The following is a 108146-nucleotide window of genomic DNA, read 5'->3' as shown; positions in this document are numbered from 1 at the left end:
ATTGGTTACATCTTTTTAAAAAAAGTACAATAATGATTATTACAGTTAATTACTACAATTAACATAACCACATTTTATAAAACTTTCATTACATAACAGTATCGTTATCTGGTTAGTTAGTATAAAAAATATACAATAGTATTTCTTATTATCAGGTAATTTAAATAATCCAGCTTTATTCACAGCTTGTTTTAAACAAAGATATGTTTTACTCGAAACACAATGTATTAAACAAGTTTTTAAATTTTGTTTCCTCTTGTACAATAATATGTAACCGTATTGAGGGTATGATGATATCAGAAAATCTGGAAGAATTTAAATATAAAAACTATAATGCCCGGTTTTAATGAACAAAATTTTATTATAGGTTTAGATCCACGATACTCAACCTGCAACCCGCTGAGCTCTTGCGAGTGGCCCGGACGTGACCCGTAAATAATGCAGTCAAAATATAAATTTTGAAATTTTTGTAGCAGAAAATAGATTCGGTCACTTCGCCCACACTGCTGAGTCCCTTTTATCCTTTCTGTAAAAAAAAATGTGCTCAAATTTTTTCGTTGATAACTGAAAAAAACGGATAACCGAAAAGTATGAAAAAATACATCATTAGTATAGTATATTAATATTTCGCTATTAACGTACTTCGCGTTGAATTTTCATCGATGTTAAGCCTAAAAAGTTTTTTTTTAAAATAATAATCATCGTTAAATTATTTCTTTATTTTGTACAAAATAAAGACAAAATAGAAATTTAAACCTCGTTTAAATACTGGCCTCCCTTTCATGATTGAGCCAGTGTTGCCAGCTAAAACACGCAAAAATTTAACAATAATAATATTAAAGTAGCCAAGACATAGCCAAATATTGTAGCGCCACATCACTAGCGGACATTTAAATTTGCCGACTACAACCAAGGCCGTCTAGATGTATCATCTAGACGGCCTTGCTTCAGGGTTACGGCCTGTATTATCTAGACGGACTTGCTACAACGCGGTCGGTTAACCGATGTGACGGTTGATCGGGGGTCGGATAATAGATGCTCTACTGTATTATTATAATTATATTTTAAGTTTAATTTAGTTAATACCAATTTTTGATAATTTGATTGATGTGATCAAAAGCTAATGGTAAATCATTACGTCTGTCATGAACATTCGGGGATATTTTAAATCAACTTCTATAATATAGCTTATATAATTCCTATCCGGGATATTACCGGTATGAATATCTAAAGCATTTATTTCATTCTCAGGTAACCAGCTGAAATTATTTACAGGTAAATAAGAACTCATCACAAATCCATAGAGATTATTAGCTTCAATTCAAACGATATAGTTATGTGGTTGATTTTTATAATAGGTTTTTGGAACACTTTTACGATGCAAAATTTTCCCATTGACTTAACATGGAGACGAGTTTCGATTCTCGATATCTCCCGTTTTAGGTCGAATTTTAAAATTCTGTCTCCGCCGCGACACGTCGTTTTACCAATTCTGTTCATGTGCTAAAAACGATCGAGGAATTACTTCGCAAAATCACTGCCGAAGAAGCTCGATCACTGCATTTCAAAAATCTATTTTCACAGATTAACAAAAAACATTTGTTATAAATGCAGACGATGGTATAAATAACAAAATTAATTATACTTATAAATAGAATTTTACTCTAAAAGCGAATCAATGTTATAACGATTAAACAGAAATCATTTAATTGTGAATAAACATTCTCTTAACTCGATTCGTTAAGCGTATTTTAATTATTCAATTAAATTAAATTGAGTTATTAAAAAATTTAAATAAAACCCCGCATTAGAGAAAAAATCGTTTTATTTATAGAAATTTTGTAAATTTGCATTCAACTGTTCTAAAATGTATGATTCCTCGAATGTTTCATGAAATTTTAAACTAGGTATTTCAAAAATAACATCTTAATTCTCGTGTTTTGTTTTGCCACCTTTAGATGAACGCTGCAATTGCTTTTCGTGAGCTTTGGCCAACAATTTGTTAATGCAGGTGTATTCCGAGTTTGCATCTCCTTCGTTTGATTTAGAAGTTCCGACTCTGTTTGACTTTCCTACAAAATAGTTGACAATACGCCTGTTGCTATATTTTTCTGCAACGATTTTCTTCTTTGAAATAAATTTTCTCTTCAACAGCAGAATCCACGTCGTTTCGAAGGAGTACAAAGACTAATTCATTCTCAATTTCTTTGGTTCTTGCCATTTCTTCAATCGTTGCACGTTGTACTGCAATTTCATCTTCTTGTGATTGTTCTTTTACTTCATTGTCCTCCTTTGTCTTTGCTCTTTTGTTATTTGCAGGATTTGTCGACACTTTCTTTCGTTTATTACTTCTTCGGCCTGCCATTTTTTATAAATTACACTATGGCTAACGACGATTATTAATGAAACTCTGTTAAATGTTGCAAACAACGACAAAGGAAATTGTTGAATAAGAATTGAAATTCTTTGTTGATATTGTCTCAATAGTTTCGTAATTTATTTTTCGCTTATTTTGATTGAATCCTTTCCAAAATTAAACATAATTTTCCAATTCCATTCTAAACTAATATAAAATAAGACTAAATTAAAAATTATATAAAGTTAATGTTTACATTTAATTGTTTCGAAAGATTACGTTTTCATTAAGTGATCACATCACTCTTATCAATGACTGGATGATTAAAGCTAATAGAACACCGATCATGGGTTTGTGTCTGCTGACTGCAAGAAAACTTTTTACAACGACACACTCGATCTCGTGTCACCCGAATCGATTTCAGTTTCGGTTTATTTGTGGGCGATCTGCAGATCGTATGGCTCGCTGGAGGATTTTCCATGAGAAATTGGTGCCTATTTAGATGATAATTAATAAAAGTAATCAGAATAAACTTTCCTTGTGTTTGGAATAATAAGGATAAGATAAAATTACTTCGAGTTTAGCCAATAATATTTTTGGTGAAAAAAATGGCACATTATCACGATAAAAATACATCTACCAGAAATATATATATATATATTAAATTTCGGTAATGTACAATACGTTTCATTTGATAAAATATTGTACTTGATAGTTCATTCATTTGCTTTCACTCAAAAAATATAATTTCTCATTCTTAACGGACAAATCTAGTAGTATATGAAGTACATGACAGTTACTTCAACGCAAAAGAGTACGCATTAAGGAAGAACAATGTGGAAAAATTTGTAAATTGATGAATAAACGTTTTATTGTAATATCAAAAACTATAATAAAATAATACAAATTGATATTACCTTTTAATTTTAGTAAAACAACACACAATTTTAAATTTTGATTTATATCAAGATCAATATCAAGTATAGAAACTTTTTCTTTTATATTATGTGTAATTTATTCTTATTTTTAGTTTAGAAAGGAATGGGGTAATTACATCTAATTTTCAGTCAATCAAAATAAGCGTAAAATAAATTAAGAAACTATTGAGACAATGTCAACAAAGGATTTCAATTCTTATTCAACAATTTCCTTTGTCGTTTATAACATTCAACAGAGCTTCGTGTAGTAATCGTCGTTTCACATAGACGATTCTGCAGAAAATGGCTGGGCAAATGAATAATAAAAGAAAGAAAGAGTCAGCAGAACTTGAAAATCAAAAAAGAGCAAAAACAGAGGAAGAGAATATAGAAGAACAAATCGAAGTACGAGAAATTGCTGCAGGATGTGCAACAATCGAAGAAATGGCAACTTTAGAAGAAATTGAAAATAAATTAGCTTTATTATTTCTTCGAAACGACGAGGATTTTGTCAATGAAGCGAAAACTGCTTCAAAGGAGGAGAAAATCACTGCAGAAAAATATAGCAACAGGCCCATTATGAACTATTTTGTAGGAAAGTCAAAGAGGGTCGGACATTTTAGATCAAACGGTGGTACAAACTCCGAATACACTGGAATTAACAACTTCTTAGCCGAAGCTCATTTAAAGACATTGCAGGGTTTATCTAAACGAGGCAAAAGAAAACGTCAGATCTAAGATGTATTTTTGGAATACTTAAAATTTCACGAAAGATTTCAAGAGAATAATTTCGTTTAGAATCTTTGAAGGAGAATTTACAAAATTTGTTTAAATAAAACAATTATTTACCTGTTCTCTGGTTTCACATTTGTCTCTTAATATTTAATTTAATTTGATTGAATTATTGATTTAATTTATTGCTCAACAAATGAAGTTAAGGGAAGTGCTTATTTCTGAGCAAACGTCTTTCGAGAAGTTTTTTCATTTTCCACTGGATTGCAGCATCCAATTCTGATGATAATAGTAAAAGGCAAGCTGGAACGAGAGGTAGTATTTGGATAAGATCCACAATAATATATATAAACAAAGAAATTCTAGGAAATCAAGACAATGACCACGAATTATAGTTTACTGCAAGTTTGTCCGAAGTGCACAACTAAATTAAGAAATTCAGCAACGAGTTGCTTAACTTTTTCGGCAACATTCGGTGGAGCCATCCTTTATCATATTTTATTTAAAAACACTGTATATTTTTAGCTATTACTAAATGGCAAAAAGCTTAATTTTCAGGGTACGGATTGCTTTTGTAAAAAAAATTCTAAATGCTAATAACGGGTAAATCCTCATTAATTAAATCCGACCCTTCTGATATACACACGATTATTTCCCCACTTACTCGACCTTTAATTACCGAAATTTAATAGCACCAATTTTCTTAATAAACAAATTTCCTTCAAAATTTCAGAAATTTTTCGACACAAGGACAGGAGTTATTAAGCTTCAACAAAAAGTGAACAAAATCGTACCTTTACACACATTAACATCCATACATAAGAAAAAACCTCTGATTTTTTAAAATTATTATTTGCATTTCTCGATGTTTCCTGGTCCCCTAAGTCCAGAAATGTAAAAATCTTCGAAGGATCATTTTTTGACTGATCACCATGCTTTTCCTCCGTTATATATAACAGCTGGGACAGTTATAAAATCAAGAAAGTTGAATCGCTTTTGCCAAAATCAACTTTTATTATTATTATTATTATTAACTAGCAGATGAGTCCCGGAAAAAGTGACAACAACAAAGGCTGAAATTATTAAATTATTTCGTACTTCTAATCCTCTTATTATATTATATAACAGTATTTCATTTATATTTACAAAGGTTTCTCTCACCGAGTGGTCACACTAACACATTTAAAATTTTTTAAATATCCTGTACAGTAGACGAATAAAGAACCCTTACATAACATGATCTTTGTAGTTATATAAATCAAACACTAGAATATAACAAACATTACAACGAAAACAATATAAAGAGTTTGGTCATTTCAGCCTACCGTTGCCACGTTTATCGCGATACTCGGACAGTACGAAATCGCACAATCTCATTGCTCAAGTACACATTAATTGAAAGTATACATTAAAAAATTTAAAATATATTTTTTCCTGATATTAACTCTAAGAAACTGTACTATTCGCGGTCGAATATTAAGGTAATCTGCCAACCAATCAGATTTCACGAAGAACGGAACATATATTTCAACTCGGCACCTTCGGAAACCACTTAAAACATATTTTAAGCTCGCCAGTAACCTTGTATTTTACAATTATCCTATTCGAATGCCACCACACCGCTTGGCCAACAGAATTGAGACTGTTGCAGAAGGAGGTCGAAGTAATTCGACCAAAAGTAGCCGTTGACTTCATCCCGGGAGACAGAATGGTCAACGACAATTAACTAAAACCGGTCTACTATTAATAATTGAAAAACGATCCCTGTTGGATAGGTCGTGATGGCCGCGCCTGAGATGGAAGTTGTTAACGTTAACGTTCGAAAGACTTCATATGATTTGTCTAAATCAAAAAATTGTAGACTTGTAAATTCCGAATGATGTTCCTTGTCTATCTGTGTGCTTGTCTGTCCTTCCTTAATTTCGAGAAAGGTGTTAGACAGACGAAAGTCGACACCAGATATGCTTAGGAGCAGGAGGTCCAAATTAACTAACTATATAAGAACTTTCGATTTCACCAGAACCGGAAGTCACGTTACATCAATTCAAAATTTTTCGCCGAACGGTGTTAGATAACAGGCACGACTCTACTGCTAACAGGAAAACTATAAAGTACAGGAGCAAGACACAACTAAAAAAATTGAGAACAAGTGTGACGAAAAAGTTGCACACCTGCATTGTGACGACGTCACAATAAATAATCGCACCTTACATTTTAGTTTGGTTAGGGCAACGCACCACGTGAGCGATATCCCGAGGGAGATGCATCCCGGGAAGCTGGACTCTATTCATATGTTACTAAAGTGAAAGAAACCCGGAAAACTCCAGCCCGTTGGCCATGCCCGAATCCCTGTCTAACTACAAAGTTCGATGGTTTTATCTACTCGACTACTGAAGGGTGCTTATTAGAATTCAGAAAGTACCATTTATAAATGGAAAAAACTTAAATTGTTAGATGTGGTAAATTAAATTTTTATAGACTTTTCACGGGATAATTATCGTTTTCGATTCCACGCATTCGACAACAGTATTAGGAAACGAGTCAAATAAGACGAATTCGAATTACGGAAGTTTTCTTTATTATTAACTGCATTTTAGAATATTTTCTTGCGATTTACACGTACTGTAAGAAATTTAAGGAAATGTAATTGCTGACTTACATTCGATTCAAATATTCCATTTGTTCATGGTCTGTAAACATAAGGACAAGACACGATACCGTGATGCGTCGTGGCAGTCGCCATTTTGAATTCCTTTTAGGTTATGCGTACGGTGTTGCTAGAGCAATGCTAATTGTTTCTTTCGATCTCAACTAGTTGAATTTCTTGTTATATATATATATATATATATATATTTAAATGGTTTGTTATTCATCACCGAATTGTAAAAATTCGAAACCCAAAGGTATAATATTTTTCCATCTGATAGATTCGGAAGAATGATAATTTAAGAGTTAATATAAGTAACGGTTTATTAATGATTACACACAGAGGGACGAGATAGCAGTGTCAATACCTCGTATACTGTGTATTTTTTAATAGTTTTTCTTTTTTAAACCAGACTGTTTTCCTATCAAAACCTTATAAGGGTTTTAAATTCTGGTTTACAGGATTCTAAAAAAGAATTGTGTGGGCACGACTAAGGAAAGTGATTAGTGTATAATTATTATAATTTTCATATCCTCTTTTCTATAGATTCGAACAATAATTATCGTTCTCCATTCTTCTGGTGTTTTACCTGTAACTCTTATACTATTGAAAAGTTTGGTCAAAAATCTTATGATTGTTTGTTTTTCACATTTTCATAGTTCTACTGGAATGTTAGCAATACCAGGAAGTTTTCAGATTGTATTTGCTTTGTTGTCCTACTCTCTCACAGGAAATATTACGAAAGTTTGGTTCTGCATAGTTACAATAGTTTGTATTACTTGAAATCTTGCTGGTTTACATTTCTAATGGAGGACGTCATTTATCTATATATATAATCGAGACGAGTTGATAATTAATGACTTGAAACCGTGTCGCGCTTGATTCTTGTTGACTACGAACACAATATAGTGCTTACGACGATCACTTGGCTTTTCTTCTCCCTGTTATTTAGTCTATCAACTAATAATTTTAAAACTAAATAATCAGGGAGAAGAAAAGCCAAGTGATCGTCATAAGCACTGTATTGTGTTCGTAGTCAACAAGTTGATAATAATAATAATAATCAGCGCAGAGTCCAAACGGTTAGGAGTTGAAAGTTGAAATTTGGTGCACAGTTTATGACTCAAAATTTGGCATAGGAAAGATCATGCTTGACTTTTTAGTGAAGTAGGATTTAATGACTTGAAACCTTGTCGCGCTTGAAATTTTTCGATTATCCATTTTCTTTACTCTCTGTAGCTTCCTATTATTTTTCCGATTGTTATATATAACAGAGGGAAAGCCCTCTCTTATATATAACAATCGGATTGGTCAAGTATTGCAATCAGTCAAAAAATGACCTTATTGTAATTTGTATATAGGGCATTAATACTATTAAATTATGGATATAGTAAGTCACGTGTCATGTGTCATATCTCCAGTTTACTTGAACCGCGTGAAAATTTTACTTCATATTCGGCTGAATTTGTAAAAAATTGTAGACCTATAAATTTTTATTGTCGTGATCTTAGTCTCGAGAAAGGAAGTCGCTAGACGAAAGGCGAAATCAGATATGGGAAGGTCAAGAGCAGGAGGCCCCAATAATCTATATAAAAACTAGACCGGAAGTCACGTGATTTTAATTCAAATATTTTTTCCCGAAAGGAGTTAAATAGATGACTGCCACGACTCTATTGTTAACGGAAAAGTGTGATATACAGGGACAAGTCACTACTAATTTCAGGTGAAGAGCATAATTTATTTTAAATTAAATAAATTACAATATGACTAAAAATATCGGTCCGGCATTGTTACGTTGTAACAATCAATAATTCTTCGTTGGCATTTAAGTTTTTATAAAATGTATCTCTAACTCTAAAGAAGGCTTTAGCCCTGCTATATTAATCAATGATACATAAATTATTTTAAATAACGCCTCATAAGAGATGGTTCCGCACATAAAATTAAAAAAAAAAACAAAAAATGCAGCAACGAGTTCGGTAACTTCGCGGGCAAGAATATATGAACTGCGTGGAGCGAATTTTTTTAAAAAAGTTTTGATACGATCAATTATTATAAAATGACAAAAAGCTTAATTTTGTGGATATAAACGAGTTTTATAAATGATTGTAAATGCTAATAACAAATAAAATCCTCATTAAATTAGTACGTACCTGAGATATTACACACGACCCCTGCTATCACCCTAAAGCTGTCGTGCCCCTTAGACGTTTTGCTGAACTGAATTTACATATTTGAATTTAAAATTGAAAAAATAATATAAAAACTGATTGTGACTTATGCCTCTAAAAACACACACACACACACACACACACACACACACACATATATATATATATATATGTCATCATATAAAGGACTTTTGAAACTAAACAAAAACGATCTTAAGTGCCGGGTAGAATAACGTCCATTCAATCATGAAAGATTCAGCAACACAACTATTAAATCATGCTCCAACAAAGAATTCGTGGATCCAGTTGCTAAAATCTAGGATATGAATATTTTCCGAAGAGCCCGTTCAGCTGGGTAAAGCCCGGAAGTAAATTCTGAAATTACTTAATGAAATATAAAGACATTTTCAGGCGTATCGAAATAGCTATAACAGCGTATTGCAACCTCAATATTATCTTATGATTCTATCATTAAAATGACCTTATTTTAATAACGAGCATTCATAGACATTGGTGATAAATTCACTTATTGAAAAAAGTTATTTTAGAATCGCTCTGGAACTTAATATTTATTGTAGAATTTTTATTTGTGTATTCATAAAAATTTGTGTTGTTTTATTGTTAATAAATCTAATTTTACTTAATATAAAAGAAGTTCGTGTGGATTTTCTTCTGCCTAACTCCGTCGTCTTATTCATGTTCCCTCCTCAAATCGGGAACAATTTAAACGCGAGTTTATTACCCTATCCGGTGTCAGGAGTCTTGGTAATTGAAATTTTGATCAGAATCTTCTTAATCAAACGCCTATCGTGTGCATGACTGAGTCAACCGGAGATTCACATAATTGTTTACATTACATTATTGTTGCATCGATGAACTTTACATAATGTTTATCATCATATTATGTATGTTCAATATGCATATTACGTAAACATAATAATTAATTTATAATAGCTACATCGTCAGGAAAACAAACATCGTCACAGGAAAATGCTTCCAGATTTACATTGTGTCTTAATGTCCTTGCACTTACAATACTTTAGAGCAGTGGTTCCCAACGTTTTCTAGGATGCGGAACACTTTTGTGAGCAATTTTCTTTAGCGGAACACTTACTTAAGTTAATATGAAATACATAAGCTTGTCATCAGTTATTTTATTAGAATTGAGCAGTTATAATTCAAAATCTCTACTCATATTATTAACGCCAATTCTAAGACAGGAAAAAATGTACCTAAATAACTTTAATGGGAAACTTGTGCATGATGTTTTTTACATATTTCATTCAGTTTTTATCATTGTCTTTATCTTATTCCAAACAGTAGTACACTCCATAAGTACGAGTCGTACATATATATTTAAGTTTATGAAAATTTTATGATTTTAATTTTTTGATATTCGGCGGCTCGAATACGATTGTACACTTTCCGATTTGCGACTAAATCTGGGAACACTTGGGAGATGCTAACGGAACACCAGTGTTCCGCGGAACACCGGTTGGGAACCACTGCTTTAGAGCAACTTTGAACAGTGTCAGTAAACCAACTTTGAAGGTATTATTATTATTGGAATTTTATATCGTAGACAAGTAAAACTAATAACTATCGGTCATCCTTTTCGAACTGCTTAGAATAGCAACGAGCCTGCGATTTTCTAAGGCGCACTTGTTCAGTTTCAAAAGAGAAACACACACTTTTTCATAGAAACACGCGTATAGCTGACAAATAATAAGTTGTGACTATTAAAGAAATGCAATCACGTATATTTGTAGCCTAGGAATATACTGTGATTTTTTGTCACGGGAAAAATTATTGCATGCGCGTTCCACGTGCAGTAAAAGCAAGTCGCATAACGTGCTGTTACTGCACCAGAAAGGTAGTGCAAATGCCTTTATTAGCTTTTTCCTGCCAGTAGATTAAGATTAATATGAAATTTCGGTTAAATTCTACCTAGGTAGCCTTAATGACGGCGCTTCGGTTTCGTTATATTAGGTTAGGTTAGGTTAAGTTAGATTAACTACATTTTTTATAGACGTTTTTTATTTTGTTCACAAACAAACTACCGTGAATCAATGACTAGTGACGTTAAACACTCGGCGGCCTTCCGGAGCTTCCCGGACCTTCGGGAGCACGAACAGTTGCAGGCACAGCCAATGGGGCTACCTAGGTAGAATTTAACCGAAATTTCTAATTATTCTTTTTCACTAATTTCTGTTTTCTATTTATTTAGTTCGATACATAGTTTGAGACTTATTCGTTGAATGTTGGGTTAAGTTTACTTTATTACAGCAGCGCGACACGTGAGCGATCAGCTGAAAGGGGTCTTTCGGGAGGACTTTTATGAAGAACTGAGTTGTATTTAGGTATTACAAACATAAACAAAACACGGAAAACGCCACGTGACCAGCGTTTCGGCCAGGAACGAATCCATTGCCAACTACCAGAAGTCAGTGGGTTTATCCATGTGGACGTTGGTGGACATTTACTGTTAAGGATAATTCAATTTCTGAATATTTAATTTTCAGTTTATCGATTCATTACGATATTTAAAGTACAGGTATAACTCGAGTTACGTCGTTCTCGATTATACGTCGTTTGTCAAAAAAGTATATGGAAAAATAAAAATCAAGTTTGTCATTTTATTCGACTTTACATCCGTCCGCCACAAATATTGAAGTCGTAATATCACCAGAAAAGCGTTAAAAGCACATAAAATCATATTAAAATATGCACATTTACAGTAAATGTTAATATAATCATCATAGATCTTAGAGAACGAAACACGAAAACATCTGTGTTTCTGTGTTGTCGTCTTATTTAGCGGTCTTTAAGGGCTCGTTATTGGCGTTTTCCACCGTAGTTTCGACTTACGTCGTAACTACACAAGGAAATTCGACTTACGTCGTCTCTCCTGGAACCAATTACCGACGTAAGACGAGATATACCTGTACTATAACCTAACATTTTCAATTCATGAAGTTACGCCATCATAACGGTGATTAGTTTGAGTTTTACCTCAAACAAAGTTTTAAAGTAATAACTGGTATCATTGTTTAGAAATATCGTTAGCATTTCTTTAAATTTATTAATACGACCGAATGGCCGAGGTCGTTAATGCGTTAACCCACTTGTTTTGAAAATTAAAATTAATGTCGGATCGATATCTTCGGTTTCCCGAAAAATGGATTGTTATAAAACTCCTTTCTTCCTGTCATAGAATGGAGAAGCTATCTGTTTAATTGGCACTAGACTAAGGGTTGTGTTATACAAGTGATACCAAAGATATTTCGAGAATTTAGTTTCCAAAATATATGAAATGAACAGTTTCTGTCAAGCCCTAACTACAAGTTGAAAACCTCCAAGCTTGCAAAACATTTTGAATTTGATCAATTACAGGAATATGTTGAGGCCACATAAAATAGATACTAAAGCTTATTCTAAAGTCATCTTTTCCGTTGTTTCATGATTCTGTCACTAATGTGAGGCCGGGACTTCATACCCCCTGTCAACAAACTGGCTGTCCAGTCAGAGCCATTAAGTCGGTGACTGATTTCGTAAACGGGACCGGTGTGGCCGAGAAACGGAATGCGAGACGATTTAATTGTCGCATTTCCGACCTAATTGACAGATCCTCGATTGTACAACGTGAGAACCCCGAGGGATCGTCCGTCGAGGTAACTTTGGACAGTCACCTTCAGAGAGTTCGAAGCGGGACTTGCTAACACTCCTGTGGATGGGGCGGCGACCCGGATCGCTCCATCTTCTCCAGGACAGAAAAATACACATTAGAGTAAAATTTACGGGACCGCCATCTGAGGAAGAACTTGACCCGACTCCAGAGGGAAACGGCCCGGACGGGGGAGTTCGGGGATGTTTGACGATCCCGCGGCCCGAATCGCATCTTTGGCAACAGACCAGGGACAAATAGAATTACCGGGAACCATCTTTCGGACCAACCAAAACCTCGGGATTTTGGGTAAAAATAATATAAAAACCCGAATCCCAAAGACACGGAGAGGTTGTGAAGTAGTGATCGAGAACGTCAGTCCAGGAAACCCGGACTAGGAATATAAGAAAAGACATCAATATCCAAAAGCTAAGACAGACTACCATGTGACGACGCCCTCCCATCTTTCCAACTTCGAAGACAGCACCAGAGACGAACCTTTTTCTGATCATTACCCAGGATCGTCGCAGATAAACTCTCTTTGTACCCCTGGAATTCGAATCGTCAGAGACGAACTTTCTCCACGTGGAACTTTTGAATCGGGGAAACGACCTTACTTCATCTTGTGGATTGTATAACTCATTGTAAGCAAGTTTTTCCATATGAATAAACGCGGTAATTTGTAAATACGATCTCTGTGTGAGTCACCTTCGCGTCCAGGAAACCACTGCCCCAATAGGTGAAAAAAGGCTTTCTCGTGTCATCCTGACAGATCGCGGGCAAAGCGAGGGTCGTAACCTTTTCACCTAAGGTCGACACCTAGGCGAGTAGGGTCGGACGAGCAAAACCCACATTGATGACCTCACACTGGTATCGAGAAGTTAAGATTTGAGTTCAGTCTCCACCGGGCAGGGATACTCCTACATTACGCATCCTCACACTAACATAACCTCATTTTATTAAAATAATAAACACGTTTTCTGAGTATCGTTTAATTTTAATTTATATAAAATTATAATTAGAAAAGACTATTTGCGTTTTATATATTATATGAAGTTTAATAATAGAAATTCTTTAGAAAAGTAAGTTAATAGCATGTATACCAAATGAATAAAACTTGGTGTAGTGAATTAAATTCGGAAAAAAACTTAACTTAAAGCAACACGAATTTATCTTTATCAACACATTGTTTTTCTATCATTCACAAACCATATTATTTCTGTATAGTATTTTCCCAAAATATTAATAATACTGTTTGATAAGCATTGAAACTCAAGAGTTAACTATATACATGTATTTATAGATTCTTAAACTTAACCTGATTTACCTATGTTTTTTTATAATTATTATTAGTAAAATTTAGAACTTAAATTAAAATGTACGCAAGAACAGGGTAAAGTATTGATTTCCTTCTATTCTGTGTTATTCAAAATTAAATTTATTTCCTCCATTTCCGCTAAATGCATGAAGGATGATGTAAGCCAAAACATAATTCGATTTAAATTTAATCGTATTGCCGTTTAATATTTAACGATTTTTCAAAATCATATACGTTACGTGTTACACAAGAATTATTATATCATATTCTTAATGAATTAAATATATATTAAAATTTAAATAATTATATGTTAATTGATACACATATTAATATCATCATTAAATTATTCCTTTTTGATATACATAAACCATTGTAATAGAAATATAAACTATATGAAACTTAGTGTAATTTCGCGTCAATAATTCCTAATTACAAAAATTCTTTCAACAGATATACCTTTATTGTGTGAAAGGCTACACTGACGGTCGACACAATGAATAACGGGTGTGCAAATGTCGATAAAAGACAAAAAAAAACGAGCCGTATAATAAATAAAGTAATATTTATTTTTAATTATGATATGTTTACTTTCTATATAAGACATAGTAACAAAATATTATTAGATATATTTATATATACACATTTAGTCTTTCTGTTCTGTCAACTAAGAAATTATTTTTTCATACCCATACATCGGTTACGAAATACAGTGGGTTAAACCACTCAACACTGGTACTTTGTCGAAGGTCCTCACCACGAATTGGCCACATACAGTTTTCCGTTTTTTTTTTCACTTGTCTAACATCTAAACAGGGCACGTTTTCCATTGAAAATCCTCTCCGAAGGCATATTCTTTAGCAGATCGCCTTTACATTGCTTTACTATGCTCTATCATTCCAATTTCTGTATACCCATCAAGTGAGTTCGAACATATATACTACGACAGAAGTGATCGGATGGTGGGCGAAAGAACCCGATGTATCCGAGACAAACCATACATTATAACTTTTTTAAGAATTACTTGCCCGGATTCCATTCTGGATCTTTAAATTAAAAGTCTGAAGACTACACTGCCTGGCTGTTAACAAAAGATATTTAAAAAACACAATTAAAAGTTGATTAATTAGAACTGATTACATAATACAGTAGAGAACCGAAAATCGGAATCAATTGGGGAAGTGGGTTGTTCAGATTAGTGATTTGTTCCGATTACCGATTATGTACGAAAAAATATATTAACCTGTCCGATGTTCAAATTTTTCTCCCTTGCGTGTCGCTTCGTGTTGAATTTTCGTCGATTTTAAGCCTAACGAAAATTTTTATAATAATAATCGAGGATATCGTATCGTTAAAAATTATTTCTTCATTTTGTACAAACAAAATAAATATATTGAAGAATATAAAAACATAAAAATTATACTTTAGAAGTAAATCTAGTATCAAAAACGTTCGATTCAGCACGACACAGTCCGACTGAAAATCGTTCCGATTACCGGCGATTCCGATTACCGGGGTTCCGATTAACGAGTCTCTACTGTATATCAATTACGAAATGAAAGTTAATCATAATTTACCATCAGTTGTTGAGGTTAAACATAAATAGCTTTTGTTTACTATCATACAATTTTTAATGCTTAGATTCCGTATGGAAACACGATACATTTTACATTCATTGCGACAACCTTGGATTCTGTAAACAGTAATTACGAGAAAAGGCATATCGAAATTCAGATTTGAAATCCAAAACCGTTCAATAGATCATAAAACGCGTATATTGCATTTTCAACTGTGCGTAGTTCCTGTAGTCTTTCATTTCACAGACACACGTAACATCTCGACGTCAAATTCGAATAATCCAAGGATCGTATAACTCATATTTCTAATTACATTTCCATAAAATTTCGTAAGTGTAACGAAATAATGGAAAACTTTTTGGCAAGAATTGAAGCCGAAGACGAGTATAGAAGAAATAGAAAAAATATGAACACAGAAACAGAGATATGTTTGAACTGCGTTTTATCTTCGTTTACGTCCGTAGCAAGAGTTTACGGATATACTTTTTTCGTTCCTTGTTCCTGCCACAACCGTAATGATATTTATATTCACTCAATTGTGACAAAATTTCATCCATTCTTTATCGAGTATTTCTACTGGTTATTTTTCTGTTTGATGTCTTCTATGACAATACCGGTTTTGTCAGAGATGATTCCTTGTCAATCGTTGTACTTACTAATCGAGAATGACGTCATCTTTGTGAAAGTGCTTGTTGCTAATTTAGTTTTAACTTACGCTTTCACTTTCAGTATTATAAAGAGAGTAAAATTAACTCCAAATATTAAATTGACGAAACCAGAATATTTCTGTGGAAAAAAGTCTACTGGGTGATTATCTACACGACAATTATCGCTTCTGTTACTGTTGTATATTTAACTATTTTTTGCCAAGCATTGAACATTTTTTATTTTTATGCTGCTGTAGAGAGGGGAAAGTCGTACGAATACGAAGCATTTTTCTGCACCATAGAAGTTGGCATTTTTATTAATTTAATCTCGGGTGGAACACTCTACCTAGTTTTTTTATTTTCTTATTTATTACCATATTAATGACGATTTTCCAGAAGCTATCCGAGGATCTGCAATTACTAAAAATGAATCATTTGAATTTGGAAACAGAATTAGAAAAAATTATGACGCAACACAATGAACTCTGGAACTGTGTAAACAATTCAATGGCCCGTTTAATTACGTATTGACAATTTTGTACGGTTTTCTATTAACGGAAATCAGTCTACTTTATTATATTTTGATTTATTCGAAAATGGAATTTGCATTAAAAATTTTAATTTGCATAATTTGTGCTGTAATGACGTTTACTTGTGTTTTAGTAGGATTTTTATCATCCGCTTTTACATCTATTGTAATTTTTGTATTGTATTAAATACGCTATTCCATGTTTCACTCGACTTGTAACATGTTTTTCTTCTTTCTTTCAGATGCAAACATCGTTTCAGGACATTCGAAGATTCGCTCAATGCGATCTGAAATTGGAACAGAAATTAAAAGTAAAGCTTCTGTTATAAAATAGAATTAGGAATACTTTTTAATTTGCATAAAATAATTTTATGAATTTCGTACAGATTGTGAATTTTATGAAAAGATTTGGAAAGGCGTCTTTATGTTTATCTTTCAACGGTTTCTTCGATGTTACCAAGAAGTTTCCAGTCAAGGTGTGCGAGTCAATTAGCTCTTTCAATATATTAATGTAATATATTTATATATTTGAATTTGCAGATGTGTAGCGCTCTGCATTCCGTGTATTCGAATCTTTTGAATTTCAGGACCGTTTCCAAGAAGAAAAACTGCTCTTAGTGATATTTGAACTGAAGGATCAATCGTTTTGAATATCATTTTCTCTGATAAAAACTGAATTAGTTCATACGATTTAAGATTCTGCCTAATTTCGGCAAATCATCGTCACTTGTCTTATATTTTGTTTCTAATGAAAATTTACGTACATTTACAAATGTTTTATTTATATTGTACAGTACGCATTGTTTAAATATATTTAAATGTAGTATCGATTTTAATATTTTAAATAATATTTTAATATTGCATGTTGAGTTTGTAAAATAATTATATACGAATCTTTTTAAAAATAAAAAGCAAAAATAAATTAGAAATGTAAAAAATTTATATGCATGTAAATCCATAAGTAAGCTACGAAATTAATCATAAACTAATTCAATTGAATAATCTATTGCATTTAGCTCTTAATTTTATTTTATTTCCAGTCTATATCACTTAGACATATATATAATATATGATATGATATATATCAAACCGCTGAACAGTGTTAGATTACAAAATCTTTAATGATTATTTTTACAATAATATATGGCTCTCTATGACAATATTATACTGAGCACTTAAAATGCACTTCGGATTCAATACGTCCCCCTTCAGTTAGTGTTCTTAAAATCATACAAATCACGACCATAAATTTATTGAAAATATAAAAATAAATTGTAACATTATATAAATAATGAAAATGTACATTAAAGAGCAGTTTTAAAAATGTCTTGTTCACAATTGTCATAGTTGATGTCTAACAATTGTGATATTTTCAAGGACGTCACTTTCTCTGCTTTTCTTTTCTTAGCCACCGAGAACAAATAGCACTTTATTTGAACTTGCTGTTCAACTGACAGATACACACTACTAAGTGCGTTTTACTTCAAATAAAGTATCTGAATATCCTAATACCAGAAACACCGAGTGAAACAACGGAATAACGCATTAACACCAAATGCAACTTTGACATAAATTGTATATTGTTTTACGAACACAAACCTGGGGCATTATTCTGGTTATCGTCTCCCATCTCTGAGAGACGGTATCTATGTCTCAAGCCGGTCGTTAATTGGCTAATTGTTTTTTGTATTCAAATTTCTACATTTTGTACGTTACCAAGATAGAAAAACTCTTGTAGTTTCTGTAGTAACATTATTTTAGCAAGGCATTTAAATTTAATGGCACGTGGATGTACTTGCATGTCTGTAACATTGTCCAGTTAGCTTGCTGGACTAGTCTGACAGAGCAAATGTGTTGATCCGTTTTAATCACAATAAAATATCGTAGTTTAGTTGAAAATTTATTACAAAATACATTATTTTCATTGTTCAAAACAATTTATTATGGAAGAAAAAAGAAATAAAACATTAAAAATAAATAAAAACAGCATATTATAAAAAGACTAGCTGGATATATAATACTTTTAACATAGTACTTACATGTCATTTATCAATAATGAAATTTTTCAATACAAAGTAATTTTTTTTATATTTTATTTTCACATAATTTAAAACACAATTTGATTTTATCTTTAGAAAAATATTAGAATTAACAAAATAGAATTATACATCATCATATTTAACAGTTTTAACAATAGTTATAACTATTATTAACTCATATATATAAACACATCATAGTTATAAGCATATTATACAACTTTGTTTTGTTAACCATATCTTTAATGTGGATTTTTAACACGTACAATATATTTCCTATAACAGTTTACTTATTAAAACCGAAAAACAATGATAGATAAAAGACATTTCACAAATCTTCACTGCTAGATGCATGTTAGATGAATGAAGTTCCAGAGTATTTAGAGAAAGCATAAGCCAGCAGCCTGCAATACACTACGATTCCATTATTTGTATCCTTCGCATACCAATACAGATTTCCTCGCTACTGCTCGTCAGAGCAGCCCAACCAATATTCACAAAATGTTCCTTATTCCTGAAATATTTTATTATTTCAGGAAGAAACTTTAAAACTCTAATTTGATAGTTAATGGAATAGAATTCTGAATAAGTTAAATTATTTTTATAGGCTGGACAGCACTGTGAGACCATATACAGATTATAAATCTACGATAACTAAAATGGAAACTCAAATATTGATTTCAATTAATAAAAAGTAACAAAAACAAGCAATTATCTATTGTGACATCATCACAATGCCAGACCTAGTCCTAATGCTCTCAATTTTAGTAGTGTCTTTTCCCTGTTAACAATGGAATCATGCCAGTCATCTAACTCCATTCAGGGGAAAAGCTTTGAATTGAAATAATGTGTCTTACGGTACAGATTAGATGTTCGTATACAGGTAATTGGAGGCTTCTGCCCTAAGCTGGTGTCGATTATCATCTATCTAACTCTGTTCGCAAGATTAAGGACAGACGGGTGGATGTCGGTGGGAATTTATGTCTACAATTTTCAAAAATTGTAGCCAAATCGGTCAAACTTGAAACTTCTCTCCGCAGAATTCTATTACTTTATTCTATTATCAAATGTCAACGTTCCATTCCTTAATAATATAATCGAGTCACCGATTTAGTTAAATATTTAAGAAATAAATCTGATTGTTCTTTAAATTTTCTTTCCCCTTTATTTATTTTTTATAAGATTAGGGAAATAGGCCAAGAAAATTAAGATGTCAACCTACCACTCTGAGTGTCAACAGATTAAATCTGGATGGTTGAAAAATCCCAGAATTTTTTGGTATTGGTCTATCTCAAAAACATCAAGCCCCATCATACCTGGATGCCCTCATAGTAGACCTGGCCAAATCCACAATAAATATATTTAAAAGGCCCCCTTAGTGCTCACAGGGTGAAAAGTCAAAATATTTTGTTATTAAATATTACTTTAAATACTTAAATGTAACTGTAAATTTAAATTTGTTTAGAATTATTTTTTATACTAAATTTCAGAAAATTTTAATACGCTAAGTATTTAATTTTTTGTAAGGAAATACAGATAAGCTGCTATTGATATTGTGTGCTTTTTATCCAATCACGTTGGTTTGTAAATAATTATTATAATTATGGAGTGAACACTGCCAAATTATTTAAAATATTTAATCCATTTTAAACAGAAATACAGATTATCCAGCACAGAAGTGGGAAACTTCATAGTCAGAAGGTTATAACTCGCTTCGGAGACATCTTGTAAGGTCACACGTTGTATTGAAGCTTACATAAGTATATAAATTCAATGTGCATGCACAAAAAGCTTAAATATTTACCATTTCGTATCATTAGTAACCTGCACTAGAAGCCAAAAGGGAATGCATGTCACCTGAAATCTTCAGCTTTCCCATCTGTAAACTAATCCTATTTTTAAAGTCAGTAAATTATGATCTTTAAATAATATACTAAATTACTTTTAATATTACTTTCCTAGAAGATATTTAGGAATAAACGTGTATGGATTTGCTTATTTTTAACCATGTGGTTTCCAACACACTCTACTGCTTTTACTATGTAGTCATACAAATGATGATGATGAAGAAAAGAGCTGCGAGGGAAAGATACTAATAAAAATAATCTTGCATCTAACAAAACACGAATCTTCACAGTTTTGCATCAGTATTACCAAAAAAATGTAGATTTGTTTGACTGCACATGTAATCCATTATGAAAAACTAGAACTTGTTATCTGAACCATCAGTAATCTTAATAGTACTGCAATTATCCAAGGATTTGATGATAATTGTGGTAATATTATGGTCACTTAAAACTGAAAAATAATAACTAATTAAAAAAAGATAAGTATTAATTCAGAATTATCTTTAACATTTAATTTTTTTAATTAATAGAATAAATAATTCTTGTAATTCTAAAATATCACAGTAGAAAATGAAAAGAAATATAGATAAAATCAAATTGTGCCAATAAAAATTTTTAAAAATATAATTTTCAGGTACGAACACTTTTAGATAATACTTAAATCTTAATTTTTTGGACGCACTTGAAACAGTGTCGGTAATTGTTTCTGTCGTCTCCTAAACACTATAAGGTGCAGGCACTTTGCGCCTCTTGGCAAGTTTATAAACTTAAGATGAAGATTGCCAAGTGTCCGCGTGTCTGCACTTTATAGTGTTTAGGAGACGACGACTTAAATCTTAATTTATACAATTACAAAATCATTTATAAATCTTTACCTTACATTTACTTGTAATAAAGATTTACAAAAATACGGAGAAGAATTGTGCAACTTGATATGTCCGAAATAATAATTTCAATACTGTGATATATACAATAAAATATAATTACACGTCAGACTAAATATTAATACGTTAACAACAAAGACAAGAAAGATCGGAATATGAAATGATAATTTGCGGGTTATAGAATAATTTAATAAATATACAGTAGTCTCGATTGTGCAACCTAAATGGGAATGGCAACGGTCCAGAAAATACAGGACTATATATATATATTATAAGGTATATATGAATATAGATTTGTTGAATAAACTCAGATCTAAGAAAAAAAATATATAAATACCTTCGTTTATTTAGTTAAGAACTATATCTTGATTGATGTTTACACACAATTCTAAACCGGGTAGATTTTCTTTAAAAAAATCAATGAAAATATATGCAGCTAAAATAACATGGAGAAGTAAAGAATTGGCAGTTAGATAATCAGGACTATTGTTATTATTAAATATTTATTTCCATTGGAAAATATTTATTTCCATTTAAAAAAAATGAGATTTTCAAACAGGTTCAAATGTGCAAGGTTTTCTGCAAAATAATTTATTATAATTAAAAATATTATAAAGAATAAATTGTATCTCTAATAATAAAGGGTTAAAGTTTATCTAGGGAACCCCAATGGCCGCGCTTCCGGTCGCCATTTTGTTTGCTGTACTACGCACGCGTACTACGTTCAAAAAATTATGCAAATTAGTTAGCATGTATAATTTTTTGAAAAAATAATAATTACATTAGTAAAAAGTAAATGTTTTAAAATTATTTTGCAAGTTCAGCTAGCTATGAAATATAAAACAAACTGTTACTCACGTGTTTGACGCTCTGTCATACATTTCCTTTCCGTTTCTTCTCGCTTTTCCTTGATTTGCGATCCCTATCGCTGATGTTTCTCTTTTTACTTGATATTTTTACACGTTTTTTAGTTTTGCCACAAGAATGTGCCTTACTTTTTTTCCCCCTTCTTACACTCGTCGCTTTGTGGAGCAGCTGGAACGGACTCCGGTTCTTTCCATTTCGGCTCGATTCCGGACCTTTCTCTGCACACACCACCTACAACCCACCTCGTCCCCTTCAATTTTCTACCTTTCTCGTATTTTCTCTTCGCAATTGCTGTTTCGTCTATTTCCACAAATTTATTTATCCCGCCAATCTTAAAAGTACATAGGTTATTAATGGAAACCATCATAACAAAACGTAAAAAGTTTGCCCAGTCGACTGCTGTTTTTCTGGAAATTCCCGAAGCTCCAGCAGCAACAGTTAGCGAACACTAAACACAGTAGGTGCCAGATAAATGACAAAATACTCTCCCACGACAAACGACCACATTTCCCTTTAAAGGTTCCTTGGAAAGCTGAATAATTCGTCTTGCAAACATTACATCGCATCGATACAGAGTTTTTATCTGCTCTATACATTAATTTACGACGTTTCCCACATTTCTCGCATACCTCTTCTACATGTTGCAAATTCGAGAATATTGCAAATTTCACATCACTAGGTATTTTCTTATCTATTGCCAAATCATCGAAACCAGAGTACATTAATCTAAAGAAACGACCGGAAATACAATTAATCCAAAAATTTTCAGAATTAATGTATGCAGTTTCCATTTTGTCGCCAAAAAAAAGAAAAAAACTTCTTACAACAATTACGAATACGATAGAATTATTAAATTTGCTGCACGTTGCATCACGAAAAGTAGACGGAATAAAAACTTACCTATTTACTATTAAAAATAGCAGAAAGTAGCATTTTTTCTTCAAAAATGTTTAACTGGGAGAAAAAAACCACTCGCAGCAGTCGAGCCGTCACGAAAAACAAAAAATTTGCATACGATAGCGTTATTTAAAAATTGCGCCACCAACACCGAATTTCTAACATCACCTGCCGTCGAGATTACCGGAAGCGCGGCCATTGGGGTTCCCTAGGTAAACTTTAACCTAATAAAGAAATGGATGATTTGTGTTTACTGTAGGAACTTAAGTAAATCCCTACTGTGATTATAACTCCAGACCAAATGTATCTAAAATGGAAAAATTATGTAAATTAATATGGTATGGATAAACTTCATTAAAGTGTTACGTAAAGAATATTTGAGAATCAATTAAGTTTTAATAATTAAATATTGTTGTCAAGATAATTTTAATTTCAAAGTGATACTTACTGAAACCTAAATGGTTTCGAAAACAATAAAAATGACAGAATAATTGTCACTGCTTTTCGGCAAGTCGTTATGGTCACGGCAACGAAAGCACCGCAAGTTTTAATAAGATCTAACACCACTTGTATGCCGCAGTATCCGGCGAGAGAGAACAAAGTTCCATATCCGAATATTTCAATGGGATACTATAAATATATATATATATATATATAATTATTATTAATAATTTGAAATCTTATTCTAGTACTATAGAATAAAAATATTTTCCATGCCTGCACATGCAGTGACAGAAAATATCTGATGGTTGAATTTGTATGAAGATATAATTGTGATCTCTTATAATAGTAACCACTTTCCTTCCCCTTTAGGATTTTATTAATCAAGCTGAATTTCATCAAAATGAGTCCAAACTGTCAAATTAATTTAAACTTTCCATATGTCTTATATTTAGATTTTCGATTAATGTTACCTATGGTAGCGAACATGGCGGCTCGTCTCTGAAACAGTAGGGACGCACGTTCTAACCTAACCTATTAGAGGGCCGGATGGCCGAGCGGTCAAGGTGGCCCTACATAATTTGGTTGACAATAATTATGGTAATTTATTAAAATAGCTTAGGTTAGGTTAGAACGTGTGTCCCCACTGTTTCAGAGACGAGCCGCCATGTTCGCTATCATAGGTAACATTAACCAGTTTATCTTTACATCACCCGAAACTTGCAAATACTGGAGAATATTTATTTATTTATTTAATGATTAAAACAGGTAATGTTTAATAGACTGAAAAAGAACTGTCCCAAACAAGAGACTCTCGTTGTTCGTCATCGTCTGCTAATTTGATGCATAGGTTTTTAAACCTATGCATCAAATTTCTTCGAGTTCCATCCATTTGTTCCAGAGGTATTGATATTTTTCGTTTCACTTAAAAATTCTTCTTTTTCTCCTTCAGTCAAAACAGTTATGTTTCGCGAAACATCTGCTTGGGGCATGCTTGTCATTATGTATGTCATTTTAATTGAAATTTTTAAATAACACGATACTGAACTTAATAAAGCCTAATATAATTTAAGTAATATAATGTTCGAACTCTGGATTAGAGGTGTGAAATAATTACGAATGTAATACGTAATCATTAAATAAAGGTTTCGTACTTTATTGTGTTTCGTGTACATCTGAGATAAAAGCACGCTGTTCTAAGCATGCTTGTATGCAGTTTCTGTACCTGTAACGCATACAGATATGTTTTCACAGATTTATATTTATTATACTTATAATTAAATTTAATTTTAATATTTTTCTGAATATTTATGACGATTTCTAATATAATATCTTTTCATATTTAATAAAAACAACATCATCTAAAATCCAGAAAATTTAATTTAAAATATATTTTACCTTTATGCACACTTCAGTAGCAGGACCCAATTGTCCAATTGCAATCAGTATCAAAAATATATAAATACATCCTATTGAATATGAATAAAGTACCTGAATAAAAACAAAAAAAAACAAATAAATAACAAAGTTTATATAAAATTATTTGAATATTACAACAGTTTTTCTGCCAACAAATCGAAATACAGTCTAAACTATTTATTGAAATTAATTTAATTAATATTAGATGTGCACAATGTCTACCTCTTGGTCAAATTACTCGGCGTTTAATCAGTAATTACAGTAGAGAGTCGTTTATCCGAACACCGGTTATCCGAACGCTTTTCAGTCGGACTGTGTCGTGCTGAATCAAACTTTTTTGATACTAGATTTACTTCTAAAGTATAATTTTCATGTTTTTATATTTTTCAATATATTTATTTCGTTTGTACAAAATAAAGAAACAATTTGTAACGATACAATAGCCTCGATTATTATTATAAAAATTTTCATTTAACTTAAAATCGACGAAAATCAACACGAAGTGACACCCAACGGAAAAAAATTTCAACATCAGACAGGTTAATATATTTTTTCGTACATAATCGGTTATCCGAACAACCCCAGTCCCCAATTGATTCGGATAAACAACTCTCTACTGTAGTTGTATTATTATAGCCTGATGTAATCCATCAATCGTTTCGCGTTAATTTAACAGTTGTACTTTGCTTTCTAACTAAATGGAATGGCATTTAACTAAATATTCCATCAGCAAAATTCAACTGATTGAATTAAAATATTTTCAATGTTGTAAGGAACTGAGTCCGAGCATTATTTTTATTTTATTATTATTTTTCGTTTTATTATATTTTTTTGGGGGCCTACGTTTAGTTAGGACGAAGGTTTCCCACTACTCTCTTATTAGTAACCAAAAAAGAAGATAATAAACTAACTCACGAAAGAACGAGTGCCGTAGGAAAAATCAAGCGCACTTGCGCTGCCCAGCGGAAATAAACAGTCCGCAGAAAAAAAATGGAGGGGGGAGTCCCACACTCACTAGGAAAGAAATGCTTACTAAACCGTCATAAAACATCCCAGAAAATTGTGCTAAATGCTTTGTAAACGGTTTATAAGATTTCGTCGGAGAATTGAAGCTGCCAGAAAGAAATTTGATGTTAGAAAAACTAAGTATGTAAATAAGGGGAGTAACCTAGCTGAATTGTGATGTCACCTCACAGCATAAAACCAGCATGCCAACCGAAGACAATCGAGGTAATTCCTGATCGAGGTGTACTACTGAGTGAAAGATTCGAGGCGAAGTCCAGATTGAGAATTAGGCGATCCAAGGTGTTCAAAGAGGAATTCGATTTGACAATAGCGAAAGGATTGAGGAAACAGGTTCCTAGTATAGTGAGGTGACGGATAGAAGTTTAGTTCGTAAGTGATTTTGTTCATAGTTCTTAAGTATTTGATTTGTCAAATTTTCAAAGGGGAATTAAGATTAAGTTAAGCTAAGTTTATTGTCGGGTTGACTTGATTTTCGTTAAATAAATTTTGTTTTGAATTATAGACAATTGTACAGTACATAGTTAAATTCAAATTTACTAATTAAATATATTTGAAACTTTGACTTGATATTTGTCGTTATTCTTACTAATTTTTTTGGTGCACGCGTAAAAGCCCAGGCCTGGCAAACTAATCTCGAATCCGCGTAAAGTATCTGTTAGGTTAACGGAAGTTTTACCGGCCGCAGTTAGTGTCGGTTTCCTAAGATACTAAAAATAGTACTTTACAATGTTAGTAAAATTACACACAGAACATCTCTTATACTAAAATGATAATTCTTTCTTATAAATAGTATTTATGTCTTTGAAATTATTTATTTATATATTTAATAATACAGAATGTTTCTGTCAAATGCCCATAGTTTTGTAGATTAATTTTGGAAAAGAAATGTGAATATAGTTTGAGAACCCAAGCTAGTATCTTTTTGTAATTTTGACAATGTCAGTTAGAATAATTTTCGAACAAAAATTAAATATTTAAACCCATATCACAAATACCGTAGAGGAAGTTTGCAAGATTTTTCTGCTGATAACACTTCGTTTGTAGGTGACACATATTCCAATAAAAACTCTTTACCGAAGGAAATATCACTAGAAAAAATTAGGAATTTGACTAACTGCCAGCTCCCTGTACAACCTTACCAATTTTGGGTATCAGAATAGCAAAGGAAAAACACCCAAATAAAAAAGGAAGGGGGGAAAAGATTACAAGAGAGAGCTTGCTTGTCCTTTTGAAGTGTACTCTTATCTCCACTGAACTCCACTGCTGATCTTCCCAAACTAACGACAGTTTCCCACTGGACCTTCACCACTTCAACTAACAATTAACTAGACCCATTGTGCAAGCCTTCCCCTCTTCAGGATGCCAATGATCGTTGAACATTACCAATCCAGGTATTTATTGACTCACACACATGGTTATAAACACACTCTCTCTTATAGGCACACATAAGAATTTAAAAACACCCCCTATCTCCATCTTTTTTTTTGTACTTTTTAACTCAGGAAAATAATCATTTGGTTTTGCTGGTTAAATGCATAGTGGAGTGCATTAGTTTTGGGCTTCCCTGCTTCTCTAAAATTTTCCTCCTTTACCCTTACTCTGTAAAAGTCTTACATAAGTAACTGCTTGTGCAGTTCCAAAGTTCCTGCGAGCCAAAAAAATCACAACATGGTGTCGGACCTGACTTGAAGGGCACGGCCGTCCTGCTCATAATAGTATTGCAGACAACGGTAATAGAAAGTGCATCTGAAAAAGTCAGTTACATTAAATCAATATGCTGCTGATGTAAATCTGGCCTGTACTTGATTTTAGCCAAGCATGTAGGAATCATGCTGTTAATGGCATCCACAATACTTGTACATAGGCTCTCTAGTCTGGCAGTTTTGTACCATAAATGCGATCATTGACATTGCCACAAAAAAAACAAGTTCAGAGACATGATGTCAGCTGATCAGGTGGACCAATAAATAGGACCCCAGCAATCTAAACCATGAAACAGTAGAGGTCCAGATTGCCACCATGCAGAACCAATGGATTTTTCAAGTGTGTGCGTATGAAATTTGGAGTATTGACCAATATTCTCCAACACATTTTATTCATATGTCTGAATAAACAGATTTTACACAACAGTTAAAAACTAGAAACATTTGAAGAAACACCCTGTATTTATTTTTAAAAAATAGTTATAAATAATTCTTACCATTTCATTATTAGAAGTATGATATTGTTTTAAAACTTTTTCCTGTACATTACCAATTATTGCATCAGCAACTAATGCAAGTGAAATTAAAACGACTCCTATATGAAATAAAAACACATATATTATATAAAATAATTTGTTTGTCTGATAAAATATCTGTGAAATAACTAAAAAATTCTAGTAATAATATTAATATACTCATTTAATTTAAGTGTGTTTAGTGTGAACGTAAAACTTAGCATTTATCGCAATAAATTTTAAAATATTCCATCATTCAATTTGCCGATAAGATAAAAGAAGTAGTTCTTGTGATTTCTGTAAGTTAAAAATCCACTATAATTAAAGAAAAGTAATTTTAAATATTTACAGACAAATTCGCCCAAGTAGGAATCACCATCCATTAGTTTGTGTGCCAGACGATACATTCTCGGCGACCGACCTTTCTTTTTAGGCTACGAGCCGTCGAAAAAAGCTAAAAAGTCCTTATTAAAACACAAAAAAGGTTTCCAATTAAAAATAAAATATTTTCTAAAATCGGAACTGGTGATATACGACTGTCCTTGTTTCTCCATCTTGCCTTTTCGGGGTGTTTCGTCCTTTTATCCACACAGGAGAGCGCTGGAAAATGCAGATTAAAAAGGTCCCCCTGGCGACGATATTCATGTGAAAATTCAAACCCGCCGGAATCAAACAATAAAAACTTTTATTGTTTTGTTCCCACGGAGAAAAAAAATGAATCATGAGGAACAAAAACCTAATAGTGCTGGTTGGTGGAGGAGAGACGCGTGACCGAGAAGATAAAAGGGCGACGAGAGAGGGAAAGGCGGTCTGTTACGTTGTGTTCGTTAGACAGTGTGTGCGTCCCTAATCCCGAGACCGGAAACCGACGACGAACGAAAGGATACCCGAGCCGAGGATACCTTCATTGAACTTGTGACTAGACCCACTCGGATCAAGAGGTATGACTCCCCAAATTCGTGTAAACTCTCCCTCCGCGTATCCAAACCGTAGGCGACGGTAGCTCGCCCCTATTGTAACTGTAGCTTTAGTCTTAATAAATTGATGTTTTTATACGTTGTTAATGTCATTTATTCGAGTATCGCCGTCGCTCTATCGTCGGACCCATCAACTTCCTCATTCTCACTCGCGTGACGCGTAACGAATCCGAACCGCCATCTTAACCGTGGGCAGGTCCAAGGCCAGTTGATCGCTTCGCTAGTAAGGCCGTCCACGGTCCACCAATTCTCTCGGTCTATTGTACCGAGCGTATAGACGCTAGTTGATATTTTCTCCGCTTGTGGCGCTGACGATCGGTCACCATCCATCGTCAGCGTTTCAGTATAGAGGAGTTTGGAGACGTCGTTGCGTTAAGTATTTTTCTCATTAATGCAGGATGAAAACTTTTGACAATCAAGAAATGAGCTGCTGCAAACGATGTTCCCTAGTTCGTGAAAAAAGCGAAATAATAATACAGTATTTTTCACACCTTTATTTTTATAAGACGTTTTTAGAAAGAAATAATAACCGAGTATTATTGACATGGAAAATACAAACTTTTTCACACTAATACTATTTAATGATCTCTTTTCGATTCTTAAAGATACCAGTAGTTAATCGTTAATTTAAATATTTTTGTTTTTTACTCGAAAAGTACGCAAACTTAGCAAAACTAGATTACCTATAGTGTCTACTATAAAAAATTTCACATTTTCGGACCATATATGATAATTTATTAAAATGCTGTGTATTAAATGTTATAAAATTATTACTTTTGTTAATTAAGACTAAGAATAAATATCGATATAACCTTTCGAAAAAATTTGCATATTTTTTCGCAAAAATAAGCACATTTTTTTAGATTAGTAAAAAAGTTTCGAAAAATTTTCGCGGAAATATGGTGATATTGAAGGTAAGAATTTATTATAATTAATATTGGAGAAGTACGTAGAATTGTGAACAAAAGCAACATATATTGTTTTAGAGTTGAAATTAAAAGTATAGCTATGGTAAAAGTAACATTGCTTCAGCTTACATCTCTAATATAAATAAAATTCTTTATAGAAAAAGCAGAAGTTTATTACATAAAAAAAATTAATTTATTGAATAAAGTGTACACTGTTTTTGAATGAATTTTACAAACTGCAGAAAACAGAAATGTACTTAGCTTCCTCCTCATCAGAAATTTACGATATGAATTAGACTTAATATTTACATTTAATTACATTAGACTTTTAATATTTTTCTAGAAGTGGGCTTATGATACAGTCTGAGTACTTTTTCCACAGTTTGACTTAATTGTCCAGTCCAATTGGTTAGTAAAGGGCTAACAAACTTTGTTGCTATAATATTGCACATGCGATTATTGTGATTTGAATGTGTACCATCAGTGTTAGCCTTACACCACAGTACAGGGCAGTTTTTCAAGTATGGCAAAATGACCTTTATCAGCTTAACTTACACAAATCCTTGTCAGGCTAGTTTGAATGTCATTACATCATTTTAAAAAATCTAAGAATTCTAATCACTCCCACTAACGCTGGTCTCGGATAACGAAGCTGTCCTCTATCTTGGTTTAATATTAAGCCAAAAAGAGCTCCATTACTTGCAGGATGGTTGAGGATTTCAAGGCACTCATAGCATGCAATCTTCTCTTCAAGAACTCTAATTAAGTAACCACTGATAACTGCCAGAGAAGCATTTTCAATTGTACAGGGAACACTGCAGTCTTGTGTAACAGATTGCAATTTTTGCAAAATAGACAGTGAAGAATCACGCAATTTACAGACTTTATCTTTAACATTATAGTTGGTTGCTGTCATAACAGGTAACAACTTTGAGGAGGAAAAAGAGCATGGTGCATTTCCATTCTGTGCAGCCTGTAAGATACCAACTTTTAAAATTATTTGCGTTGTAAGAGATGCTGATCGTGCATCTAATTTGTCATTCCCTCCATTAAACTAACGAATGCAGCTAAAGAAAGACTCAATTGGATCACTGTTAAATCTCTCGTCAAAACATATCTGAATTTGAGGTATTCAGCAAGTACTGTACAACATCAACTGTGCTGAGTGTTGTCAGATAGAGAGCTACACAAAGAATGTATTTTTATCTATATACCAAGCTGCTGTTGAAGAGAAAGTCCCGTCAACTGTGTATAACTCACGAATAAATATAACAATATACAAGTATAACTATATATAATTATCACAATTTCATAAAATAGCTATACCTGCACACAAAAGTACAAAACGACCAATTCACTGAACGCGAGTCTCACCGTTAACTAGCGCCAAAATCTTTCGCAGCGGCGAAAAATGAAAACAGTGTAAATACGGCAATTTTCCTTACGGCGGACGGCCTTACTAGCGAAGCGATCAACTGGCCTTGGTACGACTGAATAGCCGAAAGGGTTAATGCTTTGGGCCACTTGTTTCGAAAACCGGGACAGTGTCGGATCGATATGTCTGATTTACTGAAAGATGGACTGTTATAAAACTTCTTTCTCTCTGTCATGGAATGGAGGAGCTTCGTGTTTTAAGGGCACTAGTCTAACGTTGAGTCATACGACCACCAACGCCATGCACCAACGATACAAAATAGAAATTAACTAATTTCTTTTACCATCTTTTCTTACCCTTGACGAAAACTCCCAAAAATATTTTAAAATAAATACAAATTGTAAGAAATAACAAACAGTCTAAAATCATAAAAGTAACAGTTAATAAACTTATAAATATTAACGACATATAGGCCTACAAATAAATAATATTCAAAACCGAGTTAAAATAGTATTTATAATCAGTTCTTTAAAAAAGACAAAGACAATATCTGAATTTAAAACGATAAAATTTTTTATACTAAAAGAATTTCGAATATTTATAGTCGACTTTTCCCACGCTCAAGCCAAACTTACGCCGCAAAGCGATTGCAGCTCTGGAAGTGGCAGAAATATTTACTACGCCACTTTCATAGAATTAGAGCTATCAGTAGCAGAGAGATCTCGAAACCTTTTCAAATATTTAAAAAATTATACATTTATAATTTGTCAATTTTTCTAAATTTATAATTGTATAGTTGCAATTTATAATAATAATTAATTATATTTTATGTAATTTGTTTAACTTTTAAAATTGCCGTTAGAGGGATTACGGCGCGAGATCGAAATTTCGTCGTCTGTTGTCACGCCGAGAATGGTAAGCTAACGTTTAATAACAATGTTAATAAATATGAATTTTCCCAGTTAATTTGCAAATTAACTAAAATAACCCATAACGTCTAATGCTCCTGCACGTACTTGTATAAAATTTTATCCTTAAAACCGTAATGAAAACTTGATTAAATTTTAAGAATAAAATCTTACCTATTTATAGACATTTATGCAAATTAATTGAAAAATAATGCTTAAGATACTAAAAACCTTAGGTAGAAGTTTTTTCAGGCAATATACAGTGTACTGGATGACCTAAAAGGGTAATATTAACTCTGAGGATTTGCCACCTCCCAGAATTGTAGACTCCCCGTACAAGCAAAAAAGTCAATAGAACCATACCTGTACATGCTACCGTTCACAAGATATTCATCACCGAAGGTAAGTGTCTACCGTGAATCATGCCTATTCTCCATACTTCAAGTGCACGACTACGTGCTCCGCATCAGTGAAGGCTCTTTGGTGCACGCCATTACATCTTGGCACCCACGCGGGGCAAGCCTCACATGTTCCTAAAACTACACGCGAACAGCCAAGACTATTACATTTAAATGCAATATCTTTGTCATTTGTGGAGTAATCCAGATTGCATGCGACCTGGAAGTAGCCTGATTTTGGAGGGCCATATGTACAGGTATGGTTTCTTTGACTTTTTTGTTCCTGTGGATTTAGTCAACACCTCTGATAAGGTCCAAAATGTCTCATTTGGAGGTGTAATTTTATCCCTAAGAGTAACTTCTACACAAAATTCTGCTTTTAAAACTGATTACAGTAGTTAAAAACTTGTGTTATCTGACATCACATTGATACACATAATATTTTATGTAATGCTTCGGGAATGCAAAGTAACTTGATGACAATGGAGATGGTCTAAATTGGACTTGTAGCCTCAGTAATGAAATCGTGATATATCTGATTTTTTTCAACCTTTTTAACCCAAACTTCTATATAGCAAATTTCTCTGTATAACAAATTTTTCTCAAGATAAACTGTATTATTTAACTTTGACATCGTCGAGAAGTCGAACGACTGCTCTACTATTCTGTAGCAGCTGACTATCAAAATTACTACTTGCATAACTGGAAGTGAAGTCATGAATAATTTAAAGTTGAATATCTTCTGGATGATTATATTTAGGATCATGTTGCTTTTCACTTGTTTGACTACATATAAGGGTAGGCAATTTTGGATGGTCTCTGTCTCATTTAGAACTAGAATCTTGTTGTTATTTTTCAAATATTTTACTTTATTATTGGAGTTGTATACAGTTTTCCAGTATGCTTTCCAAAAGTAGCAGCATATTTATATAGATATTGAATAGTGTAAATGATTGTAAAACCGAATTTATCTCCACAAGCAAAAACAGAAAAACCTGTCGTGAAATTAAAAGTTTGGAACTTGTAGTTTAAACAACCTATTTTCATATTGCTATAGTTGAGGAATTGGGTGTTGTAGTTTAATTTTAGTTTCCTGGCTGTTATATATAAGAGGGAAAGTATGGCGATCGAACATAAACTGACCCCCACCAAGATTTTTACATTTTTGGACTCGGGTTCTTGAAATGTAAAAAATTCGGGTTATTTCTGTACATACATATGTTAGTGTGGGGGGGGCACAATTTCACACACACTATTTGAAGCTTAATAACTGCAGTGCGTTTTGTCCAAAATTTCTGATATTTTGCATGGAGGTTTGATTATTAGAGGAATTGATGCTGATAAATTTTGGTGGTTAAAAATTGAGGGTGGAAAGATAAAAGAAGTCGTGTGTATCTTCAGTAGGACCAGTATACTTCTGCATGATATAATCTAGTCAGGATTGCATTTACAAAAATGTAATCTGAATTTTTTTTAGTCTTAAATTATTGTGTGGTGCAGGCATAAATCATGTCTTTCTACAAACCCATTACAAGGTCGATTAAACATACAATGAGGCAACTGTGAGATGTCGAGGAGTACTCCCTCCATAAAATTACGAACGTATTCAGAACAATAACCTCATTCTTTTATTGTCTTTCTGATTTACCCATCAGGAACACATTCAAAAAAGATAAAAGAAGTCGTGTGTATCTTCAGTAGGGCCAGTATACTTCTGCATGATATAATCTAGTCAGAACTGCATTTACAAAAATCTATTTATAATAATACAAAAATAACATCTATAATAATATAATTTAAGAGTATAGTTATTACAGTTAAGTCAATTTTATTATATAGAAATATTAAATTATATTCCAAGATTACAGCTGGAAATGCTGTCTAGTAATAAAATCTACACTTTATATAAATTTGAATTAGTAAAACTTCAAACCTGAATCAGGTTTATTAGACAAATTCTACTTGCTGGAGATTTACATAAGGTATGGATTTTATTACTAGGAATATTAAAGTATAAATCTGATCAAAATTGTTTTAGCAGTTTCAAGAATTAATTTTTTAAAATTAGTCATCAAAAATATCTCAGATGTGAATAAGTTATCAGGATGATGGTTAATTCTTACAAATGTAGAAGAAACACTGTTTATATCCTGTCCTTCTTTCCACCTTTAGGATTCAACAATAGTCTGATGAGGAACATTAACTCAGTCAAATAGCTGTAGCAGAATTGAACTTTTGTTTTGTGGCTCTTGTCCACTTTGGCATGCAAAAAAAATATTTAAAATATTCCTTTAGTTATAGTACAATTAATATATATTAAAAATATGAATAAATTACTAAGATGGCAGTTAATTATAACAGTCTTTCCCCCCATCTCTTTCTCCAAATCATCTCAGTCAAATTTGTTCTATTGTCTTTACCAAATTTTTCATTCATGTTCTTTTTCTCATTTCTTCATTCCTTATCCTGTCTCTTCAGCTACAGTGAGAAGTTCTAGCAAGATGATGACATAACCTATTTCATCAGACATCACAAGTTGTATTTCACAAGTAGATCTCACACAGCAGATTAGATTCCCTTGTCTTAGCATGCTTTTGAGGAATTTCATTTCTGCTTCTGGATCTTTGTCTTTTTTTCGTGATGTAGTCCATGCTGCAGCTCCATAAGTCAATATTGGAACAAAGTATTATTGATAAAGGACCTCTTTACATTTGAGTGGCACTTCCTTATTCCATATTAGAGTTCTCATACTCTGGAAGAAGCCATCAACTTGATGTATCCTTCTACTTATTTCTTTGCTTAACTTTCCATCCTGTGATGTGTTTCCAAGTATCTAAAGCTGTCAACATCTTCTAATAATTTTCTATTCAGTTTGTTTTTCCCTCTCCTTTTCTTCTTGACATCACCACTGTCTTGCTTTCCTCTCAGCTTATCTTCGTTCCCCATTCCTCAGCTCCCTGTTCCACACATTCAGTTGATGATGTAGTACTTCTGTGCCTCCCATCAGTACTATGTAATCTGCAAATAGCCAAGCCCTTGACTTCTTTCATTAAGCTTTTTTTTTTTTTTACATTTTTAAGAATTTCATCCATTGTGAATATAAACAGAAGTGGTGACAAAACACTTTCTTGTTGAAGTCCTGTCTTTACTTGAACCACTGTGTTTTCCCAACTTTTGTTTTTGATACGACTTCAGCTTTTGGTATACATTGCTTGTATCTGATTTATAATTTTTGCCAAGATGTTTTTACTCTGTAGGGCCTTCCACACCATCTGTTTTGGGACACTGTCAAGTGCTTTTTCAATATCTATAAAAGTTATTACCAAATCCTTGATTCCCAAACCTTTTCCATCAGTAGTCTGACGGAGAATATCAGATGTGTGGTAGATCAGTTCCTTCTGAACCCATGTTGTTACTCTTTTTGTTGGTGTTCCACCACTTTTCTGATCCTGCACTCTAAAATTCTCTTAAAACTCTTGTCAACATGGGTTAACTATGTGATCCCTCTGTAAATTTCAGATTTCTTTCAGTTATGAGATGTTAAGTTAGTTTGTAATGGGTCATGGACAAAGAATTAATATACCCTTCTAAACAAAATAAAAGAAGTTTATTAAAAACAACAAAATACATACAAAAATACTTCACAAGACCCAGGATATTAGCCAGTGGGGATTTCAACTGAATAATAATGCACCCCAACCTGGGGTCTGGGACTGAAATTAATAACCACAAGTAACAAACTCAAATCCAACATACACAACCAACACAACATACAAAATACAGTTTAACTTACCCTATGTATTTATTCTAAACTAAAATTAAATGTTAATATCAAATTGATAGCTACCAACCAGAACTGGGAGATGCCAAGTTAGACAATACTATGAGAACAGTTCTGGATGACAATGGGTAGAAACATCCTTTAGTTGGAGAAGCATTATCACCAGAAAAGACACTCCATATGTCTAATATCCAGCAGAAATGTAGAATCTTCTTGCTAGTTTTACTTACCTAGTTGTCAATAATGATCCTTTGTCTTTGTTTTCTACTCTCTTTGAAGCCAAGTGGACATATAATGTCAAATGCTTTTCTATGATGACCTTTTTCACTGGCCCACAGAGTTCTTCTCTTCCTAATAGAGGGAATTCACATCCAACTTGGCTCGTCTCTTGTCTAAAGGTCCTCAAGCACCCAACCAAAAAGTGTTTTGTCCTTTCATCTCTGTTTTGCAGGACTACTTCAAAACTTGTCCAACCAGTCTTTCACAATCAGACAGGAAAGAGGAGCAGCCCAGAGTTGTGGTTAATACAAAGAAACAGGAATGCACAAGCTATTCCAAGACTGAAAATACAGGGATAGATAACAAGGAAACATACATAAAGAAAAAATATACAAGGCATACTACTACTCTGTCTCCTTTCTTGAATATTGAGACTATAATAACTTTTCCCCATTCAGATGGTACTTTATCTTTCCATGCTGCCTTCATAACCCTTGTAAGCCAATATATCAATTCCAATATGTCGTAGCCAACATATTGGAATTGATGAAGTCATGATGGATATGACCCACTGATCATATCCATCATGACTTCATCAATGACTTCATCAATTCCAGCAGCTTTGCCCATCTTCATTATCTTTATGATCCGTCTTTTCATCTTTTGGTCTCCACTTCTGTGTGTCTCCACCCTCTGTCTCTTCCCTAGATCTGTTCTTTCATAATTTCTTCTGCCTCCTCAGGTGTCTTCCATTGTACATTTAATAATTTTTGGAAATACTCTTACCACCTTTTTCTTATGTTTTACTCTTGAGTAGTCAGTTCTCCATTTTCATTTTTGATCATATTTGTCTTAACTATCTTTTCACCCACTCTTCACCAAACCATACAATTTTTTCTTATTCCCTCTCATGTCTTCTTGCAATTCTTTGTTAAAATTCATTCCAGCATTTTTTTTCTTCTTGTACTATTTTTGGCACTTCTTTTTAGCCTCCTGATACTTGTAAAATTTCTTTTCTCATCTCCCTTGTCCCCTCCCTTCCACTCTTTCTATGCATTTTTCTTTTCCTTTACTGTTTCCTTAACCCTCATGTTCCACCAAGGAGACTTCTTTATAATCATATCAAATGAAATTAATTTTTTAAAGCTCTGTTTTTACTGATAAGCATGTTTTATTTACTTCAGATTCACTGATGATGTCGGAAGATTTCAACATTATAGCAGTTATTGAGTATATCATTGATAACTATATCAGTAAATGCATTTGTACAAGAATTGAAATTTGGTAAGCAGAATTATACAAAGTTATGTCATAAAATAAATTTTAAATATACTAAATATTTTCAGAATCTTCTTGCTTATAATGAAAAAATGTTAGTGCACAATAGACATACTAGTATAATAGAATTTATTTATTGTAATCATGGATATTGTTATTTGCAGTTGTTGAATGTTATCAGAATTAACATGTCCCAAAACCTGTAGATTATGGAAAACTTATAAAACTTTTTGCTTATTGTAATGAGACTTTCAGTTATCTTTGAATAAATAAGCAGTTTTAAGCTGGTTTTTTTCTATATATCAGCCTGAACATGTGACTGAACACAATTGTTATTGGTCTTAACCATAGTTTAAATTGCTAAGCTGTAATCATTTTAGTTGTTTGCTCACAGTAGTTTGATTTGTGGGCATTTTTTACTTTAATTATATGCTAGCTGCTGTTGACAATGCTGCAAAAACAGCAGACAAACAACACTGGAAAAATTACAATTGTTTAATAATAATTAATAAATCTTAAAAGTTATACATTTTATTTTTAATATCAGATTTAATAAAATCAGAATTTCCACTAATTATAGTCTTAAGTTATATACATAATCCTACATAATATTATCAACTGGTTCTCATTATTATACAAATCTCAGAATGATTACAATAAGCAGATTCTACTATTATATTTTAAACCGTTGTTTATAAATTACTTACTTGTTTAAGTAATGTGATGATTTCATATAAAACAATTATTAATAAGTTTATTATTAAAAAGTTATTAATAAGATTATCTAAGTTAATGGCTTTTCTTTAACAGTTTTTGAACCATGAATTTTGTTATTAGGAGTTTGTATGTTGAAATATCCCAGGACAAATTATTTACTTTACAAATTTTACATGTTTAGGATGTTAATTTGTTACAAAGATTTTTAAATAAATATTGAATGTTACTAGTTTATACCTAAATGACTTATAGTTTATATATACATCATGCTGGGGTAAAAACAAAGCCTTAGAGGAGGACTGTGGACACTTGAGTCATTTCCAGTTGGTACCATGAGTGACCTATGTTAAATGGTTATATATAAATTAATAATTCTGGAAGCAAATAATAGACAGAGATCTGAGTAGCATAACTGGCAAAGCATGGTAAGCAGAAGTTGCAGGTTTGAGTCCTGCTTCACATCAATTCTTTTCATTCAGAAATTTTAAATTAAAATTAACTTAAGTATACAGAGTAATATCTAATTATTAATTTGGCCTTATTATAATCTGATAATTTGGTGGTCAATCTGCTGAATTATTGGATTATAATAGGCCAAGGATAATTTAAAAAGCTCAGATTATTTATTCGTGGTTTTTTTAATCAAAAGCCTCATTCACATTAGTCAAGTTACTTGAAACCACTTGACCAATGTGAACCTGTTATTTACTTGATTTGAAATATCCTTTCAAGTTTGTTTCAAGTACAGTTGACATTCTTTGAACTTTCACTTGCCTTGAATAACAACTTAAATATGACTTCTACTTCCATTCTTGATGAGATTGGTTCTCCTGTTGATTTTTTTCTATGTCTTATTGACAATCATACTGATTAGATCATCAAACTGCTCTACAGACATTCTTAGGTTATTTTTGTATGCTGCTGTATCTTCTGAAGCCAACTCTTAATAGAGTCACAGATGCACTAAGATTATTTCTTTTGCTAATCCAATTTCTCACCATATTGACTGCTTTCGTTTACCATAATTTTCCAAGATTTTTAATAATTGTTCACAATTTTAGTTCTTATTGAAATCCCAGCATTCACTAACTTACTCAATGCCATTTTAAACATCTACTTGAATTTGACCAATCCTGTCACATGAGTCGGCGATGACGTTTTACCATGTCATACAAGTCTCTTTTAGTGTGTTATACGAACATTATCGCAATTTTTTCGCTGTGTTATATGAACCCGTGTTGTAGGGGGGGTCTAATGTAATCCAAACTTTTGTTATTTTAAATATATAATGTATTGTGTACTTAACTTTGCTTTTCATTCAGTCAAAAGTTACACGAAGTCTGATACTTAATAGAGACAGTAGGGTAAAAATACTCTTGTGCTTATATACACTTCTTGTCTGATCTTGAAAATTCTAAATTCTCTCACAAAATTCAGTTGAAAGCTCAAATAAGCTTGTAGAATTTTTAAGTGAAATCATGCTGGTGACTGCTCTGGTCCTTCAAAGGTTTTCTTTTAGGTTCTTTTTACTTTTCTGGCTCTGTTATATGTAACAGAGGGAAAGTATGGAAATTGGTCAATAAATGACCCCCCCAATATTTTTTATATTTTTGGACTCAAGACACCTTAAACATTGAGAAATACAAAAAATTTGGGAATAATTTCTGTATGTATGGATGCTAGTATGTGTGTGTGGGACACAATTTTCTTCACTCTCTTTGAAACTTATTAACTCCTTTCCTTTTTGCAGGGACATTTGTGTATTAGGGGATTGATGCCATTAAATTTTGGTTGTTAAAGGCCAGTGGGTGGGGAGACAGTGGGGGTCGTGTGTCGTATCTCAAGTAGAGTTGAACTTAATGACGAGTTTACTTGTTATTAACACTTATAATTTTTTTATAAAATTCATCCCTATCCTCAAAATTAAGGTTTTTGCCATTTTATAATAATTAAAAATATAAAAAGCTTTTAATAATAATAAAAACAGATGTCATCACATGCAGTTTTAAATGTTGCCAGGAAAGTTAAGCAACTCATTGCTGAATTTTTTATTTATTTAATTAAATTTTTTAAAAACTGATGTTAAAATTTAAGAATTAAATATTCTGCTTAAAATCTATTACATTACATTCTTAAAAATCATATTCATATACACTGCTGGCCATTAAAATTGCTACCATGAAGGCTGCACACAACAAACACAAAATTTGCATGAAAGGTACAACATGCTGGGATATGTAAATGATTAGCATTTTAACACATGTTCAAAGCAGGTAGGCGTAAGGCCACCTACAGTCTGTATAAAAGGGAAGATCATAAAGTGGGTATTTTGTACAGAAATTACATGTTGGTTGTTTGTATAAAGCTTTGGTTATGCTTAGTGTAAGGAGGAGGAATGCCTATCAGCACATGCCAGAGTTTGATCATGGTAGAATTGTAACCTATTGGTACTGCAGTTTATTGTTCCATGCTATTACTGCTTGTGTTGGTCATGGTCCCATGACTGTCATAAAAATATGTAATTGATGGGTCCAGGAGGATCATACAGAACTCTGTGTGTGATCTCAGCACCTCCCGATCACTAATGCCCGAGAGGACAGACATCTTGTCTGCATGGCCTTGAGGGATTGTACAGTCACATCATGTACCTTGAGTTAGGAACATGGGTCATTTTCATAACAAGTGTCTGCATGGACATGTGACAACATTGCAGCATGACAACCATTGCTGTGGCTTCCTTTAATGCTGCAGCAGAGACAGACATGCCTACAATGGTGCATTCAATGACAAATATGAATGCAGGAGTGGCGTCACTTCATCTTTTCAGATGAAGCTCGGTTCTGCATGCAGCACCATAATAGTCATATCCATGTGTGGAGGCACTGAGTGGTACAATCATTGCCAGTGTGCATTCATCGTTGTCATGTGGGTCCAACACCTGGAGAGATGGTATGGAGGGCCATTGGGTAACAATCCTGGTCACCTCTTTTTTGCATAGCTGGTAATTTGGACAGCCATTATTACATTTGTTCTCTGTCAAGGCCCATTGCTGTGCCCTATCTTTGACGTTTCCATTCCACTACCTTTCAACAGGGCAGTGCACAACCATATTTTGCCCGTGCTGTCCTGACTTGGTACTGATTTCTGCAAGCTCCGTACCTCAAAATTACTTGTCAATTTAATCATATCTTCCTCACGTTATACTATACGTATACAATAAATATGATTCTGATATTTGATTTCCTTCCCAGTGTAGCATTTTTAATGGCCAGCAGTGTATTTTGGTTTTAAGAATAAGGGATTTTTAATGAATATATAGGAATATTTTCTTTTTTCAATCATTTGATAACTAAAATATAAATTATTTTCTAATTTTATTAGTAGTTTAATATTGAAATACAGTAAATTAAGTATATAATTGTAACTTTATTTTCTCTAGGGATACTGATTTATACAAGATGGGATTATTATCATTATGTAAACTTGCAAAATTAAAAAATTCAATTTCATTGATTGAAAATAATGATATTTGCTCTAAAACTACTTGCTGCGAATGCAAAAATTTTAATACTAATGAAAACTTTGACACAAGAAGTTACACAAACAGTGGACATGACTTGGAATGTAGTGAAATTGAAGAAGAATACATGGAAGAAGGTCTAGAAGATCAAAAATTGATGTTAGAATTAGGTTTACCAATTCAGTTTGGTAAACAGGTAAAAACAGTGATCATTTTTTTACATAGAATTTTAACTTAAATTAGTTGTCTCTATTTATTCATAATTAGTTTGAGTAATCATCTATTGAATTGCTAGATTCTGTTGACTATAATTTGGTTATTAATTAATCATCTTAAAAATATAATTTAGCCTAAGATAGACAGTTAGGCTGATATCGTAATAACTAGAAGTTAATTTTGATTAAATTTCCATTCTCAAATGCATAACAGCATGTTTGTGGAGCCTACTCTGAGTTGATCTTTTCTCCTTAAAGTTTTAAATTATTTGATTTAATTTTTTTACTTTGAGATATTTTCTAATAATATACAATATACTGTTTAATAAGTATTATTATGATTGCTATTTTTGTCATTATAATTACAAAATTTGAATCAAATGTATGTTATAATAATTTTTCTTTATATTTCATAGAACTCTGCAAAAATGAAGAAGAAAAAATTGAATAGTTGTCAGTGTATGAAGAAAGAAAAATACAATGATTATTATTTAAATGAATTTCATCAAGAAACAAATTATGATTATTCTATGGATGAAATTCATCAAAATAAGTTAATTCAAGAATGGGAAATATATTGGTCTACTAATGGAGAGACTTTAATATGGAATAGTTGGGTTGAAAAATATAAAGATTTTATAGACCCAAATTATGAAAATTATTTAAATTCAAAATATAACTCTAACAATGAACAATTACTTGAATCGGGACAAGATCAAAGAATTTTAGATGGTTCAAATAATGATTTATTATGTGAAAGTTTATCCAAAAAAACTGAAGAATCTAGTGATAATACTGCACATAATAAAATAGATAGCATTCATAATCCATGGAAAGATATCTGGGACAATCACTGTAAAGAAATATATGAACTTCATTATGAGAAATTCGTGACTTCCTTTTATGGAAACCAAAACTTAACAAATACTCAACAGAAATTTACAAATGTACAGAATAGGTTAAGTGAACTGAATTTAGTTGAATCTGCCAATCATAATAATGATTCTTCTTCCGAGAAACAGAATAAAACAAATTGTGAAGAAAATGCTGATTCTGGACAGAATAAAGTTAACTGTGAAAAAACAGGTGATGGTAATATATCAATGTCATCGAATAATGATGATGGTGGTGATGATCCTCCTGAAGAAATTCCATTTAAAATTAAAAGAAGGTTAGTTATTGATTGTCATATCCCTTAATAAAGTTATAAATTTAATATCAATAAAAAAATTGTTATTTTTAATTATCTAAATGCTTATACAAAGTGTCCCATTTGAAATTCTTCATTTTTATTTCACTATTTCTCCAGAAGTATGTGACATGTCAAAGTAAACTGTACAGGCAATTTAAGTATGACTCATCAAATCAATAAATTGACATGTACCATCAGACAGTAGTTGGACAGAGGATATCCAGTCAATATTCAATTTATATTTATATGCACTGAAGTATTTCAGGTGTAACAGCTGCGATAACATGCTGAATGTTTCTTACCGCAGTTGCAAATACCGTCTTTGACACATACTCATAAGAAGTGAGATGATTTGGATTACCATGGAATGGATTTGCCTCTTCCAATCTACCTGCTGGGAATGCTTCATTCAGATTATTTTTTTCTTTGCATTGATCTGTATTCAAATTCAAAATTTCTTCCAAAACTCATACAACTCTCCTGTAATGACATTAAAAACAAGACAATATATATATTGGAATTCGTCATCAGTTCAAATTAGGACATTTTATATGGAACACTTCGTATTAATGCTCTTAGATAAAATTATAAATTGTTTTTATTGATGATAGAACATTTTCATTATAGTCATGAAGAAGAAACTGATAACAATAAGGAAAAGAAACTGAAGAAATTGGGATATTCTTTAAGATCTATCAAGTAAGAAAGAAATTATCATTTGTTTATAGCTTTGAATAGATTTTGTAAGGGTGCATCCACACATTCTCTTTTTATTGAATGCCAAACATTCGTCTTTCACCAAACTTTTGTCACTTGGCGAGCACACAAGTATACACATTCAGTTATTTGCTGTGCATTGGTTCATTGTGGGAATGATGAATGTTTGTCTGGGATCTAGAAAATGGATAATTCTCAAACAATAATTTGTACCAGTGCTTATACAGTTATGAGTAGTTCCTATCTGTTAATGAAAGAAAAGCCTAAAAGAAAAAAAATGGTGAAAACATTTCATCAAAGCAGAAAAATGTGAGAATGCTGAAAAAGAAAGGAATTTAAAAAAAGAAAACGATAAAACCATATTGCAAAAATAGACCATAAAAAATTACATATAAGAAAGTAAAATTATATTTAAACTACAAACCAAATCAAAAAATAAACTAAAAAATAAAAAACTAAAGTAGCAATACTGATGACTACAAACAAGAAAATACATGAATACAAGCATGAATCTGTAGACGGACAACATGACTGCATGGAGATGAATATTCTTGATTTGACAAGAATTGAGAAACAGTAAATACCAAACATTTGTCACAAGTTAACCATTCACGCTATTCGACATTTGCCAAATGTTTGCTCAGCATTCAGCAAATAGTGAATGTATGGACACATCCTAACGAGCGTACTTTATCTTTTATGAAATGGTGTATAGTGGATAAATGAATCATATTAATAACTTTATACATTAAAATTTTGCATTTGAATATGAATTACATGTAGTAATAATAAATTAATAATAGTCATATTCAGAACATTTTTTATTTTTAATATCTGATATTTCACTGAAACATGTACAGTACATTACATGATGTAACAAAACTTTTTATTCTTAAAAAATAAAGATAAAAAAGCTTTGTGATTTTATATAGTCATAATATATATATATTATTATTATTATCAAGAAGAAATTAAATTGAAAATAAAAGTTCATAATATTAACATGGAATATAAAAATATAGATATTTTTAATATTACATTTAATAAACAATTTTATAAAGTAAATAGTTAAAATTAAGTTATATGAATCATCATAATAACTGATACATACATGATAAATCAATGATTTTAAATTTAAATCGTACTATAATTTATCATAAATTATGACTTCCGTGACAAAATCTTTTGTATGTTCTAGGAATCAAACAGATTTTGGAGTTAAAATTAATAATATTAGTATTGTTTCTAATGAAGACATGAAACCATTTTTTAATTTGAATAAAAAACCATATGAAATGAAAGACCAGAGTTTCTATCCTTTTGATAATGAGCTTACATCCATGGTAAGTAATTTTATTCAGTTGTTTATAATAAATCATATTAGTGTAAAATTTAATGTAATTAAACAAAGCTATTTTCTAATTATGAACATATTTCAAGAAAATTTATCAAAAGTGTAATCCTTCAGAGATAAAAAGTTCACAATAGAAAACAAACTTTGTAAGTGAATCTTAATTGTACCTCAGTTTATTGAATAATCAAATCTCAATTAAGATACTTTCCTGATTCAGCAGTAAAGTTTATTAAGACATTCTTCATTGTTCCAGATTTGGATTTGAATACTATGGCACACATTCACTAATTATTGAAAGAGCTGTTCAGATTACAGGGTTATCTATAAAGAAAAAAAAGTCAAAAGAAATTGGACAAAATGTTGTAGTTTATTTTTATTGTTGGCTAAAATATTTTGCAGAAAACTAGCAAAATTGATTTGAATTAGCATGCACTGTATTTTATTCAACTGTTGCTTGTTTTAGTCTGTTTTTAATAGATTTTTATTTGGGGGATGGAGCATTAGAGCTAACATACAATATACTCTTAACCAAAAAATTAAAATTAAATTTTCAAAACTTGTGTCTGTACAAATTACTTACAATATAAACTTTGTAAACAATATAAGTTTGGAATTTTTCTAGACAATAAAGAAGATATCAGATCATATTAATAAATTTTATTAATATGATCTGTTGGTGATGATGAAAATATATATAAATGTGTACACTTTTACTACATATTCTATTTTTGAATGATTTAAAATACTTATTATCTAATAATGAATAGGTATTTTAAATCATTTAAAATAAAATATGTAGTAAAAGTGTTCACATTTATATATATTTTCACCAATATACAAAACTAATTTTATTCTGCAATAATCTGCTAGATCCCATATAATGGAATTTTGTTTTTACTATAAGAGATTTATATTGATTAAAATTTCATTTAGATTTCTGTAAACGTTCACTAGTAGTTTGGATTTATGTTTCAGTTACCATTTTCATCTCAGCCATTGATTTAATTAATACTGTGTGAAACAGATCTGGTCGTCCATACCTAATAATCCATTGATGTTTGTTAGGAAAAGTCCAACCCAGTCTTGTTGATCTGCTTACTTTGTAGCTAATATATTTGTAAATATAATATTTGATATTAATTTCATGACATATTTTGAAATGTGTCTATGCATCTTAAATTTTAATGTTTGCTTTGAATATTTACTGATAGATCTAGTGCTTGAATCTATCTAACTCTACAAATTTGATTTATACCTTTAACATATTTGCTTTATTCATGTCCTTTGTATAAAATTTAACTTATAAATTACTTTCAAAATTGAATATTTAAAGAAATTTTTAAAGATTTTTCTTAAAATATTATATATAATATACAAAAATGATACTATTTTGTCCAACAGGAACAAACCTCAGAAAATCTGTGTTTAGATCAAAAAGAAATTTCTGCTAGTGAAGTTCTTCCCTCAACTCTTTTATTAACCCAGAATACAGAAGAGGATGTGAATAGAAATCAAAGTATTGTGGAAGAAGTTATAAGTGAAAATCAAGAATCTGTTAACTCTTCTTTAGAAAATATGGAAAAAATATTTAAAAAGAAGAAGAAGAAGAAAAAGAAAAATTTTTCAAAAATTCCAGATGAAGTAAAGAGTAATCCAGAACTTTTAAAGTACTGGACACAGAGATACAGATTATTTTCAAGATTTGACGAAGGAATTAAACTTGATTTTGGTATTTACATTTCTGTGATAAATGATAAAATTGAATTTAACAGAAATTTAAAAGAAAATTTGTTACTTCATTATAGAATCTTGGTTTTCTGTAACGCCTGAACGTATTGCAGAACATATTGCTGAGAAATGTACCTGTGATCTAGTAATAGATGCATTTTGTGGAGCAGGTGGTAATACCATTCAATTTGCTCTTTATTGCAAGCAAGGTTAGTATATAATTATAATTATATAGATAAAATAATTGCACATGTTATATTCACATATTACATTTATCTTTCAGTCATAGCTATAGATATTGATCCTGGTAAAATTCTTCTTGCTAAACATAATGCAGAAATATATGGAGTTGCTGACAGAATTGAATTTATAATTGCTGATTATTTTCATCTTGCACCAAAATTAAAAGCTGACGTAGTGTTTTTAAGTCCACCTTGGGGAGGGCCTGAATATTTAGAATCTGAAGAATATGATCTGAATTCAATGAGTCTTGACTGATATCCTTTTTATTTTATTGTGCATATGCATACATACATACATAGATGTATTTACAGACAATTCTTTAAATTTGTCTACATTATAGTCATGAGTGTCAACTCTAAGAGATTCCATTCAGTCCTTGATAACAATTTAAGATGTTCCACTCTCTCCAAAGTTAAAAGGCCTGGCACCACTTGAAATACTATTGGGGGCTAAATGGGTTCTGGCTCTATAGAATTGCACCATGATTATAGTTACAGACTGAATGGTTGCTAACAGTGTGATGATATGAAAATACCAATCTTTTTTGACATTCAGTATACAAATTTATTAAATGTACATTAATTAATAATAATTCTTAACTTTATCTAAAAATTATATATTTTTTTAATTATATAGAAATATTTCTTAACATTTGTACTAATCATTTATTTGAAGTAACCAAAAAAATAACTAAGAATATTGCATTTTTTGCTCCAAGGAATACATGTGTTAACCAGGTGAGTAGTTTTTAAATAATAACAACAATATAAAATATATTTTTAAAGATCAACAGATAAAGTTTTCATATACTGTGTATTTGATAAGTTTTGATAAGTTCAATACAATTTTATTTGTATAAAGGAATTATTAATTCATACTTCATCTGAAAAAAATAATTCTTGTATTAATTTTTTTTAACTGTTATATCACATTGTATTATCATCATTTATTTGCAGAGTTATATTCTTAAGAATTTCATTTTTTTTATTAATAATTTCTTTATTATAACTGTATATGTTAGTGTAAAAGCCCATATATTGGTAAATCCTAGGTTTTACTTGTAAATCTTTGGATTTACCAACATGAGTTGGCAAATATGAGGATTTTTATAAAGTGAGATGATTTTCCGTGCTTTTACCATTAGAATTTGGTACATGCTACGTTTTACTAAAGACAGTTAGTAAATTTTGGTTTTGGAAATAAAACTATGAGTATTTTAATAATCATTTATTGCAATTATTATAAACAGTCAACTTACTAAGTCCTATTTATTAATAATTAATGAAACAGATTAAAAATACTTTTTTAACATAACAAAAATTAAATTATCTTGTCAAAAATAATATAATAGCCTATGTTGGCTAAGCTAATCAGTAATCACAGTATTTTTTCTAATCATTTGATATTCATTGTCATTTAATAAAAGTAAAAAAAGGATTTTACTTGTTACAATATGGAGAGCTATCATGGCATTTAGAATTACAAAGTAATTGTGATGACTTGTAAGTGCACTTCTTCGTTACGCATTTTTTTCAGGCAGTTGCATTTCTTGAAACCTTGTCCTCCGGTCAAAGACAATTTTGCAACAACTTCTCGAAGACTGACTTCTTTGTCTTTAACTACTTCTATCTTGATAAAGTCTCAGGGCATGAGTAAATTGGTTTTGTGTATAAGGCTGCTTTAGTACTCCAGTTTTGGTACCTAGTTGGTAAAACTCATCCTTTACATCTACTACAACTGCAATAATGCTTTTCGGGTTAGTTTTAGCTTTGTCAATTTCAGGTCCTTTCAGCCTTACATTTTGGCCAATTTTTACATTTGGATATTTATCAACAGACGTGGCTTTCATTTTTTCAGGTTGTTTCTCCAAACTCAGTTTTGTGTTATTTCTTAGTCACTACAGATTCTATCTTTTTTTGCTATTGGCTCTATAGTTACAAGAACTTCCTGAGACTCAATCGTGTTTTCTGTCTCTGAATTGTTACATTGGAATCATCAGTTATTTACTTCGCCTTCATCTTCTTGTGTTTTATCATTGACAGTGCTATTGTCTATATCCCCTTATGACTCATTTTCAACAATGCTTTCTTCCTTGTTCTGTTCGATTGCATTTTCGACGTCATTATTTTGTTCCATATTGTCATGCAAATGCAACAACTTCTCTAAATCTTCTTCACATCTTATAACTCTAATCATATCACTAGGGATTGCTGAAGTTGCAAGGCCCATTTTCATTAGACAACTAAACATTGCTTCATAGGGGGAACATTTGATTCCCTTATGATATGCTCTATTTTTCATCGCCTGGATGAATCTGAAACCCTCTAACCACTTTGATAACTGATTGGTTTCTATCCATGTGATCAACATATTTACTATGTCTTGATTAGCACGCTCCACTGATCCTTGACTTTGGCTATGTCTTGCCTTTCCATGTATGATTTTTACATCTGGCCACATGGAGCATAAACTCTCAATAACTTGGTTAGAGAATTCTCGACCATTATCGGATTGAAGGATGCTCGGCACTCCAAAAGTGGTGAAAATATCCAAAAGATGGTATGCAACTTCTACGGCGTGTTTAGTTTGAAGTGTACAAAGGGTCACAAATTTGGTAAGATGGTCTTGGTAAACTAAAATGAATTTATAATTACCATCTGGGGTAGTTTATAGATCTATTAGATCAACCTGACAGTGTGAATTCATTTCACTGTGAAGTATAGGTATGATGACAATGCCCTTTTTCAAAGTCTTCTGTTTCTTTTGGCAAGGTTGACATAGCTTCAACTGTTACAATTTTATACTTAAGGTTACATTCCTTAAGCATCTGTGTCCTTCCACCGTGGCCAACAGCAACATGAGTTTCTTTGAGAATGTTATGAGGACTTATTCAAATAAGTCCTCATAACAAATGCAATACCTTATTTCTCCATTCTCCTCCTTCATAGGTGCAATTAGTTTTTCTTCGCCGCCTATAGTCAAAATGTTGTAATGCTTTATACGCCTGTAATGAACAGCTAGTTTCTTTTTCAGGTTCTTTGCAGCTTTTACTTCCTCTAAACGCTTTGCATATTTGTCCCTATTGAGATAAAAATTATTATCTTTCTTGCTTGCCACGAGCCTGTCCATTATTTCATAAAATCTCCGTTTCACACTCATCTTGATTCATAAATAACTTTTAGACAGCGAAATCTCAAACAGGATCAGGAACAGGATTAACGTGTGCATTCTAACATGTCAAACAATGGAATGCGGTGAGCAGGGACTATTTTTTTCAACATTTACCATGTCTCTGAGGTAAAACCTAAGATATACCAAGTAAATGCTGGTAAAAGTTTGAAATTAATGATTATCGCAGAACATTTCGGACTTTTACCACAAAGAGTTGGTAAATCTTACATTTTACTGGAAGATCTTAGGATTTACCACAGTTCGTGCATTTACAGTAACATATATACAAATTCATCTACTGTATAAAACAATGGAGAAACTACACTCACTGAATTTTACTTTCCATAAGATATATATATGAATTATACCTGTATTTTAACTAAAACAAGCAGTGGAACAGGAATATTTCAAAAATTAATAAATAAAAGTTTTGATTTTAACATCAATGAAATTTAAATAATAATAATAATAATATAATACTCATTTCTTGTTCAATGATTATCTGAAGTTTTGAAATATTTTCTTCTTCTTGAGTGTGTTCTTGAATTCCATATATACAGGATGGTTATAATTATTGAGTGTGTGAGATAAGTCAGAGCCACTGGGACAATCCCCAATGACCACTTAATCTGCATGGGTAGGCTACACCCAATCTTGGGGTCACTGGATGGCTTTAAGGATAAATTGCCGGCAGGATTGCTAGATCTGGCCAACATCAGGACTGATACCAGTTAGGATAGTTCAGAAGAATCTAATTCGTGTCCTAACTCACGATTCTTATCAATTAGGATTAGGAGGAGGGCTCACTTTTGAGTGGGGAGTGCATTGGGTAAGTCGATAGGTGTCCGTTTATCTGAATAGATAAGGAGACAGGTTTTTGACAAATACCAAATAAGAGTTTATTATATAGCTAATTCTATGATACATATAATTCTACAAAATATGCTAATTTCTACTAGATATGCAATTAGATGCAGTTACATATAAACTCCTATGGAGTGGAGCGACAAAAGTTTCTATTTAGCTCGCAATGCACGGGCTTGACCTATTGACCTATCTCTGACACATTCCTGTACATTTACTAGATTTTTTTTAATATGGTTATATTTAAGCGATAAATGTGTATTTTCTCCCAAATCAATGATGATGATTAGTAATTATATATTTTTAGAGAAATAGTTTAAAATAAATAGGTTTCCGGAATATTAAATAATATACCATATAAGTTATATTTTCCTTGTATTTTTTATAATCGAAATGTAATTCTATGTTTTTATTGCATATTTATTTAGCTCATCAAACTAGCAGGGCCTGGAAACAATGTGGAAATTGAACAAAATCTTCTAAATAGACGACTAAAGACTATAACTGCATATTATGGAAATTTAGTGAAGACTGTGTAAAGAAAGAAAAGTGCAGTTTTGTATATATGTATGAAATGTCATTTTATAATATAATATTTTATATACATAAACCGTCTCATTAAAATAAATCTTTTTTTAACATTTTAATTAAACTAGATTAAAGATCCCAGGTATAATTATTAATTTTAGATTATTTAAATCTGAGGTATTCATGAATATTTCATACAATTTTCTGACAAAGTTCTTTTAAACATGAGAGATATTTAAGAAACAGTGATGATTGGCAAACATACATTCTTAATCTATATACAGAAAGGTAGAGTTTAAAATTATGATTTGTCAGAAAAATTCTCTTGAAAATTGATTATTTTAGTTTATAAAATAGAAAAGAAGTAAGAAATATTTCAAATTTTACCAGTTAAACTCCTGTTTAAATTCATTAATGACAATAACATTTTGAAACATTAGCTGAAACTAAATTGAATATAAATGAAAAAATAACAGTTATGTAATTAAAATTTTTACACATACAGTAGACCCCCCTATAACACGGTAGGTATGTTCCATGTTATATGAATTCCGTGTTGTACAAGTCACTTAGATTTTACAAATACATGAGCCGTTCACAGCCCGGCACTTGTGCAGTTTAGGGGGGTACGACTGTTTGAAAGGTTTTCTTCCATAAAATTAATCGATTCTAGACTAATTTGACTCGAACATTTCCAAAACGTGTATAATTTTTTGGGAATAATCCATAAACTATGCTATAAACAAAAAATTGTAGGAATACTTATCGAGTGCGCACCGTTCGAAGACGCCGTTGCTTAAGCTTGTTTTTGTCGCGGAGCAGCTTGTCGAATGGCGGACGCATTTCCCGATAAGTTATTCTTTCTGTGAAAAATTTGTTGAACTTTGGAGACATCATTAATAGGAATATAATTTTTATGGCTGTTGAATAATAAATGTTTTTTAGCAGGTCCGCTTCTTGTTTAAACTGAAAGGTTTGTGCAATGTCCGCTATTGGTCCAGATTTGACCAATCCTGTCGAGACACGTGTTGGCCATGACAATCTGTCTCATTCTTTTACTGTGTTATACGAGCCTCATTTAGCGTGTTATATGAACATGAACGCAATTTTTCCACCGTGTTATACGAATCCGTCTTATATGAAACCGTGTTATAGGGGGTCTATTGTATTACGTTCATTTAAATTCTTTAAAAATTTTAAAGTTATATATTTAATCCTAAATTGTAAGCTACTTTCTTGGTATAAACTAGATTTAATTACATTTCTCTACTATATTTCCAATTGTTAGAATTTTTAAAACTATCCTCATAAGTATCCTAAAAGTTGATTAAACAAGTATATGTGACATATTTCATGCTATTCTGGTAAACATATTAATACTTGCAGTTTTATGACTACTAAAACTGAAACTTTGTCTTTCATTTTAACTTCTCTGAAACTTTTTTATACACAGTTATAAAAAAGTACATGTTTTAGAATTTATGGAAGACTTTTAACTAAATTAAATATGTAAATTTATTATTTCAATAGAAATTTATGCTTTACAGTGGAACAAATGATAAATTTTCAGCAAACTTTCCAAAGTTTTGATGATTACTTAATTAGTAGATTCCTTAGTGTTGAATATGATAAAAACAATCAGTTTAGTTTAGTCTATTGTTTTTGAACAATTAATTAATTTACAATCGTGCCGAACATTTAATTCCTGCGCACAGTTTGTGGGCTGTAGCATGACAGGTCACAACTTGTCTGGTGTTTAGCACTGCTAAACAATCAACACACCAAATTTTACTGCCAGTTAACTCTGTACACTGTGTATCACAGACAGAAGTAACTCGATAGAAATGAAATATTCATGGAATTCTGTTAATTATATATAGCCTGAAAATCTAGTTTAGGTTTACATTTGATTTGGAACTTGGTTGTATCTTGTGTATTGTGTTTAATCATTAAGATTTGATATAGCTTGATATTTGTTTTCTTTTTTCTAATTCTTTAGAACAATTTGAAGTAGAGTGGAACCTTGGTATATGACCTTAATCAGTTCCTGATGTTTGGACTTATACCGAATAGGACGTATACCAACCTTACCCGTAAGAAGTAATGTAAAAATGATTAATCCGTTCTCATGGAAAAAAACTCCTCTTGATATGGTTTATTAATGGGGTTGTAAAATAATTGAAACACTGAGCACATTAATAAAAAAATAAATTTTATTATAGATTTTTAAAGTTACAGTAATAATCGCAAATAATTGCTTCTTATACGCTGTCGCCAGCACACTATTTTTCAGTTATCCAAAGCAAAAGCAATTTCTCGACATGATCTAATGTCTCCGATATTTGTTTAGAAATTGATTTAACCCCTTTCGCAACGTTAGCGGATTTAATAATGTCTTTATTTTTCACATTTTGTTGATATCGTTGTTTACGGAATATGGTATGCGACAGTTAAATCTTGAACACGCATGCCACCTTCATATTTCTCAACAATCTCTTTTTTCAGTTCCATTGTGATTCTAGTCACTTTTTTAGTTTTCTGTTGCTTTTCATTTGCCTTTTTGCAATTTATGATTAATAAAAAGTTTTACTTACAAATTAAAATCAGAAGAAATTTAACAAAGTTATAGACCATGGCACCGCGAACATCTAGTCTGGTCTAGTACACCGATAGTGCTACTTGTTCATAGATGGCGTGTATAATTGAATTAAGTTGTATGCTGAACAAAAGTCGTATACCGAGCAAAATTTGTTCAGTCCAAACAGGACGTATTCTAAAGCAGGCTTATACCGAGGTACCACCGTATTTTTTCAATCGGATATTTTATTACAACTTTCTGATTTCAAAACTCTTCCAGCAAAGTTTCATGACAATGAATCTCTAGATGTATTTCTAGAACTAAATCATTTACAGAATCCATTGGTGAGAATATTTTTCTTTTCTCTTAAATTCATTATGAGAATTAACTTTTTCTATAAATATGTTAGCTTCCATATATACCAGATTTATTGAATTTCCAAAATCAGAGTTTTGTGTATAGAGAGGTTTTTAAGATAAAAAAAAAAAAATAAAGATACCGTACAAGTCTAATAATTTTTGTATTTGAACTATAAGAATCATCACTTAATTTGAAGGCAAATATGAAAGTAAACTCAAACTTCCATGTAACAAAGTCCTCCGGGAAAAGCGGAGAATATATTATGTGGAAAATGTGCCAATAGCAAAAAGAAAATGCAGTATATTGTAACAATGTTTTATTCTCCATAAAAGTATCCTTGAACTCATTCATAACATAAATTATTATGTATAGTATTTTTTTATTGAAATGTTATGATAAATATGTAAGAATTCTTATTATATTTTAATGTTTAGAATCACTCATTTAAAATTAAATGACTTGATGATAAAAAAAAAATACAGATGAATGTTTTTTATAAGGTCATTATTTGAAATTATCCTTAGATACAAACATTGTACTACGGTGAAATCTGGCAATTCAGATGGTGGCAACAGCTACAAAAACAAGTAGATGTTTTAACTGATAATTTTTATCAATTCCAAACACCATATTTTTATTTGTCCAGCCAAAATAGTGTAGTTTTGAATATAAAAAGATGTATTTTCAACATTCCACAGAAAAATTAGTATTATAGAGGTTTGACTTTAATTCAGTATGTTCTATTGAAGTGAACTCACTCAGCAAAAATTAAATCAGAAACAACCAAACACCTTAAGTTGCTGAGAAAATTTAATAAATAACAAACGTTTTCAGCCAAACCTGTTGGCCATCATCAGGTTAAACATATTCGAATGCAAACACAAAAATGGAACAAAAAATTTAAATACGAACAAAAATAAAATAACGGATAAAATATACATATAAGAAAGTAAAACATAAATATAAATAACAAAAAAATATAAAAAATATGTATAGGTTAAATATATAAACATTAATAAATTACATGAAACTCAAATAAATGCAAGACATGCATTTATCAATAAATTATATGAAATACTGACAAATATAAGATATGCAGTGATAACAAAAAATCAAGGCATTAAATTAAGAGCTATCAAACCTCTTAATTAAATACTTCCATGCCGAAGGCAACCCTTAAGCATCCCTGGCATTAATGCAGGCATTATGTAATCTGCTCTTAAATATTTCAATTTTTTCGGCGCAAAACGCTAAAGTCGGTGAATGTACAGGTTTAATAATGTCTGCTTCACCCCACCTGACTACCGAGCCTTCAACCTGTGCCATCTGAGATAGAATTGTGGCGTTAGATCTTTTGCTGATGTTGTACTTGTGCTCCTTCAATCTAATTCCTAAGTTTCTATTAGTAACTCCAATGTAGTTTTTATTAATGCCTAGTTCTTGGTTTTCATAAGGAATTTTGTACACTCCAGCCATTCTTTCTTTATCAATTTTGTCTTTGTCGTTCCTTAATAATTTGTACAGGTTGGGAGCCCTCTTGAAAATTAATTTGGTATTTTTGCGGGCTGAGATTTCCTTCATGATAGCTTCTTTCTTTCTGTCATACGTGAACTTTGTGAATTTGCGGAAATCCCCTCTTTGAGCTTTTGTTTTGTTAATCTTGTAGTTTTTGATTAGTGTGGTTATCATATCCGCCCTGTACCCTAGAGTTCTAGCGATATGTGATATCCTGTAGAATTCTTTTTGTCTATCAACCACACTACTGCAGTAGAGAAAAGCCCTGTGAACAAGGGCACGGAAAGCAGCCATTTTGTATTGGTAAGGATCATTCGAACGCGACGGAATGTACAAAGGGCTATGCGTTGGTTTTACGTACACTTTAGTGATCAAATGTCCTTCCTTGAATTCAATGTCAATGTCTAAAAAATGTATCCGTGAGGAACACGTCTGTTCAATCTTTAGCATGAGGCCGTCATCGTTGTTGTTGATTCTCTTAATAAATTCCTCGATTTTCTGGTCATGTTTCCATATTACCAGGACATCGTCCACGTATCTTTTAAAATACATAATGTCATTCATGAAGCCACCAATAACACTTTTTTCTAACCTTCTCAATACAAGTTCACACAACAATCCTGACATAGGACTTCCCATTGGGACTCCCCTTTTTTGTTTGTATTGACGGCCATTAAAGGCGAAAAAAGATTCATAACAGACAAGGTTAGCTAGTTCTATCAAATCATTATTGTAATTTGCCAAATCTGGGCTATTGCTGTGCATGAAATCCAAAAGTGCTACCTTGCATGACTCAATTTTTATAGAGGGGTATAAGCTCTCGTAGTCCATAACAGTTCCAACCTCATTATCCATTAAAATTAGATCCTGTATCTCATTAACCACATCCCTGGGATCCTGTGCCACATATACGTTATTCTCGAGCTGAGAGGTGAGAAACTTATGTAATCTCTTTTCAAGAAAAAAGGTTGGTCCTCTGCATCTTTCAACTATGGGTCTTACTTCCTTGCCCTCTTTATGGGTTTTGGCAAATGCAAATAATCTTGGCATACCTGGCCTAGGATTCCGACAATTTTTGAGGAAAGGTAATAAATTGGTGATTTTAGCTTTTTCAAGTTTCTTAACTCTTCTGTCGACGCTATCGATAATCGTTTCGTCAACACGCTCGCATTCGGTTTTCTTAATATAATCATCCAAAGCGTTATTATACGTTTGTCTTTTCATGATGACTAATGTTCTGCTCTTGTCCGCTCTAGTAGTGACCAAATCGTTTTTTCTAAGCCAGCATTTAGTAAGTTTGATGTATTTACCGGCATCACATCCTTTTTCCAAGCCACCTGGTCTTTAATGACAGTTTTCCATCTGAGGTATTCTTTTTCTAAAGGATCTAGCCCAGATATTCCTCTTTCTATTTCTTGAATTGACGCGTCCCAAGAGTTTGAACTTTCAGGGACATAGTTCGGTCCCCACTTTAGAAATTCCATGATCTTCATCGGGACTTCTACCTGGTCCCATAATAAGAATGTCGAAGGATTATCATTAGCTACTCTTGGTGCCTGTTTTCTAAGGATCCATTTCATTTTTTTAATGTACTTATTCCTTAAATTCACATGTACCGTATCCGTTAACTTAACTATTCCTCGGTTAATATCTACCAACATTTCAGGATCCTCACTGTATATAATATTTTCTAGATTGATGAGTTCATGCAGGATACCATATTTTTTATTCCTAGCAATTCTAATGGACTTACGAAGGCACATAGGACAAAACTTAAATTTCAATGAAGCACATTCCTTAGGGATGCTGATCCTATATATCGTCATCGGAAATACCCTACTTTTCAAACATTCTTTCAAAAACGTAAATTTGCATTCTGCCTTGACAAGTTTTAACGCAATCTTCCTAAAGCTTGTCAAGGCAGAATGCAAATTTACGTTTTTGAAAGAATGTTTGAAAAGCAGGGTATTTCTGATGACCAACCTTTTTTCTTGAAAAGAGATTACATAAGTTTCTCACCTCTCAGCTCGAGAATAATGTATATGTGGCACAGGATCCTAGGGATGTGGTTAATGAGATACAGGATCTAATTTTAATGGATAATGAGGTTGGAACTGTTATGGACTACGAGAGCTTATACCCCTCTATAAAAATTGAGTCATGCAAGGTAGCACTTTTGGATTTCATGCACAGCAATAGCCCAGATTTGGCAAATTACAATAATGATTTGATAGAACTAGCTAACCTTGTCTGTTATGAATCTTTTTTCGCCTTTAATGGCCGTCAATACAAACAAAAAAGGGGAGTCCCAATGGGAAGTCCTATGTCAGGATTGTTGTGTGAACTTGTATTGAGAAGGTTAGAAAAAAGTGTTATTGGTGGCTTCATGAATGACATTATGTATTTTAAAAGATACGTGGACGATGTCCTGGTAATATGGAAAAATGACCAGAAAATCGAGGAATTTATTAAGAGAATCAACAACAACGATGACGGCCTCATGCTAAAGATTGAACAGACGTGTTCCTCACGGATACATTTTTTAGACATTGACATTGAATTCAAGGAAGGACATTTGATCACTAAAGTGTACGTAAAACCAACGCATAGCCCTTTGTACATTCCGTCGCTTTCGAATGATCCTTTACCAATACAAAATGGCTGCTTTCCGTGCCCTTGTTCACAGGGCTTTTCTCTACTGCAGTAGTGTGGTTGATAGACAAAAAGAAATCTACAGGATATCACATATCGCTAGAACTCTAGGGTACAGGGCGGATATGATAACCACACTAATCAAAAACTACAAGATTAACAAAACAAAAGCTCAAAGAGGGGATTTCCGCAAATTCACAAAGTTCACGTATGACAGAAAGAAAGAAGCTATCATGAAGGAAATCTCAGCCTGCAAAAATACCAAATTAATTTTCAAGAGGGCTCCCAACCTGTACAAATTATTAAGGAACGACAAAGACAAAATTGATAAAGAAAGAATGGCTGGAGTGTACAAAATTCCTTATGAAAACCAAGAACTAGGCATTAATAAAAACTACATTGGAGTTACTAATAGAAACTTAGGAATTAGATTGAAGGAGCACAAGTACAACATCAGCAAAAGATCTAACGCCACAATTCTATCTCAGATGGCACAGGTTGAAGGCTCGGTAGTCAGGTGGGGTGAAGCAGACATTATTAAACCTGTACATTCACCGACTTTAGCGTTTTGCGCCGAAAAAATTGAAATATTTAAGAGCAGATTACATAATGCCTGCATTAATGCCAGGGATGCTTAAGGGTTGCCTTCGGCATGGAAGTATTTAATTAAGAGGTTTGATAGCTCTTAATTTAATGCCTTGATTTTTTGTTATCACTGCATATCTTATATTTGTCAGTATTTCATATAATTTATTGATAAATGCATGTCTTGCATTTATTTGAGTTTCATGTAATTTATTAATGTTTATATATTTAACCTATACATATTTTTTATATTTTTTTGTTATTTATATTTATGTTTTACTTTCTTATATGTATATTTTATCCGTTATTTTATTTTTGTTCGTATTTAAATTTTTTGTTCCATTTTTGTGTTTGCATTCGAATATGTTTAACCTGATGATGGCCAACAGGTTTGGCTGAAAACGTTTGTCATTTATTAAATTTTCTCAGCAACTTAAGGTGTTTGGTTGTTTGATTCAGTATGTTCTATTCAAACAACACAATCCGAATCTTATCGAGATATGTGGTTGAGGTACCCTCTTGTTAAATAAATTTATTTTAGAATATGATTAAATTTATTTAAGTCTGGAAGAAAAGAGTAGCATGGGATGAGACTTAAACCCACAAGTCCTTACCATGTAGATGAGTTAGTAATTATGCTACTTGGTCCTTCATCCGGAAGTGAAGATTACAGGTAGTATAATTGGTAATGCATCTGCATGGTAAGAAGTTGTGGATTTGAATCCTGGTACAGGATAGTTTTTTTCTTCCAGAGTTTTCTAAAATAGGTTAAGTTGTTATTGTGCTAAATTTATCTTAACAATTAGCCATATTATAGCTCTGTAAGATTCCAGTTGTATCGATTGATGGTTAACAAATATCAGGTTTGTTTTACATGTAATATTCTTCTCATACCACAGGAAAGAGACAAACACTGAATTCTGTCTCCGATTCTATCGAGAGAGAGATCATGAATAGCCAAAGTACATAATTACGTACCACTTCTTAGTTCTGTCATCTGGAAAAACCTGTTTACATTCTATGTAAATTTATATATTGATAGTATAATTTTTATTATTCAGAAATGATTTAATCCATTTGTTAAAATTTGTGGTTCTTTGTAACAATGACAAGCTTACTTAATGTTTATAGATAATTTTTGATTTCTGGCAGCCCAAGTTCAAATTGTTAGTTCTTCTGTAATGTTGATGTTAGTTCAAATTGTTAGTTCTTCTGTCTCTCAATCTCTTAAACCATCCAGAATTTTTCTTCAATATTCTGTACGTGACAGACACGATCTCCTCCAAGCTTTGGAAGAAGGGATAAATGCCATTATGGCCAAGCGTTTTTAGATTGGCAGTTCTCCAAGTTGTGTACCAATGAGCTACATATACTTTAATTTGACTCCATATTAGTTTGGTGGGATTCGGCTCACGGTAATCGGGTGGGAGTACTGGATAGCATGTCTATCTTCAACTGCAATTTTATCAATTCGATGGCCATCAAATTGATATTGATGAGAGAACCTGAATTGTTAGAAATCATTCATAGTCATTTCTGGCTGCCATACAACTGAATATACAATCAAACCAAGATTGTACATTCAATTTGGTTCACAAAATTGTGAACACAGCACACTAAGGTGCCAAAAGGATTAAGTTTAGGCAAAAAGCTGTGAAATTGTGCTTCAAAATATTCCATTGTCTTATTTACATATTTTAAAATGTATAGAGCACTTTCAATAGAACAGTGCTTGTTTCCAATGGATAAAATTTGTTCTTTATTTTCAATCCTTTAATCCAGTAGATTGCCGGGAGGCAGTTTCCTTAAGGATCTAAGTTACTGTTTTATCTTGCCAAGAATGCTGTAAACAATAGCTGGCATTGTAATATTCTATCCAGTTTTCTCTGCAAGATGTCCTGATTTTACAAGGATACTTATGCTGCCAAACAATATCATGCTCAGTTGGCAGAGAAGTTTGTTTTCTATTTTTATAAACAAATACTAAGTCCTACAAAAAAAAGTGATGCAAAGTCACTTGTAATGAGGATGACAAATTGTAGATATTATTTAATCTCTTAACCTCAGCTATTTAAATTAGGATATTCAATATAATTCCTAAGCCTTTACGTTTCCGGTACCCAAGATGAAAATTAACAACCAACAAACGTTTTTGATTCTCCTCCGAGATCTTCGTCAGGTTCTTTTGACGGTTTTGAAAATGGAATGCGAATAGAATGCTTTTGAAATTCAAATGATAGAACATCTCCAGCGTGCAATAACTGAGAAAAAACCAATATGCATTTAATATACATGAGACTATCGTAAAAATAACGCTGTCTATCCGTACAGGAATACTACACGGCTACCATTGCGGGTGCACCTCGGAGATATATCGCCACGCATATGATAAAACGTTGCCATCCTTGAAATTGATGCACTTCCCCGATTTTGATGCCTTGTAAATCTCAAGGGTCTCCAAGGCCCTGATGTGGTCTGTATCGAATGACTTTTTAATGAGGCTGGTGTTATCAAAATCTGCCTCTACATCGGGGTCCGTGGCGTACATCGACAGGGCGGTGGTGTGTCTTTTTTTGGCAACGTCATACCTGTGTTCTGAGATCCTTTTTTGAACGGACCTCTTGGTAGATCCTATATATATATCAACGTACGCCACGGACCCCGATGTAGAGGCAGATTTTGATAACACCAGCCTCATTAAAAAGTCATTCCATACAGACCACATCAGGGCCTTGGAGACCCTTGAGATTTACAAGGCATCAAAATCGGGGAAGTGCATCAATTTCAAGGATGGCAACGTTTTATCATATGCGTGGCGATATATCTCCGAGGTGCACCCGCAATGGTAGCCGTGTAGTATTCCTGTACGGATAGACAGCGTTATTTTTACGATAGTCTCATGTATATTAAATGCATATTGGTTTTTTCTCAGTTATTGCACGCTGGAGATGTTCTATCATTTGAATTTCAAAAGCATTCTATTCGCATTCCATTTTCAAAACCGTCAAAGAACCTGACGAAGATTTCAGAGGAGAATTAAAAACGTTTGTTGGTTGTTAATTTTCATCTTGGGTACGGGAAACGTAAAGGCTTAGGAAGTTATATTGGATTTTATATGTACCGGTATGAGGATTGCTTTCTATTAGGATATTCCTTACAAAAGATAGTTATGAACTTTCATTCAAATTGCTGTTTTGCAAAAATCATCCTGTCCAGTTTAACAATGTGGAATTAGTGATTGTTTTTGTCCAAGGAGCAAATAAAATAGAATTGGAAAAACAAGACAATTTCTTTAATCTGAAGATGATTGTTCTCAAAATATCAATAAATTTGACTGATAAATCGATAGTTTTGCGGATTAATTTGCTTGAATGCAGACACGGATATGCTAATTTCCCATAAACAATAAACACAATCATCTTTGCTTTCTTTTAATATTGTTGTCTTTCTTCATATTTCGAGAGACTTTATGGCAACAATGTAAAATAACCTTGTTGCAAAACATTGATTTTTATAAGTATATAGAAACATCCGACGATTGCCTAAATGATTGGGCTAAAATTCCGCTAAATGTATTATTTAAAATTAGCAGAATAGTAGCCCAATCATTTAGGTTATTGTTGGATGTTTCCATTGATTTTCGTTTAAAGTAATATGATAAAAATAAGACTATTATTTTTTCTTGTTAATGATATAAGTTTCCAAATTAATAACTAGAATTTTTACAATCTAATTATAAACAATTGATTGATTATTAGCATTTTCATTTATTGATAATGTTTATACTTCTGTTGATTTTATTTTTTAGAATTACATATATTCTTTTTGCAGTTTTCCAGGTTTGTCGTTATCCTGCATTATAAATATTTCTTTTGTTCGAACACACAGGATGATGTATCGTTTTGGCATAGAGTGATCCCTTAAGGTCATTTCATAGACTCGAATCACTAAAAATAAATGATTAAATCAGGGGCTGTAATCAGTCACTTGTCTCTTCTGGTAGACATCACGATTCTATTAGGTTGATTATATGTGTTTGGGTTATCTGCGCACACAACATGGTATAGAATTTTAACCAAAGAAATTGTAAAAAATGCCGAGTATGAAATTAAAGATAATGTGTAAGGAAACCACAAGCCCAGAATTTTGACAAAGCTATGCCTTTTATTTTATACAGATTGTAATGTTGAAATATTCTTTCCTGGGATAGAGAATGTTCTAATACGACTGTACAGCACAAGTAGCATCCGGTCGTCCATATTGGACATAATAGCGTGGTCAAGGCCGAAGATTTAAACACGAAAATGTATACGTCAGATGTTTGGCGCCGCTTTCCTGTAAGCCTAGAAGTTTGACAATGGCATTTGTAATGTCGAACATGATTCCACTGACTTTCCAAACACCATTGTCAAACTTCTAGGCTTACAGGAAAGCGGCGCTGAACATTGACGTACAAGTTTTCACATTTAAAACTTCGGCCTTGACCTCGCTAATCAAATCGAAGCAACAGACAAAAGACCAAGAGAATGGCTAATCATCTGTTTACATCTCTCTAAATGCCAATTGGCGACCAGCTTGTGACGTAGACACCGTCTCTCAGTGACAAGAGATGACGACCTGAACACAGCCCTAGGCTTCTTATATTGTTATTGGATAAAGCATTAAGATATAGGACTTTTAGAGGTGTATATGCACAATTTAAAAGGAACACCGTTGATTAGATATCACCTAGAATGGAAGAATTAAAGCCCACTCCCAAATTAGTTATTGGAATTTTGAAAACACGAGCATTACAAAAGATTGTAAATCACTTTGTTTTATTAAGCACATGTTAAACATGGTTTAGAATACTACAGAACCTCAACTGATTAGTAAATTATGTACAGTGGAGATTATGCATAAAATTAGCCAAAGTCGAAATGAACGGCGAAACTTACCAAACTTCCTTTAGTCGATACTCTTTAAAAGTTGTTACGGTAGCGTCAGAGTCAGAGTCATAGAATTCAAACACTTACAAAATGGACTTTTAGAGAGCAGATATCATGTATATGTAAATGTAAGGAAATGACCTAAGGCTTCTACAAAACAAATTTTGTTGTGAAATTTTAACGTAGCGACGGTAAAATAAACTTACTAAAAATATACACGGCTAAAATTAAATGTGGATGGGCCGGATCCATAACACGCACGACGACCGGAGTCTTCCCGACCGGGTCGATTTCTAGCAAATTTATAAAACCGTTTCGGATGAGATGTGACAATGAACTCTTTATACATTTAATGAGTTTATGATCTAAACCAGTAGCGACGGAGCCGGTTTCTTTCCCGGCCACGCCTCCTTTGCATATTTCTTCTTTTTGGGTTCCGGAGGGAGATTGGCGTCGACCGCAGTCCTGGGATGCAACAGGGTGGTGGTGATGGGCGGCGCCTCGACGGGAGGAAGAAGGTCGACGTCGGGAGCGGGATTCGGCAGGTGCAGTCCGAGCTTCGCCGACAGCGAGGGCGAAAACAGCGGGATGACGTGTCCGTGCACGCCCGAGTCCAGAGAGCCGCGGGTGTAGTCGGAGTCGTAGGACGAGCCGTACGATTGGCTTCCCACATTGTGCGACGAATCCGACAGTCCACTTCCAAAAGGATTGGATGCATCGAGCTTGACTTTCTGAAATTATAAATAAAAATTTTTTAGGACATAACCAGAAAAAAATCAATAAACTTTAAGGATGCAGGTTTTATATAACTAGTATAATATGAAAAATAATGGTCAGTACACCTTATAGTTTGTTTGCAGTGGTTGTTAATTTACCACAACAAATATAATGTAAGCAGGTTTAAAAATTAAAAAATCTAATTGCTGATAATTTACAACAGTAGTTCTTATTGTAAAACTGACAGGTTCCATCACTAAATTAATGGAAAACAGAGAAATAGAGAGATTATTTGTCATCCAAACTGCACTAATTTAGTGATACAAATAATTTAAAAAAGTCATTCGGCTCTTGACCTGATGGATAATCAGACGACAGTCAATTGGCTCTTGACTTCCCAGTCGTATAAACTACCAGGTGATACCAACAAAATAAAGCTTTGTTATTACTTACTCTCCAGCCATTTATTAAGTTTATGCGAAAAGAACTTAGTGTTGCACAAAACTAATATTTTCATTTCACTTGTCTGGCAAGTCTGGAACCTCACATTCTCACTCTCTCGAAGGTTCCAGAATGGTGGACCGACAATTTTCAACTTTTTTTTTTTTTTGAAGTGGTCGAGACTGTCGATGGGCAGCATTAGTCTTCTCTCTATAGATTTTTTTATAGCAAGCCAAAGACTTTCTCTTGAAACTTTGCAATTAGAATTATTGAAGTAATAGACTTGACACTGTCAACATGCCCGAAAAATTCAGCTTTTGACAAGGCAAATGACTATTTGATGGGCTTGAGGATGTTGGATTCTCTCCTCTATTTCTACAAACTCTTCGTTGGCGAATTCTGTCCACATTTGCCTGGTCTAAATCCTAAAATCCAGAAGATGTCGACGACATCTTGTCTCAAATTGGAAACTTCGGGCTAAATCTAGGCCGTGTGCATAAGTCACAATATCACCGCACAGGACGACTGTAAAATTTCAACTTTCCATTCATTTACAAAAATAAAATAAAGAATTCATAAATTGCATATGACAAGGGATATAAACCTCTTTTGGGTAGTTTGTGAACAAAAATTATATAGTAAACCATATACGTTTATAGTTTTTGGATAGTGTCCTGTATTACAGAAAATTAAGGACTAGCTCTTAGCATAAAAAAACTGATGCGAAGACACTAACATTGATTCATATGACAGTCTTCCACATTTTCGTAAATGGTACACTCATCCTGAGGATTTTTCCTGCATTGAATGCCAAGGAGACTTATATATATTCTTTAATAACTGACTACAGCATTCACATACAAAGTTATGTCTGTGCAGCACAAATGTAATTTTATTACCAAGAATCTGATTCTGGAAGGCCCACCCAGTGTGATTGGGATGCAGTCGCCCGTCAAGTTCAAACCGTCATAGCAAGCTAAAAGACATTTTTCCACAAACTCCTTTGTAAACAGCCAGTCTTCTCAACAGATCAAAGTACCCGTGGAACATGTGCAATTATGCAGAAGAGAAGAAAGAATTTTCGAGTCCCATTGTCACAGGAGACAAACCTGGGTTCATCACTACTTATCCGAAACCAAAACGGACTCCACGACACGGAAGCATCCGGCATCCATAGGTGTCTGCACGTGGTAAAAATGATAAGGAAACGTTTGTTCATTTTGCGACCAATGGTCTCCTTCGGAGGCCATGTCTCGTGTCCCACAGTGTCAAGGTTCTCCATTATAATGCATGCCCACACAGTTGGATTGCTTCAGAAGTGAAAGAGAGAGGTTTTGGCTCCTCTCCCTACAAACTTCCATCTTTTCCTACAACTCAAGAAGCATCTCTGAAGGCACAGAATAAAATACTAAAAGATTGTATATTGTAGTATGCCAAGATTGAATGGCAACTGCAGAAAAGTAGGGTTAATTGGCCATTTTCAAAATGCCACACTATTTAATAGTACACCATACTACTACACACGTACAAGGTTAGGTTAATAAGATAAAATCAGACACGGTATTAACCTCCGTGAGTCGCTAGGAATCGTTCTCTTACTTAGGTCGCATGGGTCTGTCAGACCCGTCATTTTTATTTTGAAATTAATAAATTTTTTCTATCGCGTAGAGGAACTACAATTTTTTCGTTAAATTCTACGCTTTGTTTTCTATCTAGTAGTATAAATTACTTCTGTATTGACGAAATTGTCTTTTTAATATTTATTTTTACGTAATTTGATGAAAAAATCACAAAATAATAAACATATCAAATTTCAACTCGCTGTAAGTTATCTGACGTTTCACCGATAATCATCGGGTTTGTTTTCAAATGGGGAAGAAAGTTCACTCATTCGTGTGAAGTCAGTAGAAATTCAGTACTACTGCTAAAAATTTTTTAAATAGATTTCGCGTTACCCCCTTTCGCGAGAGTCAATAAACGTTAATTGTTTTATGGCTCTATTAAAAAATGCTTATTTTTGGGTTTAAAATCGACTAATTGACAACTGTTTTATTTTGTTTTACTCATTAGAATGTCATCTTTAAGATTTAACAGATAGTTTTGTTAGATTTTCACACATGAATTTTATTTTTAATTTTTAATGTGATATAGTCGTGTGTTAGGCTTAACTCGATCACCTAATTCAAAAATTGACATCGGTCAAAATATTATTCAATTTATCAAAATTCTTTGTTGATAGTTTAGATATAAATGTTTTCTCTGCACGAAATGAATCGATCGAAAAAATAATGAGGGGCCCATCAAAAATTCGGCAATTAATGACATGTTGTCGATTCTGTAATTTGTTTTTTTTTATAATATAAAATATTCACACAATAAAACTGTAAAAAGGCATGCATATCAATATCTGAATGTTATCAAAATGCAATTATCAAAAATTTTATAATTTTCACAATTTGTATTATCTTAATTTAGTTTTAAAGTTTTTTGTCGCGCTTTGTGTATCGCGCGACAAAACAGTCGCAACGCGATCAAACGCAGCGATTTCATTCATAATTACTTATGTAGATCGGGCTAACTTTTCAGGTTTGTTTTGTTGTGCCGCGATGAAAAATGAATAAATAATAAAAGCAGATTATAATTAAAAGTATTTTTATCAGATTAATCTGAATTATTAGATTATAGAATAATTATAGCTATGCGATATGATTGTCGCGTAGTTGTAATTATTTTTCTTATATCTAATTCCTTAATGTTTAGGGTCTAATTAGCTAACTTCTAGTTGTTATATTTCGTATGAACGTGTAAGCATCGTTTCAAAATTGTCTGGTGGGAATTGACTGAGATTAGAACTACCCTCCACGTAAATCAAGGTTATAATGTAAACAAACGTTAGACAATCGCCCAGTGACGTAGCGTGGGTGTCAGCCGCCTGGGGCGGAGGAAAATTTCCCTGCCCTCTTATTTAGGTATTTTTACAAGATGATATTATTTATTGTGAAATTTTGCCGCTCTCACTACGCTACGCCACTGCAATCGCCGAATTAAAATTTAATTTTTATTTTAAATTTGTATTTTAATTTAAATTGACCAGTCGTAAACTGTAATATGTTTCTGATAAAATCTCAAAACAAATCGATTTCAGTCTAATTTTTAAAGAAAATCGATTTTCTTTAGAAAATTTTCCCGATCAATTTCTTCACTATGATGTAATGACGACAAAAGCAATACATTTTTACTTTTTTTCGGCACATAGGAGACCAAAGTGATCGCTTTAGTAAATGCAAACTTACTACTGTTTACTTTTCTATTTTTTATATTTAAAAATTCTGCAGGAATTTCTTTTCTATTTTTTCTGATGGTACCAACTAGCGTTAATTTGTCTTGCAATAAATCTGTAGCCAAACTGAAACTGGTGAACCAGTTATCGGTAGTTATATTACGGCCGCTGTTAACAATAGGCCTAGTTAATCTTTTCACTACACTGTCCGCAGAATTCGATACTGAGAAGGGTCCATCGGGCTGTTTTCCGCAGTAAACCTCTAAATTGTGCGTATAAAATGTTTTACTGTCTACTAGCAAGAATATTTTTATACCGTATTTATTTGGTTTACTTGGTATATACTGGCGGAATCCGCACCGCCCTCTGAATCCTTCCAGTTTCTCATCTACGGTACAGTATTCCGATACATTGTAATTCTTTATACAATTATTCGTAAATACATCTAAAAAAGTTCGGACTGCTGCTAATTTATCAAACTTTAGTCTTTCACCTCGCGTCTGTTTATCATCAAATCGGAGATTTGCTAACAAAAAACGAAAACGTCTCTCCGACATGGCCGTTCTTGCGATTTCGAATCCTGTACCGTCCGTTGTCCACATTTCGTTAACGTGACAGCGATTTACCTTTTTATACGCAGCAAGGTAAAATAATCCGATTAGTGCTTTTATTTCCTGCAGATCTGTTGTATTTGCATCACGTTCTCTTTCGTAATGCGGTTGTACTTTTTGTATTTGTTGATTTGTGTGTATGACTATGATATCTAAAATATCATCTGTTACGAACAGATTCCAACATTCAAAAATAGACCTTGCGTTTGTAGCCTCTCCAATGGGACCAGGTATAAGATAAATCAAGTTCTCTCTTCTTGTCTTCGTTGCAGGATATTCCCACATACTCCATCTGGTTCCATCGCGAGCTAGGAAAAAACAATGCTCACCTGTTTGTGATGACGAGGCTGCTACTTGTGATGATGAGGCAACTGCAGGTGAGCCTACTTCTGATATATCTTCGTTTTCCTCTTGCTCGGTGTCTGTATTCTCAGATCTAACTTCTACAAAATCACATTCTTCTTCCGAAGAAGCATCTTCATATACTATATTCTCGATCTCTGAATCGATCATAAAATCTCCGTACATTTTTACTTTACTATAGACAAGGCACTCAAATATAGTCTATTAGGCCAGGCTTGTTTCTCCTAGTTTCAACGGTGGCATTGCCTTATATACAGTTTTTAGATCTGTTGGCCGACCAATCAGGAGCTAACTCGGTTGCTCTCCTGCAAATCTGTTTCAGTTGGCATATCTGTCTCAACATGTCTAGAACTGAGGCTATCCGATATTTTCAGAAAACGAGTTCTAACGACTAAAACCAGAATTCTCCTCTCACTACTCGACAGGTCTTCTTGAATGTACTAGTCTAACTCAGAAGCAGAAATGAACTAAAAACGCCATAAAAGTGATTTAATGACACACCGATCTCTTCTGACGGCTTTATTTTGTTTAAAGTATATGAGAATATACATTAAACAAAATAAACTTGACAGAAAAAGGGCAAAGTACTGAAAAGCGTCCCGACAAATAAAAAAAAAAGGAATAAACAAATGTAAACAAATCATGTGTTATTTAGATTACACTGTATTGTGAAAAATAATCAAAAAAGAAAATTGATACCGATTCAGATATAAAGGCCGGTTTATTACTACAGTACAGTAAATATATTACAGTTTACGGTGTTTAATTTTTTTTTAATACAAATTTAAAATAATACTAAAATTCACAACTAGATATTCCATAGACTTACTATAGGAAAATGGAGTTTCCAGGAAATATTCATTGCTAAACAATTTTAAAAACATGTTTACTCATCTGAACACTGTCGAACATTTAATTAGCAATTTATAGCTTATAACGCGATTAAAACAAAAGAATTTATAGCGATTGTGTAAATTCGATTACCAAGATCATTTCCGAGGGGGCAGGACATTTTTTGAAATTTTATAGCTAGACTGTTTTCACAAGTTTCTGATTACTTAGTAAAAGTGAAAAAAGCCAACTTGCATCGCCCAATATACGAGGAATAATCATAAATTAATTATAAAAGTGATAAATAAAAATTATATGATAAGAATAAAAAATAATTAAATTAATTAAAAAGTAATTAGACATTACTTTTAAAAACAATATTATAACAAAAAAAACAAAAATTTAAATATACAAATAAATAACGATATGATAGGATTTAATAAACACCGCGCGACAACTTAAATGCGATAAAGTTATTGCGACACTCGCTATCGGCAACGGCGACAAATTAAACGTTTTTTTTTTACCCCCATCATGAGTCGCATGGGTCTGACAGACCCAAAGTATTTTTTTTCTCAAAAATGAGCGTTGTTATTCAAAAATATTTAACAGCATGTTAATCGGGATAGAAAGTTAGAAGAATATTAATTTTTTCAGATTTTTTGGAAAATATTCAATATTAAAAAATTTTAACTAAAGTTCGCGCCGGGTATGTCAGACCCGTTCGACTCACGAAGGGTTAATGTTGTTCACAATTCAAATACTTTTCTTTCCATCTTCTTAATAAAAAATCCAACACATGCTAATTTACTGGATTTTAGGCAGTGGTTTCCAAACTTTCTGAACCTCCACCACCCTTTTTTTTTTTTCGGAAAGAAATTATTGTGCTTCCCTCAATTTTCGTAACAATACCTTAAAGTATATTGTTCACCAGGACTTGACTCTTGTCGAGACATTTTGGCAAGAGTGTGGATGGATTTTTAGCATTTGTACCCCAGTCGTTCAGACGAAGGTTGTGAATTATCGTTTTGCCGACTCATTTTTTGACATCGATTTGACTTTTTTTTTTGTTTGTTTGTATTAAAAAATGATAATTTGGTAAAAGCTGTGCACCGCACAGATTGGAAAACACTGATTTTGGGCATTATTGATTAGTTGAGCCTGTCATTGCGTGGGCAAAAAATAACAACAAAGATTAAGATTATTAAATTATTTTGTACTTCTAACCCTTCTAATATATTATAGTATTTGATTTATATCACACCAAGTGACCAATCTAACACAATTTAAAGAATTTTTAAAATTGGGCACTCGGTATGATAAACCTTTTATAAGATTTGATCCATAAATCTACATACACTTGGACCCCTTAAAACATATTTTGTGTAGGTTGGCAACCATGTATTGTGTAATTTTCTTATTCAAATGTCAGCATACTGCTAGTTCAATAGAAAGAAGGGACTATTATTGAATTTATTATTGGTGTTGAAGTATTTCATTCAAAATTAGTGGTTGACCTCCTCCCAGAAGAGAGGACGGTCAACGACTACTAATTAATATCTGTCTACTATCGATCTGTGTCAGATGGATTCGCATGCCGGGCCATTACGACCTAAGTTGCTAACCTTAATGTCCGAAAGACTTCTTTAAAAGCAATTAAACAAGTTACATGATTTTTTCATTTATTCATGCATTTTACAACAGGTTATATAAACTATGTGGGAAGTATGTTCTTGTAAATATCACATTTATAGAAAAATTATTGGGTTGCAATTTGAAAAAATTGTAGACCTATAAATTCCAACTTGTCCACCCATCCTTCCTTAATCTTGAGAAAGAAGTTAGATGAAAGTCAAGACCAGATGAGGAAAGTTTAGGGCAGGAGGTCCAGATTAACTATATACCAACTTCCGGTCCAAACCACATTACTTCAATTCAAAATTTTCTCCTGAACAGAGTTAGATAGCAATACAATTGTGCCAGTTATCTAACAGGGAAAGCATGATGTACGGGGCAAGACTTCACTGAAAGAATTGACAACATTGTGACAATGTTACAATAAATGATTGCTCTTTAGAATTTGTTTGGTTTATTTGTTTACAGCAATGCATCATAGGAAAACTTATGGGAAGCTGGACTCTATTTGGTGTTATAATGTGAAGAAAACCCATGACTAATTACTAGTGTTGTACTGTTCAGAAATGAGAAAACATAAGTTGTTTAGATATGGAAAATTTCACAGTCTATATTACAGTGGAGAGCCATTTATCCAAACCCCGGTTATCCGAACGCTTTCCAGTCGGACTGTGTCGTGCTGAATCGAACTTTTTTGATAAAAATTATACTTTAGAAGTAAATCTAGTATGTTTTTATATTCTTCAATATATTTATTTCTTTATTTTGTTTGTACAAAATAAAGAAATAATTTGTAACGATACAATAGCCTCGATTATTATTATAAAAATTTTCGTTAGGCTTAAAATCGACGAAAATTCAACACGAAGAGACACGCAACGGAGAAAAATTTGAACATCGGACAGGTTAATGTATTTTTTCGTACATAATCGGTTATCCGAACAACCCCAGTCCCCAATTTATTCGGATGAACGACTCTCTACTGTATTTATGTATTTAATTTAAAGCAGTAACGATATAGTGCATCTATTTCTCGCTATGTTACTGTCACGGTAATTAAGTGAATAAAATATATATTTTTAAAAACAAGTAAAACAGCAAAGCCATATTTGGGACGAAACTGTCTCGGAGACTCACTATTAAGTGGGATCACTTTGACACTCAAGGCGGGTCTCGTTCTCATTCTCCAATCTTTGGTATCACTAGTTTTAAGTGTGATCGTTCAAACTTTGCCAGCCACGAGCAGGAGGTCGTTCACCATGCATTTTCGGTGAAATTAACCTATTCAATTTCGAAATTTCTCTCCACTGCATGTCACCCCGGATTGAATTTTTGTCAATGCCTAATGAAAATGTCCTGTTTTTGAAAAAAATAATCCTGGCCATTGTATCGTCCGAAATTATGTTGTTTTTTTTTTTATTTTGCACAAACAAAATATATATAATTTGTTTTCTTTTTACATTTATTAATATATATATAACAACTAGCTCCATCTACTTTCAAAAATGTTCCATGTTCGCATTTCCAACTTCCCAACAAGCAATGCATGCGCAAATCTCAAACTACTGCCTGTTTGTAGAGCGTCGCCATTTTGTATTTTATTTTGACTCTGTTCTTGGTCCCCCGAGTACCTACAAGTCTGGTTTTTCTTTATGCCGCACGACTTGAGCACTTAATACTCTGTGCCAAATTTCAACTCCTGACATGTACTGTACTGTACTTCATACCTTTAAGCTGGTTACCCAGCCGGCAGTACAATTTTATAAACAAGACATAGTCTTGTCAATAACATCTTTTTTTGGTAAGAACTTTTAGTTTAAATTTTTAGCCAATAGATGGCACTCTGCGTAAAGCCAGAAAATCTAATGTAGATAGAAATTAATTAATTTATAGAAATCTAATTGATATTTTGGGGTGAGAGTTACGACATTATCTAAGTTAGAAGCAAATGTTGTAATCGGTCAAACAGCCTGGGAGTGTATAGCAAATAAACAAACATCCTCATTCATATTGACTTTAAATCAAAATAAACATCTGTTTACCTTGTTCGGAATTAATGCCGTCTGAATCAGATTTCTGAATTTTCCCACCGTCGGATCCACGTCCTCTGTAATAAAAAGAGAAAAACACGAATTATAATTCAAAATCAAATTCCAACTGGTGCTGATTATGATTGGATGCATAGTGAGATAGAAAATATACAAATATTTGAACTGGTGGAGGAAAAAAAAAAAAACAAAAGTTCATAGAAAAGAGAGAGTTTTTCATGGATGATAGAAGCAATAGAAATGCTGTATTGTGTTTAGGTGAAGTGCAAAAAGCCCAATTAAAAAACTAAAAACAGTGTCACAAACCTTAAATTTCTTACTAATGATTAAAACAGCATTTTGAAGTGGTCCACATCGTATGAGGGCGAGTCAAGAATGAGAGGTTTTTGCGAGAACAGCAAATCTCGTGGGATTGGCAAAACAAAATTGTAAACACATATACGTGCCAGCTTGACACGGCCGACAACATGCAAGTGGTCAGCAGTTGCGTATGGAATACGGAGTCGGTTTGTGATGAGAAGTCTGCAGAAATTGCCACGGAAGCAGATGGCAAAGGTGTGCATTAACAACATTTCGGTGCTTTTGGTTTGGATCTGGTTTTCGACCCAGATCCAAACATGTCTTAATTGTGGGCAATTTTGTCTGTCCGGAATCAAATATTCCCAGAGTTTCAAATCTATTTTAAACTAACGAATGCAGAACCGATTAAATGTGGTATAATTATCGACGCTTGTTTTGTTTCTTTTCCCATTCCAAATTTTAATTTGTGTTTCTTCCCAGTTTCTGAGGTTAAAGATATTTCTGCTTTCGTATTCCAAATTTTAAAGCTTCAGAAAAGCTAGAAAGATCTTACAATAGGAAAAATAGACAAGATGGATTCACAAATATAAATAGTTCTTATGAAGAAATTTGGACCTGGTTCTGTTTTAAAGCATCCAAATCACAATTCTCTCTATTCCAAGATGAAAAATCTTAAAATGATTTCTGTTAATGTTTTACTGACCTTCTGTAGTCTGCATTATTAACATTTGGCCAAATAATTTAATTTTCCAATAGACCAATTTTAACAACAATGATTAAAATATTTTAAATCAATTCAACGAGCAGAAGATGCATATTTCAGACTACATAGTCTTAAGACATTACATTGCAGCAGCCGACTAATCAAAGTCGTTTGATAACTCTACTTTCTGCACTTCAATGACCTGGAACTTTTTGGACATTACAATAGTCAAATCACAGTAGGAACAGACAAGAGTAGGTGCAGGTTTGAAGTGATATCAATGCAGAAAAAGTCAGTAATTTTTGGAATTGCAGATAAAGAACTGTCACTTATTTGAAAGGGCATTGACGTTGATCAAAATCGTACAAGCATATGTATTATAATTAGTTCTACAGAAATGGTCTAAAACATCTTGCACGTACGAATGTATATACATGCATTGTATTGTTTTTTTCCTCTAAAATATGTATAAATGGATATATATTTTCTTCTTGTTTCTTTACAGATGGTGAGTGGAAGTCCGTATTGTGTGTGCGTGAACTTTTTCCTACAATGAAGAGACGATTGGAGAATAGAAGACAATAATGTGCATGTGTGCATACAAGTGATTTTTTCTTTTTTTTAGAAGAGGGGCAAATGTGAAAAAAAAATAGGATTCTCAGAAGTGTCTTGTGTGCATGCACACAATGGTTTTTCAATTAAAAAACTAATTATATCTGTATGTGAGTGTGTAAGATGGAATGATGGAAGATAGTATGTCAGAATGACATACTGTATACAGAATAATATGCTGCCGGCAACTTTAAATACGGTAATTTCACATAGAAGACGATCCGGAGAGCTTTTCTTTCATTAAATAAATATTTTTGACACTAAGAATGAAATGTCTAATTATTAGGAAAATACATACCTGGCAACCACAAAAGTATGAATTTACAAACTCTCTTGGGACAAATAGAATGAAATTTTCATACTGTCTTGTTACTTGCATATAGAATGAATACAAATTTGCAAAGCTTGTGGTACTGAAGAATTATCGGTTATAAGCTACAATCGTATTGTATCAGCGTTTGATATTTTTCTAATTGTTAAGTGTACGTTAATAAATCTGTCGTAAGTGCGTAAGTAATGTCATCTTACAAAATATTTTTGAATAAAAAGTTAAGACTGCTTACCCGGATTGATAATTTCTTCTTCGTCTTTAAATTTGACGGCTATTACTTTTCTTTTCCTGCTCGTAGTTTTTATTTCTTCATCCGTTATCCCCAACATACTGATTCTTCTATTGTGGGCAGTGTTAAATTCAGTCAAGTTCTGTTAATTAACATATTTTTTTTTTAGTTTTAATAATACAATTTATGTAAATTATAAACACTCAAAATGCAGATTTTATGTGAAAATTACTTACGTCTAATTCGGTTTCGGTTTCCGGAAGACCCAATAGACCTCCCTCCAGCTCTTCTCCGACCTTGTCTTGTTCTTCCGACGTTGATCTGGAAGATTTCTGCGGACGCTCTCTTAGAATGTAGACGCGAGTGGAGGCACCGAAGTGAAACGCCGTGTCGACGGGCAACTGCGTCGGTTTGTTCGATTCTAGCCGGACGTTTCCGATAAATGTTCCGTGCGCTTTAAATTAAATTTTAATGTAAATTAAGACAACGTAAAGCGTGTTTGCCACGTTTAGTCTATCGGAAAACCAGACTACGTAACGAATGCCTTTCCGACAACTTAAGATAAACAAAATCCAACTTACTGCTTCCCAAATCCACTAGAAAAGCTCTGTTAAGATGTTTATGATATACTAAGGCAGCATGAACTCTGGAACACGATGCATGATCTATACAAAAATCATTTATTTCCGGATTCCTTCCGAACAAGTAGCATTTCTTTTCGTCAATCATTAATTTCTGTAAAGAAGACAATAAGCAAAAAGAAAATATTTAATAAATTTTCGGATTACGCAGAGATAAATTACGTCTAGACTCACCTGTATGAGTTTATCGATTTTTAAAACGTCCAAATGAAGACCTACGGGAGGCTTTCCGGCCCTAAAAATTTATCAGAATGAAAATTACAATTTTAAAGTAAAAACGTGTATAAATTCTTATAATCTGGCTATTTGAATGCCAAGTTTATGCTGAATCAATCTACAGATAAGAATTATATTTTAAAATTCCAAGAAAGATTTACGATTCCATTATTAGAACAATAAATTCAAACAAAATATCAATTTTTTGATCGTCCCAAACAGTTTGAGGCCGTAAATAAGTGCTCCTTTCGTATTCATTTATAACATATTTTTGTATATGTATATTATATTATATAATAAATAATTTAAAACTCGTACTTTGTCTAGGACCGTTAGGATTTGAAATATTAGACTAAGAATGCCAACAAATATAGACAAGTGTGTATTCGTGCAGTTAAAAGAGCCTAAAAACAGGAGGCTTTGGCCAAAAGTGTAGACTGTCCGTGCTCGAAATCACTGTGAAAAACAATACTTCTTAATTAATTCGTAATCAATCGGTTCTAAGAAAATTAACAAAAAGGAGAAATTATCTACGATAACAAACGTACAAAGTTAATTGAAACAAAATGCATTTACTTTTCTTCCAGATTAAATATTTAAAAATTGCTATATTACATTTCATTAATAATTAATGGATAATAAACTTTGATATAGAAAACAGGATGTTTTTACACACAGTTAAGGAACGAATTCCAAACGACATTTTGACCAAAAATAGAAAAATTCATGTGAACACGAGTCCGGCTCTTAACAGTTTTGAACTTTTCCCTAAAAAGAACTGTCACACCCAATCTAACTCCCTTGGATTTTCTATTTGGACTCTAAAGAAAAATATTTTCATACAATAAAAGAATACCGTATTTTACGGACTATAAGATGCACTTTTCTCTCCGAAAAATTGCCTCCAAAATTCAGGTGCGTCTTATAATCTGTAAAATACGGTAAATATAAATTACTTTTCTGCATAACGAATGACATAACGCTCGGCGAGGATCATGCACCAAAATCAAAGATGCAATGTGCATGGTTACCAAAAAGTCTACTAGAAATATGAAAAATCTGAAAATTCTTCTCTAAAACTTGTGATTTCATAACAACTTTCGAGTGCTCGATTTAGTAACTTTCACTTTTACGTTACTTCCATCTTAACTTGATATGGCTGCAAGATATATTTATGCGACCAAAAATACAATTGTAACAGTGCCACAACAAATGCATCTCTGGACTCTGGAGATCACCCATAGAAGATTCAGAATGTGCGTCGACAATGACTCTACTGAGAAAAATTGCTTACACATTCTAAACTTTTCCTTGTACTTTTGGATCTTTTGACCCATCTTCGGATATATTATCTTCTAAAATAAGATTCCCGAGATGAATCGGGAGATACGAAATTACTAGGAAAAGTTCGGGAAGTATGTTATGCGATTTGTTGTCTGCAATAAAGTGGGGTTTGAGAGCTAACCGGAGATTTCTTTACAAATACAGACTTTAAAACTAAGAACAAACATCTGTTATCAAATTACAGGAATAAATATTTTAAATACTTTTATACCTGTAAATTTGTCAATATGCTATCAATTGAAAATTTAATTGAATTATTAAATTAACTCAAAATGTTATTACTGTAAATTCAGTTGCTACAATTACATGAATAGTATAAGGCTCACATAATTTGATCTACCGAGGACCTCTCAACAAATCTATGAGCCATTGCAACATAGAATGCTATTCGTGCATCCCAGATAATCCGAACTATCTGTTCCTATAAAAAGTACTTTTTTACGAAATAAAACTAGGATCACATTTGTCGTTTTTGAGGCCAACGAGTTGAGCCGAGCACCCAAAATCCCAGCTTAAGTCTACGGTAGTGTTTTCCCATGATTATTTCCTTCCATATGATTGCAACCTTGCTTCTGCACAAACTGAGATTTTTTATTTAATAGCATCTGCCCATTCATTCCATCAATATATATTGGAACTGGCCCATATTTCATGCTATGTGTCTTTCTTCCTTTACAACAACACATACCTCAAAAAATTAGCATTCCTATAGATGGCCCCCTTTTGGGGACTTATGTGAGTTAGTAATACGGGCACTCAAAAACCAAGTCATAAAAAATTTCCTCCCCAATATCATTTACACCAAATATGTGGATGATATACTTATTTTATGGAGGCCTTAACCTAACATGGAAAAATAACTGGCAGAATTTAATAACAACTTGTATGGCATAACATTACACTCGGATCAATACACCACCACCAAAGCTCATTTTTTAGATGTAAATATCTCACTTCAGAATGGGTCGGCTTTGGAAATCGGAAGGATGCATTTGACGACACGACAAAGTTACGTGCCGAGAAATGTTGGAATGTCGTCAGCAAGAAACAGACAAAATGCCAAAAAAATCATAAACGCAGTATATCATTAAGAATCTAAAAGTCCATAAAATGTAACCATTTTGTTATTTTCCAATCTCTATCGCTCTGAGGGATTCGGGATTAAATCCAGACTGTCGATAAACCTAGGAATTTTTCGTAGGAGGTTTGCCCATCCCTCATTGTGGCTGTCTCCATTGCAAGCCTGGCTAAACCCGTGATGAAAATGATTAAAAGGATCTCTTACTATCCTTTTTATTGATATTATATTATATTATGTACATAAATCTCTCATGCGCAGATTATAATCAATAGCATCTGTTATAATCAATCACAATGATTCTTCTTCACAATACATTTTCTTACAGCAAATCAATATCAAATATATATTTATAATTCGTATAGATTTTATACAGTTTAAGTTTAAAGAAATGTATATTTAAATTGATAAATAAGTGTTTTTAGAATGTTATTGGCGTTCGTCTTCGGCTAATTGATTTGAACGCCGTTATCGAAAAGATTATTTAATTTTCTTTCTAGTAATTCGAGAAGTTTAGATTATTTTAAAACAAAAATGTACCGAAATATATCAATAAACAACTGAAATGTATGGAACAAGAGAAAAATAATTATAAATAAGTAGCAAATAATAATAATAATAATAAAGATATAAAACATCCCTTAAAATAAAAAATTGGTAACTTGCAAAAAGATTTTCACAATCTGTCAATACAATTGCCGTTAAAGGGCACCGATTTCACGAGCAACAAAATTAAAATGTTCGATAAGTGACAGAGAATTGCCGACGATAAGTGTGAACCGACAAATCTATTCGATCGTCACCGTAGCCGGTCGAGATCAACAGAGATAACGGAATAAGCTGGTTGTGGCTATTTATTATTGTCTTATCATTGTGGCGGCATGCATCAAATTTAACACCTTTGTGATTTCAATAGTATCAAGTATTTAGTGGTATTTGTACTTAAATTTCATGTTCAATACATTTATTATAAATGTTCTATTTTCATAGTATAGTAGAGAATTAATAAAAGCAATTTGTGAACTCTACAATCTACAAATTACTTTTAATAATTCAAGATATTACGTTAGATGATACTTAAATTTGAAAAATAATTTTATGGGAATAAGATAAATCCAATCTTTGTGGCCAAAAACCGTCGAAAAGCCGAATAAACCAGAATTAGTGGGGTATTGAAATTAAAGTCTAAACTTGGTCACGACGGTTTTAGTACTTTCAAAAATGAGCTCAAAGTACTTGGTTAAGAGAAATATCTTGTTTTTAATCTATATGAAAGCAGAAAGGTGTTCACTACCTGTATATATTCCTTCACGGACATATCTGAGACCTGTACAGACACCGTACATTCTTTCTGAAGTGCTTTCTTTCAAATATACACTTACATTTACAGTGTCTCGATATATAAAAACAATTCTGGACATACTAACTACGTATTAATGGATATTAACATTTTCTCTTCTTGTATGCACAGTAATTTCAAATTTTTCCATTCATAAAAAAAAGTTTATTTGTGAAATTCAAACTTGGTACATCTTAGAGTCATACTCTAGTATTTAATGAATAAAGATCGTTCGACCACTTTCAGATGAGATTTCTGCATTTATTATGTTTACCGTAAAAAAAAAAAATGCCTGCCATATAAAATTTAGCCCTGCTCAAGGGCAAATCCAATGAACATCCCAAAAGCTGGATTATTTTACAGTTCTATTCATACAACTATGAAATGAATTGAATCTTTGCCTTATAGAGTCATTTATGAATTATTTACTTATTTATTTACATATTCAAATGTTATTCCTTGAATTTTAGTAAATAAATAAACAAAATTTAAATACTTTGCTTGACACACAGCAGGACAGTAAGAAAAAAATGGTGGCAGTGTTCATTCGATAATACTTACGCAGTAGTAAACTTTCAATATTCTATTAAATTTTCTGTCATTGGCATCAATCATTTGAAAACACGACGATTAAGTTATATTTAAAATTATTATATTGTTAAAAACTTTGCTAAAAATGTCTTCAAGTTACTGAAATCGGTTAAATTTTCTTCAAAAACACTTTAAAATTTCTTTTAAGGCAGGAGTTTGCAAAGTGCGGTCCTCGGCCAAATATGGCCCACAAACCCTGAAAATGAAGCCTCCGTGTTAGACCATCTGCCATCATGAATTCATACCAAGTAATTTTCCCTTCCTATTTTTGTTTTATTATATTTTTGAATGTGTTAAGAAATAACTTTTGTCATAATAAAGTATTATTTCGTGCAATTAGTATACACTGTTTTTCTTTCCATTTTTTGGCCTGCCAGACATTTCGGATTCTACAATTTGTCCCAACCTGTTAAAACATTGAGAACCCCTGTTTTAATATTCATTTAATTGGAACCTTATATGTACCGATTTTATTCAGAAGATGACTCTTTAGACTAAAAAACTCTCCGTTTTTTTTAATCTGAAGAGGAGCCAGCTAGATTTTCTGGTCCGATATGCATAAAACAACTGTGAAAAAATGTTATAAAACTAAGTATTACCGGTAATATAACAACAAAATAATGGAAAACAATTGAGTTGTATTACAGAGAATACAGAATATGTCAATAAAAGTAACAATTCTTTCAAATATTTTTAGTACATTTCAATTATAACATTATCTTCTGTAATGCCTATTCCCAACAGTCCTAAATAATTCCAACTTTACAATGTTAATAAATGATTGATAAATTTAAATGTTTATGTCGAACGACGACAATACGGTACACTATTGCTTTACCCCAGCACGGTGTGTATATACTTACAGGATGGTCATAAAGTAACTCGATCAACTAACGACAATCTTGGGAGCGTGGAAAGTAAGGAAGCTGTCGAAACTTTTGCAGGATAAGTAGCGGGAAAATGTGCTCACAATACACGAAAATAGGATAGAACGTGTTACAGTTTAAGTTACGGTTATGGTTGACATAACCGTAACTCAAAATTTCCAATACAAACACTGAAAATTCACAATGTCACGAGATTCTGTGTAAGGAAAATAGCATTGAAATAGTGTGAGTAAAACAAAAATCAACAAAGATATCACTGTTCGAATGACGAAAAGTGGGCGAACCGTTACCTGCAACAGAATACTCGTACACATTTGCAGACGAGGAAAAAACTGGGAAAATAAGCACTTTGTTAAATTCTGCTCGACAGATGCTTTTATAACCCACAGCCGACGTCACGGCGAGCTTCGGCTACGACGCTTCCACCTTAATACAGCACAACACGGTATAATGACAACAGGTTAAACTAGTGTGTGCATTAGTCAATAGGCATGTAAGATTCTATATATACAAAGGTTACTTCACAAATCATAGAAACCAATTTTTTTGAGTGAATGCATTGAAGCAAAGAAATTATCAGTTACATGATATGTAAATAGTTTTAGGTAAAGGAAGTAAGAAATGACACACAGTCAAAGTACCAGTGTTATTTTGTTATTCCTTCACCTTACGAGTAGTAACGTCAAACAAAGAATTTTAAACATACATAAAATCTAAGAGCCTTCAAAGTATTCTCCAAGTTATCGATTACTTGCTGCCGACAACGAAAAAGACAGCAAATACCATCGGAAAATTTTGCGACCTCGTCTCTCGCCGTATCGGAAACTTTGGTTAACATAAATAAGGTTATATTAAACGAAAACATTTTCTAAAATTTCACAGATCCTAAATTCAAATCATTTTTAGTTATTCAAACACAAAATGCTTTAGAGAGAATTAAAGATCAAGCTAATAATCCGGCATCTTCTAGAGTTTTATTTTGTTCGTCAAGTTCCGGTATCTGGTCTATAGCATAAAGGCATTTGAATTTTTTACAATATTTTTGCTCTTTTTACAAAATAAATCATAATCTCAATAGTAATAGGCACAGTTCATCAAATTCTTTTTCTTTTTAGATAAAAAACATACACATCTGTGGGGAGTGCTTGGAGATTAAAAGAAAAGGGTAGGAATACGTTGCATAGAGTAATTTTGCGGGGGCTATATCTCGTCAAGGGTCACACAGTTCCTTTGACTTTTTTTCCCTACGAGTATGCTCTACAGCTCCGTTAAGGTCCTCAATTCGGAGCTCAAATCGAGCCCTCACTTCTACTTAAATATTTCCATTTTCTCCACTGCGCATCCGTGGGCCAGAAAAGCGATATTCCTGACAATCTTTTATTTATTTCGGCAAAGAAAGTACTTTTGACTTTTTTGGCCACATGTTCCTTAATCGGGGTTATTGAGCGGGGCATTTTCCCCTACGCCGGGAAAAAAACTTGGGGGTGCCGCAGAGGTACTTCCCCTATAAATGTCACTTTTACTAACGAAAGAGAGAATCTTTAAGACCACTTTTCGTTAATAAAGAGACATTCTACATATTTCATTCGTTCGAAAAAACTGGCAGAAGGAACCTGCCAAGGCACAAAAGGAGCCTGCTCCGTTCCCATTTTAAAAATGTAATAAGTGGGAGTTACTTTAGGCCATTTGTATGTACATAAATCACCTTAAAGTGACTGCTGCAATCTTACTGAATGGCCTAAGTTACTGACAAAGATTTGCATGATTATACACTTTATTTATCACTATTTTAAAGCTTATTTAACGTATAACGATCCGAGACGTTATATAACAAACCCGACATCATAAATTTACCGAAATTTAATACATAAAAACAAAGAACTTGCATAGAAATCAACACATCATCATACAACTTACCATGTTGGAATTTCATAGTGATTCGCCATTGGAATCTTTTAATGCGTTATAATCAACGAAACGTCTTCATATCAAACGATTTATCTACTTTAACACGATCTACGACGTTTTAAATTTAATTAAATAACAAATTCATCACGTATTAAGTCTTACTTTCTTTATAAATCGTATAAAACTCGGGAGCACGAACCGACATGAGACTAAAGTTAAGCCTAACGTCTGCTACGATCGTCGATGAATTTCTGTTTATTCCTTTCCCATTCTTTTCCTTATAAAAATATTTTAAATGCGGAAATTAATTTTATAAAAATATTATTTAAGTTTGTTAAGTATTTTAAAGGCAATTTATTTAAATTTTTTTATTATTTATTTTTATATTAAAGTTTGCTTTCGAACTGAGAGAAGCGCCACCCGGCGTACGTTTCGGTCACTTCGTCCGATAACAACGAGTTGTCTGCTTGCGATATTATTATATTTTAATTTTATTTTATTCCGTCGTGAAAGAATTGTATTAATTAATTTGAAATGGCTACGGATATTATTTCTTACGCTTACTCGGCTTTAGTGGCCGTTGGTGGGATCGTCGGTTATATGAAAGCTGGTAAAGAAACTGATTAATTAATTAATTAATTTGAAAATTAATCACGTGTTTAATTGATCATTGATACTGTATTTACGTAGTTAAAATTTATACATAAATTCTGGAAGAATTAATTGTAAAATGTTGGAAATTAAATAACTTCTCTATCAAGTTGTAGTTAATTAGGTTGTTGGTATTAGTTAATTATGATTAAACTTCATTTTTATTGATTAAAATTATGTCTGAGTACACTAAATTGGTTCATTTGTGCCCATAGATTGATTCAAAATTAGGCATACATATCAGCAAATAATATAATATTAACAGCTTTAATTATATCTATCTTTGTTTCTTTTAAAAGAAAAACACCTGTTACATACTTCTTCCTTATTGTCTTTCAACTGTGAAATCAATACAATGTTTACAGCATTCCACTCCCACTTTCTCTTGGCGAAAACTTGTGTGCTCGATTGTTTCTATAGATTTTGATTGACGCGAGGTTAGAAATACGCAAATGGGTTGTCTAATTTACTAAATTTTGGTCTAATAAAAACGAGTGCATTCGATGCATCCCGTATATGTTATATGTTTGCACGTATAACAAAAGTTTATATCGGTTCTCTGTGGTATTATAATAGAACCAAAAAAGTCAAAGATTAACACTACGTATGTTTGCTTTTTATTGAATTATATAGAATTTTTTGAATAAAATATGTCTTTTCTTATTATGTAGAGTGTGATATTGATACATTGATTTTGTGTACCGGTGCATTTATAAGGGTGGCTCCACGTATTTGTTATTTTCCGAATGCCGAGTAAGCACGGATGATTTACTCGTGATGTCGCTCGACGTATTGTGCCAAATCTCAGACAAACGTTCGTAATTCCCACGACAGACCGATGCCTGGCAAATAATGTGTGTGTATATACTAAATGCTAAATGACATGTTCACAGTTTAGATTAAAATTGCATGGTAAAAGTCAACAAAGTTACAATGTTTGATGTGAGAATAGGAAGTTATTTTATATTAAATATAAATTTATTTATTTACAGAGGAAGTGTTTAATCTTGCATTATTCAGTTTATTTACTTTTTACTTTGATAGATTAAATGAGCTCTCTTAAAAAAGGGGCACATCTTTGCAATAATCCAGCATAGAGTTTAGTTCTAACAAAAAAAGAAACTGCTGGACTATTGCAAATGCTTATCATTTTTTATTAGTGTTAAAATACAGTGTAAGTATATTATATTTTTCTGTAAGATCTCTACTTCTTTTCTCACCTAGATGTGAATGGATGCATGAATATTTTATTATTTTGCTGCTGTTGTTATTCTGCTTACAACTGAAACAAAAATATAGTTTCATCAATGTAAATTTTTATCTAATCATATCTCTTTATGTGAAATATCTGTTGCTAGTATAGTATATTAGAGAATGTATAGGCTAGCATATACATATGTGCTTTGTTATGACTTGTTATTGCATGTAATATATATTGTATACAAAACTGGCTCTATATTTTGCAGGTGCAAAATATAGAGCCAGTTCTGTATACAATATATCTAAACTTACCCTCTCAAAAAGGCATCAAATAACAGATATTTAGTGACGGGAATTTAGTTTGATTACCATATTAAGAACAAGGCTCTTGAATACTTTGATATGGCAATACTCCAATTCATTGTGAGTTTTAAGTACCCAAAGCAAGAGTACCCACTGGGGCCAGGAAAGCAGTTTCTCCTCCTCAGATTTGCTTTATTGTTTTTCTTATTTGATTCTTTCTAATAAGAAATTCATAAAAATTAAATTTATTTTAATGATTATTACACTAAAGTAACTAGTCTGTACACAATAAAAAAGACTTTGGAACAGACTGTATATAATATAGTCAAAACATAATATTTTTTTATTATTTACAGCATTCGTTTTAATCATTTTTAATTTAAATCTTTTGCGCACTTTACAGGAAGCATCAGTTCCCTGATTGCAGGATTAGCATTTGGAGTAATCTTAACCTTTGGAGCCTATCAGACATCCCAGGATCCAAATAATTGTTATCTTTCGTTAGGTTAGATATTTAGTATCTTTGTAATAAGAATATTTACTGGCATATAATTATTTCAATAAATTTATTTATGATAATATAATTATTTTTTATTATAGGTGCTTCCATTGTTTTAGCAGGTGTTATGGGAAGTAGATTTTTGAACAGTGGAAAATTTATGCCTGCTGGATTAATTATGAGTTTAAGGTAGGCAAATTTTTTTAAATAGTTCTATATTTTTATTTTATATAGAAAAAGATTTTAAATGCTTTTATAAGATGACAAATACACAACATTTCACAAATGCCACAAAAAATAAAAAGAATACTTCATTTTTATTAGATATAATACATTAGAAACAGAAGTAAAAACAAAAAATAGATATTGTATTTTCCAGCTTATAAGTCGACTTTTTAACCCAGGAAAATCTCAAAATTCGGGGGCCGTCTTATACGCTGGGTATCGTCTTATAGGGTGAGTATATCCCAAACTCTATAACTGTAAAAGTCGGGGGTCGTTTTATACGCCGGAAAATACGGTATATTTTATTCAATTCAGTTTGAAAAATAATATTTGAATCTGAAATCCATGGTGCTGCAAACAGAAGAGTTGAGGAGGAATGAACAATTTATGAATTGGATAAGAGATCCTCTATATTGCATTGAAAGTAAGCTAAATTTTTAAATTTTTTTTGTTTCAAATTTGTAAAGTTCTCTTCTGTTATTTTGAAACTATAATGAATTGAAAAAAATTAAATTTATTCTCTAGTTCTTATTCATATTTTTGTATAGTGGTATACTATTTTGTATTATCAGAAGATGCCACCAAAAACAATGTATCAGCTTGCTTGCTCGATTTGTAAATTGTTCATTCTCTTCATTCCTGTTTCCACAGCATTGCAGATTTGACATTTAAATATTTTATTTAATTCACCTTGAAAAAGAATGCCTTAGAACTTTTGTGCCTAAGTGAATGTTTCCTTTTTAGTTTCTTTTTGTTTCTACTAGTTTGATGCTTGATTATTTTCTATCATTTTTTTTATATGAATGTGCATTTGATCAGTTTAATTTTTATAAGTTATATTTTTTCACATGGTAATAGGTAATTACTTTCATAACCAAGTCTGTCGGGAAATGTATGTACAGAAATTTTTGTGTGTATCTTGACAATGGACTTGGTTGTCTGAAATTGGTAGAGAATAACTTGTAAATAACCTAACATAATAATTATCTCTAGTATTCTTGAAACATGCAAAAGATAAATATATACCCTTTGCATATTTCAAGTACACATCCTTTGATGTAGTACTATGCATGAACTAGATATATATATATATATATATATGATGATGCATGATTGATGTATAGGATATACAGTAAACATAACTTTAAATACTACTATTGTAACTGGAGAAATAATAAACTTGTGTAACACAGCAGCAGCAAAGTAAAATATTTAAGTATACATAACAAAGATTCCAAAATGAAGTTCAAAGAGCTTTCATGTATTGTTTTCTGTCAGAAATAAATACAGTATGTCATCAACTTGTGTTTTTTTGAGCATTGTAAGCATGGCTGTTGAGAGGAAGCATTAATTAAAATTTTAGGGGCTGGTAGTGGTTCCTACCCCTATCAATTAAGGTTATTTCCACTAACAAAAGACAAAATCGTTAAGAATGCTATTTATTAATAAAAGAACATTCTTTACATATTTCATTTGTTCAAAAAAGAGGGAGCCGTTCTCCTCCTGGGTCTCATACCAAACTTTCAATCTCTCTGATTGTAACTCAGTGTTGCAATTTGTTAAGTACCTGATAGATTGAATATTTAAAAAATGTCACCCTAAATAGTAATAATGTTAAATAATGAATTTGTATGATTAAAATAAATAGTTTTTACTACTTTTTAAAACTGGTTACGTTATTCTACCTTTTTCAAATTCATTTTATAGGAATTGAGACCTTATTTATCCACAAACACTCACATTCCTTCACTATCAACTCCCTAATGTAATCCTGTAAACATGAATAATACTAAATTCATACCATGCTGTCCTGTAGCATACCAATATTTTGTTGATCTATGTGTAGGACCTAGGTAGAAGGAGTGTAAATGTTATTAAAAACTTTGATGCATAACTTTTATTTCATAATAAAGGTCCTTCCAAAATGAATGCTACCACTTTAAATTACTGTAATTACATTGATTATTACTTGAGATATATGCAGTGTACGCCAATTAATAGATTAACTGTCCGAGTTTCATCTCTTAACTGCATTCAATCGACTTGTCATCTACTACCTCTAGAAAGCACTGTAAACAAAAATGATGACTCTGCAATAGAGAAGCATTTTGTATTCTGCAGTTTGTAAAGTCAGAATCACTCGTTATCGTGCAACGTGAGTAATCTGCAGGAGCTGTAGAATTGTGGCTGCTGCGGGTGGAATAGGGATGTACTGCAATGAACGCAGGGAGAATTTGAGTATCACTTGGATGCATAGGTGTGGCATAAGGTGCACACATTGAGAAATTATAATGGACAAATGTTTTCCAATGTTTTAATGTACATTAAAATGTTCTCAGAAAATAATTAACGTAATTACAATAATTTAAAATGGTAGCATTCTTTTTGGAAGACCTTGTATTTCTGTAAGAAACTATGTAATTAATGTCAAAAATGTTGATATTTTATTTCAATTTTGATTAAACTTGTTATCTGTACAGGGGATTTTTTCCATCATCTTTATTCATTAAACTAATAATTTTTCTTGGAAAATAATGGATTATTAATTCATTTTTAAGAATTATGTATATGTAAATTATTATTTGAAAGAGGGAAAAGCTATATGTATTTTTTATAATTGTTTTTTTCAGTTTAATGATGGTCATTAGATGTTTGAAGTACGTTTTGTTCAACAGACGACAATCACAATAACAACATATATCTCTTCTGCATTTGCTTTGTACATTTTGAAAATTGGTATATGAATATTTTTAATTATGTTTTTTTTTTAAGAAAAATCGGTAACTTTTCTACAGTTAAAGAATTATAATATACTTAAATTTGTTAAATAAAATAACATTCCATAATTTATCAAATTAGAAAGTGTTATTTATCAAATTATATAATTTAGAATTATTCTATTAAATTCTTTTTAATGAGAATAATTTAACTGAAAACAGATACGAATCTTCCCTCAACGGCATCAATATAAATTCACATTGAAAGTTAATAACTATAAATATCCACTAACAAGATGAAATTCAATTTTACCATCAAAGAGAGAAGAAACAGAGTACAGTACTTTGCTATACAAGTATTTCCCACTGAACTCTCTGGAGACATTATGAATATTACTATGTTCATATCATTCATTACATACTTAAAATTTTACATATTGATTAATGTATTCCTGTTCAGACCAGGCCATAAGTTTAGATCTGACAGACATTTATATAAGCTTGCTGTAGATAAATGATTGTCAAACATTACACATTAGTAAACATTTATTAAATGATAAAAATGTGCAAGTTAAACCTAAATATGGAGTAGTTCATGGTGCCCAGGACAGTTGTTAGTTCACAGTCCCCATGAAAAACACAACATAAACACCAAACCATAGGCTGTGTAAGCAAAAAGTGAGAAAGACATATACAGTGGACCCTCGTTATAGCGCTGCTCGCTATACCGTACACTCGATTATAGCACGGGCGATGTTTACGACGCGATAACCTCAAACACACTTATACGGGTCCGTGCGGCATTAGTGATAGCGCATTTTATTGTTACTGCCTATTGAGTAATTGTGTATGTATTGAGTTCCTGATTGTATTTTGAATAGTGTTTAATTATTGTATGCATGATGAGTAAAAGAAAAACTTACAGTGTGAAAGAAAAGCTTGACAATATTGCTAAAGTAAAGAGGTGAACTGCGTTACACCGCGCCGCCCGGTATAACACAGTTCACCTTATAACGCGGGTGTTGTTTTTCGCCCGACATGCGCGTTATATCTGGGGTCCACTGTAGTTGTAGAGAAAATATACGACAAAATTTAGGATATTATCAACCAATGTTGTTGTTAATTAAGTGCAACTAAATAGGTATGATGATCAATAAGGCCATCTTCAAGGGAACATGGTCCTCGCAGTGTTTTTGTGGAAAAGTAAAATTGTATAGGCATCTTGTATCCTTTTACTATTATGACAAAAACAAAAAAAGAATTTCCTGTTCTTTGCAATAGACCAAAAGTGTCACCCAGGTAGGGCCATCCTCCCATAGATATGCTACTACTTTAATAGAATGGAAATAATTGGTTACTTGCAGTCAGTGTCAGTGTTTTTTCTTCTGTGACCATGCCGTTTATTCTAGTGTATTCATGCATGTTTTGTGTTGTATTTGTAGTATACTATGCTACAAATACAAATTCAATCATACGTTTCTCTTATTACTATCTTTCATATACAGAAAAAGAGACAAAGACTACCATATAACAGCAAGGAATCTAAACCTGTATGGAATATAATTAAACATAATTACAGTTAATGACAGTTAAACTTCTAAAAATGGCTCTAAAATAACTACATTAGACCATCTTTATAAATTTCAACAGAAACATTTGTTTCAATAATTTTATGAGCACTTGTTTAATCATGATGTTATTATAATTAAAGTTTTATTTAATCGCTTAATCAATTAATTTTTGTAAACAATAGAAGAGAGAATTAAAACTAAGCAGAACACTGAAAGAAATTTTAAATATTTGAAACCGACGAATAGGAATAAGCTATTGTAATCACGTGACTATTATCAGATTCAATGGACAAATGTGATATTTAAATTTTTTTCCCATTTATAAAATAGTGAATGTATAAAATATATTAATCAAAAAATATTATTTAATCTAATTTAATGCATTCTTAATTTTTATCCACATAATTATTTTTGAATATAATAAAAAATTAATGGAATTATTTGACACTAGATGGCAGTTAGTGCGACGTCGCCCTTAACTCTACGACAAATTTTTGAGCGAAATAAATGCTTCATAGCTTTAAAAACTCGTTTGTACAATTTTATAAAATGGTTTTTGAATATTTTATTTTTTCGGATAATTAAATAATGCCGATTTAGAATGTAGAATGGAAATTTAAATATTTAAAACGGGCGAATAGGAATAAGCGATTATAATCACGTGATTACTTTTTGATGTGATTTGATAAAACGTGATAGTTAAATTTCTTCCAGTTATAAAAAGCTGTCTAGTGTTTCTTTGTACTTAAAAACTCGGCGAATTACATTACGTTTATTTGGCCTATATATTTTTAAAGTTTATCTTCGGCTTAATGGTTAAATTATCAGCTATTTTAATATAAATTTATCCCAAATATGCTCGGAATTTGTTGAATTGTCTCAAAATTGAGATTTTTTGGAGGTTAAGCTAATGAAATTTTTAAAATTAAAGAATAAACTAATTAGAATAATTTCTGTGCCATACATTAGAAGATTTTCAAGCGCAATTTTCTCTCAAAAATGCATAAAAATTCGAAATTTTGAAAAGAAAATGTACTCAAAATTCCTTTACTGTATATAACATAGAGGAAAAACTAATATATAAAAATTTGTGTAAATTTTAAGACTTAAGAAGAGAATTTAATGCCCTTTAATTTAATTTAAAAGGTATAGAATACAAATTATTCTTTCTCCCTCTTCATTGTTTTTAATTCAAAAATTACTTGTAATGATTGATGTAGAAAGAATAAAATTCTTTCAAATATCATAAAAAGAAAAGAAGAGACGCAAAAACCATTGAGAAACGTCAGCAGAGTTTAATTGAAAGAAGTGATGGCTGGAGGAGGAGAAGAAGAACGAAAGTTACTTTTAAAACAATATCGAAAGTATAATTGAATGAGGCTTTTAAGGCAAAAAGCCTCTTAGGTAAGAAGACAAATGGAGAAAAATAAGCATCCATATTTAAAAAAACGACAGAGTAATTCGATCCTTTGTTGGAGGATGTGCCCTGCAAAAGTCCCTTCCTTCCAGCAACTACGGAGATGTGAATTATTCAGTAGTGTTTCTTAAAATCTACTATATATATATATATATATGTATATATATATTCGTCATTGAACATTACGACGGTTGTAAAATCATCCAATGCGGTCGGAAAATAAATCTCATTACTTAGTGCCACATATCATGGAAGTGACGTACGGCGGTTGGAAGTGGGGAGGGACGGAAAGTGAGAGTCCACTGTTTGTAAACCGAGAAGTGAGCTGCACTAGCAGCATCAAACGTGACAAATTAGCCTTATCACGGTCCCATTATGGCTAATAACCGTCTATAGTCGACCCCAGTTGGTCGTTCTCATCATTATTCTGTGCCGATGACCAAAACTGGTCGCTTATTATGTTTGATTTGCCAGCGAATGTCTCGACTGAGCGGCAATTTGCTGCAAGAGGCGAACTCGCCAGGGACTTACTGCTGAAGATTTATAACGGTGATTCACACGTCAGATCCTCTCGAGGACCGCATCCACCCACTTACTCCATCCCCCCTTTTCTTTCTCGAACCTGTGGCCTTACGCTTCTAACTGCTAAATCGTTGGCTACGGGCCATTTTTTCCCTCCTTTATCTATGACATAAAAGTTTCCATACGCTTTCTTTTATCGTTCGAAATTAATTTACAACTCTCCAACCGCAAAAAAAAAAAAAAAAAAATTGTTTCGAACTAATTTTTATACTATAATAAATGCCCCCGTTTTAATTATCAATAATGCTACGTTTCGCTCGAATACCCTTCATTATCTTAATTTGTCAAAATTTAATTTCATGGTTTCACAATTTTTCTAGTTTGTTCCATTACTTTATCAAGTTTTGTTTACTGTTTTTTCTATATTTTTAACATTTACATTGTCTAAATAATACTGTAAGCAAGACCGTTAATGGTTATAATTATGGTATAATGTATCGAAAGTTGCTTACCCGAAACCTCTACAAACTTTATTTATATAAAATTTTTTAAAAAATTCAAATAAACACCTTTCAAATTAGTTGGTTTATCATGTTTTTCTACTCCTTCTTAATGTAATTTCTATACAAAATCTAAATTTAAGAAAATTATACGCCTAAAACTAGAGCTTACTTGTATGCAGTGTCACCATTTATGAAGGTGTATCCTTACAATCTTTAAAATACAAATGCCGTTCCCTAGAAATTAATAACTGATTTTTATTATTCCTGTAAAAAGTTAGAATTTCAACAAGATTTTAAGATAAAGTGCTTACCATTATAAGAAGACACGCATAACTTGTCTTCACACCTGATGTATCATATATATTATAAAATATATATTTTTATAGAAAAAATAAAATAATATGGTGCATATTTTATCTGCATAAGTTATTAAGGGAATTGTATATACCCTATATCAGATTTTTATAAATTTTCCTGTTCTTACCTACTTTTGCTGTAGAAGTAGCAAATTCTTCCTTCTAACATTCATTTCTTATAACAATATTTAGTATAAAAACACAAATAATCATTATATAATTAATTATAAGTATCATAACAGCCAAGGTAACTATTTAAACTTAATATTACACCCTATAAATCTATATAATTGCTTCTGTTAAGGTAGAAATTGTGACTTACAACACAGACATTTAGTTGTAGAAGAGTTGCCATTTTGGTATTAAAGAAGTAATTATTAACTATTCAAAATCATACTAACTTAGCTTAATTTTTTTCAAATTTCCTTCTTAAATTCATATTACTGTATAAGTATTCTTTTATGTGGGCTAAATTAGAATGTTGTTCACTCCAAGTGTCGTTAGAGTGTCTAGCACTTTAGATGATGATTAGATATTTAGTTAAATGAATTTAAAATAATTTAACATCATGAACACTTAAATTTACCATTAATTGAGTAATTAAGCAATTAAAGGCGATATAAAATGGATCATTCATCAATTTACAATTTCAAAATGGAGATATACTTGTATATACAGTATATAAAACAAAATAGTTGCAAGAAAATGTCTCAATATAATTCAGATAATCCATCATAAACGGATGAACTACTGATTTATATGGGGATGAAACACCCTAAAGCAAACAGACACGCGCCCTTCCTTTCTGGCAACGAGCTCTTGAGGATATATGGACTCAGCGGATCCACAGGATGGAGGAGGGCCTCACGTAGCAGCTGCCCGCTTCATTTTCTCATCGTTTTAACACTGTCCGAATCGTATAATTAATGGCATTTAAAGGAATGTCGAGCCGCGAACAAGATCTAGCCATGCCATATTAAATGTATCTGAAATAACGTTAACGATCATCAATAAACGTTAGAGATTTTTATTAGTCTCCATCGTTTCGGGGTTAACGAATCGTAAGAAATTTGCTTCTTTTATATGATTTTTCCCGTTCGTTAAGTAGGAAAAACGACATTAGTGTGGATAATCTTTCTCACAAATCTTCTGACAACAGACGATATTGAATGTGGTGCAAGCATTATAATTAATTAGTTTCATTCGATACATGAAGCTTCCTATAATGACCTTTTTTCTTCTGGTCCGCTCTGTTTACATTTCTCTGTCAGATAAGATGAATGGATGCGAGAGAGAGAGAACCGTTTCGATAGGCGCCTCACGCGGCCGATTTTGGTACTATCGAGGATGGATCGTTGTCTATTTTTTTTTTCTTTTTTCTTTTTTAATTTGAATTTTGCTAAAAATAAACCTTTCGACTGAAAATGCTGAATCGACAACTTCATTTTCCTTTATTTTTTTACATAAAAATAATTAATTTCGGTTTGTAAGCCAGGTGGCACTTTAATTACAATAACGATGACGTAAATTGCGGACGGAATTAACGCGTATGTTCGTTAGGACGCAATTTACGTCACGGGGTAAAAAAAAAAAGAAAATTTAAACTTAATTTTCGAGTTTTTAATACGAAAAATCGCTTTATTTTTCATCTTGTTTCGATCTTTAAATTATTTTCTGCTTAATCGGATCTAAAATATCCGCAAACTTAACGAGAATTAAGGCTTGGGTGTGTGTATTAACACTAATGGGATACAGTAGTTTGTTTGTTTCATTTTCTGTTTTTACATAGAACACGTAAGACAAAAGATGTCTTAAGAGGGATTAAAGAAAAAAGTATTTTGAACCTATCCGAAACAAGACATTGTACAAATAAAGAGAAGGAGTTTAGCGTATTATGTCAGGTGTTTGCCATGTTCTCTTCCTGCCCACCTGACAGTCTGTGGACAAGACATAATTAGGAATGACGGTGAATGGTGTCTTGTGTCAAGTCATTTCCTCAGATCTCCGTAATTCTAACCCCGATCTCACTTACCGGGTTTCACTAAACAATGCCCGACCTGCAGTTATTATTATGTGGCAGTCAGCGGCCTGCTAAGCCTCCAGGACATGTTGAGTCACGGCTACAGGTACATCAACTTTTATCAATGCTTTGATTAATACGGTAATGCTAGTGTTACTACTAAACTGCTTTTATCCTCTGTAATTTGTTTAAGATCTTTGTTATTAAGACTAGGCCTATTTCAGATAGGGATACTTTAATGGATTTTTAACGTCTTGCTTTTAAATTTGCTACCGTAAACCAAGTTTATTTACTGTTATTTTATGTTTAAAAATTTTGCCTTGATAAAGATTTAAGCTTAAAATATACAAGAAATTTGTAAACAAATAATCAAAATCGCCATTTATAGAATGATTTATACACTGATGCTCCTGAACTATATTAGCTTGCCTGTTAGTCTGTAGATTCGATAAAAACCAAGAGAATGTTATACCAATGGACAAAATCTTTTAGTTTAATCCCCATTACTACTAATTGATAGATATATTAGACACTTAATCTCATTTATGTCCCCGCAAACGCTATCATTTGTTAAGGTCTACAGGGAGATTCTCTGTATTGTATAAATTCAAACTAATGGTACTAATATGAATTATGTTAATGAGATTGATTTTATTGAGTGTGGTTTATTATATTATTTACATTAACTAGCAGTTTACGAGCTTTTAATTACGAATTGGCCTAATTTAAATACATAGCAAACATCTAATATAAATTAAGGCTTAATTGAGAGCCTAACAATGAATAATTTTATAACAGAATCTTAAAAATTCTTACCTGTATAAATTTATATAATTTATAAGCTATGTAGTAGCTATGGATCTGTAGCGAATATTAATTAATAGAGGATTACAGTTGAACGTGCATGAAGATAATGGATCATGATCTAAGAAATTCTATACAAGTAACACGTATAATGAAATTTCCTCACTTGTTACGCATAAAATTATGGAATAAACAGTGCCAGATTATCTATTAACTTTTGAGCAGCATAACCAAGGGCACGAGGACCTAAAAATTGGAGGAAAAAAAAAAAAAAGCAATTTTGCTGTTTCAACGGTACATTTTAAGGCTACAATAAAACATTACTAGTTTATGATGTAAAATTATGTAGGGAGGCCACAATCTTCTGCGTTTAGGGGCCTCCAGGTCTTAATCCGCCATTGTTAACCTCTCAAAGTTCATATTCGACTAAGAAAGTGCTCTGTTAGCCTACAGTATATGAGAATTAGCGCTGTAATTGTATATTTAGTGGTAAAATACCCACTTTTACATGATCTATCGCTGTATAATGATACGCAACACTTAAAAATTTGTAACATAATGTACACAAAGTAAAAACATGCTATGCACCATGCATGAAAGTGTCTGCAAAGGTCACCTCTCTATAGTTCCTATATAATAATCATAATGATTGTGATGTAAGTGTGTGACAACACCAATTATCTATAAAACTATGCCATGTTATTTATCACACGTTACAACACATATGTTGTGTTATGTGTGACACATAAAGTGACATAAGCTCAAAAGTAAAACGTAATTTCACGTTCAATATGTTAAATGTTTACTACTAAGTAGCATTGTTTATGCTTCATGTTTAACACGAAATAATATGCTATTTTATGTTAAAATCGCAGAAAATATACTCTAAAAAATTACCTCAATATTAATTAATTAACTGTTATTAAATTATACACGTATTTATGCATAATTAAACTCTAAACCAATCAAAATTGAATATTTAAATTCAAAAATTTAAAATTTCATGACATAAATAGGTGCTGCCATCTCGCGATAATCACCCTCGATAATTAATTCTAAAAAATACAAACACAATATACTCACACGTAGCTATTTTAATTAACAAAATTTCTCGAGTTTAAATCGAAAAGACAGAAAAATAAAAATAAAAAAATAGGCGAGTAAGGAGGGAGGGGCGCGAGCGTGGAAATAATTATAAAAATACACGAAGAAGACCCGAGAAACTAAGTGTATTCATCTATTTTTAACGTTGTATCATGGTAAAAAGCGAGGTTAGAAATGACAAGTTGTACAAATTGACGACTATTTCCTACCAACGACATTATTTCGTGTAGGAGGAACGACAGGAAAGTCGTTAGAAAGTAAGAAAAGGTCAGGAGCTTAGAGGGCAGACACCAGTTTAGTTGACCTCTGACAGTAAGAAGTCAGTCTGGTTACAGCAGCTGGTCACGAGGGATACCCCCGGGTCCTGATAGATGTCTCGGAAAACCAGAGAAATGATACAGAAAAAGGAAGAAACGTTTAACTGTGCCATAAATCAATTCGCGCGATGGGACCGGAAGCAAAAAGCAAGAGAAGTAGAAGCTTGTGTGTTATGTGTGTGTGAGACGAACGGGGCAACTGTTGGGTTTATATCTTCGAATGTGACCAAGATACAACTGCGCCATGCTCCTTGTTAAAGGCTGCTCGAATGCCAAACACAAAGCTAAGAGAATCTTCAAGAAGAAGAGGGGAGGAGGAACAGGAGGAGGAGGAGGAAGAGAGGAGGAGAAAAAAAATGGCACCTCACTTTAATTGAACCATAAATTATAATGCAGCGCTTGAATCAACATCCAGACTAACTATTTACGACGTGGTGTTTCTTAGAAGTCTCCTATATTTATACTTTTTTAAGTATTTTCGTGCACAGCACTTTTCGTAGGGGTAGAATTTTTGCTTATACTTTTGTCAAACGACCGCTGCTACTTCCTTCCCCCTTGTATTAAAAGTAAAGTAAAGCAAAGCACGGGGGGAAAGAAATTTCGAAATAAAAATAATGTAAAAAAAAAGATTAGGGGGTGAGATATACACCTAAAAAAACTATATATCATCTCTTAGACATCGGCTTATATTACGCAACTTTGGGTACATATGTGATAGTTCCTTTTGTGTCAATTCTTCTTTAGTGTGACATAATCACGAGATGACTTATATCCCCAATGTGGCTTTGAGACTTTTATGCGCTTCTAAAAATCCACTTTCTCTACGTTCTAACCCCCCTTTTAGAGATTGATATTTGCACATTTTTTCCACGTCTAACCCAATTTATCCGGAGAGAAAATTTAGACTAATTTTATTTCATAATATACACGTGTTTGAGAGGGAGGTAAGAAAGCGCGAGGTGGTGACTTTACCCGCCATTATTTTAATGTTTTACAGCGTTTAAAATGGCTAAAAATCGTTAACATTCGAAAAAAATTCATGTTTTATGGCCGCTTCCTGCGAGAGACTTTAACAATTGCTCTTGCTACGTGTTTATCTTAATGCAGAAGAATATTGTTTTCTGAGTTAAATATAATCTTCCTGAAAGCCAATTCGACATTAATTAATTTTCTCGCAAATCTAATTTACAAACAATAATTATCCGCATCGAATTCTACAAACACCAACTCGAAGTTTGCAACGAGTTCAACTTGTTGATCATCGCTAAGATGATGAAGATGGAGGGGGCTTAAAAAAACCCCCAAAAAAATCACCATCATTATTCGATTTTTATGGTGTTATGTGGATCCCCTTTACGGTTTTTATGATTTTACTCTTCATGGCAAAGCACGGGGGTCGTGATGGAAAGAATTTCATTAAACACTCCTCGTCGAGTACCCGTACTTAAAATGTATGACATTAACTTGATTAATTTGAGCGTAGAAAACATTTAATTTTAGTCCAATTTAAGTTTTAAAATCATTAAAGTGAAATATTAGAAAGTGGAGAAAGTTTCTTGCATGCCCGAGTTTCGGTTTAACTATGGATTTCTGAAAGAAAGTTAGGCCCATTACGATATATAAATATAAGGTACGGAGTGGCAACCACGAGTAACCTAACCCTGGAGTCCACTTGGAGACAAACACCCTGTTTGTCCCTGTAATAATGTTGGCCAGAGATACAAGGTGAGAAGAGAAAGCATCGATTGCCTCTTCTGCTTCTGCTCAGATCCAGGTGTCAGTGAACTCTTGCTCATCGATTGCCTCATCCAAATGGAGGATTCTCCTCCACCTCCATCTCTTATAATTCTTGAAAATAACTTAAAAACCTCGAATTTAATAATAAATACTCAAGTTTTTTTTCGAGTGTCGCTTAAGATTAAAGAATTTAAGAAACCCGAAAGAAAAAAAAAAAGACAAAAATGGCGGATCCGGCGGCGAAATTAACATAATTTAGTCGCTTTTTTAACCAATCGGAGCGCTCGTTACGTGGGAAATTTTTATTTAATTTCGAGATTTTTATTGTCTAGATGCCGGCAATGAAGATTGGAGAAGATTTAATAAGATATTTTAAAAATTGGGAAGACGTTTAGACGTGTAAAACAATCACGACGGCTCTTGAAGTTCCCCGCGTTGAAGCTGAAAGCCAAGTTGGTAGATTAAAGTTAGTTTAGTTAAGAGACGAGTAAATTTTCGTCGTTAAATCGAATTTTCGTCAAACATGAGTAATACCCCCGAGTAGTTCGCTTCGGTAGCCATATTTGCTGATCAAACATGGTCAGCTGCTGTTGACCCAAAGCATCCCATTTGGTTCCCTCCGCAGCTGGTAAAATGGATGACACGGAAATGGGGGGTTTATCCCAACGTCTACTAGATTTAAAGATAAGGGTACAAATTAATAACTTGTCTCAGTCTCGGTGGCACAATTCGAAACATTCTGTCCAGTTTATCTCTTGCTCTTCATCTGCCGCTCTCAGATGTTATCACCGGCAAGACCTGTAAAGAGGGTTGAAAGAAAGACCTTGTCCTCACCAACGCTCCATTACGACCAGCCAGACACAGATCCGATAGTGAAGATAAGGTCACAGGAAGTGCCATCCAAGGACCGCTCTCTTTTTTCTTCACATAAATTATGCTTCGGATTTCTAGAATTCCTTCGTTACGACTGACATTTAAAGCCGTACATACGTATAAGTACGGTTTCTCTCGATTTAACGCTCGAATCACTCGAAATAACGCTACAGAACCAGGCGGAGATGTATAATTTTGAAGCGGATTTTTACGTTGGAAACGTCACGAATTTTACTAGAATTCTAGAGTAATTAGACCATCTACAACGAGCAAAAAATCTTCCATCTATAACACGAGAAATTTCCCTGGAATTAACGCTTAAATTATTCGAAATAACGGTAATAGAACGAAGCGGGAACGATTTTACTTCGGAAAAAATCACAAATTTCACTCGAATTCTAGAGTAATTAGCCTATCTACAACAGGCAAAAGTCTCGAAGAAGAAGAAGAAGATAACGAATGGTCATAAATCTGCAATTATTATGATAATCAAAGGAGGATTTTTTTTTTTAAATAAGTCTTTTTTCTTTTCTTTTCTTTCTTTAAAGAAGAGTCATTCTATGTCATACAGTTTCCAATCTATCAAATGTTCTGCTTGGCGAACTAGAAGCAAATAGTCTAGAATCAGACAAGGTCAGTCATTAGATAACTGGCTCCAAGCTATCAGGTTGCTTCACCCCGGGCTGCTTTAAGGATGTGATTTATCAGCGAAGTAGTAAGCTACCTTTGCCTTCAGCTGTCAGCCTGATGACGCATGATTGAAAAAAAAAGCAGATAGAAATGCTTTGGTTTCATTTGTTTCTCCTTCAAAGATTAATTAGACTTTTTTGCCTAAGAATCGACTAATTAAATCGCTTAGAAATTTCCTTTACCCTGCAAATTTTACGCAATTATTACGTGTAGAATACGTCAAATTACGTCAAATTTTCCTGTAAATCGTCAGGAATTTAGTAGAATTAATTAAATTGCTCGGAAATCCATCCCACGCCGGGCTAATAACGCTTTAAAAAAAATTAAAAAAAACTTATTTAAATACGTAGAATTAATGGTAGTGAAGCTTAAAAATTCCTTTCGGAAAGATCATTCGTCGGCATGTCTGTCCTTCAGACAATAAATTAATTAAATTTCTCAAAATTTCGCTCTAAACCCCCGCCGACTAGGGCCTAATTATGCTTAAAAAAATCCCTACTCTAACCCACATAAAACGCAAAATAAACGACACCGAAGCATAAAAAACCCTTCCAGAAAAATCATCCGTCGGTCCGTCTATCCACCACATCATAAATTACTCAAGATTTCGTTGGAAAATCCACGTCGAATAGGGCCTAACAACGCTAAAGAAACCACACTTTAACTCATAAAACGTAGAATTAACGATACCGAAACACAGAAATGCCTTCCAGAAAGATCACCCGTCGGTCTGTCCGTCCATAAATTAATTAAACTCCCGAAAATTTCGATCTCTAAAACCCTATTTTAACCCGAATCGACGACACCCAAGCACAAACAAAGCCTTCCAGAGAGAGAGAGAGAGAGAGAGAGAGAGATCGGTCCGTCGGTCTGTCCGTCCACGAAGCCGTAAATTAACTCGTAGAAGTCAGGCCACATCCGTAAAGAATTATTTGTAATTTTTTGACAGATTGGCGCCAACTTTAGTCTCGGCGGATGAAATCAAGTCAACTGCAAACAGTTGGTCACAATCCGATTGTCGTAATCCCCTAAACTGATCGGCGGTGCAAAGATAATTCTGACAGATGTTGCCTTATCAGGACAACTTTTGCAGATGCCTTGGGCCCAGAGCCATTCCCACTTATCTGATTACTTGACGAATGGATGCTGCCACGTTTAATGCTTAACAACTTCTCGAGATGCTATCGCCTTCCCCCCCTTTCCCCGACACCGCCAATTGCAGCAAGAGTTTATCGAATTAATTCTTTAAATAGTTCTTCTCTTCCCGTATATAATACACGGTAGGGTGGACCAGTGTACCTGGCAATTCGGCAAGTTTTGGGTTTGATTAGCGGAGATTTAGCGATTGAAAAGTGGTCAACTTATGTACTTTCGAGACACTTTTTAAGTTGTTGTAAGGGTAAAACATAAAAATCCTCTGAGTATTTTAACCGCAATGGGCAGACAGACTGACGAATTTTGTAAATTATACGGAATGCAGACAAAATGTTCTTTCTGTGATACGTTAATTGAGTCAGAGTAGGGATTTTTTTGATACGACAACCCTTTTTATAAGGCTCACATGCACCAATTCTAAGGAAAATTATGAATAATCAATTAATTAATTTTGTGATTTTCCGTTTAAGAAAGTAATTTTCAGTCTTAAATTGTTAAAAAAAGTTAAAAATTAATTGCGTAAAATCTAAAATAATTCGTAAGATAACACGTAACACTACTACTACTACTTATAACACTACAACATACAAGAATGTAGCTCAAAAAATACTAAATATACAGAATAATTCTACTTAAATAACTTAATTATAATAAAATTTAGACAATTTATTGTATAATTAAGATAAAATAAACTTAATTAACTTACATTTACAGCATGAATTGATAGATTTTTCAACATGATTCAATGGTAAGTGATGCGCAGATTAAGCGTATATTCTGCAGGGGGGAAAAGTGATTTAAGTAACGAAATTAAGGAATAAGATAGAAATTATTAAATTACAATAAAATTTAGATAATTTATTACGTAATTAACGTAAAATAATGTTAATTATGAAGCATTTAGAACGAGAACGAAGAGATTTTAACGGTATTCAATGGTAAATAATGCTATAAAGTCTACCTTCAGCACAAAAAAGAGTATGATTTAAGTAATGAAATGATAGAAAAAATCACGTAGAAAGTAAAAAAATATAATCTAAATAATGATATTATAATAAATTAACTGGAATTAAAGTATTTTTTTGCACAATTAATCAATTTTAATTAACTAAATAACGTATTCGCCTCTACCACATTTCAGCTCTTCTACTTAGAGTTATTGTAATTTACTTTAAAAAATCATCCCGTATTTAATCATCTTAACACTATTATTAATTATATTTAATATTTAAATAACTTTAAAGCGTAAAATTACGTCAGCAAAGAACGTAAGAGCGTTTTTTTCCCTAGTGAAGGATCGCTTAGTTAATAGCAAGAGAGATAGAAAGATGAGGAAAAATCTTATAAAAAATCTCGTTTATAATAATATAAATCGTTGTAAACAATTATAGAGATGTTTATAGTTCTATAAAGTTATAAATTAATAAAATAATCCTTATATACGAGCCGTTATAAGGGTTATAAACAGCAAAAACACTTAACCTATCCCCTTAAGAGAGTGGCGTGAGATTGGAGTTGTAGAGAAGAATTTAGGTTATATTCATTTAAGAAATTAATTAAATATGATTATAAATCGTATATATTTATTAATTAATGTAAATTATTAAATATTTTCTATAATTTTTCATAAAACATTGGAGATAAAACGAGAGAAGTGTCGAAAAGTAACTCTGCCTGCAAGAGTCACTTTCAATTAGAATTCATTACTGTGATAAGGAAGAGGAGCATCAATTCGTGGTTTATTATATATTATAAACAAGACAGAATGGAGATTCTTTTTTTGTATCCTGAATAATAACCGAGTTGTACAATGGGATATTTGAGAAGGATTCGAAAGGATCGTTCCGTAAAATCGCATTCGATGGTACAGTACATAGTTGATTAAATCAATACAAGGACACGAAAGGAACAGGTAAGCAGAGGAAACATCTGGCCTCTTATTCATTATCTGTACTTCCCCGCAAATAAGAGGGGGGAGATTTGTTTGATGAGAGGAACACGTGACCGGGAGCTCGTTTCAACCAATCATTAATGGTTCAGGTACACAGGTTCTACCTGATCTACCTTCACATAGTCTCCCTCTCCCCCCTCTCTCTATCTCTGTTTTCTTCTCTTCCTCTCATCCCCCTTCTGTTCTCCTTAAAAAATAAAGGAGAATATTATTATTTTGAATAACATATAATTAAAATTCGATTTTTTAATATTTATTTTGATTAGATTTAGGTGTTTATAAACGTATAAAACGAGAAGATGCAGCATAAAACATCAATCTGTATCACTTTTGTTAGAATATTTTAAGCTTCACACCGTATAAAAAATCATTTTAAAATTTAAAAAATAAGAATTTTATCAGTAAAAATTAATGTTTTACAAGTTTTAATCATAATTAAATAAAGAAATTTCGATTAAAAAGAACGTAAATTGTTACATACCTGTAAAACTTTACTGTATTGAGGGGAAGCCTACATTACAGGTTAAGCTCAGCAAAAACCTGCAAAAAAAATAATATTTTCCAGCGAAAAACATTCAAATTTTATACGGAAATAAGGCATAATATAAACTAAACTCGAACCTGTACTATTAAGCGTAAATTCGGATTAATTTCTTAACTTTTTAGGAGCAGTTATTGGGTTTCACGGGAAATGCCAAGAGGAGAGTGAGAGTGCTATTTTTCGGGGCCCCTCCAGAAACCCACCGGAAATTCTTCCACTCAATTTTGCCCATTTTCAATCTATAAACAAACTTACTTTAAGATTTTAATTGTTATTTACTGTTATAATAACTAAAATACATCAAAATGTAACCCCGAAACTGGACTAGACAACGTGTACTCCACACGTCAAAGCTAACGTTCAAGTAACTTTTCATCGAATTTTAAGTTAAATTATTGCTAAATTAACACTAAAAGCGTAAGCAGATGTTAGTTTAGTGTATAAAATGTCGTTTTATTATCAATAAAAGCTCAAAATTCTAATCAAAAGTACTAAATTTAGGCCCGGAATTCTTAGTTAGAGTCATCCGAAAGGGGCATTTGTATGTATATTTTAAATCATGTTCCTTCGATACTTTATGACGTTGTATCTCCATATATAATCAAATATTTAAGATATTTTAAAGATTTAATTCTTATATTTTGCTTAAAGTTTTCGTAAGTAACTTCAGGAAGTCATTAAGATGATAAGATTTTGCAAGATTCGCATATTTTAGTGAAGATAACCCCTTTGACTGTGGCTTATGTTTCCTGTTATCTCGGCGATTTCTTCCTTACTTTTCTCCTTATTTTGTTTAAAAGTAAAGGAAATTTTCATTTGATATTTAAACTTAAAGGTTTTTAAATATCTTTTGGATAATTTGACGAAATTTTCTTAAGCATTTCCTCTGTAATTTGATAAGATTCGGGGATTTCCCTTGCTAAATTTATCACATTCGGTTTAAAAAAAATAATCGTTTTATGGCTTAGTATTATAATTTTGAGCATTTAAAGTTTTTAGGACTTCATAGGATTCGACAGGATTCTTCAGGATTCAATTCTTTATAGCTACATTCGAAGATTGAGTAAAAATCTTAGTGAGAAAACGCTTCAGATTAATGCCAAATTAATAGATAAGTTAACTTTTATTTAACTTTTAAAATAATTTATACGAATTTTTATAAGAAAAAAATTAAGTTTTTTGTAAAAAAATCCCATGAATGTAATTAAAATTAGCAAAAAAACCTTATTTTGTCAGTTTTTTTAAGGAATTCGAACCCAAAATGGTGATAAAAAGCTGTAATAAATTGCAAATTGGCGTGTAAAAAAGTTCAGCAAAACTTGGAATTTCTGCAAAATTATTGAGTTTTTTTTTTTTGGAGATTTTCCGATAATTGATAAGTCCGAAACACATTTAATTGCGTTTATTTATAATTTTTTTCAATTTTAATTTAAAAAATCCATTAAATGCAATCAAAATTAATTTCGAAGGGCATTAAACTCCATTTTGTTTAAGCATTTAAGTGGTTTGTGATTAATGAATTTTTCATCGCTTGCTGATAACTTAAGTCATATAAATTCCGTGAATTTCAGAGTCAGGCATAAAACATGTGAATTCTGTACAATGGTCTGCATTTTTCGGTAGAGTGAGGCATAAACCTCACTGTGAGTGTGGGGAATATAATGATTGTGAGGGAAGCCTTGTGTTAGAGTGAGAATTTCGTAGCAGGATGAAGCAAGTAATGTGTGAATTTCTCGACTGTTCAACTTGTCTAAACGGACAAATTTAAATAAACAAAAATAAATAGATAAATAAATAAACCCCGCTACAAATTATAAAAGTGTTTGGTAGCAAACCAAACTCTTAATTAATCCATTAATTTCGTGAATTTCGACAAGACTCGAGCCAAAGAAAGCCTATAAACGTCGATTCACACAAGCACACCAACTTAATTTAAAAAGAAAAGAAAGAAAGAAAAGAGAAACGTTAATAGCGCAGAAGGGGC

General features: G+C 32.4%; 3 protein-coding genes and 1 long non-coding RNA gene across 5 annotated transcripts; 3 read left to right on the top strand and 1 right to left on the bottom strand.

The window, feature by feature from the left end:
* Positions 1–16794: 16794 nt before the first annotated feature.
* Positions 16795–17179, top strand: LOC136986438 (uncharacterized). Its single transcript, XR_010882483.1, has 3 exons — positions 16795–16866; positions 16942–17031; positions 17096–17179. It is a non-coding gene; the product is annotated as an uncharacterized lncRNA (long non-coding RNA).
* A 15143-nt stretch (positions 17180–32322) lies between these two features.
* Tgs1 (Trimethylguanosine synthase 1) lies at positions 32323–77004 on the top strand. Its single transcript, XM_067283978.1, has 12 exons — positions 32323–32347; positions 37922–38040; positions 42191–42467; positions 42903–43657; positions 44306–44377; positions 45594–45738; positions 47151–47478; positions 47555–47686; positions 47761–47966; positions 48371–48457; positions 52184–52322; positions 76336–77004. Exons 2-11 carry the CDS (start codon positions 37949–37951, stop codon positions 52292–52294), a joined length of 2205 nt encoding a protein of 734 aa, XP_067140079.1. The 5' UTR covers positions 32323–32347; positions 37922–37948; the 3' UTR covers positions 52295–52322; positions 76336–77004.
* On the bottom strand, positions 64774–85311 carry NiPp1 (nuclear inhibitor of protein phosphatase 1). 2 transcript variants are annotated; one of them, XM_067283989.1, is made up of 7 exons: positions 85016–85311; positions 77818–77878; positions 77584–77737; positions 77239–77456; positions 77006–77144; positions 74822–74886; positions 64774–65632 (listed from the first exon to the last, which is right to left on the bottom strand). In XM_067283989.1, the coding sequence occupies exons 1-7, from the start codon at positions 85042–85044 to the stop codon at positions 65267–65269; spliced, it is 1032 nt and encodes a 343-aa protein (XP_067140090.1). In that variant the 5' UTR covers positions 85045–85311; the 3' UTR covers positions 64774–65266. The 2 variants fall into 2 exon arrangements, with proteins under 2 accessions (XP_067140090.1, XP_067140091.1); XM_067283990.1 differs by lacking the exon at positions 85016–85311 and adding an exon at positions 83075–83139.
* Positions 85312–85436: 125 nt separating this feature from the next.
* LOC136986465 (transmembrane protein 14C-like) lies at positions 85437–90649 on the top strand. Its single transcript, XM_067283995.1, has 4 exons — positions 85437–85616; positions 87564–87665; positions 87761–87848; positions 90515–90649. The coding sequence occupies exons 1-4, from the start codon at positions 85541–85543 to the stop codon at positions 90573–90575; spliced, it is 327 nt and encodes a 108-aa protein (XP_067140096.1). The 5' UTR covers positions 85437–85540; the 3' UTR covers positions 90576–90649.
* Positions 90650–108146: the final 17497 nt, after the last annotated feature.

This window comes from Centruroides vittatus, unplaced genomic scaffold (genome assembly GCF_030686945.1).
Source record: "Centruroides vittatus isolate TY-2023 unplaced genomic scaffold, ASM3068694v2 scaffold_1025, whole genome shotgun sequence".
Classification (NCBI taxonomy): Eukaryota; Metazoa; Arthropoda; class Arachnida; order Scorpiones; family Buthidae; genus Centruroides; species Centruroides vittatus.
This window is presented reverse-complemented; position numbering and strand designations above follow the sequence as displayed.

What these genes read in the sequence shown, in the direction of transcription:
- Tgs1 (XM_067283978.1), top strand. Translation starts at nt 37,949, where the DNA reads ATGATGTCGGAAGATTTCAACATTATAGCAGTTATTGAGTATATCATT. An exon ending in TGCTCTTTATTGCAAGCAAG is followed by an intron (nt 47,687 to 47,760) that starts GTTAGTATATAA and finishes TTTATCTTTCAG; the next exon opens with TCATAGCTATAGATATTGAT. An exon ending in GGAATACATGTGTTAACCAG is followed by an intron (nt 48,458 to 52,183) that starts GTGAGTAGTTTT and finishes ATATTTATTTAG; the next exon opens with CTCATCAAACTAGCAGGGCC.
- NiPp1 (XM_067283989.1), bottom strand. Translation starts at nt 85,044, where the DNA reads ATGGCGAATCACTATGAAATTCCAACATG. An exon ending in AAATCGATAAACTCATACAG is followed by an intron (nt 77,738 to 77,817) that starts GTGAGTCTAGAC and finishes TCTTCTTTACAG; the next exon opens with AAATTAATGATTGACGAAAA. An exon ending in AAACCGAAACCGAATTAGAC is followed by an intron (nt 77,145 to 77,238) that starts GTAAGTAATTTT and finishes GTTAATTAACAG; the next exon opens with AACTTGACTGAATTTAACAC.
- LOC136986465 (XM_067283995.1), top strand. Translation starts at nt 85,541, where the DNA reads ATGGCTACGGATATTATTTCTTACGCTTACTCGGCTTTAGTGGCCGTT. An exon ending in TAATTGTTATCTTTCGTTAG is followed by an intron (nt 87,666 to 87,760) that starts GTTAGATATTTA and finishes TTTTTATTATAG; the next exon opens with GTGCTTCCATTGTTTTAGCA. An exon ending in GGATTAATTATGAGTTTAAG is followed by an intron (nt 87,849 to 90,514) that starts GTAGGCAAATTT and finishes TGTTTTTTTCAG; the next exon opens with TTTAATGATGGTCATTAGAT.